This window comes from Conger conger, chromosome 3 (assembly GCF_963514075.1).
Source record: "Conger conger chromosome 3, fConCon1.1, whole genome shotgun sequence".
Taxonomy (NCBI): domain Eukaryota; kingdom Metazoa; phylum Chordata; class Actinopteri; order Anguilliformes; family Congridae; genus Conger; species Conger conger.
In genome coordinates this window covers 76,180,419-76,324,597 of record NC_083762.1, presented here as the reverse complement: position 1 = coordinate 76,324,597, position 144,179 = coordinate 76,180,419, and the positions used below count along the sequence as shown (strand labels likewise).

The following is a 144,179-nucleotide window of genomic DNA, read 5'->3' as shown; positions in this document are numbered from 1 at the left end:
GGATGTCCCTCCAAAGTTTATGATAGGGCGAGGAGAAAACATATCAGGGAGGCAGCCAAAAGGCCTACTACAACCATATAGGACCTGTAGTAACTGGTCACCCCCTGCATGTGAGAAAACAATCTCCCTTATTCTGCCATGTCTAGAGAATGGGGTTTGTGGAGAGATGGAAGCCATTTCACACTCACCCACACACACACACACACACACAAATCCAATCGCACCTAAATTTAGCAAAAAATGCATTCAGTCACTATGTGGAAAAATGTCTTACGGTTTCAATAGACCAAAGATATGTTTGGAGCAAAGACAACACAGCTCCATCACTAAAGGACCGCCGTGCCTCCTGTGGAGCACAGTGGGGGCAGCATCATGCCTTGGCGGCTGCTTTACTTCAGCTGGGACAGGGGGTCATGCCAAGATACAAATAGCTCCAAATATTGGAACAAAACCTGCCGACCTCAGAAAGCTGAGGATTTCACCTTCCGGCATGATAATGATCCAAATCACACATCCATGTCAACCACGGAATGACGTCAAAAAAGGAAAAACAAAGTCTAGGAATGGCCCACTAAGAACATAGACCTCAATCTAATCTGGGTTGTTTCGTACCTAGCTCAAAGGGCGTTGTTGGCAACGTGAGGTGCAGGGGGACCTGTGCTCTGAGCACGCTCCCTGTGAACACCACACAGGCCCAGTGTAGCTGGTCTTCAGTGAGGCTGGGCAGGGTGAGGTTGAGCATCGTTTTTGGGGCTCTCTCTGTCAGGACCTCCTGTTTTACGAGCTCCCCCCTGCCCCCCTTCATCCGGAGCCAGGCCAGGGTCACAGGGTCGTTCCCCTGTGATATCTCACAGTTCAGCACAACTGACTGATTCCTGGACAGACCACCAGGGGGCTCTGCAGAGACTGAGAGAGCACATGCATTACTTATTTATTCAGGAAAAGTGCAGATATCATCCATTATTAGTAATGGAGTTTCCGCAAAGTGCACTACCTTCATGACATTGGATCAACACTTCTGTTGCTTACTGTTTGCTGACCATGATGCATGACACAGAATATTGTAAAACAAACAAACAAACTAAAACTAAAAAAGCATGTTCAATCAAACTGCAATGTATTCAGTCCAGTAAATTGTGTAATCTGTAAACTTACCCCGAATAGTTACCAGAGTTACTGTAGCCGCCACGTGTCCATCATAATAACAGATGTAGCCTCCACTGTCGCCAAACTTCACTGGTGAGATTCTCAGAGGAAACTTATGCCCATCATAGACATCAAATGAGAATCTTTCTTTATCTGTCTTCGTGGAAACTGACACATCCTTGTGTTTATCAGCTGAGATCAGAAGGATTGAGGACTGAGGCAATGGGGTCCAATACCACTCAGCTTTATTGTGTGAGCCATGAGAATGGCAGATTAGCACCACCTCACTGCTGTTCAAACTCCCTCTGTACAGAGTGGGGTGTGTCCTGAATGTATCTGCAGAAATAAGTTGTACATGTTGGCACATGTACTCATGCTACAGGTAATGAGCAACAAATGTTAATAACTGTGCGCAAGTCAGCCAACTCACACAGAGGTGTTGGAAGATGGAAGCCTCATTAGAGAATAGCCCATGAACAATATAGCACCTCTTACAGCCATGCAAGCTATAATTACAGACAGACTAGCATCCCTTCAGTTTTATGTCAGATAATGGCATGCCAGAACTTTCTTAAATGAATATAATTCATATATGATAATATATACAACTTATTCTTTTTTCTTTTTTTTCCTTTTTTAAAAACCATAGTATACTAGAGTCAAACATAACTGTCATTTCTATCTACAGTAATGGAGTCATGCCTACAGTATGCATTTACATTTTGTTGTTTCTATTATTATTATTATTATTATTATTATTATTATTATTATTATTATTTGACAACCTTTATCTCAGATGGAAACATGCTTGTCGGACCATTGTTTGTAGAAATTTCAACATTAATATATTAGAATACTTATTACTTTTTTAAACAAATGCATAAACATAAACATGTTGTAACTTCAGTGGCGAGTTTTTTTTCTTTTTGTCCTTCAAATAAGATTGGTGCTGAATAGGGGTCTGAGAATATCCTAATCCCCCTAATTTGCAGAATCTCATGACTGTTTATAGCTGCGCAATCCCTCATACGTAGTGTCAGGAGCCTCCTTCTTTTCACACCACAGCCCACAGCCCACAGCCAAGCTCCCACAGAGCTAGAATAAATATTCTGCAAACTTGCCACATACAGTATCTGCATTTACATACACGACACTGGATTTTTAAGATGACTAGGGTAGCACATGGATTCATCTTCAGTGTTAAGACACCACATTTCTGCTAATAAAAAATAAAGGTAAAAGCTAACAATACTTTTGTAGAAGCCCCCTGAAAAATGCATGCAGAGTATCATACCCTCAGTGACTCTAAATGTATGGGGAACGCTGAAAATAAGTACTCCGTTCCGTCGGAGTGTGCAGTTATATGTTCCCGCACTGTACTGCTCAGCACTGTGGATGATGATGTGGGCAGTGTTGTTGTAGATCAGCGTTGTGTTAGCAGTAGGTTCTCTGTCCCGTTCCCAGGACAGTGTAGCTGAATCTGGAAGGTGGGATACCTCACAGCTCAAGGCCACATCAGAACCTTCATTTATTATGAAGGGCGATGGATTCACTGTAGGAGGAAAGAGATATTGATTTGATGGAAAGGTAAACCTTTTCATCAAATCATTGTGTGGGCTACATCTCAAAACTATAGTAATCAAATTTAAAGCAATATATTATACACAGTTATCCAGTTCTGTGTTGAGAATTCAAAGAAAAACATAACTGAAAATACATTTCAACCAGCATCTTGTGCTATGTACTCTTAAAAACAGGCTAATGATATCTCTATCATCTCAGATTTAATAAAGCATTGACTTAGAACATGAGGTATATGAGTGAGTACAATTTCCCGGTATACGGATTCCATTTTACATATAATTTAAATCTAACATCAAATTCAACTTTTGTACAAGCTAAAACTATGTTATGCATTATGTATTTTATGTAGGATAAAGTTGATATCTTTCTTACTGCACATTCATTACTTACATAACTACATAAAAGAGTACATTTACCTTTTACAGCAGACACTTTAATTTACATTTTACATTTTACATTAATCTGGGCCAAGTTGACTTTCTCTGGTTTAGTTTGAATAAAAGTAAAAACCCCTGCGTTCAGTAACTGTGGTTCCAGACGAATGTCATACTTGCTTTCATTTGAAATAGAAAAAGTCCTTGAATTCCACACAAAGTCACCATTGGACTGTATAGTTATTATCAGTATTTTATTGCTTCCATCATGTGAGTTGAATTCTGTCCCTTTGGGCTCAGCTGGGGCTTGTAGAGAGACGTGTTGTCTTTGCCAAGGAACAAAGTATTTGTATTGTACCAAAACTGCAGAAAGATCTGCACCATGTCTTTTTCTACACTCAGGGTGGTTGTAGAATTTGACAAAACTATTCTCTTTTAGCTGACACTTCCTGGAGTGGGAACCTGGCTAACAGAAATTTGATCTGTTTGCAGTACACTATTAACATTTCAATCTTCTGCTGATGTTGTTATATTGTGAATTTTTCCGTGCAAAAACATGCATTTTTCTGGGTAGTGAATGGAGTCATAAATATCTGCAAAATAATTTTAGAATGTGTATGAGTCAAAAACTGAAAACACGAAAAATTCACACAGATCTAATCAAACATATATATATATATATATGTTTGATTAGATCTGTGTGAGATCTATATCTGAATACGTAAGTAAATGTTTAACTAAGGCAGAAAGAGAGACTCACCCTCAGCTGAAAGTGTGTGACAGAACCATGATATCCAGAGTAGGGTCCACCACTGTACCATCCCCATAGCTTCTGCCCTGCACATCCTTCTTACTGGTCACTAACTTCTGCCCTACACAGCCCTTCTTACTAGTGCCTACCTTCTGCTCTACACAGCCTTCTTACTGGTGTCCAACTTCTGCCCGACACAGCCCTTCTTACTGCTGCCTAACTTCTGCCCAACACAGCCTTCTTTCTGGTGTCTAACTTCCGTCCTACACAGCCCTTCTTACTGGTGTCTAACTTCTGTCCTACACAGCCCTCTGGTTACTGGTGTGTAGCTTCTTTCTGCGGTATAACTTCTCAGGAAATGGCTAGAATAAGAGGAAGTACAAACCACTTTGTCTAAACTGTGTTCTGCAACAGATTTCACACGTTTGTGAAATCTATGGTTCTGCTCTTGGCTGTGCTCAGCACTGTGACATCTTTGACATCTGAAGTAATAAAGCTATCGTTAAACTCATGTTTACTTCAGTTCGTAGAATTAATGAATTTTTTCTTCACAGATATATTATTATTATGGAGAGTAAAGTGTTCATCCCCAAAGTATATGGAACACATTTTACTGGCTTCTGTTTAAAACTGTTTCACCACTAAAGCCGCAACACTTCACATGAAAGCATGACCTGTGAAGATCCTCTGTCATCTGACATCCTGCTAGACAAGCTGGGTCCAAGCAAGCACAACCACACTGAGTCTGTCCTGTCCAGAAAGCAAAATATGAATAGCCATCACCACTGCTAGGTTCTAAGAAGACAACTGGCTGAGCTGGGAGGGCACTCGAAAACCTGTTTAAACACCCCTACTCACCACCTTATTATGAAAAGATACATTAATAAGTGAATAAATAAAAGGGTTTTTGTAATGTTTTCAGGGTCAGAAATGTAAGTCTTAGAACTAGGACTCCACTGCTTTACCAGTAGTGATTGTTGCATTAGCTTAGGGATGTTCAGTAATGCACATTCTAATAAGGTGATCTGTCAGCTAAAAAATACATCTTATCAAATCTCTCCCAGATCTGCAGTTAAGGAGGGGACTGCACAGTTTCTGGAAAGAAAAAGCAGTGTGAGCAACTCTTCCATCTCAGTTTGAGCTACACAATCCAGGAACACACTGCCTCTAGCAGTACAAACTCACCAATCACATCACCTCCTTGCCAGTTCACATACTTCAGGTCAGGGACGGGCAAGGCAGGTCATATCTGTTTCTGGATTTCAGACAAATGTCCTGCATACACACCGGCCCTCAGGACTGGAGTTGCCCATCTCTGCTATAATCCTGCATACACACCGGCCCTCCAGGATTGGAGTTGGCCATCTCGGCTATAATCCTGCATACACACCGGCCCTCCAGAACTGGAGTTGCTCATCTCGGCTATAACCCTGCATACACACCGGCCCTCCAGGACTGGAGTTGCCCATCTCTGCTATAATCCTGCATACACACCGGCCCTCCAGAACTGGAGTTGCCCATCTCGGCTATAATCCTGCATACACACCGGCCCTGCAGGACTGGAGTTGCCCATCTCTGCTATAATCCTGCATACACACCGGCCCTGCAGGACTGGAGTTGCCCATCTCTGCTATAATCCTGCATACACACCGGCCCTGCAGGACTGGAGTTGCCCATCTCTGCTATAATCCTGCATACACACCGGCCCTGTAGGACTGGAGTTGCCCATCTCTGCTTGGCAAACTGGAGTGCCCGGAGGAAACCCACACAGACAGGGGCATGACTCGCAAACTGATATACGTCACTGTGTTTGTCTTTTGTCTGCTTTTTTCTGTGCCTGTCATGGTACCATTACCATGGCTGATGCCCTACCCAGCCCTTGTTCCTGCTGTCTGATTATTTTACCAGGTGCTGTAAACTTCACAGGCTAAAGAAAGAGGACGTGCAAACTGTTTCACAAACATCCTTTGGAGGAGAGATGCGGTTACAGCGCCCTCTGCAGGGGGAAACGGCAATGTCGGCCTGCAGTCGCAGCTGTGATAATAAGAATTATTATTATTATCATTATAATTATGGTGATACGTTAAAATAAAGTCACAGGTCGACAGTAAAGCTTTGAAAGCAGCGACTGCACCAGACACAGCTGATCGGGCAGTCTGTCCCACAGGCTCAGGGAGCAGGGAGCTGGATCGCCCACAGTACAGAGCCCAGCTCTGGGCACGGCCGAGAGCCCACGGCTGTACAGCCACAGTGAGAGGGGGATTACAGGGGAGACTGAAGTCCTAAGAGGCAGGATGAGATATTCTGACCTGGATGAGTCATTCTGATCTGGATGAGTTATTCTGATCTGGATGATCTATTCTGACCTGGATGAGTTATTCTGACAAGGATGAATTATTCTGACCTGGATGATCTATTCTGAACTGGATGAGTTATTCTGACCTGGGTGAATTATTCTGAACTGGATGAGTTATTTTGAACTGCATGAATTATTCTGATGTGGATGATCTATTCTGACCTGGATTAATTATTCTGAACTGGATGGGTTATTCTGATCTGGATTAGTTATTCTGACCTGGATGATTTATTCTGAACTGGATGAGTTATTCTGATCTGGATTAGTTATTCTGACCTGGATGAGTTATTCTGACCTGGATTAATTATTCTTACCTGGTAGAGTTATTCTGAACTGGATGAGTTTTTCTGATCTGGATGAGTTATTCTGACCTGAATGATCTTTTCTGAACTGGATTAATTATTAATACCTGGAAGAGTTATTCTGAACTGGATGAATTATTCTGACCTGGATGAGTTATTCAACCTGGAAGAGTTATTCTGAACTGGATGAGTTATTCTGACCTGGATGAGTTATTTTGACCTGGATGATCTATTCTGAACAGGATGAGTTATTTTGACCTGGATGAGTTATTCTGAACTGGATGAATTATTCTGACGTGGATGAGTTATTCTGACGTGGATGAGTTATTCGACCTGGAAGAGTTATTCTGAACTGGATGAGTTATTCTGACCTGGATGATCTATTCTGACCTGGATGAGTTATTCTGACCTGGATTAGTTATTTTGAACTGCATGAGTTATTCTTACCTGGATGATCTATTCTGACCTGGATGAGTTATTCTGACCTGGATTAGTTATTGTGAACTGCATGAGTTATTCTGACCTGGATGATCTATTCTGGCCTAGATGAGTTATTCTAATCTGGATCAGTTATTTTGGCGTCCCTCCTTGCATGTCCAATAGAAGTTATTAACTGCCGTGTTTTGTTGGTAAGTGTGAACTGAGTAATGCCATTGTAAAGTTTTCAGCCGAGCAGGATGGTTTGCTTTGATATGTTATCAATGTTTGAATACTGGCATTTTTACTGCATTTCACAAAGTGTCACTGGCCATTTTCCGATGCAATCTGTAGACTCATCTCTACACACTGTACCTTGACTCCTCTGCGGGAGTACCAAGTGAAGACTCATCTCTACACTCTGTACCTTGACTCCTCTAGGGGATTACCAAGTGAAGACTCATCTCTTCACACTGTACCTTGACCCCTCTGCGGGAGTGGCAAGTGAAGACTCATCTCTACACACTGTACCTTGACTCCTCTAGGGGATTACCAAGTGAAGACTCATCTCTACACACTGTACCTTGACTTCTCTGCGGGAGTACCAAGTGAAGACTCATCTCTACACACTGTACCTTGACTCCTCTGCGGGAGTACCAAGTGAAGACTCATCTCTACACACTGTACCTGGACTCCTCTGTGGGAGTACCCTGATCTATTGTTCACCTGTCAAAATTTTTAGCCCCTTGTACTTTTCAGTCTTATCTAGGTGCAGTCGTATTTGTATTTATTATATTGTATTTGTATTTGTGGTACTGTGCAGATACTTGGCCTATTTTCCATGTTCATGGCTGTACAATGGTTTTTTGGTGAATTGTAGCTTATCTGACCTGCTCTGTATGTTCTAATGACCTTGATATGCACTGTGTTGTACATCACTTTGGATAAAGGTGTCTGCTAAACAAAAATATGGGTGTGCTAATTGATTTTGTCATGCAAAGGAACAGAAAAACAAATAGAAATCATGAAAATATATTTTTATTGCAAAGTTTTTGTCGAGGGTTTGTATTTCCATCTAATAGAAAATGAACTCACCAAATTAAATGGTTGAAAACAAGCAGTTATTTTACATGAAGAAAACTTAAAACACAATCAGTGAAAGAATAGAAAAATTATGTTACATTACATTATTGGCATTTGGCAGATGCACTTATCCAGAGGAAGGTACTACAAAGTGCAAAGTGCATACCAATAAGCAGGAAGTGCACTGAAAGTACAATTTCAATTGCTAATTGTACAAAAAAGATAAGGACGAGGGCCTATTTGATTAATTTGATTAATATTTATGTAAAACTGTTTTTTTTTACAGCGCAAAGCAATAGTGTACATACTTCCATATGAACAATAAACAGCTTACATAGCTAAACAAAACTAGCTAAAATATCATCCTAGCGAACAAGTTATAACGTGTATGAATTGAAAGCAATCTAATATATAAAAAAGTTTTTTTTTTCAACCATTTTTCAAGAGCAGAGGAATAATATACAGCACTGGAGGTTCAGGTCTGGACCTCTGTAAAACTGTTGTGTGACAGTGCCATCTGGAAAACGTGCTACATGAATGTGTTTTTATGAAATAAAAGATTTATTAAATTAAAGATTTATAACAGTACAATCTGTGAATCACGTTGAGAAGGAATACACAGACGCAGGTTGTGTTTGGTGGCTCATCAATACGCTAGGTTGGCAGGACGCATCGCAACGTCAAACAGGAGAGACGACACAATTCTGCTGGTTCCTGCTGATCAGCCCGTTGGCTAAGGACGTGGGAAAGGGGAGATGGTCTGTTTGACAAACACTGATATTGGTTCTTTAAAACAACATTTTTCTATATATTCTTTGCCCTTTATGTCTTAACAAAATATATTCAAATAAGAGTATCTTTATTTTGATATTGGAGTGTGATTTCCTTTGTCGCTCATTAAGTTGTGTTGGCAGCCGAGGTACACTTCCTCTGTGGTTTGCATTGAAGGAACTTTGAGTTTAAATTTAATCTTGCGAGTATGTCCAGATCACTCTGCACAGCTTAGAGACTTATCTGTGTGCGTCAGTGAGAGCTGTACATTGGAGGGAGGCTCACCATTGCATTGGTCCTGCAGGGCTTTGCTGCTCTGGTCACTCCTCAGGCTGGGCTGACTCAGGTTCACCTGCAACAGTGGAAATTTAAAACTGTTCAGACTTTATCAGACACCGTTGATGGTGAGATCAGTTGAAATGGGAAACTGTTCAGTCTTCATCAGACACCATTGATGGTGAGATCAGTTGAAATGGGAAACTGTTCAGTCTTCATCAGACTCTGTTCTTGGTGAAATCTGGAAGTGGATACAGCAGCACTGTGGATAGCACTGTCACCCCAACGCACAGATCTATCGAGTAATTAATGATGCTCGTTACTTTTCATCTTCCAACATCTGTCGAACATTCAATTCTAGCCTTAATGCTATTGAGCTGACATGTTACATATATTACATTACATTAATGGCATTTGGCAGATGCTCTAATCCAGAGCGACATACAGTTGATTCGACTAAGCAGGAGACAATAGCCCCCTGGAGCAATGCAGGGTTACAGGCCTTGCTCCAGGGCCCAACGGCGGCTACACCGGGATTTGAACCACTAGCCTTGCGTGTCCCAGTCATGTACCTTAACCACTACACTACAGGCTGCCCCGCAATGCGTTTAGCATGTAAACTCAGTAAAAGGACTGAGTAAAGCCTATGTCCAGTGACACTGTAAGGTACTTTGAACAGTGCCCTTACTTGCATGGAGTCTCGTCCAGGACCAGTACCACCTCAGAACCAATAGCATCCCCAGGGTGGCCAGCGCTACAATCACCACCCTGACCACTGTCTCAGTGCTCCAGCCTGTGTGAGAGGGAACATGGGGTTAGTGTGTCTGATGTAGTCTGTTCTCAGATTCAGTGTGTCTGATGTAGTCTGTTCTCAGATTCAGTGTGTCTGATGTAGTCTGTTCTCAGATTCAGTGTGTCTGATGTAGTCTGTTCTCAGATTCAATGTGTCTGATGGAGTCTGTTCTCAGATTCAGTGTGTCTGATGTAGTCTGTTCTCAGATTCAGTGTGTCTGATGTAGTCTGTTCTCAGATTCAGTGTGTCTGATGGAGTCTGTTCTCAGATTCAGTGTGTCTGATGTAGTCTGTTCTCAGATTCAGTGTGTCTGATGGAGTCTGTTCTCAGATTCAGTGTGTCTGATGTAGGCTGTTCTCAGATTCAGTGTGTCTGATGTAGTCTGTTCTCAGATTCAAACTGCTGTATCTTAAGACCAGCTTTAGCATGAGACCGCCATGTTGCTCATGTTGACTCCCCGTGATACAAGCTGTGCAGTGCGTGAGGAGGGTGTGGTTGGAAGGTGTCGCTGTTTGTGAGGACAGAGGCCTAACCCATCCCTATGGTTGGAGGATTGTACCTTGCTTGATGTGCCTTGTTGGCAGCGTGAGGTGCAGGGGGACCTGTGCACTGAGCACGCTCCCTGTGAACACCACACAGGCCCAGTGTAGCTGGTCTTCAGTGAGGCTGGGCAGGGTGAGGCTGAGCATTGTTTTTGGGGCTCTCTCTGTTAGGACCTCCTGTTTTACGAGCTCCCCCCTGCCCCCCTTCATCCGGAGCCAGGCCAGGGTCACATTGTCGATCCCCTTTGATATCTCACAGTTCAGCACAACTGACTGATTCCTGGACAGACCACCAGGGGGCTCTGCAGAGACTGAGAGAGTACATGCATTATTTCTTTATTCAGGAAAAATGCAGATATCATCCATTATTAGGAATTGAGTTTCCGTAAAAAGTGCACTACCTTCATGATTTTGGATCAACACTTCTGTTGCTTACTGTTCGCTGATGATGATGCATGACACAGAATGTTGTAAAACAAACAAACAAACTAAAACTAAAAAATCTAACTTAATAAGCATCATGTTCAATCATACTGCGATGTATTCAGTCCTGTAAATTGTGTAATCTGTAAACTTACCCCGAATAGTTACCAGAGTTACTGTAGCCACCATGTTGCTATCATAATAACAGGTGTACCTTCCACTGTCGCCAAACTTCACTGGTGAGATTCTCAGAGGAAACGTATGCCCATCAAAGACATCAAATGAGAATCTTTCTTTATCTATCTCCATGGAAACTGACACATGCTTGTGTTTATCAGCTGAGATCAGAAGGATAAAGGACTGAGGCAATGGGGTCCAATACCAGTCAGCTTTTTTGTGTGAGTTGTGAGAATGGCAGATTAGCACCACCTCAATGCCGTTCAAACTCCCTCTGTACAGAGTGCGTGGTGCGCCTACTGAACCTGCAGAAATAAGTTGTGGTTAGAATCACTTTATGTCCAGTTGGCGCATGTACTAATGCTACAGGTAGTGAGCAACAAATGTGAATAACTGTGCGCAAGTCAGCCAACTCACACAGAGGTGTTGGAAGATGGAAGCCTCATTACAGAATAGCCCATGAACAATATAGCACCTCTTACAGCCATGCAAGCTATAATTACAGACAGACCAGCATGCCTACAGGTCTATGTCAGAACATGGCATGCCAGTACTTTCTTAAATGAATATATATAATTCATGTATGATAATATATATAAGTAATTAATAATTTTTTTATTTCCTTTTTTAAAAACCATAGTATATTAGAGTCAAACATAACTGTGATTTCTATCTACAGTAATGAGTCATGCCTACAGTATGCATTTACATTTTGTAGTTTCTATTATTATTACTATTATCATTATTATTATAATTATTATTTAACAACTTTTATCTCAGATGGAAACATGCTTGTTGGACCATTGTTTGTAGAAATTTCAACATTAATACGTTAGAATACTTAATACTTTTTTTAAACAAACGCACATGTTGTAACTTCAGTGGTGAGTTTTTTTTTCTTTTTGTCCTTCAAATAAAATTGGTGCTGAATAGGGGTCTGAGAATATCCTAATCCCCCTAATTTGGAGAATCTCATGACTGTTTATAGCTGCGCAATCCCTCATACGTAGTGTCAGCAGCCTCCTTCTTTTCACACCACAGCCCACAGCCCACAGCCAAGCTCCCACAGAGCTAGAATAAATATTCTGCAAACTTGCCACATGCAGTATCTGCATTTACATACACTACAGTGGATTTTTAAGATGACTAGGGTAGCACATGGATTCATCTTCAGTGTTAAGACACCACATTTCTGATCATAAAAAAGAAAGGTAAAAGCTAACAATGCTTTTGTAAAAGATCCACTGAAAAATGTATGCAGAGTATCATACCCTTGATGACTTCAAGTTCATTGGGAACGCTGAAAATAAGCACTCCGTTCCGTCGGAGTACACAGTTATATGTTCCCGCACTGTACTGCTCAGCACTGTGGATGATGATGTGGGCAGTGTTGTTGTAGAGCAGCGTTGTGTTAGCAGTGGGTTCTCTGTCCCGTTCCCAGGCCAGTGTAGCTGAATCTGGAAGGTGGGATACCTCACAGCTCAAGGCCACATCAGAACCTTCATTTATTGTGGGCCTGGGCGATTGAGTCACTGTAGGAGGAAAGAGATATTGATTTAGAGAAAGGTAAGCCTTTTCATCAAATCATTGTGTGGGCTACATCTCAAAACTATATTAATCAAATTTAAAGCAATATATTATACACAGACCTCCAGTTCTGTGTTGAGAATTCAAAGAAAAACATAACTGTAAATACATTTTAACCAGCCTCTTGTGCTATGTACTCTTAAAAACAGGCTAATGTTATCTATATCATCTCAGATTTAATAAAGCATTGACTTAGAACATGAGCTATATGAGTGAGTACAATTTTTTCCCAGTATATGGATTCCATTTGACATATATTTTAAATCTAACATCAAATTCAACTTCTGTGAAAATAAAATACAAGATATAACTATGTTATCCATCCATCCATCCATTATCTTAACCCGCTTATCCTGAACAGGGTCACAGGGGGGCTGGAGCCTATCCCAGCATACATTGGACGAAAGGCAGGAATACACCCTGGACAGGTCGCCAGTTCATCGCAGGGCACACACACCATTCATTCACACACTCATACCTATGGGCTATTTAGACTCTCCAATCAGCCTAACCTGCATGTCTTTGGACTGTGGGAGGAAACCGGAGTACCCGGAGGAAACCCATGCAGACACAGGGAGAACATGCAAACTCTGCACAGAGAGGCCCCGGCCGACGGGGATTCGAACCCAGGACCTCCTTGCTGTGAGGCGGCAGTGCTACCCACTGCACCATCCGTGCCTAACTATGTTATGTGTTATGTATTTTATGTAGTATAAAATAGATATCTTTTTTACTGCACATTCATTCCTTACAACCGACATAAAATAGTATATTTACCTCTTACAGCTGAGACTTTAATCTGGGCCAAGTTGACTTCCTCTGGTTTAGTTTGAATAAAAGTAAAAACTCCTGCATTCAGTAAACGTGGTTCCAGACGAATGCCATACATGCTTTCCTTTGAAATAGAAAATATCTGTGAATTCCACACAAAGTTTCCATTGGACTGTATAGTTAATATCCGTATTATTTTGCTTCCATCATGTGATGTCCACTCCCAGATGAATTCTGTCCCTTTGGGCTCAGCTGGGGCTTGTAGAGAGACGTGTTGTCTCTGCCCAGGAACAAAGTATTTGTACTGTACCAACACTGCAGAAAGAGAAAAATATTTGAAATAAACCAAGATCCAATTGCATTCAAGGCAAGACAATATTGCATGTCAATATGGAGGTTAATTGCATTTAATTCATTCCAGTTAAACCAGGTGATTAAATTCAAGATAAAACCCAAGGAAGTCTGGAGGCTTATACAGAACTATGGTCATTTTTTTTGCTCTCAATTAATGAATATTTGAGCTGTGTTTGACACTGAGATGAGCTTATGCCAGCTGTATTTTTAGTTTTATACCTGTACAAGATCTGCACCATGTCTATTTCTATGCTCAGGGTGGTTGTAGAATTTGACAAAACTATTCTCTTTTAGACACTTCCTGGAGTGGGGACCTGGCAAGCAGAAATTTGATCTGTTTGCAGTACGCTATTAACATTTCAATCTTCTGTTGATGTTGTGATATTGTTCCATGCAAAAACATGCATTTTTCTGGGTAGTGAATGGAGTCATTGTAAATATCTCCAAAATAATTTTAGAATATGTTTGTATAACTGCATGTATACTGATAATTAAGGCAATATGTGGAAACTTCTCCTCTTGAGTCAAAATACATTAAGACTGTATTTTAAAATATATATATCTGTTTGGTTAGATCTGTGTGAGATCTATATCTGAATACGTAAGTAAATGTATAACTAAGGCAGAAAGAGAGACTCACCCTCAGCTGAAAGTGTGTGACAGTACCATGATATCCAGAGTAGGGTCCACCACTGTACCATTCCCATGGCTTCTGCCCTACACAGCCGTTCTGGTTTCTGGTTTCTAACTTCTGCTCTACACGGCCCTTCTTATTGGTATCTAACTTCCGTCCTACATAGCCCTTCTAATTATGGGTGTGTAGCTTCTTTCCGAGGTATAACTTCTCTGGAAATGGCTAGGAAAAGAGGAAGTACAAAACACTTTGGCTTAGCTGATTTCTGCAACAGATTTCACACGTTTGTGAAATCTATGGTTCTGCTCTTGGCTGTGTTCAGCACTGTGACATCTTTGACATCTGAAGTAATAAAGCTATCGTTTAACTAATGTTGACTTCAGTTCGTAGAATGATGCTCTTTTTTTTCACAGATGTATTATTTTTATGGGGAGTAAGGTGTTCATCCCCAAAGTATATGGAACACACTTTACTGGCTTCTGTTTGAAACTGTTTCACCACTGAAGCTGCAACACTTCACATGAAAGCATGACCTGTGAAGATCAACTGTCATCAGACATCCTGCTAGACAAGCTGGGTCCAAGCAAGCACAACTACACTGAGTCTGTCCTGTCCAGAAAGCCAAATATGAATAGCCATCATCACTGCTAGGTTCTAAGAAGACAACTGGCTGAGCTGGGAGGGCACTCGAAAACCTGTTTAAACACTCCTACTCACCACCTTATTATGAAAAGATACATCAATAAATGAATAAATAAAAGGGTTTTTGTAATGGGGTCAGGGTCAGAAATCTAAGTCTTAGAACTAGGACTCCATTGCATTACCAGTCGTGATTGTTGCATTAGCTTAGGGATGTTCAGTAATGCACATTCTAATATAAGGTGATCTGTCAGCTAAAAAATACATCTTCTCACATCTCTCCCAGATCTGCAGTTAAGGAGGGGACTGCACAGTTTCTGGAAAGAAAAAGCAGTGTGAGCAACTCTTCCATCTTGAGCCACACAAGCCTGGAACACACTGCCTCTCGCTGTACAACTCGCCAATCACATCACCCCCTTGCCAGTTCATGTACTTCAGGTCAGGGACGGGCAAGGCAGGTCATATCTGTTTCTGGATTTCAGACAAACTTCCTGCATACACACCAGCGCTTCAGGACTGGAGTTGCCCATCTCTGCTGTAATCCTGCATACACACCGGCCCTCCATGACTGGAGTTGGCCATCTCTGCTATAATCCTGCATACATGCCGACCCTCCAGGACTGGAGTTGCCCATCGCTGCTATAAGCCTGCATACACACCGGCCATCCAGGACTGGAGTTGCCCATCTCTGCTTGGCAAAATGGAGTGCCCAGAGAAAACCCACACAGACAGGGGCATGACTCGCAAACTGATATACGTCACTGTGTTTGTCTTTTGTCTGCTTTTTTCTGTGCCTGTCACGGTACCATTACCATGGCTGATGCCCTACCCAGCCCTTGTTCCTGGTGTCTGCTTATTTTACCAGGTGCTGTAAACTTCACAGGCGAAAGAAAGAGGACATGCAAACTGTTTCACAAACATCCTTTGGAGGAGAGATGCGGTTACAGCTCCTTCTGCAGGGGGAAATGGCAATGTCGGCAGCTGTGATAATAAGAATTATTATTATTATCATTATAATTATAGTAATACATTAAAATAAAGTCACAGGTCGACAGTAAAGCTTTGAAAGCAGAGACTGCACCAGACACAGCTGATCGGGCAGTCTGTCCCACAGGCTCAGGGAGCAGGGAGCTGGATCGCCCACAGTACAGAGCCCAGTTCTGGTGTGGTTCAGAGATAATGTGCAGCCCTACTTGTCAGCAGAGGAGTCTGAAGTCGGAGGACTTAGATTTAGGGTACTAAGGAGCAAGGCTAAAGGTCTGACTGAGGCCATGCGTAACATGAATGTATAATAACATTCTTGGTTGAGAAGTGTGGGCTTGCTCCTACAGGGGAAGAACATAAGGCCTGGTTAAAGCAAAGAGATGAGGAAAACAATGTGGATGATTGGGAAATAAAAGAGTATGAGGAGATGGAAAAATGTAGGAAAGATGAGGAAGAAGGGAGGGATGTTAATACCGAAAGAATATTAAGAGGCTTTAAGGGCCTCCCTGATTATAGCATTGACAATTTGTCGGATAGATTTAAAGGACTGACTGTAGAGGAGTTGAGGGATGAATTACACTCAGCTATTAGTTGGATGTCCTTTGTAGATCCCTTAAGGCGCCACAAGAAAGAGCACCTGAAGAATGTATTGAGATGGTGGAAGGCACTTACTGCTGGCTTGTATGAAGTCAAAGTGTGGAGAGAGTCCAAGAGAGACTATGACAGTGAGGCAGATAACAGTGATGAATAGGCTCATTAAATAAGTTGCATAAGAGCTAGTGTTTTCCCACTCGGTATAATGGGGAAATTTCTGGATTAATTTTTTACCAGAATAAAGACACTTCTATACAAGTTTCAGGATATATAAGGAGTGAGCTTTTAGATGTTAAGAAAGCCTCCTAGGATTTTGCTTAACAAGATATCTATGGGCTGTTGAGGAGAGAGCAACGCAGGACAACTATAATCAAGCTGGAGTGGCGCGCTCCCTCTGCCTAGTGATGTGTATCTGCAATTCCCCAACAACTTCTGCGTGAACTTGACCTGGAGCCCACCGGAGAAATTGAACAGCAGTACATGTAGCGTTCAATACCACAGTACAGTAACAGCTGAGCAGGCTGGCGACCGGAGTCCCGTACGGAGCATTACGCATTACCAGGAATGTCTGGATATGGAGAACGGAGTGACGTACGCGGTGCGGACTCAGCCCAAGAGTTGTGGCAACAGGACTGATAGCGAAGAGGTGTTCATGCACATCCCTCATCGTACAGAAAAGCTGGTGAAAGAGTTTAAGTGCTTTTATGACATGCTTGGAGCCATGAACTGCACCTGGCGGCCAACAGACGGGACGCAGGGTCCCTCCACGCTACAGAACACCTTCCTGCTGGACCCACGCAAGAACCTGAAGCCTCCCCCCCTCCTAACCTCAGTGTCAGTGAGGAGAGGCACATGCTGTGGCAGCACTGCAACCCCCCCGACGTGTTTGAAGACTGCTGGAAGTACACATACCGCTACAGAAGCAGCTGGTCCTCTGACTGGCAGGAGAAGTATAGTTTACCGGACACACCAGTGCACATCCCATACAACAGGCACTCGCGGTACAAAGTGCAGGTGAAGGCTGTCTCCAAGGACATCTGCGGCATTGGAGACAGTGACTGATTAGCAAACTGAAAGATAATATTTAACCTGTGAGCTGTATAACTCTATTATTTTGATTATAATAAAGTATATCTGACTATAATCATATCTGAGAGAGGGTGAATTAATAAAGAAAGGGTCTTTTAGAGGAATACAGTGAATACAGGAGATCATATAACAGCGTTGCGTCACACCACTTCACTTCGAGACTGGGCTGGAAGTTCAGTAGAATTTACCAGTTCTCCAGGACGTTCGAAAGTACTTAAAGGAAAAGAGAGTTCGTCTCCGAGACACCTCCTCGTGGGATAACTGCTCGTGGGAACGTGAGGTCTGAGCTCGGCGCGGGGTCTCCCCTAATTTGGAGAATCTCATGACTGTTTATAGCTGCACAATCCCTCATAGGTAGTGTCAGCAGCCTCCTTCTTTTCACACCACAGCCCACAGCCCACAGCCAAGCTCCCACAGAGCTAGAATAAATATTCTGCAAACTTGCCACATACAGTATCTGCATTTACATACACGACATTGGATTTTTAAGATGACTAGGGTAGCACATGGATTCATCTTCAGTGTTAAGACACCACATTTCCGCTGATAAAAAATAAAGGCAAAAGCAAACAATGCTTTTGTAGAAGCTCCACTGAAAAATGCATGCAGAGTATCATACCCTCATTGACTCTAAATGTATTGGGAACGCTGAAAATAAGCGCTCCGTTCCGTTGGAGTGTACAGTTATATGTTCCCACACTGTACTGCTCAGCACTGTGGATGATGATGTGGGCAGTGTTGTTGTAGAGCAGCGTTGTGTTAGCAGTGGGTTCTCTGTCCCGTTCCCAGGCCAGTGTAGCTGAATCTGGAAGGTAGGATACCTCACAGCTCAAGGCCACATCAGAACCTTCATTTATTATGGACCTGGGCGATTGATTCACTGTAGGAGGAAAGAGATATTGATTTAGAGAATGGTAAACCTCTTAATCAAATCATTGTGTGGGCTCCATCTCAAAACTATAGTAATCAAATTTAAAGCAATATATTATACACAGTCATCCAGTTCTGTGTTGAGAATTCAAAGAAAAACTGAAATAACTGAAAATTCATTTTAACCAGCCTCTTGTGCTATGTACTCTTAAAAACAGGCTAATGTTATCTATATCATCTCAGATTTAATAAAGCATTGACTTAGAACATGAGCTATATGAGTGAGTACAATTTTTTCCCGGTATATGGATTCCATTTTACATATAATTTAAATCTAACATCAAATTCAACTTTTGTGAAAGTAAAATACAAGATTAAACTCAACTATGTAATGCGTTATGTATTTTATGGAGTAAAAAATAGATATCTTTTTTTCTGCACATTCATTACTTACATAACTACATAAAAGAGTACATTTACCTTTTACAGCAGACACTTTAATCTGGGCCAAGTTGACTTTCTCTGGTTTAGTTTGAATAAAAGTAAGAACCCCTGTGTTCTCTAACTGTGGTTCCAGATGAATGCCATACTTGCTTTCCTTTGAAATAGTAAAATTCCTTGAATTCCACACAAAGTCTCCATTGGACTGTATAGTTATTATCACTATTTTATTGCTTCCATCATGTGATGTCCACTCCCAGATGAATTCTGTCCCTTTGGGCTCAGCTGGGGCTTGTAGAGAGACGTGTTGTCTCTGCCCAGGAACAAAGTATTTGTATTGTACCAACATTGCAGAAAAGAGAAAAATATACCAAATAATACCAAGATCCAACTGAGAAAGGCATAACAGTATTGCATGTCAATATGGAGGTTAATTGCAGTTAGTTCATTCCAGTTAAACCAGGTGTTAAAATTCAAGATAAAGCCCAAGGAAGTCTGGAAGCTGATACAGAACAATGAATTAAGATTAAGGTAATTGTTTTGCTCTCAATTAATTAATATTTGAGCTGCATTTGACACTGAGATGAGCTTATACCAGCTGTAGTCCTGCTTTTATACCTGTGCAAGATCTGCACCATGTCTTTTTCTATGCTCAGGGTGGTTGTAGAATTTGACAAAACTATTCTTAGCTGACACTTCCTGGAGTGGGAACCTGGCAAGCAGAAATTTGATCTGTTTGCAGTACACTATCAACATCTTCTGTTGATGTTGTTATATTGTGAATTTTTTCTTGTAAAAAAAACATGCATTTGTTGCATTGTATTGTAAATGTCTGCCAAATAATTTTAGAATGAGAATTGAGTCAAAAACTGAAAACACGAAAGATTTGTCTTGGTCATTTATTATAGTACTTATCTGTCACATACTCCTCTTATAATTAAGACTGTATTTTTAAATATATATGTATCTAAATATATATTTGTATATATATGTTTGATCTATGAATACGTAAGTGTATAACTAAGGCAGAAAGAGAGACTCACCCTCAGCTGAAAGTGTGTGACAGTACCATGATATCCAGAGTAGGGTCCACCACTGTACCATCCCCATGGCTTCTGCCCTATACAGGCTTCTTACTGGTGCCTAACTTCTGCTCTACACAGCCTTCTTACTGGTGTCTAACTTCTGCTCTACACAGCCTTCTTACTGGTGTCTAACTTCTGCCCTACACAGCCTTCTTACTGGTGTCTAACTTCCGCCCCAACACAGCCCTTCTGGTTATGGGTGTGTAGCTTCTTTCCACGATATAACTTCTCAAGAAATGGCTAGAATAAGAGGAAGTACAAACCACTTTGGCTAAGCTGTGGGCAGCACGGATGGTGCAGGGGGTAGCACTGCCGCCTCACAGCAAGGAGGTCCTGGGTTCCAATCTCGGCCGGGACCTCTCTGTGTTGAGTTTGTATGTTCTTCTCATGTCTGCGTGGGTTTCCTCTGGGTACTCCGGTTTCCTCCCACAGTCCAAAGACATGCAGGTTAGGCTGATTGGAGAGTCTAAATTGCCCGTGGGTATGAGTGTGTGAGTGAATGGTGTGTGTGCCCTGTGATGGACTGGCGACCTGTCCAGGGTGTATTCCTGCCTTTCACCTAATGTATGCTGGGATAGGCTCCAGCCCCCTGCCCCCCTGTTCAGGATAAGTGGGTTAAGATAATGGGTCTTTCTTTTTTTTTAAGAAAAAAAATACTGCCGAAAGAATGTAACATGGTTATAATGATGATATTTTACAGAATACAACCGTCTACTTTACAGTCAAAGTCAAAATATTATTACTTACTGAAAGCTTCATTTAGCAAGAAAGAATGCAACAGTGGCAAATATTAAATATTAACAGATCACAGGAGAAGCTTTACATTGTCTTCTTCCATCGCTAATGGAATTGCACCGTACAGACATGAGATTTCATGTTTTATATGTAGACTTTTTGTTTTGTTCATCCATTTGATTGCTGCACATTACTTTTTGCAGATGCTCGCATAGACCACCTTATCAGGTTCTTCTTCCTGCAAATATACATATGCATATCAGAATTTTGATTTACATGAACTTTGAACATGTTTGAACTCTGAACACTTGTTTGGCCACCAAACAAGTGAAATAAAATGATCTGGATGACCAAATATTTGTGAATTAAGAATTGTGCATTTTTAACGTTACTGACTCAAAGTCTTCAACGATAAAAAGTGGACCATCTGTATACAAAATGCAGCCATTTCATATTGGACTGGTTTCATGAATATGAAATGCACAGCCCCCATTACTGTATGTAAATGATGATAAAATCCTTATTGTGTTCTCCTGCTAATCTCTGGGAACATACTTACAGAGCGATACTGGGTGTTTGACTGGCTCCTTTGCCTGTGACGGTCTGTAACACCAAACGATCAAACATCATTACATAACCAAATGATAACTTGCTTGTACTGACTTCATATTTATGAGAGTGGTAGCAGTTATGACCTTGCTACCACTCTCATAAATATAATCTACAATCCCAAATACTTATTATGGAGCTTCTCATCATACATGAGCACATTAGCCAAGCCCCGTATTACACATAACTTTTGCTGATTGGATGGGCACCACAGGCCTACGTACATGTTTCAGGATGTAATTCCAACTCCTGCTTTTAATAGTTGAATTAAGTCAATCATTTATTTGATTTGAAATCGTAGATAAAGCCAGGAGCTACAGCTGCAGGTTGAACATACCCTGTGTGCCCTGGGTGGAAACAGATTACCGTTGTCCAGTGCAGGAGTGAACCGCATTGTTGCCGACAGCAGTTCACAAAATGAGGCAGAAATAATCGGTGGGAAGGAAAGCCACCAGGCACAGCAGCCCTTGGGGGAATGGAGCTCTGCACCCCTTTCATAAGGCAGTGGGCGCCCCACGTTTACGTGTGGCACCGGTCCCATCACAATCACTGGAGAAATCCCCTGAAGTGCAATATGACTATTTCATAATAACGACAAGGCTGCAGACTTACCGAGACTGAGAGCGGTCTGGGAGAACACAGAGTACTGGAGTTCTTCACTTCCTGTCTCCTCTGTAGAGGCGCGCGGGTTTGCTGTTTGTAAGAAAACGCACACAGCCGATTAGAATGTTTTTAGCGCAAAGACACACCTTCCTTTGGCTCACATGTGAAGCAGCAAAACACAAGAAGCTAATTAACTGCCGTTTCATCTGGATATATTACTATTTTAAGATCGTTCAGAACTAACACACACACACACACACACCCATAGAACAGTGGTGCCCCTCAGGTAAGCTCTGTCCCACCCAGACTCTGCTGCGACTCCCAGGAAGTTGGGGCCACTGATGGGGCCGGCCGGGGCCTCTGACTACGGGGCCCAACCTGGGCCTGAACGGCATCACACGAAGACCACCCTAGAAAGGGCTAAACTCCACGGGCAGAGGACTCCAAGTGTCCGTGCCGTTCCCTTGAGTGGTCGACGAGGCCTGCATCTCAATACACATTTATTTTTAATTTCATTTAACTTATTCAACCAGGGTCGGCTCGTTGAACTTTCTCAAGAGCGACCTGGCCAAGGCAGGCGGCGGCAAGTCAAATGCACAATGTTACAGACAGAAACGTACAGTAAGTTACTATACATGTGTGAAAACCAGATCTTAAATCTAATACAGCGCGCCGTGTCTAATCAAAACGTCGACAAGTCAACAAGATTGCCTCTAGCTTCTTTATCTTAGATGTAAATACCAGCTCAACACGTTTCAGATCGTTCTGTAACCTTGTCCAGATACAGGGAGTAGAATACATTAAAACATGTACCCTTCTTTCCCCCACCACCTCCTCGTCTCCTATCTGGAAGGATGGGGGAGGACACGAGTCAAGGAGAGGAGGAAACAGTGGAGGAAAGGAGGAAGCAGTGGAGGAAAGGAGGATGCAGTGGAGGAAAGGAGGATGCATTTTTTCCAGGATCGGGAGTCACCAATAGTCGGATTAGCACGACACCTGTTGCTAACAGGGCGGGACTTCCATCGTTTTTAGAGTGGCCACCTATCAACAACCGTGCTTATATGGAGTGCCTTAACAGTGTGGATCTTCTTTTTGGTGCATACCGCCCTCTTGTGGACATAGTAACAAACACACCGTATTAAAATTATGTCTGAAGACCAAATATTATCACTGAGTCTTTCTCCCCACAGTTTGCCTGCTTCTCATGATGTCCTACCACGGCATTGTGGGATATGAGCCCCTGTCATGCATTTCACAGTGAGGCAGTGATGATTTTGCAGCATGCCCTTCACGTCGGACTACACACTGACTGCTAGGGCCCCTGGTGTGCAGTTGGGAGTCACTGATGCAGACCCACCCACTTAATCCAAGGGGTGTAGCTAGGCATTCTGGGAGAATCATCACCACCTTTCACCCCGCTAGTGCCGGCCCTGCTGAACCCGGGCAGGGAACGTGGAGTTGGGCCAGCCTCTGTAGCCTCATATCCGACCATATTCGGGGAATGATTTGGGCCAGACTTATAACCTGCATTTACAGGGTGCCAGTCTGTGGAGAACCATTCATCCTCCTTTAGGAGAAGGCCAACCTGTGACCCATAGGAACACACACCCATCATTTTGGCACATGGAACGTATGGGGCCGGTTTCACTGACACTGGCTAAGCTTAGTCCTGGACTAAACAGAGTTTTGTATAGAGAATGGGCAACATTGAATTTAGTCTAGGACTGGGCTGAATCTTAGTGTCTCCAACACTGGCCCATGAAGTCAGCCTTCCCATGTACGTCTGTATGGTTCATGCAGCATATCCGTAGTTGAGTTATCCACGTTACCTTGATCGTTCTGTATCTCTGCAGCATCACTGTAGATGTTGTCCGCTCCACTGGAATCGGCGTCGCCTCCCACTGCTAATGTGCATAGAAGTGTGACAGACAGAAAGCAAACATTTTAAAATGACTTCATAGAAATAACTATATAGGGAACACTGAGCCACATTACGAAAAAAGATATTTTGTCACTCTGCAGTAAATAAGTTAAGTCACGTGATCAAGCCATACATGGCCTATTATTATTTGTTATATTATTGTGTCATTTATTTTTTCAACACACCATTTCCTCTTCTTCCTTTCTGGCTGAGCTCCACAAAGAGCTGAGCGAATGGAGGGACTGAATGAACTGGACACACTCTAACTGTGCCCACTGTGGACCATAGCCAAACAGCTATCTTAGCCTCAGGCTGTAATTCCATCTAATACAGTTACAAGGTTACCACGGCGATCCATTAATCTATGCAGGGTAGGTTAACCCATTTGCAGCAACAGCCTGTCAGAGGTTGCATTAGTTCTTCAGCTGGTAATGCTATTAATGCGGCCTGTAGCGTAGTGGTTAAGGTAAATGACTGGGACATGCAAGGTTGGTGGTTCTAATCCCGGTGTAGCCACAATTAGATCCACACAGCCGTTGGGCCCTTGAGCAGGGCCCTTAACCCTGCATTGCTCCAGGGGAGGATTGTCTCCTGCTTAGTCTAATCAACTGTACGTCGCTCTGGATAAGACCGTCTGCCAAATGCCAATAATGTAATGTAATGTGCAGGAGAGAAACACAATGAAGCACTTTCTGTCAGTCATCTTTCTGGGAATGGATTCTACAGGCCATAAAATGACACAGATATTATGGTTTCAGAAAGATATTTTTAATAAGGCGATATCAGGGGAGCACAGTCAGGGGCTGATATCAATCATCAATATTTGACGGTCTGACGAGTAGGTTTGCACAGACATCAAACCAGGAAGGAAAAATGTAAGCAGTTGGGTTATTGCAAGCAAACGTTTCGACTTATTTCATTATTAAGAATGGAGTCTAGAGAGCAACTGAGTATACAGCTTTGCTTGTAAATTTGGCTGGTATCAACTAAGAATGAATAAAAATAATGGATAAGAGGTTCAGATTAGACGAGTTCTACTTTTTGAGCGCTACCTTTTTACTTAATTTACACCATCAACAGCCAATCAGATCATATTACCTACACCATCAGCAGCCAATCAGATGTGTCGACCCTCTGGTGCATCATATCAGCCAATGTAAATAAGTCTGTTCTGAGCTGATACATAAATTAATGAAATATACTTCTTGCCAATTAAATAAAACATTATATTATCCTTCCTTCAGGAGGGGCAAACTTGGTACGAGTAATTGAAGCCTACCATCAGAGAACAAACAGAAAAAAACTGTTGTAAAGGTTAAAACTTGCATTTCGTCAAGGGCAAAATATTTTTAAGTACTGTCTCTGTTACTTTAACATAGCCACATTGAAATGAAGTATGTATAAAATAACAAAATGACAAAATTAACAACCTAATATAAAAGTTTTTTTTTTTACAATATCACACTGACTGTACTTGCATGGTGGAGTTCAAAGCTATGTTTTAGAGTGAATGCTCTGTGGAAGTGTTGCTTTTCTGTCAGAGAGTGAACGGTGAACGGGGAACAGAGTGCTCTTACCTGTTGCTCTTTTCAGACGGCGAGACAACAGTCCTCCGAACAACAACAACAACAGTCCAACACACACCGCGGCAGTACAGGCCAAAATGATCACCAGCTGCCTTCCATCATCTGTATTACCACAAAAGAAGAAAACTTAACAGGTGAGCTCAGAACATGGAGAGTATTCAATTTCCTTATTTAGCTGCATGAAAGTTAGTCAAATTAAAAGTTACACTCTTTATTTTGCCTAACTACCCAAGACTATTGCATATGACATGAAACTGTGACATGACAAAATGTAATGCTTACTTTTTAAATTTAAATTTTTAGATAGAGTATACTGACAGTACCAAACCTTGAGCCCTACTGGTTCTCACGTTTTCTGAAGGGACATTTTGAAAAGTTAATAACAAAGGGGCCAGATCAATGTTACATTGGTGTTATGTATACAAAGCTGAAAGCTATCACAAAGAGCAAGGCCAATTTAGATTTATAAATATGACTTACAGTAAGTTGGCTGCCATAGGAAATACTAGGGCACAGGAGTGAGAAGCAACAGTTTCAGTTCCTATTTTAACAGCTTAATTCTGATTCCGTCTGGTCATCAGTTGTTCATTTTGAGACTTTTTAAAGTTAATTGTAAGCCGGCCGAAATCACTGCCACTCTCTTTCCATTTGTATAGTTTATGGACGACTATAGATGCTTTAAAAATCTGCATCTGGCATGCATATTGACAAAAGTTTTGAAATAGAAGGGAAAATTAATTTAGCTAATTTAGCTTACTGACCAAAATAATTCATATTTGTGATTGTAATTCATATTCATATAAGTGAAAAACAAATAGATAATTTTTAGGAAGAAAATTTGAAAATAAAAATCCAATAATGTCCTGGTTGGAATAAAATCATGATCAAAGGTAATTTGCATACACCTGTCATCAATACAAGATAAGATAAGATACACTTTTATTGAACCCCGTGGGGTAATTTGTCCTCTGCATTTGACCCATCCTAGTTTACCTAGGAGTAGTGGGCAGCCACAGTGCAGCGCCCGGGGAGCAATGTGGGGTTAAGGGCCTTGCTCAAGGGCCCAACGGCTGTGCGGATCATTTATTGTGGCTCGACCGGGATTCGAACCACTGACGTTGTGGCTCCCAGTCATGTACCTTAACCATTTCCTGCTGGATTTTCTTGACATTTTCTTGGTTGCATCCATAGGCCCTAGTTCTTATCTTTGTTGTGCAGGTAGCAGTTGAAATTGTACTTCCCTCTTGGGTCTTTCAGCGCACTTATCCCTGGTTATGGGTACGCACTTTGCACTTTGTTGTACGTCACTCTGGATAAGAGCGTCTGCCAAATGCCATTAATGTAACACTGGAATAACCATGGACTGCAAGGAGCTTACAGGACATCTAAGGGATCCCATTGTTGAAAGGTAATCCAATCAGCAAGGGGGGTATGAAATAATTTCAAAGGCATTTGATGTACCATGGAACACATTGAAGACCATCACCAATAAGGGTAAAGAGCAAAGTGGCATCACAACAACATTGCCAAGACATCGTCCCACCACGATGTCCCTCCAAAGTTTATGACAGGGCGAGGAGAAAACATATCAGGGAGGCAGCCAAGAGGCCTACTACAACCATATAGGACCTGTAGGAACTGGTCACCCCCTGCATGTGAGAAAACAATCTCCCTTATTCTGCCATGTCTAGAGAATAGGGTTTGTGGAGAGATGGAAGCCATTTCACACTCACAAACACACACACACACACACAAATCCAATCGCACCTAAATTTAGCAAAAAATGCATTCAGTCACTATGTGGAAAAATGTCTTACGGTTTGAATAGACCAAAGATATGTTTGGAGCAAAGACAACACAGCTCCATCACTGAAGGACCGTCGTGCCTCCTGTGGAGCACAGTGGGGGCAGCATCATGCCTTGGCGGCTGCTTTACTTCAGCTGGGACAGGGGGTCGTGCCAAGATACAAATAGCTCCAAATATTGGAACGAAACCTGCCGACCTCAGAAAGCTGAGGATTTCGCCTTCCGGCATGATAATGATCCAAATCACACACCCAAGTCAACCAAGGAATGACGTCAAAAAAGGAAAAGCAAAGGCTAGGAATGGCCCACTAAGAGCGTAGGCGTCAGTCTAATCCTCTGGGATGATACACTATACAGGACTGTGCACAGGATATCCCCACCTTTTTTTGCAAGGAACAGAGTGAAAACCTGCAGGAATGGTAGACTTCCAGGAACAGGGTGGGTCAGTTCATACCTAGCAGCGTGAGGTGCAGGGGGACCTCTGCTCTGAGCACGCTCCCTGTGAACACCACACAGGCCCAGTGTAGCTGGTCTTCAGTGAGGCTGGGCAGGGTGAGGCTGAGCATCGTTTTTGGGGTTCTCTCTGTCAGGACCTCCTGTTTTACGAGCTCCCCCCTGCCCCCCTTCATCCGGAGCCAGGCCAGGGTCACAGAGTCGATCACCCGCGATATCTCACACTTCAGCACAACGGACTGATTCCTGGACAGACCACCAGGGGGCTCTGCAGAGACTGAGAGAGTACATGCATTATTTATTTATTCAGGAAAAATGCAGATATCATCCATTATTAGTAATGGAGTTTCTGTAAAAAGTGCACTTCCTTCATGATTTTGGATCAACACTTCTGTTGCTTACTGTTTGCTGATGATGATGCATGACACAGAATTTTGTAAAACAAACAAACTAAAACTGAAACTAACAAAGCGAACTTAATAAGCATCATGTTCAATCAAACGGCGATGTATTCAGTCCTGTAAATTGTGTAATCTGTAAACTTACCCCGAATAGTTACCAGAGTTACTGTAGCCGCCACGTGTCCATCATAATCACAGATGTAGCCTCCACTGTCGCCAAACTTCACTGGTGAGATTCTCAGAGGAAACTTATGCCCATCATAGACATCAAATGAGAATCTTTCTTTATCTGTCTCCATGGAAATTGACACATCCTTGTGTTTATCAGCTGAGATCAGAAGGATTGAGGACTGAGACAGTGGGGTCCAATACCACTCAGCTTTATCCCATGAGACCTGAGAATGGCAGATTAGCACCAACTCACTGCCATTCAAACTCCCTCTGTACAGAGTGGGGTGTGTGTTGAATGTACCTGCAGAAATAAGTTGTGGTTAGAATCACTTTAAGTCCAGTTGGCACATGTACTAATGCTACAGGTAGTGAGCAACAAATGTACATAACTGTGCGCAAGTCAGCCAACTCAGAAGATGGAAGCCTCATTACAGAATAGCCCCTGAACAATATAGCACCTCTTACAGCCATGCAAGCTATAATTACAGACAGACCAGCATGCCTACAGGTTTGTGTGAGAACATGGCATGCCAGTACTTTTTAAATGAACTAATATGTACATATAATAATATATATAATTAACTAATAATATTTTTTCTCTTGTTTATTGTCTCCTTTTTTAAAAACCATAATATATTAGAATCAAATATAACTGTAATTTATATCTACAGTAATGAGTGAATCATGCCTACAGTATGCATTTACATTTCATTATTATTATTATTATTATTATTATCCATCCATTATCTGAACCCACTTATCCTGATCAGGGTCGCAGGGGGGCTGGAGCCTATCCCAGCATACATTGGGCGAAAGGCAGGAATACACCCTGGACAGGTCGCCAGTCTATCACAGGGCACACACACCATTCACTCACACACTCATACACTCATACCTACGGGCAATTTAGACTCTCCAATCAGCCTAACGTGCATGTCTTTGGACTGTGGGAGGAAACCGGAGTACCCGGAGGAAACCCATGCAGACACGGGGAGAACATGCAAACTCCGCACAGAGAGGCCCTGGCCGACGGGGATTCGAACCCAGGACCTCCTTGCTGTGAGGCGGCAGTGCTACCCACTGCACCATCCGTGCCGCCCTTATTATTATTATTATTATTATTATTATTATTATTATTATTATTATTATTATTATTATTATTATTATTATTATTATTATTATTATTATTATTATTTGAACAACCTTTATCTCAGATGGAAACATGCATGTCAGAACATTGTTTGGAGGAATTTCAACATTAATATGTTAGAATACTTATAACTTTGTTTAAACAAATGCACATGTTATAAATTCAGTGGCGAGTCAGTCATTTTGTCCTTCAAATAAAATTGGTGGCGGCACGGATGGTGCAGTGGGTAGCACTGCCGCCTCACAGCAAGGAGGTCCTGGGTTCGAATCCCTGTGGGCCGGGGCTTCTCTGTGCGGAGTTTGCATGTTCTCCTCGTGTCTGCGTGGGTTTCCTCTGGGTACTCTGGTTTCCTCCCACAGTCCAAAAACATGCAGGTTAGGCTGATTGTAGAGTCTAAATTGCCCATAGGTATGAGTGTGTGAGTGAATGGTGTGTGTGCCCTGAGATGGACTGGCGACCTGTCCAGGGTGTATTCCTGCCTTTCGCCCAATGTATGCTGGGATAGGCTCCAGCAACCCTGTTCAGGATAAGCGGGTTAAGATAATGGATGGAAATAAAATTGGTGCTCAATAGGGGTCTGAGAATATCCTTATCCCCCTAATTTGGAGAATCTCATGACTGTTCATAGCTGCGCAATCCCTCATACGTAGTGTCAGCAGCCTCCTTCATTTCACACCACACCCCACAGCCCACAGCCAAGCTCCCACAGAGCTAGCATAAATATTCTGCAAACTTGCCACATACAGTATCTGCATTTAGATACACGACACTGGATTTTTAAGATGACTAGGGTAGCACAAGGATTCATCTTCAGTGTTAAGACACCACATTTCTGCTTATAAAAAAGAAAGGTAAAAGCTAACAATGCTTTTGTAGAAGATCCACTGAAAAATGCATGCAGCGTATCATACCCTCATTGACTCTAAATGTATGGGGAACGCTGAAAATAAGCGCTCCGTTCCGTCGGAGTGCACAGTTATATGTTCCCACACTGTACTGCTCAGCACTGTGGATGATGATGTGGGCAGTGTTGTTGTAGAGCAGCGTTGTGTTAGCAGTGGGTTCTCTGTCCCGTTCCCAGGCCAGTGTAGCTGAATCTGGAAGGTGGGATACCTCACAGCTCAAGGCCACATCAGAACCTTCATTTATTATGGACCTGGGCGATTGAGTCACTGTAGGAGGAAAGAGATATTGATTTAGAGAAAGGTAAGCCTTTTCATCAAAACATTGTGTGGGCTACATCTCACAACTATAGTAATCGAATTGAAAGCAATATATTATACACAGTCCTCCAGTTCTGTGTTGAGAATTTAAAGAAAAACATAACTGAAAATACATTTTAACCAGCCTCTTGTGCTATATATGATATATTTACTCTATATAATATCTATATCATAGATCTAATCTCAGAATTAAAGCATGGATTTAGAACAGGAGCCATATGAGTGAGTGCAATTTTTTCCCGGTATATTGATTCCATTTTAAATATCATTTAAATTTAACATCAAATTCAACTTTTGTGAAAGTAAAATACAAGATATAACTATGTTATGCATTATGTATTTAATGTAGTATAAAATAGATATATTTTTTACTGTACATTCATGACAACCTACATAAAAGAGTACATTTACCTTTTACAGCAGACACTTTAATCTGGGCCAAGTTGACGTTCTCTGGTTTAGTTTGAATAAAAGTAAAAACCCCTGCAATGTCTGACTGTGATTCCAGACGAATGTCATACTTGCTTTCCTTTGAAATAGAAAAAAACAATGAATTCCTCACAAAGTCTCCATTGGACTGTATAGTCATTATGAGTCTTTTATTGCTTCCATCATGTGGTGTCCACTCCCAGATGAATTCTGTCCCTTTGGGCTCAGCTGGGGCTTGTAGAGAGATGTCTTTTCTCTGCCCAGGAACTAAGTATTTGTACTGCACTAACACTGCAGAAAGAGAAAAATATATGAAATATACCAAGATCCAATTGTGTTCCAGGCAAGACAATATTGCATGTCAATATGGAGGTTAATTGCAGTTAGTTAATTCCAGTTAAACCAGGTGATTAATTTCAAGATAAAACCAAAGGAAGTCTGGAAGCTGATACAGAACTATGAATTAAGATAACGGTCATTTTTTTTGCTCTTGATTAATGAATATTTGAGCTGCATTTGACACTGAGATGAGCTCATACCAGCTGTAGTCCTGCTTTTATACCTGTTCAAGATCTGCACCATCTAAAATTTCCCCTCGGGATGAATAAAGTATCTATCTATCAATCTATGTATCTATGATGTCTTTTTCTATGCTCAGGGTGGTTGTAGAATTTTACAATACTATTCTCTTTTAGCTGACACTTCCTGGAGGGGGAACCTGGCAAGCAGAAATTTGACCTGTTTGCAGTACACTATCAACATTTCAATCTTCTGTTGATGTTGTTATATTGTGATTTTTTCGATGCAAAAACATGCATTTTTCTGGGTAGTGAATGTGTATGTATAACTGCATGTATACTGATAATAATAATGATATTATTAATATTTAATTAATATTTTAATATGAAAAGATTACAATTTTTAAACAGGGTGAGGAACTACCTGGCATTTGTATACAACGCCATTTCATGGATTAAAGCAATATACTGAAACTTTTTGCCTTCTCTTGGGTAATTTATTATAGTACTTATCTGTGTCACATACTCCTCTTAAAGTTAAGACTGTATTTTTAAATATATATATATATATATATACATATGTGTTTGATTGGATCTGTGTGAGATCTATATCTGAATACGTAAGTAAATGTCAAACTAAGGCAGAAAGAGAGACTCACCCTCAGCTGAAAGTGTGTGACAGTATCTCGATATCCAGAGTAGGGTCCACCACAGTACCATCCCCATGGCTTCTGCCCAACACAGCCCTTCTTAATGGTGTCTAACTCCTGTCCTACACAGCCCAACTGGTTACTGGTGTCTAACTTCTGCCCTACACAGCCCTTCTGGTTACTGGTGTGAAGCTTCTTTCAACGGTATAACTTCTCAGGAAATGGCTAGAATAAGAGGAAGTACAAAATGCTTTGGCTAAACTGTATCCTGCAACAGATTGCACACGTTTAATGAGTCTTGTGAAATCTATGGTTCTGCTCTTGGCTGTGCTAAGCACTGTGACATCTTTGACATCTGAAGTAATAAAGCTATCATTTAACTAATGTTTACTTCAGTTCGTAGAATGATGCTCTTTTTTGTTCACAGATATATTATTATTATGGAGAGTAAAGCGCTCATCTATTGGTTTGCTTTGATATGTTGTAAATGTTTGAATATTGGCATTTTTACTGCATTTCACAAAATGTCACTGGCCATTTTCCGCCGCAATCTGTAGACTCATCTCTACACACTGTACCTTGACTCCTCTGCGGGAGTACCAAGTGAAGACTCATCTCTACACACTGTACCTTGACTCCTCTAGGGGATTACCAAGTGAAGACTCATCTCTACACACTGTACCTTGACTCCTCTAGGGGATTACCAAGTGAAGACTCATCTCTACACACTGTACCTTGACTCCTCTGCGGGAGTACCAAGTGAAGACTCATCTCTTCACACTGTACCTTGACTCCTCTGCGGGAGTGCCAAGTGAAGACTCATCTCTTCACACTGTACCTTGACTCCTCTAGGGGATTACCAAGTGAAGACTCATCTCTACACACTGTACCTTGACTCCTCTAGGGGATTACCAAGTGAAGACTCATCTCTACACACTGTACCTTGACTCCTCTGTGGGAGTACCAAGTGAAGACTCATCTCTACACACTGTACCTGGACTCCTCTGCGGGAGTACCAAGTGTAGACTCATCTCTACACACTGTACCTTGACTCCTCTGCGGGAGTCCCAAGTGAAGACTCATCTCTTCACACTGTACCTTGACTCCTCTGTGGGAGTACCAAGTGAAGACTCATCTCTACACACTGTACCTTGACTCCTCTGCGGGAGTACCAAGTGTAGACTCATCTCTACACACTGTACCTTGACTCCTCTGCGGGAGTACCAAGTGAAGACTCATCTCTACACACTGTACCTTGACTCCTCTGTGGGAGTACCCTGATCTATTGTTCACCTGTCAGAATTTTTAGCCCCTTGTACTTTTCAGTCTTATCTAGGTGCAGTTGTATTTGTATTTATTATATTGTATTTGTATTTGTGGTACTGTGCAGATACTTGGCCTATTTTCCATGTTCATGGCTGTACAATGGTTTTTTGGTGAATTGTCGCTTATCTGACCTGCTCTGTATGTTCTAATGACCTTGATATGCACTGTGTTGTAAACTATATGGGTGTGCTAATTGATTTTGTCATGCAAAGGAACAGAAAAACAAATAGAAATCATGAAAATATATTTTTATTGCAAAGTTTTTGTCGAGGGTTTGTATTTCCATCTAATAGAAAATAAACTCACCAAATTAAATGGTTGAAAACAAGCAGTTATTTTCCATGACGAAAACTTAAAACACAATCAGTGAAAGAATAGAAAAATTATATTACATTACATTATTGGCATTTGGCAGATGCACTTATCCAGAGGAAGGTACTACAAAGTGCAAAGTGCATACCAATAACCAGGAAGTGCACTGAAAGTACAATTTCAATTGCTAATTGTACAAAAAAGATAATGACGAGGGCCTATTAGATTAATTTGATTAATATTTATGTAAAACTGTTTTTTTTACAGCGCAAAGCAATAGTGTACATACTTCCATATGAACAATAAACAGCTTACATAGCTAAAAAAAACTAGCTAAAATATCATCCAAGCAAACAAGTTATAACGTGTATGAATTCAAAAGCAATCTAATATATAAAAAAGTTTTTCTTTCAACCATTTTTCAAGAGCAGCAGAATAATATACAGCACTGGAGGTTCAGGTCTGGACCTCTGTAAAACTGCTGTGTGACAGTGCCATCTGGAAAACGTGCTACATGAATGTGTTTTCATGAAATAAAGGATTTATTAAATTAAAGATTTATAACAGTACAATCTGTGAATCACGTTGAGAAGGAATACACAGAAGCAGGTTGTGTTTGGTGGCTCATCAATATGTTATGTTGGCAGGACGCATCGCAGCGTCAAACAGGAGAGACGACACAATTCTGCTGGTTCCTGCTGATCAGCCCGTTGGCTAAGGACATGGGAAAGGGGAGATGGTCTGTTTGACAAACACTGATATTTGTTCTTTAAAACAACATTTTTATATATATTTTTTGCCCTTAATGTCTTAACAAAACATATTCAAATCAGAGTATCTTTATTTTGATACTGGAGTGTGATTTCCTTTGTCGCTCATTAAGTTGTGTTGGCAGCCGAGGTACACTTCCTCTGTGGTTTGCATTGCAGGAACTTTGAGTTTAAATTTAATCTTGCGAGTATTTCCAGATCACTCTGCACAGCTTAGAGACTAATCTGTGTTTGTCAGTGAGAGCTGTACATTGGAGGGAGGCTCACCATTGCATTGGTCCTGCAGGGCTTTGCTGCTCTGGTCACTCCTCAGGCTGGGCTGACTCAGGTTCACCTGCAACAGTGGAAATTTAAAACTGTTCAGTCTTCTTCAGACACCATTGATGGTGAGATCAGTTGAAATGGGAAACTGTTCAGTCTTCATCAGACACCGTTGATGGTGAGATCAGTTGAAATGGGAAACCGTTTCGTCTTCATCAGACACCGTTGATGGTGGAATCAGTGGAAATGGGAAACTGTTCAGTCTTCATCAGAGACCATTGATGGTGAGATCAGTTGAAATGGGAAACTGTTCAGTCTTCATCAGACACCGTTGTTGGTGAGATCAGTTGAAATGGGAAACTGTTCAGTCTTCATAAGACCCTGTTCTTGGTGAAATCTGGAAGTGGATACAGCAGCACAGTGGATAGCACTGTCACCCCACCCCACAGATCTGTCGAGTAATTAATGATGCTCGTTACTTTTCATCTTCCAACATCTGTCTAACATTAAATTCTAGCCTTAATGCTGTTGAGCTGACATGCAACCGCAATGTTACATACATTACCTTACATTGATGGCATTTGGCAGACGTTCTTATCCAGAGGGACACACAATTGATTAGACTAAGCAGGAGACAATAGTCCCCTGTTACAGGCCTTGCTCCAGGGCCCAACGGCTGTGAGGACCTTATTGCAGCTACACCAGGATTAGAACCACCAACCTTGCGTGTCCCAGTGATGTACCTTAACCACTACACTACAGGCCGCCCCACAATGCGTTTAGCATGTGAATTGAGTAAAAGGGCTGAGTAAAGCCTATGTCCAGTGACACTGTAAGATACTTTGAACAGTGTCCTTACTTGCTTGGAGTCTCGTCCAGGACCAGTACCACCTCAGAACCAATAGCATCCCCAGGGTGGCCAGCGCTACAATCACCACCCTGACCACTGTCTCAGTGCTCCACCCTGTGTGAGAGGGAACATGGGGTTAGTGTGTCTGATGTAGTCTGTTCTCAGATTCAGTGTGTCTGATGTAGGCTGTTCTCAGGTTCAAACTGCTGTATCTTAAGACCAGCTTTAGCATGAGACCGCCATGTTGCTCATGTTGACTCCCCATGATACAAGCTGTGCAGTGGGTGAGGAGGGTGTGGTTGGAAGGTGTCGCTGTTTATGAGGACAGAGGCCTAACCCATCCCTATGGCTGGAGGATTGTACCTTGCTTGATGTGCGTTGTTGGCAGCGTGAGGTGCAGGGGGACCTGTGCTCTGAGCACACTCCCTGTGAACACCACACAGGCCCAGTGTAGCTGGTCTTCAGTGAGGCTGGGCAGGGTGAGGCTGAGCATCGTTTTTGGGGCTCTCTCTGTCAGGACCTCCTGTTTTACGAGCTCCCCCCTGCCCCCCTTCATCCGGAGCCAGGCCAGGGTCAGATTGTCGATCCCCTGCGATATCTCACAGTTCAGCACAACTGGCTGATTCCTTGACAGACCACCAGAGGGCTCTGCAGAGACTGAGAGAGTACATGCATTATTTATTTATTCAGGAAAAATGCAGATATCATCCATTATTAGTAATGGAGTTTCCGTAAAAAGTGCACTACCATCATGATTTTGTATCAACACTTCTGTTGCTTACTGTTTGCTGATGATGATGCATGACACAGAATATTGTAAATCAAACAAACTAAAACTAAAAAAGCTAACTTAATGTATTCAGTCCTGTAAATTGTGTAATCTGTAAACTTACCCCGAATAGTTACCAGAGTTACTGTAGCCGCCACGTTGCTACCATAATAACAGGTGTAGCCTCCACTGTCGCCAAACTTCACTGGTGAGATTCTCAGAGGAAACTTATGCCCATCATAGACATCAAATGAGAATCTTTCTTTATCTGTCGCCATTGAATCTGACACATCCTTGTGTTTATCAGCTGAGATCAGAAGGATTGAGGACTGAGACAGTGGGGTCCAATACCACTCAGCTTTATTGTATGAGCCATGAGAATGGCAGATTAGCACCACCTTACTGCTGTTCAAACTCCCTCTGTACAGAGTGGGGTGTGTCCTGAATGTACCTGCAGAAATAAGTTGTGGTTAGAATCACTTTATGTCCAGTTGGCACATGTACTCATGCTACAGGTAGTGAGCAACAAATGTAAATAGCTGTGCGCAAGTCAGCCAACTCACACAGAGGTGTTGGAAAATGGAAGCCTCATTACAGAATAGCCCATGAACAATATAGCACCTCTTACAGCCATGCAAGCTATAATTACAGACAGACCAGCATGCCTACAGGTCTATGTCAGAACATGGCATGCCAGTACTTTCTTAAATGAATCTATATAATTCATGTATGATAATATATATAACTAATTAATTTTTTTTTTTCCTTTTTTAAAAACCATAGTATATTAGAGTCAAACATAACTGTCATTTATATCTACAGTAATGAGTGAGTCATGCCTACAGTATGCAGTTACATTCTGTAGTTTCTATTATTATTGTTATTATTATTTAACAACTTTTATCTCAGATGGAAACATGCTTGTTGGACCATTGTTTGTAGAAATTTCAACAGAAATACGTTAGAATACTTCATACTTTTTTTAAACAAATGCACATGTTGTAACTTCAGTGGCAAGTTTTTTTTCTTTTTGTCCTTCAAATAAAAGAGGTGCTTAGTAGGGGTCTGAGAATATCCTAATCCCCCTAATTTGGAGAATCTCATGACTGTTTATAGCTGCACAATCCCTCATACGTAGTGTCAGCAACCTCCTTCTTTTCACAACACAGCCCACAGCCCACAGCCAAGCTCCCACAGAGCTAGAATAAATATTCTGCAAACTTGCCACATACAGTATCTGCATTTTCATACACTACACTGCATTTTTAAGATGACTAGGGTAGCACATGGATTCATCTTCAGTGTGAAGACAGCACATTTCTGCTTATAAAAAAGAAAGGTTAAAGCTAACAATGCTTTTGTACAAGCTCCACTAAAAAATGTATGCAGAGTATCATACCCTTGATGACTTTAATTTCATAGGGAACGCTGAAAATAAGCGCTCCGTTCCGTCGGAGTGTGCACTTATATGTTCCCGCACTGTACTGCTCAGCACTGTGGATGATGATGTGAGCAGTGTTGTTGTAGAGCAGCGTTGTGTTAGCAGTGGGTTCTCTGTCCCGTTCCCAGGCCAGTGTAGCTGAATCTGGAAGGTGGGATACCTCACAGCTCAAGGCCACATCAGAACCTTCATTTATTGTGAGGGGTGATTGATTCACTGTAGGAGGAAAGAGATATTGATTTTGAGTGGTAAACCAAAAGTGGTTTCATCAAATCATTGTCTCGAAACTATAGAAATGGAATGCAGTCTGCTGTCCTCCAGTTCTGTGTTGAGAAGTCAAACATAACTGAAAATACATTTTAACCAGCCTCTTGTGCTATGTACTCTTAAAAACAGGCTAATGATATCTATATCATCTCAGAATTAATAAAGCATTAACTTAGAACATCAAATTCAACGTTTGTGAAAGTAAAATACAAGATATAACTCAACAATGTTATGCGTTATGTATTTTATCTAGTATAAAATAGATATCTTTTTTACTGCATATTAATTACTTACACAAGTACATAAAATAGTACATTTACCTTTTACAGCAGACACTTTAATCTGGGCCAAGTTGACTTTCTCTGGTTTAGTTTGAATAAAAGTAAAAACCCCTGTGTTCTCTAACTGTGGTTCCAGACGAATGCCATATTTGCTTTCCTTTGAAATAGAAAAAATCCTCGAATTCCACACAAAGTCTCCATTGGACTGTATAGTTATTAGTATTTTATTGCTTCCATCATGTGATGTCCACTCCCAGATGAATTCTGTCCCTTTGGGCTCAGCTGGGGCTTGTAGAGAGACATGTTGTCTCTGCCCAGGACCAAAGTATTTGTATTGTACCAACACTGCAGAAAGAGAATAATATACCAAATAATACCAAGATCCAATTGAGAAAGGCATGACAGTATTGGATGTCAATATGGAGGTTAATTGCAGTTAGTTCATTCCAGTTAACCCTGATTTGCTTATACCTGCTTATATTCTTTTGTTGATGTTGTTATATTGTGAATTTTTCTATGCAAAAACATGCTTTTTTCTGGGTCGTGAATGGAGTCATTGTAAATATAAACGAAATATTTTTTCAATGTGTATATATAACTGCATGTATACTGATAATTAAGGCAATATGTGGAAACTTCTCCTCTTCAGTCAAAAACTGAAAACACGAAAAATGTATCTGGGTCATTTATTATAGTACTTATCTGTGTCACATACTCCTCTTATAATTAAGACTGTATTTTTAAATATATAAGGATATAAATATATATTTGTATATATATTTTTGGTTAGATCTGTGTGAGATCTATATCTGAATTCTGAAGTAAATGTCTAACTAAGGCAGAAAGAGAGACTCACACTCATCTGAAAGTGTGTGACAGTATCTCAATATCGAGAGTAGGGTCCACCACAGTACCATCCCCATGGCTTCTGCCCAACACAGCCCTTCTTTCTGGTGTCTAACTTCTGTCGTACACAGCCCTTCTGGTTACTGGTGTGAAGCTTCTTTCCGAGGTCTAACTTCTCTGGAAATGGCTAGAATAAGAGGAAGTACAAAACACTTTGGCTAAGCTGTGTTCTGCAACAGATTGCACACGTTTAACGAGTCTTGTGAAATCTATGGTTCTGCCTTTGGCTGCGCTCAGCATCTTTGACATCTGAAGGAATAAAACTATCGTTTAACTAATGTTATGGGCAGTAAAGTGTTCATCACCAAAGTATATGGAACACACTTTACTGGCTTCTGTTTGAAACTGTTTCACTACTGAAGCTGCAACACTTCACATGAAAGCATGACTTGTGAAGATCCTCTGTCATCTGACATCCTGCTAGACAAGCTGGGTCCAAGCAAACACAACCACACTGAGTCTGTCCTGTCCAGAAAGCCAAATATGAATAGCCATCACCACTGCTAGGTTCTAAGAAGACAAGTGGCTGAGCTGGGAGGGCACTCGAAAACCAGCTTAAACATCCCGACTCACCACCGCCAAGATACATCAATAAATGAATAAATAAAAGGGTTTTTGTAATGTTTTCAGGGTCAGAAATCTAAGTCTTAGAACTAGGACTCCACTGCTTTGCCAGTAGTGATTGTTGCATTAGCTTAGGGATGTTCAGTAATGTACATTCTAATTGCATATAAAGTGATCTGTCAGCTAAAAAATATATCTTCTCACATCTCTCCCAGATCTGCAGTTAAGGAGGGGACCGCACAGTTTCTGGAAAGAAAAAGCAGTGTGAGCAACTCTTCCATCTCAGCTTGAGCCACACAAGCCTGGAACACACTGCCTCTAGCTGTACAAACCCACCAATCACATCACCCCCTTGCCAGTTCACGTACTTCAGGTCAGGGACGGGCAAGGCAGGTCATATCTGTTTCTGGATTTCAGACAAACTTCCTGCATACACACCAGCCCTTCAGGACTGGAGTTGCCCATCTCTGCTATAATCCTGCATACACCGGCCCCCCAGGACTGGGGTTGCTCATCTCGGCTATAATCCTGCATACACACCGGCCCTCCAGGACTGGAGTTGCCCATCTCTGCTATAATCCTGCATACACACCAGCCCTCCAGGACTGGAGTTGCCCATCTCTGCTTGGCAAACTAGAGCTTGGCCCGGAGGAAACCCACACAGACAGGGGCATGACTCGCAATACGTCGCCGTGTTTGTGGATGATCTATTCTGAGCTGGATGAGTTATTATAATTTGGATCAGTTATTTTGGCGTCCCTCCTTGCATCTGCAATAGAAGTTATTCACTGCCTTGTTTTGTTGGTAAGTGTGAACAGAGTAATGCCCTTGTAAAGTTTTCAGCCGAGCAGGATGGTTTGCTTTGATATGTTATAAATGTTTGAATATTGGCATTTTTACTGCGTTTCACAAAGTGTCACTGGTCATTTTCCGCCGCAGTCTGTAGACTCATCTCTTCACACTGTACCTTGACTCCTCTGCGGGAGTACCAAGTGAGTGAAGACTCATCTCTACACTCTGTACCTTGACTCCTCTGTGGGAGTGCCCACTGAAGACTAATTTCTTCACACTATACCTTGACTGCTCTGCGGGAGTACCCTCTGAAGACTCATTTCTTCACACTGTACCTTGACTCCTCTGCGGGAGTACCCTCTTAAGCCTCATTTCTTCACACTGTACCTTGACTCCTCTGCGGGAGTAACCTCTGAAGACTCATTTCTTCACACTGTACCTTGACTCCTCTGCAGGAGTACCAAGTGAAGACTCATCTCTACACACATTTTACATTTACATTTTAGTCATTTGGCAGACGCTTTTAATCCAAAGCGACTTACAAGTGCATAGGTTCTACCACAAGTCAAAGCATCACATCCAGAACTAGGAGAATACACCTGGACTGCTGTTCTAAACATATAGTCGTCATCATAAGTGCAATTTTTTTTTTTTTTTTTTTTTTTTTTGGGGGGGGGTTAGACAGGGATAGGGGTATCAGAAGGGGGGGGCGGGGTAAATCAGGAGGGAGGACTAAGGTAGAGTTTGAAGAGGTGTGTTTTGAGTCTGCGTCGAAATAGGGGGAGGGATTCTGCTGTCCTGACAGTGGTAGGCAAGTCATTCCACCACTGAGGAACCAGAACGGAAAACAGGCGTGAACGTGCAGCTCGACCGCCAGGTGCCCGTAGAGAGGGAACCATAAGGCGACCAGAGCTGGCAGACCGGAGTGGTCTAGCTGGGGAGTAGGGAGTGATCAGGGATTGTATGTAATGTGGGGCAGTCCCCTTAGCAGCCTGAAATGCCAACACTAGGGCCTTGAATCGGATGCGTGCGGCAATAGGAAGCCAGTGGAGGCCAATGAGAAGCGGGGTGACATGAGCCGACCTGGGCTGACTGGTGATCAAGCGGGCTGCAGCATTCTGGACCAGCTGGAGGGGCTTGATGGCGCACGCTGGAAGACCGGCTAGGAGGGAGTTGCAGTAATCCAGGCGGGAAATGACGAGCGCCTGGACTAGGAGCTGGGTGGCTTTCTCCGTCAGGAGATGACGGATGCGGCGTATATTATACAGAAAGAACCTGCAGGTTCTGGCAGTGGAGGATACTTGTGGAGCCAGGAAGAGGCAGTTATCAAGAGTCACCCCAAGATTCTTTGCCGTACGGGAGGAGGAAACTACAAAGTCCTCCACAGTCAGTGAGAGGTCGATTGACGGAGAGGACTTAGCAGGGATGTAGAGAAGCTCAGTTTTGGCAAGGTTGAGCTTCAGGTGATGGGAAGTCATCCACGCAGAGATATCAGCCAAGCAGGCAGAGATCTGTGTGGTGATTTGGGTGTCGGGGGGGAAGGAAATGAAGAGTTGGGTGTCATCAGCGTAGGAGTGATAAGAGAAGCCGTGGGAAGAGATAACAGAACCAAGGGACATGGTGTATAGCGAGAAGAGGAGAGGCCCAAGAACCGAGCCCTGCGGGACTCCAGTTCGTAGGGGTTGAGGGTCGGAGAGTGCGCCCCTCCAAGTCACCTGGTAGGAGCGACCAGAGAGGTAGGAGGAAAACCAAGCGAGTGCAGAACCTGTGACACCCATCCCAGACAGCGATGAGAGCAGAATCTCATGGTTGACTGTATCGAAGGCGGCTGACAGGTCGAGGAAGATGAGGACAGAGGAGAGGGATTTTGCTTTAGCAGAGTGGAGTGCCTCAGTGACCGCGAGCAGGGCGGTTTCAGTGGAGTGGCCACTCTTGAAGCCAGACTGGTTGGGGTCATGGAGATTGTTGTGGAGAAGATAAGTGGACAGTTGGGAGCAGACCGCCCGTTCCAGGGTTTTAGCGAGAAAGGGAAGAAGAGAGACAGGCCGGTAGTTGTTCAGGGCAGAGGGATCAAGAGTAGGTTTTTTGAGGAGGGGAGTGACTCTGGCCCTCTTCAGGGAAGAGGGCATGGTGCCGGAAGAGAGGGAGGTGTTGATTAGAGAGGAGAGAAAAGGGAGAATGTCCTCAGATATAGATTGTAGGAGGGGAGAGGGGATGGGGTCAAGAGGACAGGTGGTCGGGCGGTGGGAAGTAAGGAGTTTCAGTGTGTCGGCATCAGAGAGGGGAGAAAAGGAGGTTAGGGAGTTGGGGAGGGTAGGAGGGTCAGCAGGGGTGGAGGGTTGAGAGAAGGAATTGCGAATAGCATCGACCTTCTTTTCAAAGAAGGAGACAAAGGCATCAGGTGTGAGTGATGAGGGGGGTGGGGGGGGAGGGGGGGCCAGAAGAGAGGAGAAAGTTGAAAACAGTTTGCGGGGATTAGAGGCGGCCACGTTAATTTTCGAGTGAAAGAAGGAAGATTTAGCTAGAGAGACAGAGGAATGGAAAGATGATAAGAGGGCATGGAAGGAAGCTATATCACTGGGGAGACAGGTCAAGAAGATTGCCTGCTTTGTGGGTGGGAGGGGAAAGAGTGAGGGTAAGGTCAAAAGAAGAGAGGAGAGAGAGAAAGGTAGACTGGGTGGACTCTGAGTTGAGGTTGAAGTCACCCAGGAGGATCAGGGGGGTGTCATTGACAGGTGAGGAGCTGAGGAGGATGTCCATCTCATCCAAAAAGTTTCCCAGAGGACCCGGGGGGCGATAAACAACAATAACAAACAGTTTGCACGGCAGAGTAACAGAAACCGCATGAAATTCAAAAGAGGAGAAGGAGAGGGATGAGGAGAAGACACTAGATCTCCATGAGGATGAGATTAGGAGACCTGTGCCACCTCCTCTGCCAGAGGATCTGGGTGTGTGGGAAAAAGAGAAGGCAGAGGAAAGGGCAGCCGGGGTGGCCGTGTTCTCAGGTGAGAGCCACGTTTCAGTTAAAGCACTGTACCTTGACTCCTCTGCAAAAGTACCCTGATCTATTGCCACTTTTTTGTTCACCTGTCTGAATTTGTACTTTGTAGTCTCATCTATGTGCAGTTGTATTTGTATTTATTATATTGTATTTGGAGGTGGCATGGATGGTGCAGTGGGTAGCACTGCCGCCTCACAGCAAGGAGGTCCTGGGTTCGAATCTCCGTCGGCCGGGGCCTCTCTATGCGGAGTTTGCATGGTCTCCCCTTGTCTGCGTGGGTTTCCTCCGGGTACTCCGGTTTCCTCCCACAGTCCAAAGACATGCAGGTTAGGCTGATTGGAGAGTCTAAATTGCCAATGGGTATGAGTGTGTGAGTGAATGGTGTGTGTGCCCTGCGATGGACTGGCAACCTGTCCAGGGTGTATTCCTGCCTTTCACCCAATGTATGCTGGGATAGGCTCCAGCCCCCTGCGACCCTGTTCAGGATAAGAGGGTTAAGATAATGGATGGATGGATATTGTAAATGCATTTGTATTTGTGGTATTGTACAAATACTTGGCCTATTTTCCTTGTGTCCTGGAAATGATGTTCATGGCGGTACAACGGTTTATTGGTGAATTGTAGCTTATCTGACCTGCTCTGTATGTTCTAATGACCGTGATATGCAATGTTTTGTACATCACTTTGGATAAATGAGTCTGCTAAATAACATACAACTGAATGTAACGCAGTGGAATGGAAAATATGTGTGTGCTATTTGATTATGTGATGCAAAGGAACAGAAAAACAAATAGAATAGAAATCATAAACATATTTTTTATTACAAAGTTTTTGTCAAGGGTTCGTATTTCCATCTAATAGAAAATAAACTGACCAAATGAAATGGTTAAATACAAGCAGTTATTTTACATAAAGAAAACTTAAAACACCATCAGTGAAAGAATAGAAAAATTATATTACATTCCATTATTGGAATTTGGCAGATGCTCTTATCCAGAGCAAGGTACTACAAAGTGCAAAGTGCATAGCAATAACCAGGAAGTGCACTGAAAGTACAATGTCAATTGCTAATTGTACAAAAAAGATAAGGACGAGGGCCTATTAGATTCATTTGATTAATATTTATGGAAAATGTATTTATACAGTACAAAGCAATAGGGTATATACTTCCATATGAACAATAAACAGCTTACATAGCTAAAAAAAGCTCTGAACCTCTGAAAAACTGCTGTCTGACAGTGTCATCTGGAAAACGTGCTACATGAATGTGTTTTTATGAAATGAAAGATTTATGAAATGAAAGATTTATAACAGTACAATCTGTGAATCACACTGAGAAGGAATACACAGACGCAGGTTGTGTTTGGTGGCTCATCAATACGTTAGGTTGGCAGGATGCATCGCAGCGTCAAACAGGAGAGACGACACAATTCTGCTGGTTCCTGCTGATCAGCCCGTTGGCTAAGGACTTGGGAAAGGGGAGACGGTCTGTTTGACAAACACTGATATTGGTTCTTTAAAACAACATTTTTCTATATATTTTTTGCCCTTTATGTCTTAACAAAACATATTCAAGTAAGAGTATCTTTATTCTGATACTGGAGTGTGAGTTCCTTTGTCGCTCATTAAGTTGTGTTGGCAGCCGAGGTACACTTCCTCTGTGGTTTGCATTGCAGGAACTTTGAGTTTAAATTTAATCTTGTGAGTGTGTCCAGATCACTCTGCACAGCTTAGAGACTTATCTGTGTTCATCAGTGAGAGCTGTACATTGGAGGGAGGCTCACCACTGCATTGGTCCTGCAGGGCTTTGCTGCTCTGGTCACTCCTCAGGCTGGGCTGACTCAGGTTCACCTGCAACAGTGGAAATTTAAAACTTCAGTCTTTATCAGACACCGTTGATGGTGAGATCAGTTGAAATGGGAAACTGTTCAGTCTTCATCAGACTCTGTTCTTGGTGAAATCTGGAAGTGGATACAGCAGCACTGTGGATAGCACTGTCACCCCAACCCACAGATCTATCGAGTAATTAATGATGCTTGTTACTTTTCATCTTCCAACATCTGTCTAACATTCAATTCTAGCCTTAATGCTATTGAGCTGACATGTTACATATATTACATTACATTAATGGCATTTGGCAGATGCTCTAATCCAGAGCGACATACAGTTGATTAGACTAAGCAGGAGACAATAGCCCCCCTGGAGCAATGCAGGGTTACAGGCCTTGCTCCAGGGCCCAACGGCTGTGCGGATCTTATTGCGGCTACACCGGGATTTGAACCACTAGCCTTGCATGTCCCAGTCATGTACCTTAACTACTACACTACAGGCTGCCCCGCAATGCGTTTAGCATGTAAACTCAGTAAAAGGACTGAGTAAAGCCTATGTCCAGTGACACTGTAAGGTACTTTGAACAGTGTCCTTACTTGCTTGGCGTCTCGTCCAGGACCAGTACCACCTCAGAACCAATAGCATCCCCAGGGTGGCCAGTGCTACAATCACCATCCTGACCACTGTCTCAGTGCTCCACCCTGTGTGAGAGGGAACATGGGGTTAGTGTGTCTGATGTAGTCTGTTCTCAGATTCAGTGTGTCTGATGTAATCTGTTCTCAGATTCAATGTGTCTGATGTAGGCTGTTCTCAGATTCAGTGTGTCTGATGTAGTCTGTTCTCAGATTCAAACTGCTGTATCTTAAGACCAGCTTAAGCATGAGACCGCCATGTTGCTCATGTTGACTCCCCGTGATACATGCTGTGCAGTGGGTGAGGGGGGTGTGGTTGGAAGGTGTCACTGTTTGTGAGGACAGAGGCCTAACCCATCCCTATGGTTGGAGGATTGTACCTTGCTTGATGTACGTTTTTGGCAGCGTGAGGTGCAGGGGGACCTGTGCTCTGAGCACGCTCCCTGTGAACACCACACAGGCCCAGTGTAGCTGGTCTTCAGTGAGGCTGGGCAGGGTGAGGCTGAGCATTGTTTTTGGGGCTCTCTCTGTCAGGACCTCCTGTTTTACGAGCTCCCCTCTGCCCCCCTTCATCCGGAGCCAGGCCAGGGTCACATTGTCGATCCCCTTCGATATCTCACAGTTCAGCACAACTGACTGATTCCTGGACAGAGCACCAGGGGGCTCTGCAGAGACTGAGAGAGTACATGCATTATTTATTTATTAAGGAAAAATGGAGATATCATCCAATATTAGTCATGGAGTTTCCGTAAAGTGCACTACCTTCATGATATTGGATCAACACTTCTGTTGCTTACTGTTTGCTGATGATGATGCATGACACAGAATTTTGTAAAACAAACAAACAAACAAACAAAAACTAAAAAAGCTTACTTAATAAGCATCATGTTCAATCAAACTGCAATGTATTCAGTCCTGTAAATTGAGTAATCTGTAAACTTACCCTGAATAGTTACCAGAGTTACTGTAGCGGCCGCGTATCCATCATGAGAACAGATGTACCTTCCACTGTCGCCAAACTTCACTGGTGAGATTCTCAGAGGAAACTTATGCCCATCATAGACATCAAATGAGAATCTTTCTTTATCTGTCTCCATGGAAACTGACACGTCCTTGTCTTTATCAGCTGAGATCAGAAGGATAAAGGACTGAGGCAATGGGGTCCAATACCAGTCAGCTTTTTTGTGTGAGTTGTGAGAATGGCAGATTAGCACCACCTCAATGCTGTTCAAACTCCCTCTGTACAGAGTGCGTTGTGTGCCGAATGAACCTGCAGAAATAAGTTGTGGTTAGAATCACTTTATGTCCAGTTGGCACATGTACTAATGCTACAGGTAGTGAGCAACAAATGTACATAACTGTGCGCAAGTCAGCCAACTCAGAAGATGGAAGCCTCATTACAGAATAGCCCCTGAACAATATAGCACCTCTTACAGCCAAGCAAGCTATAATTACAGAGACCAGCATGCCTTCAGTTCTATGTCAGAACATGGCATGCCAGTACTTTCTTAAATCCATCCATCCATCCATCATCACCCGCTTATCCGGAGTCGGGTCGCGGAGGCAGTAGGCAAAGCCGGGTATTCCAGGCATCCTTCTCCCCAGCAACGCATTCTAGCTCCTCCTAGGGGATCCCGAGGCATTCCCAGGCCAGGAGAGATATATAATCTCTCCACCGGGCTCTGGGCCTACCTGAGGGAGGCATCCTAATCAGATGCCCGAACCACCTCAATTGGCTCCTTTCGACGCGAAGGAGCAGCGGCTCTACTCCGAGCTCCCTCCGGATGTCCGAGCTCCTTGTAAGGCCGACGGACTGTGCAACCGCACCCGGGTTTCAAAACCTAGGATTCAACTCATCACTCTGTACTCTCCAGAACGCAGGACGGGTAATCAAGGCATTCCAAAGCAACCCCCTCTGTTATCTGATTGTTTATTCAGGCCTCCGGCTGTTAAAACTCATTACGACAGAGTAAACGACAGCACCTTAAAACTCATTGCGACAGAGTAAACGACATAGCAACTTTGTTTACGGCACCGAGAGGTTGGGAGGGAATCCTGCCTGCCAGGCCCGACCTTCTCCTGAACCCTTTATTACTCTCCCTCTTGACTCAGACACTGAATGGGGTGTACAGCACTGGATATTTCATGGCAAGGCCAATTATGATAAAATTCATGTTTGGTATCATTTTCCTTGGTTTGGTGTGATTGGTACAATGGTCTCATTTTCGTAGGAATGTACTAAGGATATCATAGCCATCCAGGAACCTAGGAAAAGCTATGGGAATCTGACCTAAGAAAAGTCATCTGGTTCCACCCCCCTGTCTAGATCCCCATTAGTGATAATGTACAAATGATTAATCATGGACCCACTTTTTTGGTCAAACATCAAAGGCCTGGTTTGCTACTTAAGGGGAAGATACAAGGGGTCTGGGAGATCTGTTGCCAGACTCCCGCACCTGCCGTGTGTGTAGAAACCCTTGCCAGGTATGACAATGCTTTTACTTTGTACTCTGTGGAAAAATTGTATTATATACTATGATTTGTAACTTTGTGTTTTGGTTTTAATTTGAAGACGTAACCTACCTGGCAAAATAAATTGTTAAACTTGATCTGTTTGGTTTTCCTTACTGACACTTAATGTTACACAGGGAATGCGTGGCTTACCCCCTCGAACTGGTCTAGGGAGGATGATTATTTCCACTTACTGTATCACGGCGTATAGCACCCGTAGACCTATGTTGGTAAATCCCTCGCCTCCGCATAGTAGTTCATTCATGTCGAGCACAGCCGTAGCTATGTTGGTCTGCTTGGGTCCCTAGGCTGTAAACAGATATACCCGAGAGTAGCTATTCCTGCGACCTCTGTAATGACTACAGATAGCTAGTCAGTTCGTGAGACGTGCACATAACGCGCGATGTGTCATGCGGTGGTACCAGCAGAGGATTGTTCAGCGAGTTTTTCTCAGCATAGGATTCCTGTAACAATCAAGTCCAAATTTAGATAATGATAATATTATAAATTGGGGTTAATTATATGAAACAGAGTCAAAGTGTATAGGAACTGTAAGATGCACCATTCCCGGAGTTCTGGGTCAGTCCATATCAGTTAAAAAACGGAAGGCAGAGTGATACTGCTGTCTTTGTCCCTTGGTATTTCTCTGACTGATCTAGTTTCTCTACGGAATGGGTTCAATTAGGTAATAACATCAACCTCTTCCCAAACAGCACCTGAAGGACACACGCAGATACCTTCGCCCTACACAGCTAACTTCGTCTTTGGGTTAGTGGGGGGCTTACATCCTCACCCTATCTCTAAGGCTGAGCCCGGCCACCCGAAGGAGGAGGCTCATTTCGGCCGCTTGTATACGCGATCTCGTTCTTTCGGTCACTACCCAAAGCTCGTGGCCATAGGTGAGGGTTTGGACGTAGATCGACCAGTAAATCGAGAGCTTCGCCTTCCGGCTCAGCTCCCTCTTCACCACGACGGTCTGGTGCAACACCCGCATTACTGCTGACGCTGCACCGATCCGCCTGTCGATCTCACGCTCCCTTCTACCCTCACTCGTGAACAAGACCTCGAGATTCTTGAACTCCTTCACTTGGGGCAAAGACTTGTTCCCAACCCGGAGGGAGCAATCCACCGTTTTCCGGCAGAGAACCATGGCCTCGGACTTGGAGGTCCTGACTCTCATCCCAGCCGCTTCACACTCAGCTGCAAACCGCTCCAGTGCGTGCTCAAGGTCACGGTCCAATGAAGCCAGCAGAACCACATCATCCGCAAAAAGCAGAGATGCAATTCTGAGGTCACCAAACCGGACACTCTCCTCACCTCGGCTGCGCCTTGAGATCCTGTCCATGAATACCACAAACAGGACCGATGACAAGGGGCAACCTTGGCGGAGTCCAACACCCACAGGAAACATGCTTGACTTTGTGCCGAGAATGCGGACACAGCTCTCACTTTGGTTATACAGGGACCGGATGGCTCGTAACAACGGCCTCGGTACCCCGTACTCCAGCAGTACACCCCACAGGGTTCCTCCGGGGACACGGCCGAAAGCCTTCTCCAAGTCCACAAAGCACATGTGGACTGGATGGACAAACTCCCATGACCCTGCCAGCAACCCCGCCAAGGTAAAGAGTTGGTCCACTGTTCCACGACCAGGACGGAAGCCACATTGCTCCTCCTGAATCCGAGGTTCGACCGCCGGTCGGAGCCTCCTTTCCAGCACTCTAGAGTAAGCTTTCCCAGGGAGGCTGACGAGTGTGATACCCCGATAATTTGAGCACACCCTCCGGTCCCCCTTCTTGAAAATGGGGACCACCACCCCGGTCTGCCACTCTGCAGGTACTGTCCCTGACCTCCACGCGACACTGAAGAGGCGTGTCAGCCAAGACAGCCCAAAAATGTCCAGAGCCTTCAGCATCTCAGGGCAAATCTCATCCACACCCGGCCCCTTGCCACTGAGGAGCTTTTTGACTACCTCAGCAACTTCCGCCAGGGATATAGGTGCAGATTCCCCTAAGTCTTTGGGCTGTGCCTCTTCCACAGGGGACGTGTTGATTGGGTTCCGGAGCTCCTAAAAGTGCTCTTTCCACTGCCCGACAATATCCCCAGTCCGGGTCAGCAGTTCTCCTCCCCTGCTGAAAACAGCCTGAGACAAGCCCTGCTTTCCCTTTCTGAGTCGTCGGATGGTTTGCCAGAACTTCCTCAAGGCCAACCGAAAGTCCTTCTCCATAGCCTCCCGAACTCCTCCCATACCCGGGTTTTTGCTTCAGCGACTGCCGAAGCCGCAGCCTTTCTGGCCACCGGTACCTGTCTGCTGCTTCAGGGGACAGGAAAGGCCTCCTTCTTCAGCTTGACGGCCTCCCTCACCGCTGGTGTCCACCAGCGGGTTCTTGGGTTGCCGCCCCGACAGGCACCGATGACCTTCTGGCCACAGCTCCTGCTTGCCGCCTCTGCAATGGAGGCTTTGAACATGGCCCACTCGGACTCCACGTCCCCAGCTTCCCCCGGGATGCGTGAGAAGTTCCTCCGGAGGTGGGAGTTGAAGACCTCGCGAACAGGGGCCTCCACCAGATGTTCCCAGTTCACCCTCACTGCACATTTGGGTTTACCGGGTCTGTCCGGCAGCCTCCCAGCCACTTGATCCAACTCACCACCAGGTGTTGATCAGTTGACAGCTCTGCTCCTCTCTTCACCCGAGTGTCCAAGACATACGGCCGCAGGTCTGATGATACGACCACAAAGTCGATCATTGATCTTTGGCTTAAGGTGCTCTGGTACCAAGTACACTTATGAGCTACCCTATGCTCGAACATGGTGTTTGTTATCGACAATCCATGACCAGCACAGAAGTCCAATAACAAAACATCGCTTGGGTTCTGATCAGGCAGGCCATTCCTCCCAATCACCCCCTTCCAGGTTTCTCCATCATTGCCTATGTGAGCGTTGGACTCGCCCAGCAGAACTCTGGAGTCTCCGGGTGGCACCCTTTCCAGGATGCTGCCCAGTGACTCCAAGAAGGCCGGATACTCTGAACTGCCGTTTGGTGCATAAGCACAAATGACAGTCAGAGCTTTCCCCCCAGCAACACGTAGTCGCAGAGAGGCGACCCTCTCGTTCCCCGGGTGGAACTCCAACACAGTGGCACTCAGCCGGTGGCTTGTGAGTATCCCCACACCCGCCCGGCACCTCTCACCTTGAGCAACTCCAGAAAAGAACAGAGTCCAGCCCCTCTCCAGGAGTTTGGTTCCGGAACCAGTACTGTGCGTGGAGGTGAGCCCAACTATATCTAGTTGGTGCCGCTCTGCCTCCCGCACTAGCTCCGGTTCCTTTCCCACCAGAGAGGTGACGTTCCACGTCCCCAGAACCAGTCTGCGACGCCGAGGATCTGCACGCCCGGATCCCCGCCTTTGCCTACTGCCCGTTGGGCAAAGCACCCGACTCTGATGCCGACCCCTGCAGGTGGTGAGCCCACAGGGCGGCGACCCCACATGACCAGTTTGGGCTGTGCCCGGCCGGGCCCCATGGAATAAGGCCCGGCCACCAGATGCTCGCCGACGAGCTCCCCTCCCGGGTCTGGCTCCAGCAGGGGGCCCCTTTTTTTTCGGGCGAGGTAATTGGGTCATTGTGTGGCCGTATCATGGGAGTCTTTGGATCGCTCGTAGTCTGACCCCTCCCCCGGGACCAATTTGCCTTGGGAGACCCTACTGGGGGCTAACAGTGCCCCCGACAACCTAGCTCCCAGGATCACCGGGACACACAAACCCCTCCACCACGTTAAGGTGGCGATTCCTCGGAGGGGACTTTCTTAAATGAATATATTTAATTAATATATATGATAATTTAGTGGCGGCACGGATGGCGCAGTGAGTAGCACTGCCGCCTCACAGCAAGGAGGTCCTGGGTTCGAATCCCCGTCGGCCGGGGCCTCTCTGTGCGGAGTTTGCATGTTCTCCCCGTGTCTGCGTGGGTTTCCTCCGGGTACTCCGGTTTCCTCCCACAGTCCAAAGACATGCACGTTAGGCTGATTGGAGAGTCTAAATTGCCCGTAGGTATGAGTGTGTGAGTGAATGGTGTGTGTGCCCTGCGATGGACTGGCGACCTGTCCAGGGTGTATTCCTGCCTTTCGCCCAATGTATGCTGGGATAGGCTCCAGCCCCCCTGCGACCCTGTTCAGGATAAGCGGGTTCAGATAATGGATGGATGGATGGATGATAATTTATATAACTAATAATAATATTACATTTTTTCCTTTTTTAAATACCATAGTATATTAGAGTCAAACATAACTGTCATTTCAATCTACAGTAATGAGTGAGACATGCCTACAGTATGCATTTACATTTTGTTGTTTCCATTATTATTATTATTATTATAATTATTTGACAACCTTTATCTCAGAAGGAAACATGCTTGTCGGACCATTGTTTGTAGGAATTTCAACATTAATACGTTAGAATACTTCATACTTTTTTTAAACAAATGCACATGTTGTAACTTCAGTGGCAAGTTTTTTAAATTTTTGTCCTTCAAATAAAATTGGTGCAGAATAGGGGTCTGAGAATATCCTAATCCCCCTAATTTGGAGAATCTCATGACAGTTTATAGCTGCACAATCCCTCATAGGTAGTGTCAGCAGCATCCTTCTTTTCACACCACAGCCCACAGCCCACAGCCAAGCTCCCACAGAGGTAGAATAAATATTCTGCAAACTTGCCACATACAGTATCTGCATTTTCAGAAACTTTTTAAGATGACTAGGGTAGCACATGGATTCATCTTCAGTGTTAAGACACCACATTTCTGCTTATACAAAAGAAAGGTAAAATCCAACAATGCTTTTGTAGAAGCTCCACTGAAAAATGCATGCAGAGTATCATACCCTCATTGACTTTAAATGTATTGGGAACGCTGAAAATAAGCGATCCGTTCCGTCGGAGTGTACAGTTATATGTTCCCTCACTGTACTGCTCAGCACTGTGGATGATGATGTGGGCAGTGTTGTTGTAGAGCAGCGTTGTGTTAGCAGTGGGTTCTCTGTCCCGTTCCCAGGCCAGTGTAGCTGAATCTGGAAGGTAGGATACCTCACAGCTCAAGGCCACATCAGAACCTTCATTTATTATGAAGGGTGGTTGATTCACTATAGGAGGAAAGAGATATTGATTTAGATTTCTGATTTTTGATTTCATCAAATCATTGTGTGGGCTACATCTCAAAACTATAGTAATCAAATTTAAAGCAATATATTATACACAGTTATCCAGTTCTGTGCTGAGAATTCAAAGAAAAACATAACTGAAAATACATTTCAACCAGCATCTTGTGCTATGTACTCTTAAAAACAGGCTAATGATATCTCTATCATCTCAGATTTAATAAAGCACTGACTTAGAACATGAGGTATATGAGTGAGTACAATTTTTTCCCGGTATATGGATTCCATTTTACATATAATTTAAATCTAACATCAAATTCAACTTTTGTACAAGCTAAAACTATGTTATGCGTTATGTATTTTATGTAGGATAAAGTAGATATCTTTCTTACTGCACATTCATTACTTACATAACTACATAAAAGAGTACATTTACCTTTTACAGCAGACACTTTAATCTGGGCCAAGTTGACTTTCTCTGGTTTAGTTTGAATAAAAGTAAAAACCCCTGCGTTCAGTAACTGTGGTCCCAGACGAATGCCATACTTGCTTTCCTTTGAAATAGAAATATTCCTCGAATTCCACACAAAGTCACCATTGGACTGTATAGTTATTATCACTATTTTATTGCTTCCATCATGTGATGTCCACTCCCAGATGAATTCTGTCCCTTTGGGCTCAGCTGGGGCTTGTAGAGAGACGTGTTGCCTTTGCCCAGGAACAAAGTATTTGTATTGTACCAACACTGCAGAAAGAGAAAAATATACCAAATAATACCAAGATCAAACTGAGAGAGGCATGACAGTATTGCCTGTCAGTATGGAGGTTAATGGCAGTTAGTTAATTCCAGTTAACCCACATTTGCTCATACCAGCTGTAGTCCTGCTTTTATACCTGTGCAAGATCTGCACCATGTCTTTTTCTCCGCTCAGGGTGGTTATAGAATTTGACAAAACTATTCTCTTTTAGCTGACACTTCCTGGAATGGGAACCTGCCTAGCAGAAATTTGATCTGTTTGCACTACACTATTAACATTTCAATCTTCTTCTGGGTAGTGAATGGAGTCATAAATAACTGCAAAATAATTTTAGAATGTGTATGTATAACTGCATGTATACTGATGATTAATGCAATATGTGGAAACTTCTCCTCTTGAGTCAAAAACTGAAAACACGAAAAATTCACACAGATCTAATCAAACATGACTGAATAGGTAAGTAAATGTATAACTGAGGCAAAAAGTGAGACTCACCCTCAGCTGAAATTTTGTGATAGTACCATGATATCCAGAGTAGGGTCCACCACTGTACCATCCCCATGGCTTCTGCCCTATACAGCCCTTCTGGTTATGGGTGTGTAGCTTCTTTCCGAGGTATAACTTCTCTGGAAATGGCTAGAATAAGAGGAAGTACAAACCACTTTGGCTAAGCTGATTTCTGCAACAGATTTCACACGTTTTTGTGAGATCTATGGTTCTGTTCTTGGCTTTGCTCAGCACTGTGACATCTTTGACATCTGAAGTAATAAAGCTATCGTTTAAGTAATGCTTACTTCAGTTTGTAGAATGATGCTCTTTTTTTTTCACTGATGTATTATTATTATGGGGAGTAAGGTGTTGATCCCCAAAGTATGTGGAACACACTTTATTGGCTTCTGTTTGAACCTGTTTCACCACTGAAATTGCAACACTTCACATGAAAGCATGACGTGTGAAGATCCTCTGTCATCTGACATCCTGCTAGACAAGCTGGGTCCAATCAAGCACAACCACACTGAGTCTGTCCTGTCCAGAAAGCCAAATATGAATAGCCATCACCACTGCTAGGTTCTAACAAGACAACTGGCTGAGCTGGGAGGGGACTCAAAAACCTGTTTAAACACCCCTACTCACCACCTTATTATGAAAAGATACATCAATAAGTGAATAAATAAAAGGGTTATTGCAATGTTTTCAGGGTCATAAATCTAAGTCTTAGAACTAGGACTGCACTGCTTTACCAGTAGTGATTGTTGCATTAGCTTAGGGATGTTCAGTAATGCACATTCTAATTGCATATAAGGTGATCTGTCAGCTAAAAAATACATCTTCTCACATCTCTCCCAGATCTGCAGTTAAGGAGGGGACTGCACAGTTTCTAGAAAGAAAAAGCAGTGTGAGCAACTCTTCCATCTCAGTTTGAGCCACACAAGCCAGGAACACACTGCCTCCAGCTGTACAAACCCACCAATCACATCACCCCCTTGCCAGTTCACGTACTTCAGGTCAGGGACGGGCAAGGCAAGTCATATCTGTTTCTGGATTTCAGACAAACGTCCTGCATACACACCGGCCCCCCAGGACTGGAGTTGCCCATCTCTGCTATAAACCTGTATACACACCGGCCCTCCAGGACTGGAGTTGCTCATCTCTGCTATAATCCTGAATACACACCGGCCCTCCAGGACTGGAGTTGCCCATCTCTGCTTGGCAAATCGTTAATAATAAACCTATCCTGCCCTAGCGTTAGTAAATTAGTAAATGACATGCACAAGAAACATAAGGTAAACATGTACACATGGTTAGAATGTTAGTATTACCCAATCCTGATCTGAAGTTAGTAAGAAGAAAAGGGAAATTGAAACAATTAGGGAAGTGTGAGTAACAGAAAGGGAGAGTTTGCAGAAAGACACAAAACTGCACATTCGAAAACGTGTATGCTAAACAATGAACAGAACCACATAACATGAAACAAACATAAATCGTGACATAACAAGTTAGCAAAACGTGACACGACAAGACTAACAATTAAATCCTAACAACTAAACATGAAACGTAACATGACATGAAAATGAAACGTAACAAGAAATAAAACATAAAAATGTGGCGAGACTAGACTAACATAATATGTGACATGACAATAACATAACCAAGACAATAACTAAACATGAAACATGATGTGCCAAGCATGACATGTGACAATTCTGACCTGGATGATCTATTCTGAACTGGATGATCTATTCCAAACTGAATGAATTATTCTTACCTGGAAGAGTTATTTTGAACTGCATGAGTTATTCTGACCTTGATGAGTTATTCTGACCTGGATGAGTGATTCTCCATCCATCCATCCATTATCTTAACCCGCTTATCCTGAACAGGGTCGCAGGGGGGCTGGAGCCTATCCCAGCATACATTGGGCGAAAGGCAAGAATATACCCTGGACAGGTTGCCAGTCCATCACAGGGCAGGATGAGTGATTCTGACCTGGATAAATTATTCTGACCTGGATGAGTTATTCTGACCTGGATGAGTTATTCTAATCTGGATCAGTTATTTTGGTGTCCCTCCTTGCATCTCCAATAGAAGTTATTTACTGCCGTGTTTTGTTGGTAAGTGTGAACAGAGTAAAGCCATTGTAAAGTTTTCAGCCGAGCAGGATGGTTTGCTTTGATGTGTTATTAATGTTTGAATATCGGCATTTTTACTGCGTTTCACAGTGTCACTGGCCATTTTCCACTGCAGTCTGTAGACACTGTACCTTGACTCCTCTGCAGGAGGACAAAGTGAAGACTCATCTCTTCACACTGTACCTTGTAAGACGGAAATTATTATATTATTATATATTATTATTATATCTGGCATTATCACTCAGGGCTGGTCAGCTTGCTGGCTTCCTCTGGTATTGTGGCAAAATGTGGCTGTAAAGTAATTTAACCCAGGAGCATGCACCATTAACCCCCACTATCTCCGCACCCATACGGGCAGGAGCCTGTGGGGGAAGACTCAGGCCTCCAGCCGTAAAACTTGTTACGATGGGGCAACATCCTTTACGGCACTGGAAGGTTTCAGAGGGCACGGCCTGTTAGGCCCTGACCTTCTCCTGAACCCCCCTTTATTACTCTCTCCCTCTTTACTCAGTCACTAAATGATGTGTACAGCACTGGATGTTTCATGACAAAGTCAGTTTAGATAATATTCATGTTTGGTATTATTCTGATTGTTTCAGTGTGACTGGTGCAATGGTTTTATTTCTGCAACAGCAAACCCTGGACATCATAACCAACCAGGAGAAACTGTGTGGAGCTCTGCCCCAGTGAAAGCCATGTGCCTCAACCCCCCTGCATTTCCTGGGGCGGCGTGGCTCCAAATTACAGATGGGTGACCCATTTTTAGGGTTAACATCAAAGGCCAGATTTTGGATTTAAGGACAGTAAACTAAGCAATCTGGGAGAATGCAATCAGCCTCCCGTGCACACAGTGCACGTAATTTCTACGTACAGGGTGTCTGTAGCCAGACTCCCGTATGTAGCTTTTATTGCCAGGTATGACTTTTAAGACTCCGTAATTTGGTTTCCATTGTAATGTTTTTTAATTTGGAACTAGTGTGTAATTACGTATGTTACCTGCCTGGTAAAATAAATTGTTAAAACTTGATCTGTGTGGTTTCGCTTACTGACACTCAAAGTTATACAGGGTCTAGGGAGGATGAATATTTACGCTTAATGTATCATGGCGTATAGCACCCGTAGACCTATGATGGTAAATCCCTCACCTCCGCGTGACAGTTCATTCATGTCGAGCACAGCCGTAGCTAGGTTGGTCTGCTTGGGTCCCTAGGCTGTAAACAGATATACCCAAGAGTAGCTATTCCTGCGACCTCTGTGATGACTACAGATAGCTAGTCAGTTCGTGAGACGTGCACATAACGCGCGATGTGACATGCGGCGGTACCAGCAGAGGACCGTTCGGAGAGTAAATCTCAGTACAGGATTCCTATAGCGATCAAGTCAAAATTATAAATACGACATCCACTAAATGTGGACAACTGATCTAAATTACTATTCTAAAATGGAGTCAGATAAACGAAGGTGAATCTATTGGCCCTATTGTGGAGATTCTTGGTCAGCCAGGACCAGTAAAGAGCGGAAGGCAGAGTGGTACTACTGTCTTTGTATCGTGGTTTATTTATTGGCTGATCTAGACTCCCCGCTTAGGGGCCACTCATTTTTAACCCTACTAGTATTCTTTCAGCAACACCAGAAGGACGAGCACGCTGATACCTTCAGCCCTCGCTAAATTCCGTTGTTGGGTTAGCGTGGGGTTTTACAACCTTGACTCCTCTGTGCGAGTACCAAGTGAAGACTCATCTCTGCACACTGTACCTTGACTCCTCTGCGGGAGTACAAAGTGAAGACTCATCTCCTCACACTGTACCTTGACTAGTCTGCAGGAGTACCCTGATCTATTGCCACTTTGTATTTTTAGCACAGAATTTTTAGCCCCTTGTACTTTTCAGTCTAATCTAGGTGCAGTTGTATTTGTATTTATTATATTGGATTTGGATTTGTATTTGTGCTACTGTACAAATACTTGGCCTATTTTCCATGTGTCCAGGAAATGGACACATGCTCTGCTCTGTATGTTCTAATGACCTTGATATGCACTGTGTTGTACATCACTTTGGATAAAGGTGTCTGCTAAATAAAATACAACGTAATATGATGCACTGAAATGGAAAATATGTGTGTGCTAATTGATTTTGTCTTGCAAAGGAACAGAAAAACAAATCATGAAAGTATTTTTTATTTCAAAGTTTTTGTAGAGGGTATGTATTTCCATTAGAAAATAAACTCACCAAATTAAAACGAGCAGTTATTTTACATGAAGAAAACTACAGACAAGTAGAACAGTGGCACGGATGGTGCAGTGGGTAGCACTGCCGCCTCACAGCAAGGAGGTCCTGGGTTCGAATCCCCGTCGGCCGGGGCCTCTCTGTGCAGAGTTTGCTTGTTCTCCCCGTGTTTGCGTGGGTTTCCTCCGGGTACTCAGGTTTCCTGCCACAGTCCAAAGACATGCAGGTTAGGCTGATTGGAGAGTCTAAATTGCCCGTAGGTATGAATGTGTGAGTGAATGGTGTGTGTGCCCTGCAATGGAATGGCGACCTGTCCAGGGTGTATTCCTGCCTTTCGCCCAATGTATGCTGGGATAGGATCCAGCCCCCCTGCGACCCTATTCAGGATAAGCGGGTTAAGATAATGGATGGATGGATGGATGGAAAACTGAGAACACAATCAGTGAAAGAATAGAAAAATTATATTACATTACATTATTGGCATTTGGCAGATGCTCTAATCCAGAGGAAGGTACTACAAAGTGCAAAGTGCATACCAATAACCAGGAAGTGCACTGAAAGTACAATTTCAATTGCTAATTGTACAAAAAAGATAAGGACGAGGGCCTATTTCATTCATTTGATTAATATTTATGTAAAACTGTTTTTATACAGCGCAAAGCAAAAGGGTATATACTTCCATATGAACAATAAACAGCTTACATTGCTCGACAAAACTAGCTAAAATATCATATAATTTCTCAAGAGCAGCAGAATAATATACAGCACTGGAGGTTCAGGTCTGGACCTCTGTAAAACTGCTGTGTGACAGTGCCATCTGGAAAACGTGCTACATGAATGTGTTTTTATGGAATGAAAAGATTTATGAAATGAAAGATTTATAACAGTACAATTTGTGAATCGCACTGAGAAGGAATACACAGACACAGGTTGTGTTTTGTGGCTCATCAATATGTTAGGTTGGCAGGACGCATCGCAACATCAAACAGGAGAGACGACACAATTCTGCTGGTTCCTGCTGATCAGCCCGTTGGCTAAGGACGTGGGAAAGGGGAGATGGTCTGTTTGACAAACACTGATATTGGTTCTTTAAAACAACATTTTTCTATATATTTTTTGCCCTTTATGTCTTAACAAAACATATTCAAATAAGAGTATCTTTATTTTGATACTGGAGTGTGAGTTCCTTTGTCGCTCATCAAGTTGTGTTGGTAGCCGAGGTACACTTCCTCTGTGGTTTGCATTGCAGGAACTTTGAGTTTAAGTGTAATCTTGTGAGTGTGTCCAGATCACTCTGCACAGCTTAGAGACTTATCTGTGTGCGTCAGTGAGAGCTGTACGTTGGAGGGAGGCTCACCATTGCATTGGTCCTGCAGGGCTTTGCTGCTCTGGTCACTCCTCAGGCTGGGCTGACTCAGGTTCACCTGCAACAGTGGAAATTTAAAACTGTTCAGTCTTCATCAGACACCGTTGATGGTGAGATCAGTGGAAATGGGAAACTGTTCAGTCTTTATCAGACACCGTTGATGGTGAGATCAGTTGAAATGGGAAACTGTTCAGTCTTCATCAGACTCTGTTCTTGGTGAAATCTGGAAGTGGATACAGCAGCACTGTGGATAGCACTGTCACCCCACCCCACAGATCTATCGAGTAAGTAATGATGCTCGTTACTTTTCATCTCCCAACATCTGTCTCACATTAAATTCTAGCCTTCATGCTATTGAGCTGACATGCAACCGCAATGTTACATACATTACCTTACATTAATGGCATTTGGCAGACGCTCTTATCCAGAGCGACATACAGTTGATTAGACTAAGCAGGAGACAATAGCCCCCTGGAGAAACGCAGGGTTACAGGCCTTGCTCCAGGGCCCAATGGCTGGGCGGATCTTATTGTGGCTACACCGGGATTTGAACCACCAGCCTTGCTTGTCCCAATCATGTACCTTAACCACTACACTACAGGCTGCCCCGCAATGCGTTTAGCATGTAAACTCAGTAAAAGGGCTGAGTAAAGCCTATGTCCAGTGACACTGTAAGATACTTTGAACAGTGTCCTTACTTGCTTGGAGTCTCGTCCAGGACCAGTACCACCTCAGAACCAATAGCATCCCCAGGGTGGCCAGCGCTACAATCACCACCCTGACCACTGTCTCAGTGCTCCACCCTGTGTGAGAGGGAACATGGGGTTAGTGTGTCTGATGTAGTCTGTTCTCAGATTCAGTGTGTCTGATGTAGTCTGTTCTCAGATTCAGTGTGTCTGATGTAGTCTGTTCTCAGATTCAGTGTGTCTGATGTAGTCTGTTCTCAGATTCAGTGTGTCTGATGCAGCCTGTTCTCAGATTCAGTGAGTCTGATGTAGCCTGTTCTCAGATTCAGTGTGTCTGATGTAGCCTGTTCTCAGATTCAGTGTGTCTGATGTAGCCTGTTCTCAGATTCAGTGTGTCTGATGTAGTCTGTTCTCAGATTCAGTGTGTCTGATGTAGTCTGTTCTCAGATTCAGTGTGTCTGATGTAGTCTGTTCTCAGATTCAGTGTGTCTGATGTAGTCTGTTCTCAGATTCAGTGTGCCTGATGTAGTCTGTTCTCAGATTCAGTGTGTCTGATGTAGTCTGTTCTCAGATTCAGTGTGTCTGATGTAGTCTGTTCTCAGATTCAGTGTGTCTGATGTAGTCTGTTCTCAGATTCAGTGTGCCTGATGTAGTCTGTTCTCAGATTCAGTGTCTGATGTAGTCTGTTCTCAGATTCAGTGTGTCTGATGTAGTCTGTTCTCAGATTCAGTGTGTCTGATGTAGTCTGTTTCTCAGAGTCAATGTGTCTGAGGTATTCTGTTGTCAGATTCAATATGTCGCTATTTTTTTTATTCATTTTTAATTTGATGAAAGTTTTCATGGAAATAATGTTCATGCAGACATCCATGCAATATCCCAGGAAAGCAGTTACAGGTTACACTCTGCACTTCCGTGTTATGTCGCTCTGGATAAGAGCGTCTGCTAAATGCCTTGTAATGTAATGTAATGTAATACAGGCAGCCTGGCAGGCTGGTTTCTGAACATGGCGTGCTGGTTTGTTACTTTCTTAACTGCAGGCTCATCCATGCGGTACCGAGGGGTGCCTTAACCCACTGAGCCCCGCCCCAGCCTTTCAGGAGGACATAACTCTACGAATGTCTGCCCTTGTGATTGATTACAAACGCAGCTCATCAGCAAGGGCTGTGGGATGGAACTGTTGTGTTTGTGTCTTATTTTCGGTCCCTTACTCAAGCCATATGTTGAAGCAGGAGTGAACAAGTGAAAAATCATTGTCCTCCAGATTCAAACTGCTGTTCCTAAAGACCTTAAGACCGTCTTACTATTTGTCTCAGACCGCCATGGTGTCCATTGACTCCCCGTGATGCAGGCAGTGCAATGGGTGAGGAGGGTGTGGTTGGAAGGTGTCGCTGTTTGTGAGGACAGAGGCCTAACCCATCCCTATGGTTGGAGGATTGTACCTTGCTTGATGTGCGTTTTTGGCAGCGTGAGGTGCAGGGGGACCTGTGCTCTGAGCACGCTCCCTGTGAACACCACACAGGCCCAGTGTAGCTGGTCTTCAGTGAGGCTGGGCAGGGTGAGGCTGAGCATTGTTTTTGGGGCTCTCTCTGTCAGGACCTCCTGTTTTACGAGCTCCCCCCTGCCCCCCTTCATCCGGAGCCAGGCCAGAGTCACAGGGTTGATCCCCAGCGATATCTCACAGTTCAGCACAACTGACTGATTCCTGGACAGACCACCAGGGGGCTCTGCAGAGACTGAGAGAGTACATGCATTACTAATTTATCAGGAAAAATGCAGATATCATCCATTATTAGTAATGGAGTTTCCGTAAAGCGCACTACCTTCATGATATTGGATCAACACTTCTGTTGCTTACTGTTTGCTGATGATGAAGCATGACACAGAATTTTGTAAAACAAACAAACAAACAAACTAAAACCAAAAAAGCTAACTTAATAAGCGTCATGTTCAATCAAATTGCAATGTATTCAGTCCTGTAAATTGAGTAATCTGTAAACTTACCCTGAATAGTTACCAGAGTTACTGTAGCTTCCACGTGTCCATCATAAAAACAACTGTACCTTCCACTGTCGCCAAACTTCACTGGTGAGATTCTCAGAGGAAACTTATGCCCATCATAGACATCAAATGAGAATCTTTCTTCATCTATCTCCATGGAAACTGACACATCCTTGTGTTTATCAGCTAAGATCAGAAGGATAAAGGACTGAGGCAATGGGGCCCAAAACCACTCAGTTTTATTGTATGAGTTGTGAGAATGGCAGATTAGCACCACCTCACTGCTGTTCAAACTCCCTCTGTACAGAGTGGGGTGTGTGTTCAATGTACCTGCAGAAATAAGTTGTGGTTAGAATCAATTTATGTCCAGTTGGCACATGTAATCATGCTACAGGTAGTGAGCAACAAATGTTAATAACTGTGCGCAAGTCAGCCAACTCACACAGAGGTGTTGGAAGATGGAAGCCTCATTACAGAATAGCCCATGAACAATATAGCACCTCTTACAGCCATGCAAGCTATAATTACAGACAGACCAGCATGCCTACAGGTCTATGTCAGAACATGGCATGCCAGTACTTTCTAAAATTAAAATATACCATTAATATATATGATAATATATATAACTTATGAATAATATTAATTTTTTACTTTTTTAAAAACCATAGTATATTAGAGTCAAACATAACTGTCGTTTCTATCTACAGTAATGAGTGAGTCATTACATTACATTACATTAATGGCATTTGGCAGACACTCTTATCCAGAGCAACGTACAACAAAGTGCATACCCATAACCATTTTTTGTTTGTTTGTTTGGTTTTTTTAAACAAAAAATCAAACAAACAACAAACAAAGCAAAATTATGACCAAACCCCTTAACTAGCCAAACACTGCTTACCTAGACAAACTAAAAATACTGATACACAAAAAAGTAAATCACAGAAAGACCACAATTAAGGTTCACAGGGAGGTAGGGAGGGACAGGGAGAGGTGCTGCTTGAAGAGGTGTGTCTTCAGTTTGCCCTTGAAGGTGTGAAGAGTTTCTACAGTTCTGACCTCAACAGGTAGTTCGTTCAACCATCGTGGAGCCAGAACAGACAGTAGTCGTGAGCGTGAGGTGGAAGTTCGGAGAGAGGGAGGTGCCAAGCGGCCTGTGGAGGCTGAACGAAGAGGTCTGGCAGGGGTGTAGGGTTTGATGATTTTTTTGTAGATAAGCTGGGGAGGACCCCTTAAATGCTTGGAAGGCTAGCACCAATGTTTTGAATTTGATGCGAGCCATGACAGGCAGCGAGTGGAGGGAAGTAAGCAGGGGGGAGACATGTGAGTTTTTGGGAAGGTTGAAGACCAGACGAGCTGCTGCATTCTGGATAAGTTGGAGGGGTCTGATGGCGGACGCTGGGAGGCCAGCCAAGAGGGAATTTCAGTAGTCCAGGCGGGACAGAACCATCGATTGGACCAGGAGCTGGGTCAAGTAGGGGGAGAGAAAGGGGCGGATTCTCCGTATGTTGTATAGAGTATAAAGTCATGCCTACAGTATGCATTTACATTTTGTAGTTTCCATTTTTATTATTATTATTATTATTATTATTATTAATATTATTATTTTTTTATTATCTAACAACCTTTATTTCAGATGGAAACATGCTTGTCGGACCATTGTTTGTTGGAATTTCAACATTAAAATGTTAGAATACTGATTACTTTTTTTAAACAAACGCACATGTTGTAACTTCAGTGGCGAGTCTTTTTTCTTTCTGTCCTTCAAATAAATTTGGTGCTGAATAGGGGTCTGAGAATATCCTAATCCCCCTAATTTGGAGAATCTCATGACTGTTTATAGCTGCGCAATCCCTCATACGTAGTGTCAGCAGCCTCCTTCTTTTCACACCACAGCCCACAGCCCACAGCCAAGCTCCCACAGAGGTAGAATAAATATTCTGCAAACTTGCCACATGCAGTATCTGCATTTACATACACTACACTGGATTTTTAAGATGACTAGGGTAGCACATGGATTCATCTTGAGTGTTAAGACACCACATTTCTGCTTATAAAAAAGAAAGGTAAAAGCTAACAATGCTTTCATAGAAGCTCCACTGAAAAATGTATGCAGAGTATCATACCCTCATTGACTCGAAATGTTTGGGGAACGCTGAAAATAAGCGCTCCGTTCCATCGGAGTGTGCACTTATATGTTCCCGCACTGTACTGCTCAGCACTGTGGATGATGATGTGAGCAGTGTTGTTGTAGAGCAGCGTTGTGTTAGCAGTGGGTTCTCTGTCCCGTTCCCAGGCCAGTGTAGCTGAATCTGGAAGGTGGGATACCTCACAGCTCAAGGTCACATCAGAACCTTCATTTATTATGGACCTGGGCGATTGATTCACTGGAGGAGGAAAGAGATATTGATTTAGAGAATGGTAAACCTTTTCATCAAATCATTGTGTGGGCTACATCTCAAAACTATGGTAATTGAATTTAAAGCGATATTTAATATACAGTCCTCCAGTTCTGTGTTGAGAGTTCAAAGAAAAACATAACTGAAAATACATTTTAACCAGTCACTTGTGCTATGTATTCTTAAAAACAGGCTAATGTTATCTAAATCATTTCAGAATTAATAAAGAATTGATTTAGAACATGAGATAGATGAGTACTATTTTTCCTGGTGTATTGATTCCGTTTTACATATCATTTCAATCTAACATCAAATTCAAATAAAAATTCAAATTCAATACTTTGTGAAAGTAAAATACAAGATATAACTATGTTATGCGTTATGTATTTTATGTAGTATAATAGATATCTTTTTTACTGTACATTCATGACTTACAACCTACATAAAAGAGTACATTTACCTTTTACAGCAGACACTTTAATCTGGGCCAAGTTGACTTTCTCTGGTTTAGTTTGAATAAAAGTAAAAACCCCTGCGTTCAGTAACTGTGGTTCCAGACGAATGCCATACTTGCTTTCCTTTGAAATAGAAAAAATCCTTGAATTCCACACAAAGGCTCCATTGGACTGTATAGTTATTATCACTATTGCATAGCTTCCATCATGTGATGTCCACTCCCAGATGAATTCTGTCCCTTTGGGCTCAGCTGGGGCTTGTAGAGAGATGCGTTGTCTCTGCCCAGGAACAAAGTATTTGTATTGTACCAACACTGCAGAAAGAGAAAAATATACCAAATAATACCAAGATCCAACTGAGAAAGGCATGACAGTATTGCATGTCAATGTGGAGGTTAATTGCAGTTAACCCAGATTTGCTCATACCAGCTGTAGTCCTGCTTTTATACCTGTGCAAGATCTGCACCATGTCTTTTTCTACACTCAGGGTTGTTGTAGCATTTTACAAAACTATTCTCTTTTAGCTGACACTTCCTGGAGTGGGAACCTGGCAAGGAGAAATTTGATCTGTTTGCAGGACACGATCAACATTTCAATCTTCTGTTGATGTTGTTATATTGTGAATTTTTCCAAGCAAAAACATGCATTTTTCTGGGTAGTGAACGGAGTCATTGTAAATATCTGCAAAATAATTTTAGAATGTGTCTGTATAACTGCATGTATCCTGATAATAATAATAATTATATTATTAATATTGAATTAATATTTTAATATGAAAATAATTAAAATTTTAAACAGGCTGAGTAACTACCTGGCATTTCACAGATTAAGGCAGTATGTGGGGTCAAAAACTGAAAAGACGAAAAATTGGTCTAGGTAATTTATTACAGTACTTATCTGTGTCACATACTCCTCTTATAATTAAGACTGTATTATATCTGTGTGAGATCTATCTATGAATATGTAAGTAAATGTATAACTAAGGCAGAAAGAAAGACTCACCCTCAGCTGAAAGTGTGTGACAGTACCATGATATCCAGAGTAGGGTCCACCACTGTACCATCCCCATGACTTCTGCCCTATACAGGCTTCTTACTGGTGCCTAACTTCTGCTCTACACAGCCTTCTTACTGGTGTCTAACTTCTGCTCTACACAGCCTTCTTACTGGTGTCTAACTTCTCCCCAACACAGCCTTTTTACTGGTGTCTAACTTCTCCCAAACACAGCCTTCTTACTGGTGTCTAACTTCTCCCCAACTCCTTTTTACTGGTGTCTAACTTCTCCCAAACACAACCCTTCTGGTTACTGGTATCTAACTCCCGCCCTACACAGCCCTTCTGGTTACTGGTGTGTACCTTCTTTCCATGATATAACTTCTCATGAAATGGCTAGAATAAGAGGAAGTACAAACCACTTTGTCTAAACTGTGTTCTGCAACAGATTTCACACGTTTAATGAGTCTTCTGAAATCTATGGTTCTGCTCTTGGCTGTGCTCAGCACTGTGACATCTTTGACATCTGAAGTAATAAAGCTATCGTTTAACTAATGTTTACTTCAGTTCGTAGAATGATGCTCTTTTTTGTGCACAGATATATTATTATTATTATTTATTTTATTTTTTTTATTAAAAAAATTCCACTTATGATGACGACTATGTTTAGAACAGCATTCTATGTGTATTCTCCTAGTTCTGGATGTGATGCTTTGACTTATGGTAGAACCTATGCACTTGTAAATCGCTTTGGATTAAAAGCGTCTGCCAAATGACAAAAATGTAAATGTAAAAATGAGTAAAGTGCTCATCCCCAAAGTATATGGAACACACTTTACTGGCTTCTGTTTGAAACTGTTTCACTACTGAAGCTGCAAGACTTCACATGAAAGCATGACGTGTGAACATGGCGGCCTGTCGCATAGTGGTTAAGGTAAATGACTGGGACCTGCAAGGTCGGTGGTTCTAATCCCGGTGTAGCCACAATAAGATCCGCACAGCCGTGGGGCCCTTGAGCAAGGCCCTTAACCCTACATTGCTCCAGGGGAGGATTGTCTCCGGCTTAGACAACTGTACGTCACTCTGGATAAGAGCGTCTGCCAAATGCCAATAATGTAATGTAAAAGATCCTCTGTCATCTGACATCCTGCTAGACAGGCAAGGCAGGTCATATCTGTTTCTGGATTTCAGACAAACGTCCTGCATACACACCGGCCCTCCAGGACTGGAGTTGCCCATCTCTGCTATAATCCTGCATACACACCGGCCCTCCAGGACTGGAGTTGCCCATCTCTGCTATAATCCTGCATACACACCGGCCCTCCAGGACTGGAGTTGCCCATCTCTGCTATAATCCTGCATACACACCGGCCCTCCAGGACTGGAGTTGCCCATCTCTGCTTGGCAAACTGGAGTCCCCGGAGGAAACCCACAGACAGGGGCATGACTCGCAAACTGATATACGTAACTGTGTTTGTCTTTTGTCTGCTCTTTTCTGTGCCTGTCATGGTACCATTACCATGGCTGATGCCCTACCCAGCCCTTGTTCCTGGTGTCTGCTTGTTTTACCAGGTGCTGTAAACTTCACAGGCTAAAGAAAGAGGACGTGCAAACTGTGTCACAAACATCCTTTGGAGGAGAGATGCGGTTACAGCGCCTTCTGCAGGGGGAAATGGCAATGTCGGCCTGCAGTCATAGCTGTGATAATCCATCCATCCATCCATCCATCCATCCATTATCTTAACCCGCTTATCCTGAACAGGGTTGCAAGGGGGCTGGAGCCTATCCCAGCATACATTGGGCGAAAGGCAGGAATACACCCTGGACAGGTCGCCAGTCCATCGCAGGGCACACACACCATTCACTCACACACTCATACCTACGGGCAATTTAGACTCTCCAATCAGCCTAACGTGCATGTCTTTGGACTGTGGGAGGAAACCGGAGTACCCGGAGGAAACCCACGCAGACACGGGGAGAACATGCAAACTCCGCACAGAGAGGCCCCGGCCGACGGGGATACGAACCCAGGACCTCCTTGCTGTGAGGCGGCAGTGCTACCCACTGCACCATCCGTGCCGCCACGCTGTGATAATAAGAATTATTATTATTATCATTATAATTATAGTAATACATTCAAATAAAGTCACAGGTCGACAGTAAAGCTTTGAAAGCAGAGACTGCACCAGACACAGCTGATCGGGCAGTCTGTCCCACAGGCTCAGGGAGCAGGGAGCTGGATCGCCCACAGTACAGAGCCCAGCTCTGGGCACGGCCGAGAGCCCACGGCTGTACAACCACAGTGAGAGGGGGATTACAGGGGAGACTGAAGTCCTAAGAGGCAGGATGAGATATTCTGAACTGGATCAGTTAGTCTGACCTAGAGTTATTCTTGAGATGAGTGGGTGGGGGGTTGGATGCGAAATGCACGACTCAGACAAAAGGGATGTAATAAAGTCCCGTCAGGGCTTTATTTGGGGAATGTCCAGTGAGCGTAATCAAAAACAAGCAAAGTTCATACACGTGAAATCCAGCCAAAACCAAAGTACAGTACCGAGGGAGAAGGCAGTCTCCTAATCTGTACATCATTCAAAAAGTCCAGTAATCAGGAAAGCTGTCAGCGGGGCAGAAGTACAGGCGGACGGTAGGCAGGCTCGGGGTCGATGACGGCGCAAGAGTCAAGACCGAAGTCTGCTCCGCGGGGCAAAAGCACAAAGACAGCAGTTTTCAGCCGAGCAGGATGGTTTGCTTTGATATGTTATAAATGTTTGAATATTGGCATTTTTACTGCATTTCACAAAGTGTCACTGGCCATTTTCCACAGCAGTCTGAAGACACATCTCTTCACACTGTACCTTGACTCCTCTGCGGGTGTACCAAGTGAAGACTCATCTCTTCATACTGTACCTTGACTCCTCTGTGGGAGTACCGTGATCTATTGCCACTTTGTTGTTCACTTTTGTTGTCTAATCTAGGTGCTGTTGTTTTTGTATTTACTTTTTTGTATTTGCATTTGTATTTGTGGTACTGTAGAAATACTTGGCCTATTTTCCATGTGTCCTGGAAATGCTGTCCATGGCGGTAAAATGGTTTCTTGGTTAATTGTAGCTTTTCTAACCAGCTCCGTATGTTTTAATGACCTTGATACACATTTTTTTTGTTTAAAAAAATACAATTTAATGTAGCGCAATGAAATGGACAATATGAGTGTGCTAATTGACCTTGTCATGCAATGGAACAGAAAAACAAATAGAAAATAAATTATGAGAAAAAAATTTTATTATAAAGTTTTTGGAGAGGGTATGTATTTCCATCTAATAAAAAAAAAAACTCACCCAATGAAATGGTGAAAAACAAGCAGTTATTATACATGAAGAAAACTTAAAACACAATCAGTGAAAGAATAGAAAAATTATATTACATTACATTATTGGCATTTGGCAGATTTGGTGCACTGAAAGACCCAAGAGGGCCTATTTGATTCATTTGATTAATATTTATGAAAACTGTTTTTATACAGCGCAAAGCAATAGGATATATACTTCCAAATGCAGCTTACACAGCTAAAAAAAAAAATTTATGAAATGAAAGATTTAGACACACTGAGAAGGAATACACAGACGCAGGTTGTGTTTGGTGGCTCATCAATACGTTAGGTTGGCAGGACGCATCGCAATGTCAAACCGGTGAGACGACACAATTCTGCTGGTTCCTGCAGATCATTCAGTCGGCTGAAGGCTTTAGCCCTTTGGCTAACGATGTGGCAAAGGGGAGACGGTTATGTCTGTTATACATTCCACACACACTGATAAGGGAAAATATTTTTGAACGCGTGCCCGTTATGTCCTCGTAAAACGTATTAAAATACTGCAAGTGCAGGCCTATCGTTCCCATATTTCAACCACTGAAATGATTAACAGAGGAAGAAAAAAAAGGTATGTGCTAACTGGCGATGAAATGCAAACCATGCTAAAAGCTGGACATGTCGGCTAACTGGCTTTTGAGAAGGTGAGTTTCTGATTTAGGCCTGACTAATGATTCGTGCCGCAGCCTCCGTATGGAGGGGCCTTAAGGTACTACCCGGAATTCCGTATAGTGGTTACCTTCGTAGTTACAATCGTTCCGTGCATTCCGGACAGCAACACGCGCTACAGAGTCAATAAAGTGGCTTTGTTTGACAATCCAGATCAATACCGAGCACGCTGTAAGATTAACATTTTTGGCGACGTACGGACCGCCCGCCAGCACCGGAATCTCTGGAACCACCGTACGAAGGCTGTCGCATGAAGCACGAATCAGACTTCATCCAGACATGTCTTGCAAGATAGCCACTAAGCTAATTGGAGATAATTTCACCATAGTTAGTCCTGACAGATGGTCGGCAATAGCTTTGGCATTGTCGTGGCTAGGAAACAACAGACTTCAAAGTCCAATCTCCAGTTCGTTGAAAAATAACTTCACGAGGGAAAAGATACCACGGCAGCAAGCTCTCCAGAAAAATCTGACTTTATTGGCACAAGTGCACAACAGCCGGTTCAACTCTGCAGAGTCGAACCTTGAATGTCAGTTTTATACCCATTTTATGCACTGTTCTTATCTCAACTCCTAAAACATTCCTAAAAACATCAGCTGACTTGGCTGCCCTACAATGATTAAGTACTCCTTGGTACCAACACCATGGTGGAAAATCACCCCATTTACTTCTTAAAAAATAAATGCTTTTAATACATTTGAACAGGCATACAAGACATCTTGCTTGTAAGCTGTTTTTTTTTTTTAACAAAAAGGAACCATTAAAAATAGGAATTATGCAAAACATGGTGCAATTTTGTACTTTCCAATACATGGTGCCTTTCGGTACTTTCCACAGCATATAAATAATTTTATTCAACTTCAGATTACACATGGGTCACTTATGCACTTCTAACACAAACTTATGAGCAGTGAATCATTGAAAATATACAGACATACTAAACATTTGATTAAAACTCTCCTCTAAGTGACTAAATGTTCCTCCTATACAACATACGGAGAATCCGCCCCTTTCTCACCCCCTACTCGACCCAGCTCCTGGTCCAAGCGATGGTTCTGTCCCGCCTGGACTACTGCAATTCCCTCTTGGCTGGCCTCCCAGCGTCCGCCATCAGACCCCTCCAACTCATCCAGAATGCAGCAGCTCGTCTGGTCTTCAACCTTCCCAAATACTCACACGTCACCCCCCTGCTTACTTCCCTCCACTGGCTGCCTGTCATGGCTCGCATCAAATTCAAAACATTGGTGCTAGCCTTCCAAGCAGTTAAAGGGTCTTCCCCAGCTTATCTACAAAAAATCATCAGACCCTACACCCCTGCCACAGGCCGCTTGGCACCTCCCCCTCTCCGAACCTCCACCTCACGCTCACGACTACTGTCTGTTCTGGCACGGTGGTGGAACGAACTCCATGTTGAGGTCAGAACTGTAGAATCTCTCCCCACCTTCAAGTGCAAGCTGAAGACACACCTCTTCAAGCAGCACCTCTCCCCATCCCTCCCTACCTCCCTGTGAACCTTAATTGTTGTCTCTGTGACTTGCTTTGTGTATCGGTATTTTTAGTTGGCTAGGTAAGCAGTGTTTGGATAGTTAACTGTGGTCACTTTTGCTGTGTTTGTTTGTTTCTTTGTTCTCAAAAAAAAAAAAAAAAAAAAAGACCCTGGTCCTTATCTTTGTTGTACGGGTAGCAATTGAAATTGTACTTCCATCTAGGGTCTTTCAGCGAACTTATCCCTGGTTATGGGTATGCACTTTGTTGTACGTCGCTCTGGATAAGAGCGTCTGCCAAATGCCAATAATGTAATGTAATGTAAAAAATGTAGTTCTTTAGCCTGGTGCATTCTTTGCATTCTTTGCTCTCATTTCGACAGTTGACATTGTGGTTTCTTGCGTTTTCATAAGCTCAGCTGTAATTAATGTTAATAAAAAAAGTCATTTTATTTGATAACAAGCAGCGTACATGTGATATATTGATTACAGGCCACTTACATATATTGATACACTTTCAACATTAATCATTAAGAGTTTTGGAGGAACCAGCTTGCTCATTAGGGTTGAGTCTGAGTTTGACTTGCAAAGTAATGAATCATAATAAGGAGGGAGATCTCTTGTTCTGTGAATTTTCCCTACAGCATGTTTCAATTTCATACTAATAATGATAACATAATCAGTTAACACCCTGTACATGTATTGATGCGCCCATATTTTATATTTTCATAATTTATGTGTATTCACCGAGGACTTCATTAGAATTTTTTTTTTTATTCCCATATTTCAGTATTTTTGCACGAAATTAAAAGATGTATTGCTGTACCAGTTTATATTCCGTATTTTCGTATTCGTATTCCGTGTAATTGTAACCCACACTAAGTTGGTAAGGTAGTGATGGCGTTCCTTTAAGAAGTTTTTGCCGCATTTTAGGCTATTTTCTGTGGTAGCGTCACAGTTTACGGCAATAGTAAGGAGGGCAGTATAAATGCACTGGTAGAGCATGTGCGCGCCAGAGCCTAAGTGTGTAGACTTGAGGCAGTAGCAGTACAGTCCTGTGCAGTAACCGCTGCACCCACTGGCGATAATTCTTGCTCCTACAGAGTTTGCAATTGCATGCCTCTCATATTAGGTGTCGGAGACTGAGAAGAGTTCGTCTTGGGTCATCCGTCAGGTGCCCCGTGGACACCACTAGAGGGAGCCCCGCTGCCGCTCATCAATTTTCTTCCTTTCGTCAACGGAATCAAGTAGGAATTGGAACGGAATTTTTAAGACACGGGTACCCGTTTGACTTTAACTCCTACGGTTTTTTTTTTGGGTTTTTTTTTTGGGGGGGGGGGGGGTTCTCCAAACAAACAAACATGCTCTTGGATTGATTCTAGACAGTTTAATTTTGGGAATTCCGATCAACACATTCAGAGGTTGTTAACAAGCTGCAGCAAAAAATTTTTTTTATTATGTTAGGTCTAACAAAATAAGATTTTGTTATTATCATTTTTATTTTATGCTGTATCATTGTGTAAGTTTCCTTTTCACATTTGCAAAGAAAACTGTATGCTGTGTGCAATTGTAGGTATATACATCCTCCCTGGAATAAATTTCTACTACAAGCTGGCTTCTGCATTCTTAATATTTAATATAGGGGTTACATAATCATTCCACGGTCAAAGTGACTTAGATTACATTTTTTCCCCATCCTGACGGTTGATGTGAACATTAACTGAAGCACTTGACCCGTAGCTACATGATTGTATGCATTGCACTGCTGCCACACGATTGGCTAATTAGAAAACATCATGAATAAGTAGGTGTAATAAAGTTAAAAATGTTCCTAATAAAGTGCTTTGTGAGTGTAAGTGGGAAAGGCAAATTAGGATTTTACCAGCGGTGGCAGGGCTTTTTTCTGGTAACCTTTGTTCTCCTTTAACAACTACATTGAATGTATTCAACTGTCAGATGTCACAGACAATTGCATACACATCCACAGAGTACTAGAATGATACACTTAAGGAAAGGGGAAACGTTCAGATTAAGACCAGCACCCATACCACCTTTAAGTGCTGTAAAACAGAAAGTATGTATTTCTACATGTCTGTTTGCTCTGTGTCAATAGAGCGGATGTTGCACGATCTCCATATGTTATAGGGTGATGGCTTGCCCTTTGTAAATACATAAGGTTGGCCGGTAAACAGAGCCTCCTTCCATAATTTATATAACAGTATGAACGTTCCTGTCACCTTCACCTTTCGTGGTTGGTAGCTGGTCGTATTAGTGAGAAACATTCATAATTCTGATCATACTCGTATATTATAATTGAGCACACACGCAAGCAGGATTATAAAATAAAATTAAAAAAACATTGATCCTACGTCACTATGTACGGCAATAAACAATGATGTCTAAATACACAAGGCTATTCGATGTTCTTCGACTCCCTCTAGTGGTAACAACGCTACGGGGTCACAACTTCGTCAATCAGAGAGGGACACAACACAACTCCCATCAGTAATTAGCGAAGACGCACAATTCGGGTGGTTCTGACATTTTGTTATCTTTAACTGGTTTGTGACGAAAGAAAAGTACATTGGTTGTAGTGTAGGCCCGTCGCTTGCTCAGAGAAAGCGACATTACTGTTTCACGTTGGCAGGTAAAATTCAGACGCATAACATTGCGTGTGATGAAACAGAATCACGGTATGTCTAACGTAAACGGTGGTTTACGAAGTAAATTGTCGGAAATAGATCAAATAATAATGTTAAAAAACATGACAATCATGTGTTTCTAGGACCACAATCAAAAGTAAGATTTGTAATAAATAAAAAAATTTAAAAAAACTCCTTTCAGTCTAGAAATGTTGTTCATATATTACGCCTTGGATAACAATAAGGTTTGTGTCGCTCTGATATGTATGTCCACCTCCTCACCATAACTCTTTACACGTCCTTTATCCGTGTTAGAATTTTAGTTTTGTCGGATCCATGAAACCTCCGGGGTCAGCTGCAGAATGCTCAGCCGTTAGAACTGCATACCAACTGGAACAACCATCTCAATCCGTGACATAAGGATGCACTGTTCCGGTTTTATTGCAGCTCTACATCTAGGCGTTTAAACTGCAGCTGAGCAGACTGCAACTGATCCAACATTACCTTGGAAACAAACCAAAAACCTACTTCGCTCTGATTTCGTTCAGTTCCTCTGTCGATATGCTATGTTGCATGCTCTGATTCGGAAGTAGCCTACGTTAAAACTAAGTTTAAAAAAGAACAACTTAAACTGAACAAGCTGGAACTTTGACTACCGAAATGTGCCCTGGAAAGTCGCTTACAACTCCATTTGTATGGAAAATGGCCAAAACAAACAAACTGTTTGGCTGTTCGGTCCAGAAACGCTTGAAACACACCTTAAAGGACATTGGTGGAAACAAACATTTACTTAATGACGTTTCACTGGAACACGTAGCATAAAAACTTGTGCCCAAAGTTAACTGCATGCAATTTACAAGCTGTTTAGTAATCATCGTATTGACCTATAACCGCAGCTACTTAAAATATATATTTTCTTTACATTTCCAAGAAGAATGGATTTTCATTAAGTTAAGGTAGGCTTCGTGTATGCGTCTCCCCCATCCTTTCAGTAATTAAAACTTTAAAAACTTTAAAAAAAGTCCTATTTGTACTTAATTGTGATTATTGTTCTCACAAGCCCACATAATATGCCTGTTTCACTAGTCTAATCATTAACGGTTTTATTCATTCAAAGGATTCCATTAGCAATAGCTAGAGCTCGAGGGAAGGTATTTCAATGACGTTCCGGACCGCCGTTTGCTACTCTCTTGCCTTCCTGCAATTTATTTAAAGAATAAATTCCACTTGCCCTTGAGAATAGTGTGATGTATACCTACAACACTAGCACAAAGCTTAGTGTAAAGACAAATACTGTTTTGTCACATGGAGCTGTAGCTATTTATTTTCTTTTTCCATTCCGATATAGCCGTATGTCCGTTAATGTAATAGTTCCTCACATTGGTTGCACCTGCCAACATCCGGCAGTATTTCATTGGTTTTCCTGCAAAGGTAAGAGTTCGCCGTTTTATTTAATATCCACGGTTTTCTTACTGAGCTGTAGCCTACAGATGTTATAGGTCTACGTCACTTTTTTCTATCTATATGGTTACTGTCTGTCGAGGTTACAAACATAAGTCGGATTGACGACAAAAATAAGACGTAAGAAGTAGCCTAAACGTTTGATACATATTTGTGATTGATGAATGCTTTATTTACATGGGTTGATATTGTATTCTGACTTGTTATGATAGTTGAATTTAATGGTTATTACATTACAGTCATTTGCATACGCTCTTATCCAGATCGACGGACAATAAAGTGCAAATCATAACCAGGGTGCGCTGAAACCCCTAGAGGAAAGTAAAGTTTGAAATGTTTGGGTGATCACACAAAAACGCGAACCCTTGTAGAATAATCAGATAAACTGATCAAGACGTAGCAATACCACAGTTTTGACAACGAGAACACTTAGAATAGTAAAATAATTATTCGCAAGTGCGATCATTACGGCATATAGCATGCATGGCTAATTAGAAATCACAGTAGGCCTAATTGTAAAACCGAAAACAATTTGAATTATATAGAGTAGATTAATTCAGAGGAAGACCCTGAGGCACGCAGGACGTTTGAGAAGCGTTGATTGACGCCATGCATTTCAGCAACTGCGGCAAAATCTATGGAGGCACCGTCGTACAGCTGGACGCAGTCTGGCCGAACCGAACCGGAGAACAACGTCATCCTTCTGACTTCCCTGGCCAGTGGCAGCCGCAGTGGAAGCGTTCAGGAGCTTTTCCATGAGGATGTGCAGGTCAGGTTCTTGTTCTCCTGCGGGTCTTAGAACAGTGCTGGCCACTAATGAGTCTACGGATCCGAAGCCAATAGCGATTTTGTCGACCAGTTGCGATCAGACCTTGGTTAAATACGTATTGTTCTGGATTCAAGTACTTTTCTAAGCCTTACTGAGCTTATCGGGTGTATTGTAATAGTTGATAAACCCTCAGAAAGTGCAAAGCCGAATTGCACCAGGCAACATCAATCGACCACAGAAAAGTATTTGATTCCAAAATAATTGCGTATTTGACCCAGGTCTCGTTGCTATGACACCTGGAGGCTTCATTCAATATTTATCATCTTGGGGGTGTTCTAAAAGTACATTGGGTAACCGTTAGCCTATTGGCTATGGTATATGACGGGGACTTGGAAGGTTGGTGTTTCAAGCCCCGATCAAGACCTACACAGCTGATGGGCCGTTTAGCAAGGCCCTTAACCCCACATTGTTCCGTCTTATCAACTGTAAGTCGCTTTGGATAAAAGTGTCAGCCAAATAAATGTAATAATGGATACCGGGGGCGGGACGGTAAAATGCCTGTTGTGGCTCTGCAGGGATCCCAGAGCCAGGCCTACCCCTGGTGGAAGGTGAACCTCTTTGTTTGGGAACCTGTCCTCTTTGGGACCTGGGATGGGGTCTTCACCACCTGCATGATCAACATTTTTGGCGTGGTCCTGTTTCTGCGGACTGGCTGGCTCGTGGTGGGTTTCCTGTCGATGCAAATTCACCGTTGTGTTGCCGTTTGTCACGACCCCCGCCCAATGGTCTCTCGAGAGCACAGAGGCTTGTTCCACAAAGCAGGCTTAGCGAGTTAGCCGGACGACTGCAATATAAAATAAAATAAAATAAAATAAAATAAAATATGGACGCCACGGAAATCTGTGACATGGGCTGAAGTAAACAAAGCTGTTCCGGGTTTTGCTTTGTGCAGTTATCCAGCTAACTCCATAATCCTGGTTTGTAGGACAGGCCCCAGGTATCAAACTCCAGTCCTGGAGGGCCACGATGTCTGATCATTTCTGAGGTTCCTCTCGGCACCAGTGGTTAAGTTATTTATTGGCTAAATAATCTGTACACTTTGTTCTCAAGGGCTTACAGTGATTGGCTGCTGATTGAAAGGAAACTACAAAAACCCTGAGACCCTGTGGCCTTCTGGGAATTTAGTTTGCTCGAGAGTATCTGGACATTTCCATTTGTGAGATTAGTCTCCTGCAATATGAGTTTTATTCAGCATCATGTCAAGTCATGCTTTGTCAGAAGAAGTATCTTATTTGACCATTGGTTCAATAACAAGCAGACAAGTCTGTCCCCCAAAACGCGAGCAAAAAACAGGGCTCCGATGCATGCTTGAAAACCTGGAATTTCTTTTGCTGCAGTATTCCTTGGGTGGCCTGTAGCGTAGTGGTTAAGGTACATGACTGCGACCCACAAGGTCGGTGGTTCTAATCCCGGTGTAGCCGCAATAAGATCCGCACAGCCGTTGGGCCCTTGAGCAAGGCCCTTAACCCTGCATTGCTCCAGGGGAGGATTGTCTCCTGCTTAGTCTAATCAACTGTACGTCGCTCTGGATAAGAGCGTTTGCCAAATGCCACTAATATAATGTCATGGAGCAGTCATGGAAAATGTGAAAATTGGCCTGGAAAACAATTTAAAAAATATTTTTAGTGTAATATTAGTGGCCAGAACCCTAAACCGTAAAAACAGTGCAATGTTGAATCAACTCTAACAGACTACATATGGTACCTATTTGTCTTGTACAGACTGTGCTGGAGTTGAACATTTTACTGTGCCGGTGCTTCCATGCGATCTCATCCCCCCAAAAATAAAACATCGTGGAAAATTATGCAAACGTAGGGTTGTGCCTTTCAGAAGGAACCCGGCTCTAGAGAATAATCACCCTCCGATTTGAAGGTCCCATACTGTGTTTTCCAGTGTTTTATTTTAGGTCTGATGTCCATAAGATGTTTGTGTGGTTTTAAGCACCAAAAAGAATCTCTATCCAGTTTTTACATGTCCATTCTCCAGCGTCTCTCATGAGCTTCACCAAGAACAGGCTGCTTTAGTGACTGTGTCTTTAAGGCTCATTGACGGCAACGACCCACTGTTCTGATTGGCTGGCTGGCTGGATTGTGTGGATTCATTTGGGGACTGTGTATTTCAATACTCTCACAGTGTCTTTATATCACCTTCAACTACTTTTTATAATCCACATAGCAAGGGAAATGTCATTTTCCAGAATGTGGGGCCTTTAACATAATGTACTGAGATGCAGTCCAGATTGTGCCGTCGCTGAGCACAAGGCTAAAAAGAGAATTAATTCCAAATTCCAAACTTTTGTCCAATGAAGCGCTTCGCATTTCTCTCTTGGCGTTGCCAGGGAAACACGGGCGTGCTGCTGGGAATGCTCTTGGTGTCCCTGGTGGTGCTCGTTGCCCTGGTGACGGTGATGTCGGGGATCGGGGTGTGCGAACGGTGCAGTGTTGGCGGTGGTGGCATCTACTCCATGATCTCCACGGTCCTGGGCGGCCGGGTGGGAGGCACCGTTGGTCTCCTCTACGTGTTTGGGCAGGTAAGGGGGTATCATACTGCCATCTGGTTGGCTAACAGGGTTTCATACTGCCATCTGGTTGGCTAATAGGGTTTCATACTGCCATCTGGTTGGCTAATAGGGTTTCATACTGCCATTCCGGTTGGCTAATAGGGTTTCATACTGCCATCCGGTTGGCTAATAGGGTATCATATTGCCAATCCGATTGGCTAATAGGGTATCATACTGCCATCCGATAGGCTAATAGGGTATCATACTGCCATCTGATAGACTAATAGGGTATCATACTGCTGGTATGGTTCCTCGTCGGGATATGACGGTAGAGGGCTTATGTTGATGTCCCGGGGTCAGGGAGAGGATCGGTGCGTCCCGTTGCTGGGATAATGAGGCACTTCCCCCCTCAGTGCGTTGCAGGCGCCATGTACATCACCGGCTTTGCCGAGTCGATCTCCCAGGTGCTGAGCTTCAGCGGGGCGTGGTCGGTGCGGGCCATCTCTGTGGGGGTACTGCTGGCTCTGCTGGGGATCAACCTGGCCGGGGTGAAGTGGATCATCCGCCTACAGCTGCTGCTGCTGGCTGTCCTGGCCGTGTCCACGCTCGACTTCATCGTGGGCAGCTTCTCCCACCTGGACCCAGGTACTGTCCACGACCTGCGTGGGGGGTATGGGGGGTTCCCCGGTGATTGACAACCTGGCTCTTTCCACCTGCCACTGAATCATTGCATGATTTCATTGGGAAAAAAAAATCAAATCAATAAACGATCCCTACTTCTCTCCACCTCAGCTGGTGTGTGGTGAGTGTTCTGGCGCCAACCCTGGGTGCGTCAAAGTATCCCTGAGCAAGACGCCTAACCCCTAATTGCGCCTAATGAGCTAGTCGGTGCCCTGCATGGCGGCCTGTGTGAGTGTGTGCGAATGATGTGCATTAATTGTAAAGGAGCTATAAAAGTGCTATATAAATGCAGTCCATTTACTATTTAATTTTTTGCGATCATATTGTGATCATGGAGTATGTTTTCACACGTGCTCTTATGGGTCTTGATTTGGATATACCACCACACCCTCCCCGTGAAGGAAATCTTCGGTTTCTGAAATGGTGTGCTTTACTTTCCCCCGGACCGGTTTTGATCCGTATGTTTCTGTCTACAGAGCACGGCTTTGTTGGGTATTCGGAGGAGCTACTTCAGAATAACTCGCTGCCGGATTATACACCAGGAGAGACTTTCTTCACTGTGTTTGGAGTCTTCTTTCCAGCTGCCACAGGTAACCGCACGCAGGTAAAATTTTATCTGCTGATAATCCATCCTGTATTTAAAAAAACAAAACTAAATGGTTTATTTCATTACTGCCATTGATTAGCATCTTAGCCAGAGCGACTTACATGTACGCAGCACTTTTTTTATTTGGTATTGATTTATACAGCTGGACGTATACTGGACTAATTCAGGTTAAGTACCTTTAGCTCAAGGGTACAACCGCAGTGTCCTACCTGGCAATTGCACCTGCAACCTTTAGGCTTAAAGTTCAGTTCTCACCCCATTATACTACTAGACTGTTTCGTTTTTATTCTTCACCACAAACGGTTTTAACGGTTTCTCTTGTGCTTCCTGGTTCCGCTCATGTGTACTGGCTTAAGAATCGATCGACCAGCGACTGCTTTAACCGTTTCGGTTAAGAAAACGGTAGTGTAGTGTAGTGGTTAAGGTACATGACCGGGACCCATAAGGTCGGTGGTTCGATCCCTGGTGTAGCAACAATAACATGCGCACAGCCGTGGGGCCCTTGAGCGGGGCCCTTGAGCAAGGCCCTTAACCCTGCATTGCTCCAGGGGAGGATTGTCTCCTGCTTAGTCTAATCAACTGTACGTCGCTCTGGATAAGAGCATCTGCCAAATGCCATTAATGTAATGTAATGTAATGTAATGTGATGTAATGTAATGTAATGTGATGTAATGTAATTGATGCTTCTTGTGGTTCTGCTGTGCAGGGGTGATGGCAGGCTTCAACATGAGCTCAGACCTCCAGAGACCGGAGCACAGCGTCCCCCTGGGAACTCTGGCTGCTCTCGGCATCTCGTAGGTGCCTCTCCCACACAATGCAGTCTTGTTCCATTAATGCAATGCATTATTCCTTGTGAAATTTGCTACGCAGTAGGCAGATCATATCTACTCTAGGCAAAATGAAAAGGCACGTGTGATGCAGAGATTGTGATATTTCATAGTTGCTTAAGTTCCGATTATGTACTTTGTCAAATAGCACCGGACATATTGCCGTGTATTATTTCAACTAAGAGTACAGGGGGGACCATATGTACTCTGTACGAGTTCAATATCAATGTTTATTCCTCTTAACACAACTGTTGATCTGCTAATTGGAGGAATTAGGTGTGTTCAATTCGGGTTGAAATGAGAACCTAAAAGGATGGTGGATCCTCCAGGAAAGGGTGGGGCAGCCCTGACATGCACATTACATGGTGACAAGACCACCCACTAATGATCTTATTTTTAATAATCCCTGCGATTGATGATTATTATTTATTTTATTTTTTTTACCTTTGCAGGTGGTTCCTGTATCTTATCTTTGTGTTCCTGCTGGGAGCCATCTGCACCAGGGAGGCTCTGCGATATGATTTCTTAATAGCAGAAAAGGTCATCACCGTTCATCATCTGTTCAAAAAAATAAAAATCTTTAGCGTGTCGGCTTGTGTTCCCTGAAATATTGGATCGTTCCGCTTTAAGCTGCGTTTTTCGACACTTCTCGCTAACGTAGTCGGCAAGTCCACCAGTCGACCGCCGGCTTTGACCGGCCACCGGCCGACCAGCTGGAAGTGTCGACGGAGAAGTGGTGAGCATGTCGTGAGCGGAAGTCATCGCGAGTCGTACACTTTGTTTTCCAGGTCTCCTTGGTGGGTTTCCTCTTCCTGCTGGGTCTCTACATCTCCTCTCTGGCGTCGTGCATGGGTGGCCTGTATGGGGCTCCCAGAATCCTCCAGTGCATTGCCCAGGAGCGGGTCATCCCCATCCTGGGCATTTTGGCACATGGGGTGAGTGGAAGGACAGTTGACTGGAGAAGAGCTGGCGTTGGCTTGCAGGGCCTCCAAAGTTTACTTTAACCCTTTGAATTGGTTGTATTTCTTGATTTTTGTTTTTGTTGTTGTTTTGTTTTGTTTTGTTTTGTTTTTTCTCTACCTAAAATTCTCATTGTGGAATTCCATTGCTTTCAATCGCGCTGCAATGTACAGTTACAAACATTCCAATCACATCTTAAACCTTAAAGTCATATTTCTGGCAGTCCCACCTTTCAAATGCATCCTGGGATAGACTGCCCATTGCTGTTCCAGAGGGCTTCAGTCAACTGTAACACCTACCAGATTCAGGATTGGGAAACCCTGTTGTCAGTCATGTTCAGATACGGTCTGGGCAATTGCATTTTGAGCTATAAATTATTATTCATGACCAGAAATTATTCTGGATTTTAAATATTTTCGGGGGGAAATTGGGCCTACACAGTAAAAGTAAGACATGTTCTGGAAACACATTAGACGGCTACCATAGGTGCAGAAGACCTTTGAACAAAACTTTTTTTTAAAGTAATGTCTCCATATTACTAGACCTGTGCTCACAAGAATGGTTCTATTACTACTGCTGTTTTATTCTTGTTCCGACATAAGTGTATATCATTCTTTTGCGTTGTGTTGTATAAAAACTATTTTATAGATATAATCCTTTGTCAGCTGAATCTACAAGGCCCAAGCCTTTATCATGGTATTGTTGAATTCTTAGCACTTGAAACTGTACATCCCCTTAGGGTCTTTCAGTGCACTTGTCCCTAGTTATGGGTATGCACTTTGTTGTACGTCGCTCTGGACAAGAGCGTCTGTCAAATGCCTCTAGTGTAACGTAATTAATGCTCCCTGTTGTAACTCTGTTTTGACAGAGAGGTCCCAATAAGACTCCCGTGGCGGCCATTTGTCTCACCAGCCTGATTACCATGGCCTTCGTCTTCATCGGGCAGGTCAACGTCCTGGCCCCCATCGTCACCATCAACTTCATGCTGACCTACAGCATCATCGACTACTCCTACTTCTGCGTGACCATGACCTACGACCTTCAGGCTCGGGAGCAAAGGCCTCCAACCTCGAAGGAACCCCCGACCCACGGCGCCAGTAGGCCGCTCGTCGACGTCGACCACTCCGGGTACGGAACCGGCGCGGTCGCGACGAACCAACGCAACGGGACCCTGCTGGAGTTCACCCGGGACCTGGACCGGATACTTCAGCCGCAAGGCCCCGTGACGGGGGAGACGTGGAAGGCCTCCGCTGTCGCCCAGCGGGGGGCGAGGAGGGGATCGAGGGCCCCGCCAAAGCGAACGCTGGAGGACAGCTTCGGGATTTGGTCCGATGGGCCCTCGGATGCGGAACGGGGCGAGAGTTTAGGCGCCCGGAGGACGTTGACGAGCGTTGGGGGAATCTGTAACCACGATGGAGCTCGGCCTGAAGGTGGCCTGTCGGAAGAGGCTTCGTCTAAAGCTTCTCAACGGGGCGAAAAATGTGGAAGACATGGAAGTCCAACATGTGGAAGTCCAACCTCCCCGGACCTAAACTATACACCAGAGTCCGTGCTGGAGCCTTCAGGTGAGCACAAGTGCTGTTCCTGTTGATTTTGTAAAGGCTCTAGTTCTATTCACCTGTCTTTTTCTTTAGACTTTATAATGTGTAAATTCCGGCATTTGACTGCTATTCAGGAATGACCTGTAGCATTTTGTTCTCCTGCCTAACTGTCTTTGGTTATACAAACAAAATTTTGGTTAATAGTTTTAATAGTTAATAGTTGCTATTAACTGTTCTTTAACAGTAATTTAAGCAAATGCTGTATTTGTAGTAATATATATGACAAACTTCACATACAAGTATGACATTTCTTCAACAGAATCTGCCCCCAAACCAAAACCACAGGGGTCAGAAATTCAGTTAATGCCCGAGTCAATTTACTCCATATTCTGCAACCACTGGATTGCACTTATTGGCGTAAGTTGGTTAACAGTAAAATGACAGGTATTAATACCCCTTAAGTTAAATTATCTTCTTTTTCTCAGTGAGTATTCCAACTGCCTAAAAACTTTAATTCTAATTAATTATTCTAATTATTATAAATAAATATATTACTGACATTTTTCTTCTTTTTTTTCAGGCATTCTGTTCCATAATGATAATGTTTATTATTCAGTGGGTCTATGCCTGCATCAATATTGTAATGGCCATTCTCCTCTTCCTCTATATTGGACAAGCAAGCCCTGGACTCCCAATAGGTGAATACAGACTTCTGAATTTTGCCATTTCATTTGTAAGTTATGTAAAGATGAATTTGTCAATAATTTGACCTGACTATGAAAATCCTGTACCGATTACAGCAAGGAAACTATGGATTTTCAATTCAGAGAAATGCACTCTCTACTCTGCAAGTCTGTGTATGACATGAACAATATAAACTCAGCTCTCAGGCATGGTTCCTGATGAGGGTGTGGGGCAGCCATCGTAAAAGCTGGACCTCGAATCCGAGTTCGACCCTTGTTTTCTTGTCTCTCTGGTAATGAGCTGAACAGTTAGTGCTACCGATTGGCCAGACTGTCTTCGCACCTGACTCCCAAGTACAGGGAGTGTGGAAAGCCGGCAGCTCTTGAGGGTCGTGATTTGGTGATCCCTGGTATAGGGTGACGCACAGAGCTTATCTTTGGATTACACAACACAGAAAAGCATTAAGCTCTGACCACAGGGCCATGCAGTGCAGTTATCACTGTCACTTCTGTGTTCACTCTGTGATTCATCCGGCCCAAATCCCAACCGTTTTAAAACAAGCAAGATTATTTTCTGTTTAATGTGAGACATTTATCACAGCCGTATCATGTTCAGTTTAGCCAGTTAGTAGCTTAAAAGTGCAGACATGCAACAAAAATCGCAAGAAACCGTGGCCCTCCAGGACTGGAGCTGGTCACCCCAGGGGCCTGTTCCACAAAGATGGATAACTGAGTTAGCCGGATAACTGCACAAAGTAAAACCCAGAAGTTTTTATTAAAAAATTCTTCTTTTTTTTTTTTAAACACCATGTTCCAGATTTGGACAAGGTCCAGGTTTTACTCAGTTCAGATAACAAAGTAATTCTACTCTGTTGAGCAGGCCTGGTTATATATTGCTAAGCAGGACTACTGAGTTAGAGGGATAGGTTCAGAGTAAAACCTGGAACCCTTCCAAAACTGCAGGAATCCTGTTTAGTGATATATCCCCCTGGCCTATACCAGTTTACTCAATCCTTCCAGAACATCCTTTTTGTTAGCAGGGTTGATGTCCACTAAAGAACAGATATATTAAGTTGTGGACTTTGCATAGATCTATCCTATTTAATATTAAATTCTGAACTAAATGTGCTAAGCAGTAGCAAACTTAATCCAGAGAAATCTTTATTATTACTATTATTATTATTATTATTGTTGTTGTTGTTGTTGTTGTTTGAAGGAACAAGCATGCAGAAAGTGAACACCCAGTGTGCTTGAAACATCCAACACAGCACAGCACATTTTTAAAGGGAACATCTTCACGGTTTGTGTTTGTTTTATTAATGCACTGTTTGTTTTGCTCACACACTGTTTGTTTTGTTCAAAGGGGCCGCCGCTCGGTTCAGTTTCTTCAGATGGGTACGGTCCTCCCTGAAGAAAGTGGGCAGGTGTGTTCACGGCCTGTGTGAATCAAGGCTGACAAAATGGCAAATGGACTTCTCCAGTCAATTCACAGTATCGTGCGTAGAACAAAATGGCCCCGGCTAATCGAATGATATATACATATATCAGTCCCGGCCTCCAAGTGACAATCCTCATTGGTGGTTAGATTTTCAGTTACATAATGTGTACAACATAACTGCAATGTATGTCTAATGAAAAATTATAAAAAACACAAAAATAAATCTGTAAAATGCTAAAAACGTTCAGTGCACAAGGATTTTCAAATGTGTAAACCGTAAGTCCCACCCTCAAAGTTTTTCATAGGTGGTTTGAAAACAGTGACAGATGTCTGTGTTTTGATATTCACTGTGCATTTCATAAAGTGTACAACAAAATGGTCGTCGGTACCCAGTCAAATAACAAAACAACAACTTCAACCAGTAAACTGTAAAATGCCAATGTTTTCAGTACACAACAATGGTCATACATATAAACCATAAGTCCCACCCTCAAAGTTTTTCTTTGGTGGTTTGAAAAGAGTGACAGATTTCCGTTTTTATTTTCAGGAAGGAACCGACACTCCAGGACCAGATCGTGCTCACGCCCTCATTTCTGGCTGTTGGCATGGAGACCCGACAACTGACTGAAGAGAATGCAGACTTTGCCTCGCGTGACAGATACCACCAGTCATCCTTCATTAGTGCCCATGAACTTTCCGACAGACTTCAGTAGTCGACACTTTTTAGGAATTCCACCGTGCCCGTCGCTAAACGGCACCATCGTTCTTTGTACTGTGCGTGGACGGGGAAGGCAAGATGTGAACATATTTTCGATTACTTTAATTTCTGTAACCAATTAATTCAATAGGCTACATCTTTTATTTTATTTTATAATACACTATAGCAAAATGCTATACATCCACACACGCTATAATTCTCAAATGCCTTTAATAATCAGGATAGATATTGCTAGATATTTTTCCAATCTCTGGATGAAAAGTCCTTCTCACTAAGAACCTGTCAATAGTGAATAGGAATTTTCTGTTCTTCCACGCTGCTTCATCTTTGACAGGAATTTGACGTCGAGAGTAAAGCGGATTCAAAATGAACTGATCCTGAACCACCGTATTGGGGGATTTGATGTTGTCGGAATTGTTCATTATTTACTCGAAGCAATAAAGCGGAAGTAGCGTTTATCGCGGTGAGAGATATCGTTGTTATATATTATATATTCTGGATCTCACAGCTCCATGAATCGTACATGTTTTGGCGAACTCTTCAATTATTTATTATTTCAATTATTTATTTTTGTCCCATAATGATGTTCAGTCTAAGTGTCCACCAGCCCCACAAACATTTGAAAAAACAGACAAGCTCTAAATTAATAAAACTTTATTTTCAATATAATTTGTCACAATACTGGACATATTTTGTATTTATTTTTGTATTAAAATATATCTCATGTACAACATAAAAACATACAAAAAGGACAGACAAGCAAATGTGCAAGAACATAATGAAGTGCAAAAAGCAATCAAATTACAGGCAAAACTATTTTCAATTTCAAATACAATTTGCTTCCGATCTCGTTGCAATAGCTTTCATTTCACATTTCATTTCCAATTTTTGTCAAATTCTTATCCATAGTTAACACTGTACCGACTTCATCACTGTGTACAAAATATTCTGCAATATCTACAGGCTACATGCTAACTGCTACCTCTATGACTGGTTGCGGATGGACGCAACGTTAGCTTTGCAAAGTGAAGTGACAGAAACACCTGGCGGTTGCCAGGTATGCAGCACCACATTTTGTCACTTCCAGTAGTCCAGTAACATCTGTTCTGTTAGCGGGAAGCCTGCAGTACACAGTCTACTGATATAGAGTTGAGGACATCATTATATCATTGTATTTTCACTTTTTGTATTTTAATGTGCTGCACAAATAGTTTATATTTTAATTATCAATAAACCTAAAAAATTAAATCCTAGTGTTCTTGGCACATCCAACGGAAATATAGTTGGGAATGTGTAGTCCCAATGAAAACAACGCCATCACCAATATTTACATTTACATTTTAGTCATTTGGCAGACGCTTTTAATCCAAAGCGACTTACAAGTGCATAGGTTCTTCCACAAGTTAAAGCATCACATCGAAATAGGGGGACAATATGGTTCAACGGCAACCATTCAACGGCAGCCTTTTTGAGCCAGAATGCTCACCACACATCAACTAAGGTGGAGAGGCGGTGTGTCCCATTATTTCTCACTCCACCCTCCTATGCTTCACGTCAAAGGAGTGAACAAGGGAGAGTGAAGAAAATCAGCTTTTCGGCTTCGCCGTCGTCAGCGTCAACATCCTGTGTTGGCTCTATCGTAAGCTTATTTTTTGCTGAACCCACAAATATTCCCATAGTCAATTACAGATCTCATACGTGGTCAGCCCATTTAAAGTTTCAAGTTCAAGTACAAGTAGCCTGTAAAAACACGAACCTGGCATTGCGGTTTGCCTCGAGACACTAAATAAAATGTAACAGGCAACATTGGATCAAAGTAAAAATCTAAACAAACATAACTATTTACTGTAAGTAAACGTTGAAGGAGTTTTGTTCATATCCTTCGAAAATGGGACAGTGGAGAGAGGGAGTCCACAAAGATCGGTTTCCAGGGCAAAGAGAGTTTTAAATGAACAAAATGACTATGAGATGTGCAAACTGTCACTGATTTCCGGGTATTCACTTCCATACTGGAATTACATCCCTTTTTATACGCAGTCCCTCCATTTCAGGGGCTATGCCCAAAAGTAAGTGGACAGTTGGCATCTCAGCTGTTTCCCATTAGTCCAGTGTGTTTTTTTTTTTTAAGATATTTTTTCAGCTTTATTGGACAGTATAGTATAGAGAGACAGGAAGAATGGGAGCAAGAGAGAGGGAAAGACATGCGACAAATGTCAGACGGTCGGATTCGAACCGCCGACGTCGCGGCTCGCAATGAGCATGCGGTCAGTGCTCTACAGGCTGCGCCACTGAGACATCCTAGTCCATGTGTTAAAACCACTTAAATTACTGCAGATTAATTTCCCAACAGCCGGCACAATTTTTCAATGAGTCTAATTAAAAATTGCGATCTGGCTCTTCGATACTGCGTCTTCTCTTTCTTTCGCTGTTCTCTTTGGGTCTCTCTGCTGCTCCAATTCCAGCTCCCAGTTTGATTCCCACTGCAGCCCCTAGGAAGAGTCCCCCAACCACCCCAGCTTCACCCAGCAAAGCCCCTACAATGGCTCCGAACGCTGCCCCTAGAACTGTCAATCCCGGCTTCATGTACCACTTCACATCCGTCATCTCTTCTCCGGGCCTCTCCTGTACCTTCTTCCGTAAGTCGCCCGATAATCTCCGTACTTTGTCCGCCAGTGTTTTAGGGTGACTCGCTCTTTCCGACTTCTCGCTCCGCCCCTGTTTTTCTTCCTGATCAGGTGTTGGCGAATCCAGTTGACTTCGGCGACTCGCTGCAAAAGAGAGCAAAAAAACGTTCACGGTCGGCCTCGGAGCGGCGAGGCTCGCATCACGCCCACGAACGTCACAAACACTCATTATTTGACACGTCAGTCTCGCTCTGCTGCCCCCATATTGTTCCAATTAGGGACGTGACAAATCATCGGTTTGCTGTAGCATTCAATTCCCGGTGGTGTTTGCATTTTAAACCCCCTGAAATGTAACGAATTACTCTAGCTTGTCGATTGCTAGTTTAGAATGTAATAAACCGCAATAATACGTTTAAACGCTTAACCGTTCACACCCCTACTTCCAATTGACGCTATATGTGCTGCCCACTCCACAAGTGAAACTGGCCAGGAATGACAGACTGATTAACTTACTGATAAAGCGTTTGTAGTTTTAAAAGGTTAACATGGTATAGCCACACACATTTATTATTTATTTAATGACTGACAATGCTTTACAGTAACGCTAAAAATAGATAATGTCGGTTTGATGCCGTTAACAGTTGATACTGCAGGAGAACTTTTCATGTCATGCTGTGTGCCTCCTGACCTACAGGTGTCGCTGGATCACAATACCACTTCCCTTGTAGACTCCTCCCCCTTTTTACTCCTATATCTGTCTGGGAGACTTCCTGTTCTGGGAGTATTACCATCATCTTTCTACAGATGTGGTTTGCTTCCGTATACGTAAATAAACCAACAGCATTAATTTTAAGTGTGATCTTTGTTAAATATACACAACGCAAAGAAAGGGAACTAATTAAAGTTCCACGACAATATTGCCAGTAGAAGCACTGGCTTATTCACTAGTATATATTGTCACCAGCAAGTAACGTTAATCGCTAGTCATATGAATTATATACAGTCAGGTCCATACATATTGGGACATCGACACAATTCTCAGCTTTTTGGCTTCATACACCACCACAATGGATTTGAAATGAAACGAGCAAGATGTGCTTTAACTGCAGACTTTCAGCTTTAATTTGAGGGTATTTACATCCAAATCAGGTGAACGGTGTAGGAATTACAACAGTTTGTATATGTGCCTCCCACTTTTTAAGGGACCAAAAGTAATGGGACAAACTAACAATCATAAATCAAACTTTAATACTTGGTTGCAAATCCTTTGCAGTCAATTACAGCCTGAAGTCTGGAACGCATAGACATCACCAGACGCTGGGTTTCATCCCTGGTGATGCTCTCCCAGGCCTCTACTGCAACTGTCTTCAGTTCCTGCTTGTTCTTCAGTTTTGTCTTCAGCAAGTGAAATGCATGTTCAATCGGATTCAGGTCAGGTGATTGACTAGGCCATTGCATAAAATTGCACTTCTTTGCCTTAAAAAACTATTTGGTTGCTTTCGCAGTATGCTTCAGGTCATTGTCCATCTGCACTATGAAGCGCCGTCCAATGAGTTCTGAAGCATTTGGCTGAATATGAGCAGATACTTTTGGTCCCTTGAAAAGTGGGAGGCACATATACAAACTGTTGTAATTCCTACACCGTTCACCTGATTTGGATGTAAATACCCTCAAATTAAAGCTGAAAGTCTGCAGTTAAAGCATATCTTGTTCGTTTCATTTCAAATCCAAAAAAGAGGAGAATTGTGTCGATGTCCCAATATTTATGGACCTGACTGTATGCCAGCCTTTTCATGACATAAAACTATCCCTGCTGAAAAAAAATGAAAAAAACAGCTCAAGCTACATTTTGGTAGCTGACAGACCAGTTCAGACCAGCTCCCAGCTTGCCGGTTGTGGCTGGCTGGCGTACAAGGAGTTCCGGATGTATGGTTGGCCGCACGTTACAATATTTGAAACACTGCACGTTACAAACGAGCGTAATGCACGTAAAATAGACAGACAAATGAAACATGTAAACTGGTCCATTTGCACGCCACAGTCCCACATGACTGATATGGAGCTTTTCGTATTACCCCATGCAGGCGTTTGTGTTACACGCCATCGGCAGATGTACTTATCCAGAGCGACGTACAACAAATGCATAACCATAACCAGGGGAAACATGACGTACACTGAAAATGCATGTTTATGTCACGAACAAGCTGACCAACATAATTCACATGAAAGTATAGACTAACGTTACTCATACTGTAGGCCTACGTTATTAAAACGCGTTGCCAGATGCCGAAAGCCGAAATCCAAATAATCGTAAATAATAGCCTATGTAACTAACTTAACCAGCTGTTGTAGCAATAGGGCTTATGATCAACTTTAGCAGTTGGCTATATAGGCCTATATATTTAGGCCTATAGCCTAAACTAGCGAACGCGCTTCCACGGACAGTACAGCGTTTAAAGTTAAATAACTCATTTTGTTACAGTGTATATAACATGTCAACATGTTAACTTTTTGAAATATACTATATCGACCGCTTATTCCTCTCTATCCTGAGCGAGGGCCTTGTCCCATTAATGTGTGATGCAATAGGCGTCAGGAAATATATGCACACCATGTTCTCCTCAAAATACTTTCAACTACTGACAATGAACCATTCTCCAAATTAATAATTCACCCTTCATAATTTGAATTTTTTCAGTTTTGTTTATTTTCCGCATTTTGTGATGGACGTGACACGAACTTTTAACTTTTCGACTGTAGATCATTGTAGTTATATGTAGCCTACGCACTTCTTTTACAGTGTGCAACAATTTCTGCACAGTTTCCCTTCTGCCAGTGATTTATGTAGCCCTACGTTGTTGGATTAAATCGTAACATGGGTTCAGTAAGAACTCGGCTGTTCTAAAACAGAAATAAAACCATTGCAAAAAGGAAATTAGGCTGTCATTTCTACAAACATAAACTGTAAACATGAACTACACGACATACCTATAGGTCATTAACCTGTGTGCCATCATAACTTACCTCGTGAGGATTGCCGGCATCCTTCCTCGTTTTGCATGACTATTTTACTTAGCTCTTCCAATTAACGCCAATAGTGAGATGTATTTTCTTAGGATTAAAATGATCTTTTAATAGTTAAGCGAGTTCTTGTGCACCGCAGTCTGTTCCCCATGCACTTTCACTTTCGTTTAATTTCAATACTGTCTGAATACTAGTCGGTTATTGGAAGTAACTGGAAGCCTGGGAAAGGGGGCTGTATCACCAAATTATCTCTCAGTTAACCGAGGTCCAAGATAGCTGGGTCAACAAATCCGAACCGTGACGATCGCAGGTAACGGATATCACGCCACAGGGTATACTGAACTGTGACGTCGACGCTGGTTGTAAACTCCCCCTATCACCCGAGGATTTCGCACCAAACATTTCTGCACATTCGCGAGGGGCGTTGTTAGTATGGTTCATAGAAGAACAGCAGGAGGTGAGACTGCCCAGGTAGTGAAGCACCCGTATGGCCGCTGAGTGCAAAAGAGTTTTTTCCCCCCCATTAATTGGACTTCAATGTAAAAACCCAAGCTAATTTAACAACCAAATAACGCCTAAACGGTAAATGTTTTTAAACAATAGATTGAATTATGTGTCGTAGTAGTTTATGAAAAAAATGACTGTTTTGGTCCAGAAGTGTTAAAATATTACATTTTAATACAATGGAACACCAATGGAGCCCTGTCACCAATGCATTGCTCCGCTCGCTCCTCCCTGGCGTTTAGTTTTTTTTACCCTAAGAAGTACATTATCCCGGTTTGGACACAAGGTGGCGTACAGTCACTTGGGAAAATTCGGTCCTGCGCTCCACAGCATTCCAGCACAATTTCCTTGTGAGAGCAGTGAAGTATAAATGTGTCCACTAGGTGTCGCTGTTGCTGTTCTGTGTGTGAGGAGGAGGCTAAAGTCTGTGTGGTGAAGTTTTGTTTTTTTTTGTAACCCAGGGCTGCCAAACCTTGTTCCTGGAGATCTACCGTCCTGTAGGTTTTCACTCCAACCCTAACAAAAAATCCATCCATCCATTATCTTAACCCGCTCACACAGGGGGGCGGGAGCCTATCCCAGCATACATTTGGTGAAAGGCAGGAATACACCCTGGACAGGTCGCCAGTCCATCGCAGGGCACACACACCATTCACTCACACACTCATACTCACGGGCAATTTAGACTCTCCAATCAGAATAACCTGCATGTCTGTGGACTGTGGGAGGAAACCGGAGTACCCGGAGGAAACCCACGCGAACACGGGGAGAACATGCAAACTCCACACAGAGAGGGCCCGGCCGACCGGGATTCGAACCCAGGACCTCTTTGCTGTGAGGCAGCAGTGCTACCTTCTGCACCATCCGTGCCGCCCCCCTAACAAAAAATGAATAATGTAATTAAAACCTACAGGATGACGGATCTCCAAGAACTGGACTGAGCAACCCTGCGTTACCCCCATTTTGCCACTTTTCTCCTCCATACTGCTCTCCCTGATTTGAACTGGGATAAAAAAATTCTGAAGGGCTTTGCGGAGTGATTACTTTGAATGATGAAATCACGGCAGGGAAAAATACTTTGACCGTCTCGTCTCTGCTAGGAGTCTGCGTCTCTCGTGCCAGCTGAAGCGATCCTCATCGTAGCGGCAGGCGTTGGGTGGTGCCGCTCAGTGAGTTTTGGGATTTCGGCGAGCTTCCCTCCTTCCCAGGCGCTGACAGGACGTCCTCATTCGGCCGCTTCAGCGCTCTGTCTGACGTCTACGACGTTCCTCCCGGCCATGATTATCTCCTGAGAGGGAAGTTGAGTGGGGGCAGGGTGGTTGGGCACTACAGCATCAGCTCTCCGTCCCGGGACAGGGCCTCAGATCTAGACGAATAGGCTAGACGGCACTTTTGAGCCCTTGCCGAGGCACTATTCCAGTCAGTTACTGTTCTGGGTCATAAGTTTAATAGTCCTACGATGACGGAATCTGATGCAAGCAAACCGTGCTTTGCCGAAGTCAGAACTTTGCTTTATGGGACAGTAGCTTGAGGGGAACTGAAGGGGTCTGTCGGTGTACTTCTGGAGTTTCTAATAGGTACTGCTTCTTACTCGAGCAACGTTTTTACAGGAAAAAGAGTATTATGTTCCCTTGTTTTGTGTTTGACATCTTGAAAACATCTTGAACCAGTTATTATGACTGTTTTGTTTGCTGCTGCTGAGGATAATATATGTGGTTACTAAAGCCCAGGACACAGCTGCTGCGGTCCGATGTTCATTCCCAGGTCTACGATGGGATCAGCGCTCCGATGTTCATTCCCAGGTCTCGATGGGATCAGCGCTCCGATGTTCATTCGCAGGTCTCCGATGGGATCAGCGGTCCGATGTTCGTTCCCAGGTCTACGATGGGATCAGCGCTCCCGTTTCCTGAGAAGAAGCGCTCCCGAGAAAAGTATTTCCTGGAAAAAAAAAAGAAAAAACAGCTAACAATTATTGTGCCCTCCAGGGGGGGGCAAACAGTGCCACGGCTGTTTTAACATTTCACGCGTTGAGGACAAGGAGATAGAGATGACGTCCGCAAACAGAGATGACGCTCCCAATCGGCAGCAGTTTCAGCCTCTCCAGGTCTTATTAACAGCAGGCTAAAGGGGCCGTGGTGGCGCAGCAGGCTAAGATGCTGCAGACTTGCGGTTGCAGTTCGCTGCAGTTGTACACCAGGGACCGGGGTTTGATTCCCGGTCCTGCCAAAAGTCAAGTTTGGCTGGCTCACGTGGAGCAGCATTAATTGGCTTGCTGCTCCAGAGGGAGGGCCTTGGCAGGGTTAGCCATACAATAAGCACCTTGGAACCACGGATACAATTAGAGAAATGAGACGTCTTGAAGAAGGCGTGTTGCTCTTCCTCTTAGACAGTGTATCCAACACTAACTCGAATTGAATTAGAGGAGGGTACAATTGGCTTCCAAATTGGGAGAAAAAGGGAAAAATCTTTTTTTTTTTTTTTTTAAAGCAGGTTAGCACAGCTGCCCCATGAGCACAGGCGGTTTCTACTCAGTACACTTACCTGCTCCTCATAAATCCTGGAAAAGCTCATCAATTGTGCCTTAAGGGGGGCTGATTCCATCCCTCTACACATGATCACATCAGATGAGATCACATCACATTCGATCCCCCGCCCGGGCTCTGTGTCAGAGTGTCCCTGAGGAAGACGTCTAACCCCCAGATGCTCCTGACGAGCTGCTCGGTGCCTTGCGTGGCAGCCAATCGCCGGTGGTGTGTGAGTGTGTGTATGAATGGGTGCATGAGAAGCATCAGTTGTACAACGCTTTGGATAAAGGCGCTATATAAATTCCAACCATCCATTTACCATCACTAGCCATGCATTTTGTTTAAAGGGTGGAGGTGAATGGTAAATGGTCTGCGCTGTCCCAGAATGCAGCGCACGACCTCACTGTGAGGACCTTTGCCTTGAAGTACACACAGTCCAAATCTGTGTGCTACGCCAAAGATGGCCAGGTAACATGGGAAAGGGAAAGAGGGGGGTTTGACTGGACCAGGGAGGAGGGAATAGGGCCCTGGGGGTGTTATGGATGACAGGAACAGACCTGGGTCAAATCCAAAATTATTTTGGATTCAAATGCTTTTCCACACTTTACTGAGCTTGTGTATAGGAACCTATGAAATACTCAGAGGGTATAAAAGTATAAAGTGTCCATAATAATGAATACTACGCGTTTAGTCCATTTAGAGGTGACCAGTGTGGGCCTCAGGAACCACTGGAGGAATCACCATGGCAGCGCCATAATACAGACGAAGTATGTATTATGCTCAGAAAAGCCCACAATGTAGCCTCATACATTGGCCAATTTGTGATCAGCTGTACTAGTTGACTGACAAGTGTACCAACGGAATTTCCAAACTTCCACTAGTTAACGGAGTGTCCAGTTCATTGGCATTGGAGATCAGGATAGCAGTTGGGAATCCACGGCACGTGATTGGCTGGAGACAAAGAGGATAACTGGGAGACATTCAACCATAAAACGTTTTTTCCTACGTTTTGTCAAGGTTTCTGGGTTAACAATACGTTTTCTCCCAACAGTGTGACACATACACATACACATACACATACACATACACATACACATACACATACACATACACATACACATACACATTCATTCATTCATTCATTCATTCATTCATTCATTCATTCATTCATTCATTCATTCATTCATTCATTCATTATCCAAACCCACTTATCCTGAACAGGGTAGCAGGGGAGCTGGAGCCAATCCCAGCATACGTTGGGCGAAAGGCAGGAATACACCCTGGACAGGTCGCCAGTCCATCACAGGGCACACACACCATTCACTCACACACTCACGTGCCGCCTAGACTTTAAAACCGTGCCAACCTCAGGCAGTCCGCCCACGGTTTGAAAGGATGTTGCAGGATGTTTTAGTTTAAATAAATGGTTTGCTGAACGTGACCCTGGTGGCTCCAGGATCTGCGTGAAGTGGGCAGAGATGGCCAATGGCATCGACCGGTATGCGAGCCGGACCGTCTGAGACTTTCATGATTAGTAGCAAGGTGTGCCAAGGTTTGCCTCAAATGTTCCCGAAGATCTAGAACCGTCCCAACCTCTTGCTTTGTGTCTGAAAACCCTGCTAAACCATCGGTTTTCACGTGTAGTCTAAAACGGCAACTCCTAGCCGAATGCATTAACTGAGCATTACATAATGACTAATAACTCAATGTGATAATGAGCCCATAATTTAGCATTTTCCATTTTGTGCCATCCTCCATTTTGGCTCCAACTTCAGCTCTTAACATGATCTTTGACCTGTGGTCATGACACAAACACCCATGTAAGGCAGCAGTAATTTGTGCTTTACTCCAAACCCTTCGTTATTATTAAAAGTGCTTGTGCTACAAGGTCAGAGACAGCATTCACACCCTTTACAAGAGTAAAAGCAATCAATAAAACTCAAGACCTTTTTGAGGTTCTTGTAAAACTTTATTAAAAGGAATTTCTGTCCACAGTAGTAAAGACTTTGGCACCTACAGTATAAAAATAAAAAAAAGTTTACACCTCAAAATTTGCATTCACACAAAATGCTCGGAAGAGAGGGATAAATAAAAACTAGTTTTTTTTTGGTTTGTTTTGTTTTTAAAGTGAACAACTACAACAAATCAGTCGAGATCGGCAAGTGTCACGGACAGTGCTTCCCGTACAAGAGCAGAGGTTACAGGACAGAAACAAACCAAACCAAACACACAGTTCAGGAGCGGGAAGCAAGCACCGTCTGTGGCCACGGGTTGGACAGCTTGCGTTTGCTAAAACAGTGCTTCATTTCAGATTTTAAAAAAAATAAAAAAAACAAACAAACAAGTACAATAACAGAAAAGTGAGAACACTGAACACGCTGCAACTCAACATTGTGTTTAGAGAATACTGAAAGGCACAGGAGGCCCAATGCAGGCCTCCCAAATCTGCAGCCCTGCTAAAATCTGAACTAACAATGAACGAATCAGGGACAGGGTCCAACACACACATAAAAACAAAAAAAAATCCTGTAAAAACTACAAATCCCAGGGTCTTTGAGCCTACACTTACACCATAAAGACTACAACCCCCCAGGGCCTTTTAGGGCCATGCGGGAACACTGGATACAGGTTAATGTTTTTCTTCTTCCTTTTTCTTTCTTTAAAGTGTCTCAAAGGAGTATATGTATCAAAAAAAAAATAATTACAAATTTAAAAAATTGGACAAACCAAATATTTTAAAAAATTAAAAAAATGTTTTGCGAATACGTCTGTAGAGCGGATTCTGCAGGAAGGCGTGAGGGGAAGCAGCAGCGGATGGTTGATCGGATTATCCGTAAGGAGGGGGGGGGGGCGGGTAAGGCACAGAGGGCGTTATTGGTACAGTCTGGGGTGAGAGGTGTAGGAGAATAAGGCACAGAGGGTGTTATTGGTACAGTCTGGGGTGAGAGGTGGGGGGGGGGTTTAGAGAATAAGGCACAGAGGGTGTTATTGGTACAGTCTGGGGTGAGGGTGTAGGAGAATAAGGCACAGAGGGTGTTATTGGTACTGTCTGGGGTGAGAGGTGTAGGAGAATAAGGCACAGAGGGTGTTATTGGTACAGTCTGGGGTGAGAGGGTGTAGGACAATAAGGCACAGAGGGTGTTATTGGTACAGTCTGGGGTGAGAGGGTGTAGGAGAATAAGGCACAGAGGGTGTTATTGGTACAGTCTGGGGTGAGAGGATAAGGCACAGCGGGTGTTATTGGTACAGTCTGGGGTGAGAGGTGTAGGAGAATAAGGCACAGAGGGTGTTATCGGTACAGTCTGGGGTGAGAGGATAAGGCACAGAGGGCGTTATTGGGACAGTCTGGGGTGAGGGGCGGCCTCCTCAACATCACCGGCACGGTACATAGCTGGGGAGCAGGGGTAGGATGGACCGACCGACGGATGGACGGACGGACGGGGGGGGTCTCCGTTCACTCTCTCGGGTTTTGGGCGTCTGCAAGGAGCTCCGGCCTCAGGCACTCAATGGGGCATTGAATATTCTGCCGGAAAAACACACGGCACTCAGTTCCCGTGGACCTTTCCATTTTTATATCTTACATCACATGATACTTTTCTGCATTTCAGCACCCCCGGACCCCCCCCCCCCCCCCTTTTTTTTTTGGTTTAGTCCACAATCCTTTCAGTGAGACTGCAATGGTTAAACATACTAGCCATTTCTTTACAATTCTGGTGAGATCACATTTTTATACGTCGTATGAAATAAAATATTAAATAAAAAACACTTCTAATTCACTTTTAATTCACTTTTGATTTTTATACAATGTATGTTCCAGCTTCTTTATTTCTTGATTAGATGGTGCTTGTTGATTTTAGTCCACTGACATGACCAGGGCCCCGTTTCCTGTTTTTCCACAAAGATTATCAAGTAAAATCCAGAGCTCCACCAAAATCTGGAACATGGACTGAAGTAAAAAGGACCGTTCCTGGTTTTACTCAGTACAGTTATCCAGCTAGCTCAATAATCCTGCTTTGTGGAACGGGGCTCAGGTTTCCAAGCTTAGTTGAGATGTGGCTACCATTTATAGTGGAGTTATTTAGGTGCAAAATTAGACATGAAAAATTTTGTTTCGTTTGTGTCGTTTGAATACTACCCACGGAAGCAGTTTGCAGGGCCGTTTGCAGAGTAGAGTTGAGGAACAGAAACAGTAGAGTGTGGAGAGGGGCGCTGTTCAGGGGCAGAAACGGTAACGGGGAGCGGTGCTCACCAGTTTGCGCAGGGTGTTCTCCCTGTAGCGGTCGTACAGGTCCGTGTGTACGGGCTGCACCAGGTCCACGTCCAGATCAGCGCCCGGCCGACGGCAGTTCTCACAGCGCCAACCCTGAGGGGACAACGCAGCAGTCACACACCTGTGTGACGTTCACACACCTGCGCGACGTTCACACACCTGCGCGACGTTCACACACCTGCGCGACGTTCACACACCTGCGCCACGTTCACACACCTGCAGTCACACACCTGCGTGATGTTCACACACCTGCAGTCACACACCTGTGCGACGTTCACACACCTGTGTGACATTCACACACCTGCAGTCACACACCTGCGTGACGTTCACACACCTACAGTCACACACCTGCGCGATGTTCACACTTGCTGGTGGAGTCATTAAGTTTCAAATGTTTCGCAAATGTTGAGTGGAATTTCCGAAAAGTCGTCAAAAAGTAAACGTGAATCGGTGCGTGTTTCCATCAGCTGCTGTTACGTGAATATTCAGAAGAGGACGCAACAGCATGATGTCATCAAAAGAGTGACCTTTTCTTTTTTGGGCTTTAAAAACGGCTGGATGGAAACCCCACTACACTCCCACATTCACCCGTGGAGGTGCACTGGTTTTTACCTGCTGACCGCCGTGACAAGTGCAGGTGCAAATGGCTCCCAAGTACTCCTTCTGCCACTGGTTCCCCACCTGGTACACCTTCCCGTTATCATAGCAGGTGGCCTCATCTGAACACAGGGACAACGGGGGGTTAATCAAACATCTACATCCGACAGAAGGCTACACAAAGACCCTTGGCCATAATCAACAACATCATCATCCTCATCCTCATCATCATCATCATCACTGAGAGGGGCATTATGCCTGTTGGCAATGACAACCGGGTTCTGCAAGTCAATGGTTCCCAAACTTCCCCAGCAGTAAGTTCCCAAAGACTGCCATACACTTCATGGTCAACAACATTATGCATTTCTAGTGCAAATTACAAATGAATAATAATAATAATAATAATAATAATAACTCACGTGGCTCGCACTTGAACTCGCCCTTCCCGTTGCCTAGACAGGTGCAGCTCATCATGTGACCGTTCTCCGCCTTGCGGTCCCACTTCTCATCGATGCGGTAGTTCTGCCCGTTGTCATGACACCACTCTGTTTGGGGGGGAGAAGAGAGGGTTCCTGGTTATATTCCTGGAGAGCAAATCCACCCCCACTCAGTAGTCACATGACCGTTGACCAATAAAATCACCACAAGATCTTACCAGAGAAACACAAAAGCCTTGGTAATTGCATTGTCTGCTAAACAGGTAAAGTAGTTGAAAAAAAAACATGTTGACAACAGCATGTTGTAAAGCAAGTATGCTGACAACAGTGACACGTTAAATTAAGCATGGGTAAAATTGCACTGGACGCAATACACAATCAGCATTTTGACGGGTCTTTCTTACTGCGCTTGGTTTGATTTATGAATGGGGTAAGAAGACCTTTCTAAAGGCTCTTTTCAATCACTTATTTTTCCCCACCACCTAACTCCTTGCTCTCTGCCAGACCTGGAAATCGTCTTGAGGTCCACCATCTTTAAGAAAAATTCCTATCCGTTAAATGTGCCTTCTAGGTGTGAGAAGAAGCCGCAGCTAGGAGGCCCCTTCAAATGAGCCCCCCCCCCCCAAGACCAATTGGGACAGGAAGGTGGTGAAGGTGACGCGGGGTGCATGATGGGATAGGTGTGCCACTCACTGGAGGAATCGCATCTAAAATGGCCGCTCCCGAGTCCCAGGCACTTGCACCAGAGCTTGAAGCCCGTGTCGGACATGCGCTCCCACTCGTCTCCCACGTCGTGGTAGGTCGCCGTGAAGGTGTCGTAGCACACGTCCTTGGAGGGCACGTTCCCTGGAACTGGAGAGGGGAGGCGCGAAACAGCCATTTTAAAAAATCAACTCATTAAAGTAATTAAAGTAATTAAACAAATGCACATCAACACACGTGACCAGGGGGGTGATATTGGCTCAGGCAGTAAGAGCAGTCCGGCAGTCGGAGGGTTGCCGGTTCGATCCCCCACCCTGGGTGTGTCGAACTGTCCCTGAGCAAGAAGCCTAACCCCCAAGTGCTCCTGATGAGCTGGTTGGTGCCTCGCATGGCGGCCAATTGCCACTGGTGTGTGAATGGGTGTTTGAACAGCGCTTTGGATAAAGGCGCTATATGAATGCCAACCATTTACCATTTACCATGAACAGAGGAAAATACAGTAATTATTCATTTTAAAATTAGTGTGCATCAGACCTGGGCCAAGCATGTAACCATTTTGGATTCGAATACTTTTCTGTGCTCGACTGATCCTGTCTGGTGCAACGGAGCCAACCGAGAGGACCAGAAGGCGGGTTTTGCACGTTTTGAGGAGCATTTCATAGGTACTAGGTCCACTACTCCAGACAGGCTCAGTAAGGTGTAGAAAAGTATTTGAATCTAAAACGGTTATGGTTAAGGACTGGAGTGGCAGTAATTAGTTTCAGAATCAGCCTCAGTGTAAAGCCCGTTTGGTTACCGGTGTTGCTGACGGTGATCATCTCCTCCAGGATCTTGCGTTTGAGCCCCTCTTTGATGGCCTCCACGATGACGTTGTAGGAGGCTCCGGAGGTCAGGCCCACGAGGGTGGCGCTGGTGGAGGTGCCGGGGAGGCGCATCTGGTGGGAGGAGGAAAGTTCGGAGAGGCGGGTCAGAAACACGGAGGGAATCCTGGCTGCTGATTACATCATACAGCGAAATCCTAGATCCTTTTGCACTAAGAACTTTGAAGAGTAGGTTTTTTTATTTCTGTGTGTGTGTGTGTGTGTGTGTGTGTGTGTGTGTGTGTGTGTACACTGTGTTTGATAGGGTTTGCACCTGACTGTAGTGTGTGTGTATGTACCTGGAACACCTTCTCGTAGTGGTGTGTGTGTATGCATGTATGTACATACGTACCTGGAACGCCTTCTGCCTTCTTGTTGTGGTGTGTGTGTGTGTGTGTGTGTGTGTGTGTGTACGTATGTACCTGGAAAAAGCTTCTCATTGTGGTGCGTGTGTGTGTGTGTGTGTGTGTGTGTGTGTGTATGTGTGTGCACGTACGTACCTGGAACAGCTTCTCGTTGTGGTGTGTGTGTGTGTGTGTGTGTGTGTGTGTTTACACTGTTTGATAGGGTTTGCACCTGACTGTAGTGTGTGTGTATGTACCTGGAACAGCTTCTCATTGTGGTGTGTGTGTGTGTGTGTACGTACGTACCTGGAACAGCTTCTCGTTGTGGTGTGTGTGTGTGTGTGTGTGTGTGTGTGTGTGTGTGTGCGTGTGTACGTACGTACCTGGAACAGCTTCTCGTTCTGCTGGGTGACAGGCTGGCAGGACAGCAGGTACTCGGAGCTTTGCTGGTACGGTTGCCAGGAGACGGTGGTCTGGGTCTGGGACTCCTGCGGCATTCCCGTTTCGTTCTCTGGAAAACCAAAGGGATAGGCCAGCACGGGCCCGTCACCGACCCGCACCAGGGGCACCAGCTCCCTGTCGGGGCCCAGTTCGGTGAAGGTGATTTGGGGACCGTTCCCCTGGCTCTGGTACTCTGTGTAGATGTGCTGGCCTTGCTGTCCCAGCATGTCGTGCCCGTTCGTGCCGACAAGCTGCACGCGGTTCTGGTCCAAGTCGGTTTCGGGCACGTCCAGAATGTCCGGGCCGGGCCGGTGGGGGACAGGCAGGGCGGGCAGGACGGGCAGCAGGGGCTCGGGTTCTAGCGGAGAGACGGGTTAGGAGGCAAAGCGCGCGTTAGGGACGGCCTGCGTTAGCCACAGCGCCCCCAGCAGTGGGGGGGGGGGGCGGAAGTGCGAATCCATCAGGACCGCCATCTCTGCTGGATTCAGCGGAGCCAAGCTGGCCAACATTCACTTTTGAATATTTTTTTTTATTTTTTTTTATACAGCCATTCAAAAGTAAATGCTTTGTTAAAAAGCACTTGGGGAGTAGTTACTTGGGTAAGATTAGCTGGCCTCCAAAGTGAACTTGCGGCAGCAAGAGCACTTCTGATTACCTGAAAAGCTGTACCTTTCCCCTGGTGCCGAAATGGTGCTGGCTTTAACATCTTTTTTTGCCAACCCTTACCCTTTTCAGCAAAAAAAGGATGTGTGTGTGTGTGTGTGCATGTTGGTTTGTGTGTGAGAGTGTGTGTGTGAGTGTGTGAGAGAGAGTGTGTACATGTCTGTACTTACGGGTTCTTGCCTTGCCCACCAGAGGGCTGCTTCGCTGGGCCCCCAGGAGGGTGATGATCTTGATGATGTACTCAGTGCCAGGCTTCAGCCCTGAGCACAAAGACGACAGCAGCGCATCAAACCAAACGTCGCAAAAAGACAAATTAGCATCAAATTCAATAATGCTTTACAATGGGGTTTATTTCATTTTACACTTTATTGAACAGCATTTAACCCATCTTAGGAGCAGTGGGTAGCCACAGTGCAGCGCCCCGGGGACCGACTCTAGTTCTGAGGCCAGCGACATGGTGGGGGTAATACATAATCTGAAATACAGGTCTTCCAGTGTGGGAGGACACCGGAGTACCCTTTCCGAAGGTAAACTTCACTGAACCCTCTGGGGTAATCAGTCCTCTGCATTTTACCCATCCTGAGGGTAAGGTGCTGAGGTGCTGAGGTACTGAGGAGCCATGGGCAGCCACAGTGCAGCCCCCCAGGGGCCAATATAGGGTTAGGGACCTTGCTCAAGGGCCCAACAGCTGTGTGCAACTTAACGTGGCTGCACCGGGGCTTGAACCACCAACCTTTCCGGATCTCATGCATGCACCTTAGCCTCTAGGCTACAGGCTGCCCCCAACATGTTTTCCATGTTTACAGGATGATTACAGTAGGAGTACAGTAGTTTACAGGAGCTCAGAGGTTATGAGGAACCCATTAGGAATCGGACGACAGCGCGGCATTTGTGTGAGAGACGCAGGCCGGTACCCGAGATGGTGGCGTAGTTCATTCCGGCGTGAGGTCGTGGGGTCAGCTCCCGGGGGGAGCCGCCCGACTCCTCGTAGGTGATGAAGTAGCCGGTGATTCGGGTGCGGGGGGCGTCCCAGGTAAACGAGATGGCGTTGGGGGTCAGCGAGGTGAAGCGGATGTTGGTGGGACCCTCCACCGACGGTTTGACTGCAAAAAAACGTTCAAACGTCAACCGCACTGACCGCACCGCACTGTCCTGTCAAGTAACAGCACCAACTCTAGTGTGCTGGGCCTAACCCTTTCAGTCCCACGCCCTATATGAAGGGGTTTTGGCTTTGGTTGAGAGAATTGAGAAAATGTAGAAAATTTAGTCGGTTTCAATAGGAGCTCAATATAGTTGCATAGCTGTCATCGTGATTACGTGATTATTTGAAAATGAGAAGGGTTGAGCGTCTTGTGGGATTTTACAGTCGTCATATGGCACTCTTGGGACTGAATTGGTTAAAGACAGACAAACTGAAATGTCAGTGCATCACTCATTTTCACACATCATTTTGGGACGCGTTACGTACTTGTGCTGGTGGTGAGAGTGAAGGGTGCGCTTCGGGCCTCTCCGTTCAGGGTGTAGAAGAGGATGGTGTAGATGGTGCCTGGCTGCAGACCTGGAAGAGATCAACCAGTTACAACAATGAGCCCAGTCTCTGCAATCCTACAATCAGCCCGTAGGATCTGAAGCACTACCCTATTAAAAGGCTAACAGTAGCCTATATCAGCGCTACTCAGCTCCAGGCCCTGCGGGCCGCAGTGTCTGCAGGCATTCGCTCCGACCGTGCGCTACGCCACCTGATTTCACCGAATATTCTACCTCCTTGGTTCAGTAAGCAAGGTCATTGGTGAAATCAGGTGGTGTAGCGCATGCTTGGAGCGGATACCTGCAGACACTGTGGCCCGCAGGACGTGGAGTCGAGTAGCCCTGGCCTAACCCGTAGAACAGTGGTTCTCAACCCTAGGGTGAAAACCTACGGGACGGCAGATCTACAAGAACTGGGTTGGAACCCACTACAGTAGAAGAGAGCATTCATTTGTGTAGTAAGCATGTAATTGAGTCTACACAGCAGCAGAGGGCTTGAGTGTAATAACATGGTAATTACCGGTGTGTTGGGGCCTAGTGCAATAAGCATGTAATCATGTAATAACAGGCTAATAATACAAGTGAGAGTGCAGGCGCCTAGCGTAATAAGCATGTAATAAAGTGTAATGGGGGAAATACCAGTAAGGGTGTAGGAGCGGAGGTCAGGGGAGATGGTTCGTCGGATGGGCTCGTGGCTGCTGCTGGTGGGGGTGGCGTCGATGAGGAAGCCGGAGATGGTCTCCACCTTGGAGCGCCAGGTGAGCGTGATGGAGGAGTCTTTGACGTCCGTGATCCGGACACGGCGAGGGGGGCTGATGGCTGAAACGGCAGGAAGCGGCGGCAAACGCTTGAGTGTAATAAACAGGCTAATAACACAAGTGAGTGTAGGGGCGTAGTGTAATAAGCATGTCGTAGTGCAATACCAGTGAGAGTGTAGAGGCCTAAACGCGATAGGAGACTCCAGCGTGGTAAACTTCACAGAACGGGGGCGGCATTGGCTCAGGAGGTAAGAGCGGTCGTATGGCTGTTGGGGGGGTGGGGGGGTGGGGGGTTTGCCGGTTCGATTCCCGCCCGGGCTGTGTCGAAGTGTCCCTGAGCAAGACGCCTGATCAACCCCCCCAAATGCTCCTGACAAGCTGGTCGGCGCCTTGCATAGCGGCCAATCGCCGTTGGTGTGCAAGTGTGTGTGTGTGAATGGGTGAATGAGAAGCATAAATTGTACAGCGCTTTGGATAAAGGCGCTATATTAATGCCGAACATTTCCCATTAACACTTCCTGCGCGGCTAGGTGATGATGATGATGATGCCAATAGTGCATCTCTGCGACAACCTTAATCTTAATCTCTGCAGACACTTTAATCTGGGCCAAGTTGACTTTCTCTGGTTTAGTTTGAATAAAAGTAAAAACCCCTGCGTTCAGTAACTGTGGTTCCAGACGAATGCCATACTTGCTTTCCTTTGAAATAGAGAGTGTGTACATGTCTGTACTTACGGGTTCTTGCCTTGCCCACCAGAGGGCTGCTTCGCTGGGCCCCCAGGAGGGTGATGATCTTGATGATGTACTCAGTGCCAGGCTTCAGCCCTGAGCACAAAGACGACAGCAGCGCATCAAACCAAACGTCGCAAAAAGACAAATTAGCATCAAATTCAATAATGCTTTACAATGGGGTTTCTTTTATTTTACACTTTATTGAACAGCATTTAACCCATCTTAGGAGCAGTGGGTAGCCACAGTGCAGCGCCCCGGGGACCGACTCTAGTTCTGAGGCCAGCGACATGGTGGGGGTAATACATAATCTGAAATACAGGTCTTCCAGTGTGGGAGGACACCAGAGTACCCTTTCAGAAGGTAAACTCCACTGAACCCTCTGGGGTAATCAGTCCTCTGCATTTTACCCATCCTGAGGGTGAGGCACTGAGGAGCCATGGGCAGCCACAGTGCAGCCCCCCAGGGGCCAATACAGGGTTAGGGACCTTGCTCAAGGGCCCAACAGCTGTGTGCAACTTAACGTGGCTGCACCGGGGCTTGAACCACCAACCTTTCCCGGATCTCATGCATGCACCTTAGCCACTAGGCTACAGGCTGCCCCCAACATGTTTTCCATGTTTACAGGATGATTACAGTAGGAGTACAGTAGTTTACAGGAGCTCAGAGGTTATGAGGAACCCATTAGGAATCGGACGACAGCGCGGCATTTGAGAGAGAGAGAGAGACGCAGGCCGGTACCCGAGATGGTGGCGTAGTTCATTCCGGCGTGAGGTCGTGGGGTCAGCTCCCGGGGGGAGCCGCCCGACTCCTCGTAGGTGATGAAGTAGCCGGTGATTCGGGTGCGGGGGGCGTCCCAGGTAAACGAGATGGCGTTGGGGGTCAGCGAGGTGAAGCGGATGTTGGTGGGACCCTCCACCGACGGTTTGACTGCAAAAAAACGTTCAAACCTCAACCGCACTGACCGCACCGCACTGTCCTGTCAAGTAACAGCACCAACTCTGGTGTGCTGGGCCTAACCCTTTCAGTCCCACGCCCTATATGAAGGGGTTTTGGCTTTGGTTGAGAGAATTGAGAAAATGTAGAAAATTTAGTTGGTTTCAATAGGAGCTCAATATAGCTGCATAGCTGTCATCGTGATTACGTGATTATTTGAAAATGAGAAGGGTTGAGCGTCTTGTGGGATTTTACAGTCGTCATATGGCACTCTTGGGACTGAATTGGTTGAAGACAGACAAACTGAAACGTCAGTGCGTCACTCATCATTTTCACACATCACACATCATTTTGGGACGCGTTACGTACTTGTGCTGGTGGTGAGAGTGAAGGGGGCGCTTCGGGCCTCTCCGTTCAGGGTGTAGAAGTGGATGGTGTAGATGGTGCCTGGCTGCAGACCTGGAAGAGATCAACCAGTTACAACAATGAGCCCAGTCTCTGCAATCCTACAATCAGCCCGTAGCATCTGAAGCACTACCCTATTAAAAGGCTAACAGTAGCCTACATCAGCGCTACTCAGCTCCAGGCCCTGCGGGCCGCAGTGTCTGCAGGCATTCGCTCCGACCGTGCGCTACGCCACCTGATTTCACCGAATATTCTACCTCCTTGGTTCAGTAAGCAAGGTCATTGGTGAAATCAGGTGGTGTAGCGCATGCTTGGAGCGGATACCTGCAGACACTGTGGCCCACAGGACGTGGAGTCGAGTAGCCCTGGCCTAACCCGTAGAACAGTGGCTCTCAACCCTAGGGTGAAAACCTGCGGGACGGCAGATCTACAAGAACTGCGTTGGAACCCACTACAGTAGGAGAGAGCATTTGTGTAGTAAGCATGTAATTGAGTCTACACAGCAGCAGAGGGCTTGAGTGTAATAACATGGTAATTACCGGTGTGTTGGGGCCTAGTGCAATAAGCATGTAATCATGTAATAACAGGCTGATAATACAAGTGAGAGTGCAGGCGCCTAGCGTAATAAGCATGTAATAAAGTGTAATGGGGGAAATACCAGTAAGGGTGTAGGAGCGGAGGTCAGGGGAGATGGTTCGTTGGATAGGCTCGTGGCTGTTGCTGGTGGGGGTGGCGTCGATGAGGAAGCCGGAGATGGTCTCCACCTTGGAGCGCCAGGTGAGCGTGATGGAGGAGTCTTTGACGTCCGTGATCCGGACACGGCGAGGGGGGCTGATGGCTGAAACGGCAGGAAGCGGCGGCAAACGCTTGAGTGTAATAAACAGGCTAATAACACAAGTGAGTGTAGGGGCGTAGTGTAATAAGCATGTCGTAGTGCAATGCCAGTGAGAGTGTAGAGGCCTAAACGCGATAGGAGACTCCAGCGTGGTAAACTTCACAGAACGGGGGCGGCATTGGCTCAGGAGGTAAGAGCGGTCGTATGGCTGTTGGGGGGGTGGGGGGGTGGGGGGTTTGCCGGTTCGATTCCCGCCCGGGCTGTGTCGAAGTGTCCCTGAGCAAGACGCCTGATCAACCCCCCCAAATGCTCCTGACAAGCTGGTCGGCGCCTTGCATAGCGGCCAATCGCCGTTGGTGTGCAAGTGTGTGTGTGTGAATGGGTGAATGAGAAGCATAAATTGTACAGCGCTTTGGATAAAGGCGCTATATAAATGCCGAACATTTCCCATTAACACTTCCTGCGCGGCTAGATGATGATGATGATGATGCCAATAGTGCATCTCTGCGACAACCTTAATCTTAATCTCTGCAGACACTTTAATCTGGGCCAAGTTGACTTTCTCTGGTTTAGTTTGAATAAAAGTAAAAACCCCTGCATTCAGTAACTGTGGTTCCAGACGAATGCCATACTTGCTTTCCTTTGAAATAGAAAAAATCCTTGAATTCCACACAAAGGCTCCATTGGACTGTATAGTTATTATCACTATTGTATAGCTTCCATCATGTGATGTCCACTCCCAGATGAATTCTGTCCCTTTGGGCTCAGCTGGGGCTTGTAGAGAGATGCGTTGTCTCTGCCCAGGAACAAAGTATTTGTATTGTACCAACACTGCAGAAAGAGAAAAATATACCAAATAATACCAAGATCCAACTGAGAAAGGCATGACAGTATTGCATGTCAATGTGGAGGTTAATTGCAGTTAACCCAGATTTGCTCATACCAGCTGTAGTCCTGCTTTTATACCTGTGCAAGATCTGCACCATGTCTTTTTCTACACTCAGGGTTGTTGTAGCATTTTACAAAACTATTCTCTTTTAGCTGACACTTCCTGGAGTGGGAACCTGGCAAGGAGAAATTTGATCTGTTTGCAGGACACGATCAACATTTCAATCTTCTGTTGATGTTGTTATATTGTGAATTTTTCCAAGCAAAAACATGCATTTTTCTGGGTAGTGAACGGAGTCATTGTAAATATCTGCAAAATAATTTTAGAATGTGTCTGTATAACTGCATGTATCCTGATAATAATAATTATTATATTATTAATATTGAATTAATATTTTAATATGAAAATAATTAAAATTTTAAACAGGCTGAGTAACTACCTGGCATTTCACAGATTAAGGCAGTATGTGGGGTCAAAAACTGAAAAGACGAAAAATTGGTCTAGGTAATTTATTACAGTACTTATCTGTGTCACATACTCCTCTTATAATTAAGACTGTATTATATCTGTGTGAGATCTATCTATGAATATGTAAGTAAATGTATAACTAAGGCAGAAAGAAAGACTCACCCTCAGCTGAAAGTGTGTGACAGTACCATGATATCCAGAGTAGGGTCCACCACTGTACCATCCCCATGACTTCTGCCCTATACAGGCTTCTTACTGGTGCCTAACTTCTGCTCTACACAGCCTTCTTACTGGTGTCTAACTTCTGCTCTACACAGCCTTCTTACTGGTGTCTAACTTCTCCCCAACACAGCCTTTTTACTGGTGTCTAACTTCTCCCAAACACAGCCTTCTTACTGGTGTCTAACTTCTCCCCAACTCCTTTTTACTGGTGTCTAACTTCTCCCAAACACAACCCTTCTGGTTACTGGTATCTAACTCCCACCCTACACAGCCCTTCTGGTTACTGGTGTGTACCTTCTTTCCATGATATAACTTCTCATGAAATGGCTAGAATAAGAGGAAGTACAAACCACTTTGGCTAAACTGTGTTCTGCAACAGATTTCACACGTTTAATGAGTCTTCTGAAATCTATGGTTCTGCTCTTGGCTGTGCTCAGCACTGTGACATCTTTGACATCTGAAGTAATAAAGCTATCGTTTAACTAATGTTTACTTCAGTTCGTAGAATGATGCTCTTTTTTGTGCACAGATATATATATATATATATTTTTTTTTTTTTTTTTTTTAATTAAAAAAATTCCACTTATGATGACGACTATGTTTAGAACAGCATTCTATGTGTATTCTCCTAGTTCTGGATGTGATGCTTTGACTTATGGTAGAACCTATGCACTTGTAAATCGCTTTGGATTAAAAGCCTCTGCCAAATGACAAAAATGTAAATGTAAAAATGAGTAAAGTGCTCATCCCCAAAGTATATGGAACACACTTTACTGGCTTCTGTTTGAAACTGTTTCACTACTGAAGCTGCAAGACTTCACATGAAAGCATGACGTGTGAACATGGCGGCCTGTCGCATAGTGGTTAAGGTAAATGACTGGGACCTGCAAGGTCGGTGGTTCTAATCCCGGTGTAGCCACAATAAGATTCGCACAGCCGTGGGGCCCTTGAGCAAGGCCCTTAACCCTACATTGCTCCAGGGGAGGATTGTCTCCGGCTTAGACAACTGTACGTCACTCTGGATAAGAGCGTCTGCCAAATGCCAATAATGTAATGTAAAAGATCCTCTGTCATCTGACATCCTGCTAGACAAGCTGGGTCCAAGCAAGCACAACCACACTGAGTCTGTCCTGTCCAGAAAGCCAAATATGAATAGCCATCACCACTACTAGGTCAGGGACAGGCAAGGCAGGTCATATCTGTTTCTGGATTTCAGACAAACGTCCTGCATACACACCAGCCCTCCAGGACTGGAGTTGCCCATCTCGGCTATAATCCTGCATACACACCGGCCCTCCAGGACTGGAGTTGCCCATCTCTGCTATAATCCTGCATACACACCGGCCCTCCAGGACTGGAGTTGCCCATCTCGGCTATAATCCTGCATACACACCAGCCCTGCAGGACTGGAGTTGCCCATCTCTGCTATAATAATCCTGCATACACACCGGCCCTCCAGGACTGGAGTTGCCCATCTCTGCTATAATCCTGCATACACACCGGCCCTCCAGGACTGGAGTTGCCCATCTCGGCTATAATCCTGCATACACACCAGCCCTGCAGGACTGGAGTTGCCCATCTCTGCTATAATAATCCTGCATACACACCGGCCCTCCAGGACTGGAGTTGCCCATCTCTGCTTGGCAAACGAGTCCCCGGAGGAAACCCACAGACAGGGGCATGACTCGCAAACTGATATACGTCACTGTGTTTGTCTTTTGTCTGCTCTTTTCTGTGCCTGTCATGGTACCATTACCATGGCTGATGCCCTACCCAGCCCTTGTTCCTGGTGTCTGCTTGTTTTACCAGGTGCTGTAAACTTCACAGGCTAAAGAAAGAGGACGTGCAAACTGTGTCACAAACATCCTTTGGAGGAGAGATGCGGTTACAGCGCCTTCTGCAGGGGGAAATGGCAATGTCGGCCTGCAGTCATAGCTGTGATAATCCATCCATCCATCCATCCATTATCTTAACCCGCTTATCCTGAACAGGGTTGCAAGGGGGCTGGAGCCTATCCCAGCATACATTGGGCGAAAGGCAGGAATACACCCTGGACAGGTCGCCAGTCCATCGCAGGGCACACACACCATTCACTCACACACACACTCATACCTATGGGCAATTTAGACTCTCCAATCAGCCTAACGTGCATGTCTTTGGACTGTGGGAGGAAACCGGAGTACCTGGAGGAAACCCCCGCAGACACGGGGAGAACATGCAAACTCCGCACAGAGAGGCCCCGGCCGACGGGGATACGAACCCAGGACCTCCTTGCTGTGAGGCGGCAGTGCTACCCACTGCACCATCTGTGCCGCCACGCTGTGATAATAAGAATTATTATTATTATCATTATAATTATAGTAATACATTCAAATAAAGTCACAGGTCGACAGTAAAGCTTTGAAAGCAGCGACTGCACCAGACACAGCTGATCGGGCAGTCTGTCCCACAGGCTCAGGGAGCAGGGAGCTGGATCGCCCACAGTACAGAGCCCAGCTCTGGGCACGGCCGAGAGCCCACGGCTGTACAGCCACAGTGAGAGGGGGATTACAGGGGAGACTGAAGTCCTAAGAGGCAGGATGAGTTATTCTGAACTGGATCAGTTAGTCTGACCTAGAGGAGTTATTCTTGAGATGAGTGGGTGGGGGGTTGGATGCAAAATGCACGACTCAGACAAAAGGGATGTAATAAAGTCCCGTCAGGGCTTTATTCGGGGAATGTCCAGTGAGCGTAATCAAAAACAAGCAAAGTTCATACACGTGAAATCCAGCCAAAACCAAAGTACAGTACCGAGGGAGAAGGCAGTCTCCTAATCTGTACATCATTCAAAAAGTCCAGTAATCAGGAAAGCTGTCAGCGGGGCAGAAGTACAGGCGGACGGTAGGCAGGCTCGGGGTCGATGACGGCGCAAGAGTCAAGACCGAAGTCTGCTCCGCGGGGTAAAAGCACAAAGACAGCAGTTTTCAGCCGAGCAGGATGGTTTGCTTTGATATGTTATAAATGTTTGAATATTGGCATTTTTACTGCATTTCACAAAGTGTCACTGGCCATTTTCCACAGCAGTCTGAAGACACATCTCTTCACACTGTACCTTGACTCCTCTGCGGGTGTACCAAGTGAAGACTCATCTCTTCATACTGTACCTTGACTCCTCTGTGGGAGTACCGTGATCTATTGCCACTTTGTTGTTCACTTTTGTTGTCTAATCTAGGTGCTGTTGTTTTTGTATTTACTTTTTTGTATTTGCATTTGTATTTGTGGTACTGTAGAAATACTTGGCCTATTTTCCATGTGTCCTGGAAATGATGTCCATGGCGGTAAAATGGTTTCTTGGTTAATTGTAGCTTTTCTAACCAGCTCCGTATGTTTTAATGACCTTGATACACATTTTTTTTGTTTAAAAAAATACAATTTAATGTAGCGCACTGAAATGGACAATATGAGTGTGCTAATTGACCTTGTCATGCAATGGAACAGAAAAACAAATAGAAAATAAATTATGAGAAAAAAATTTTATTATAAAGTTTTTGGAGAGGGTATGTATTTCCATCTAATAAAAAAAAAAACTCACCCAATGAAATGGTGAAAAACAAGCAGTTATTATACATGAAGAAAACTTAAAACACAATCAGTGAAAGAATAGAAAAATTATATTACATTACATTATTGGCATTTGGCAGATTTGGTGCACTGAAAGACCCAAGAGGGCCTATTTGATTCATTTGATTAATATTTATGAAAACTGTTTTTATACAGCGCAAAGCAATAGGATATATACTTCCAAATGCAGCTTACACAGCTAAAAAAAAAAAAATTTTATGAAATGAAAGATTTAGACACACTGAGAAGGAATACACAGACGCAGGTTGTGTTTGGTGGCTCATCAATACGTTAGGTTGGCAGGACGCATCGCAATGTCAAACCGGTGAGACGACACAATTCTGCTGGTTCCTGCAGATCATTCAGTCGGCTGAAGGCTTTAGCCCTTTGGCTAACGATGTGGCAAAGGGGAGACGGTTATGTCTGTTATACATTCCACACACACTGATAAGGGAAAATATTTTTGAACGCGTGCCCGTTATGTCCTCGTAAAACGTATTAAAATACTGCAAGTGCAGGCCTATCGTTCCCATATTTCAACCACTGAAATGATTAACAGAGGAAGAAAAAAAAGGTATGTGCTAACTGGCGATGAAATGCAAACCATGCTAAAAGCTGGACATGTCGGCTAACTGGCTTTTGAGAAGGTGAGTTTCTGATTTAGGCCTGACTAATGATTCGTGCCGCAGCCTCCGTATGGAGGGGCCTTACGGTACTACCCGGAATTCCGTATAGTGGTTACCTTCGTAGTTACAATCGTTCCGTGCATTCCGGACAGCAACACACGCTACAGAGTCAATAAAGTGGCTTTGTTTGACAATCCAGATCAATACCGAGCACGCTGTAAGATTAACATTTTTGGCGACGTACGGACCGCCCGCCAGCACCGGAATCTCTGGAACCACCGTACGAAGGCTGTCGCATGAAGCACGAATCAGACTTCATCCAGACATGTCTTGCAAGATAGCCACTAAGCTAATTGGAGATAATTTCACCATAGTTAGTCCTGACAGATGGTCGGCAATAGCTTTGGCATTGTCGTGGCTAGGAAACAACAGACTTCAAAGTCCAATCTCCAGTTCGTTGAAAAATAACTTCACGAGGGAAAAGATACCACGGCAGCAAGCTCTCCAGAAAAATCTCTGCAGAGTCGAACCTTGAATGTCAGTTTTATACCCATTTTATGCACTGTTCTTATCTCAACTCCTAAAACATTCCTAAAAACATCAGCTGACTTGGCTGCCCTACAATGATTAAGTACTCCTTGGTACCAACACCATGGTGGAAAATCACCCCATTTACTTCTTAAAAAATAAATGCTTTTAATACATTTGAACAGGCATACAAGACATCTTGCTTGTAAGCTGTTTTTTTTTTTTAACAAAAAGGAACCATTAAAAATAGGAATTATGCAAAACATGGTGCAATTTTGTACTTTCCAATACATGGTGCCTTTCGGTACTTTCCACAGCATATAAATAATTTTATTCAACTTCAGATTACACATGGGTCACTTATGCACTTCTAACACAAACTTATGAGCAGTGAATCATTGAAAATATACAGACATACTAAACATTTGATTAAAACTCTCCTCTAAGTGACTAAATGTTCTTCCTATACAACATACGGAGAATCCGCCCCTTTCTCACCCCCTACTCGACCCAGCTCCTGGTCCAAGCGATGGTTCTGTCCCGCCTGGACTACTGCAATTCCCTCTTGGCTGGCCTCCCAGCGTCCGCCATCAGACCCCTCCAACTCATCCAGAATGCAGCAGCTCGTCTGGTCTTCAACCTTCCCAAATACTCACACGTCACCCCCCTGCTTACTTCCCTCCACTGGCTGCCTGTCATGGCTCGCATCAAATTCAAAACATTGGTGCTAGCCTTCCAAGCAGTTAAAGGGTCTTCCCCAGCTTATCTACAAAAAATCATCAGACCCTACACCCCTGCCACAGGCCGCTTGGCACCTCCCCCTCTCCGAACCTCCACCTCACGCTCACGACTACTGTCTGTTCTGGCACGGTGGTGGAACGAACTCCATGTTGAGGTCAGAACTGTAGAATCTCTCCCCACCTTCAAGCGCAAGCTGAAGACACACCTCTTCAAGCAGCACCTCTCCCCATCCCTCCCTACCTCCCTGTGAACCTTAATTGTTGTCTCTGTGACTTGCTTTGTGTATCGGTATTTTTAGTTGGCTAGGTAAGCAGTGTTTGGATAGTTAACTGTGGTCACTTTTGCTGTGTTTGTTCGTTTCTTTGTTCTCAAAAAAAAAAAAAAAAAAAAAGACCCTGGTCCTTATCTTTGTTGTACGGGTAGCAATTGAAATTGTACTTCCATCTAGGGTCTTTCAGCGAACTTATCCCTGGTTATGGGTATGCACTTTGTTGTACGTCGCTCTGGATAAGAGCGTCTGCCAAATGCCAATAATGTAATGTAATGTAAAAAATGTAGTTCTTTAGCCTGGTGCATTCTTTGCATTCTTTGCTCTCATTTCGACAGTTGACACTGTGGTTTCTTGCGTTTTCATAAGCTCAGCTGTAATTAATGTTAATAAAAAAAGTCATTTTATTTGATAACAAGCAGCGTACATGTGATATATTGATTACAGGCCACTTACATATATTGATACACTTTCAGCATTAATCATTAAGAGTTTTGGAGGAACCAGCTTGCTCATTAGGGTTGAGTCTGAGTTTGACTTGCAAAGTAATGAATCATAATAAGGAGGGAGATCTCTTGTTCCGTGAATTTTCCCTACAGCATGTTTCAATTTCATACTAATAATGATAACATAATCAGTTAACACCCTGTACATGTATTGATGCGCCCATATTTTATATTTTCATAATTTATGTGTATTCACCGAGGACTTCATTAGAATTTTTTTTTTTATTCCCATATTTCAGTATTTTTGCACGAAATTAAAAGATGTATTGCTGTACCAGTTTATATTCCATATTTTCGTATTCGTATTCCGTGTAATTGTAACCCACACTAAGTTGGTAAGGTAGTGATGGCGTTCCTTTAAGAAGTTTTTGCCGCATTTTAGGCTATTTTCTGTGGTAGCGTCACAGTTTACGGCAATAGTAAGGAGGGCAGTATAAATGCACTGGTAGAGCATGTGCGCGCCAGAGCGTAAGTGTGCAGACTTGAGGCAGTAGCAGTACAGTCCTGTGTAGTAACCGCTGCACCCACTGGCGATAATTCAGAGTTTGCAATTGCATGCCTCTCATATTAGGTGTCGGAGACTGAGAAGAGTTCGTCTTGGGTCATCCGTCAGGTGCCCCGTGGACACCACTAGAGGGAGCCCCGCTGCCGCTCATCAATTTTCTTCCTTTCGTCAACGGAATCAAGTAGGAATTGGAACGGAATTTTTAAGACACGGGTACCCGTTTGACTTTAACTCCTACGGTTTTTTTTTGGGGTTTTTTTTTTTTTTTGGGGGGTTCTCCAAACAAACAAACATGCTCTTGGATTGATTCTAGACAGTTTAATTTTGGGAATTCCGATCAACACATTCAGAGGTTGTTAACAAGCTGCAGCAAAAAAATTTTTTTATTATGTTAGGTCTAACAAAATAAGATTTTGTTATTATCATTTTTATTTTATGCTGTATCATTGTGTAAGTTTCCTTTTCACATTTGCAAAGAAAACTGTATGCTGTGTGCAATTGTAGGTATATACATCCTCCCTGGAATAAATTTCTACTATAAGCTGGCTTCTGCATTCTTAATATTTAATATAGGGGTTACATAATCATTCCACGGTCAAAGTGACTTAGATTACATTTTTTCCCCATCCTGACGGTTGATGTGAACATTAACTGAAGCACTTGACCCGTAGCTACATGATTGTATGCATTGCACTGCTGCCACACGATTGGCTAATTAGAAAACCCCATGAATAAGTAGGTGTAATAAAGTTAAAAATGTTCCTAATAAAGTGCTTTGTGAGTGTAAGTGGGAAAGGCAAATTAGGATTTTACCAGCGGTGGCAGGGCTTTTTTCTGGTAACCTTTGTTCTCCTTTAACAACTACATTGAATGTATTCAACTGTCAGATGTCACAGACAATTGCATACACATCCACAGAGTACTAGAATGATACACTTAAGGAAAGGGGAAACGTTCAGATTAAGACCAGCACCCATACCACCTTTAAGTGCTGTAAAACAGAAAGTATGTATTTCTACATGTCTGTTTGCTCTGTATCAATAGAGCGGATGTTGCACGATCTCCATATGTTATAGGGTGATGGCTTGCCCTTTGTAAATATATAAGGTTGGCCGGTAAACAGTGCCTCCTTCCATAATTTATAAAACAGTATGAACGTTCCTGTCACCTTCACCTTTCGTGGTTGGTAGCTGGTCGTATTAGTGAGAAAGATTCATAATTCTGATCATACTCGTATATTATAATTGAGCACACACGCAAGCAGGATTATAAAATAAAATAAAATAAACATTGATCCTACGTCACTATGTACAGCAATAAACAATGATGTCTAAATACACAAGGTTATTCGATGTTCTTCGACTCCCTCTAGTGGTAACAACGCTAAGGGGTCACAACTTCGTCAATCAGAGAGGGACACAACACAACTCCCATCAGTAATTAGCGAAGACGCACAATTCGGGTGGTTCTGACATTTTGTTATCTTTAACTGGTTTGTGACGAAAGAAAAGTACATTGGTTGTAGTGTAGGCCCGTCGCTTGCTCAGAGAAAACGACATTACTATTTCACGTTGGCAGGTAAAATTCAGACGCATAACATTGCGTGTGATGAAACAGAATAACGGTATGTCTAACGTAAACGGTGGTTTATGAAGTAAATTGTCGGAAATAGATCAAATAATGTTCAAAATGTGTATGTGTATGTGTACATGTGTATCTAGGACCACAATCAAAAGTAAGATTTGTAATAAATAAAATAAATAAAAAAACTCATTTCAGTCTAGAAATGTTGTTCATATATTACGCCTTGGATAACAATAAGGTTTGTGTCGCTCTGATATGTATGTCCACCTCCTCACCACAACTCATTACACGTCCTTTATCCGTGTTAGAATTTTAGTTTTGTCGGATCCATGAAACCTCCGGGGTCAGCTGCAGAATGCTCAGCCGTTAGAACTGCATAACAACTGGAACAACCATCTCAATCCGTGACATAAGGATGCACTGTTCCGGTTTTATTGCAGCTCTACATCTAGGCGTTTAAACTGCAGCTGAGCAGACTGCAACTGATCCAACATTACCTTGGAAACAAACCAAAAAAAAACCTACTTCGCTCTGATTTCGTTCAGTTCCTCTGTCGATATGCTATGTTGCATGCTCTGATTCGGAAGTAGCCTACGTTAAAACTAAGTTTAAAAAAGAACAACTTAAACTGAACAAGCTGGAACTTTGACTCTACCGAAATGTGCCCTGGAAAGTCAGTCGAATCGCTTACAACTCCCATTTGTATGGAAAATGGCCAAAACAAACAAACTGTTTGGCTGTTCGGTCCAGAAACGCTTGAAACACACCTTAAAGGACATTGGTGGAAACAAACATTTACTTAATGACGTTTCACTGGAACACGTAGCATAAAAACTTGTGCCCAAAGTTAACTGCATGCAATTTACAAGCTGTTTAGTAATCATCGTATTGACCTATAACCGCAGCTACTTAAAATATATATTTTCTTTACATTTCCAAGAAGAATGGATTTTCATTAAGTTAAGGTAGGCTTCGTGTATGCGTCTCCCCCATCCTTTCAGTAATTAAAACTTTAAAAACTTTTTAAAAAGTCCTATTTGTATGCGAATTTGTACTTAATTGTGATTATTGTTCTCACAAGCCCACATAATATGCCTGTTTCACTAGTCTAATCATTAACGGTTTTATTCATTCAAAGGATTCCATTAGCAATAGCTAGAGCTCGAGGGAAGGTATTTCAATGACGTTCCGGACCGCCGTTTGCTACTCTCTTGCCTTCCTGCAATTTATTTAAAGAATAAATTCCACTTGCCCTTGAGAATAGTGTGATGTATACCTACAACACTAGCACAAAGCTTAGTGTAAAGGCAATTATGTAAAGACAAATACTGTTTTGTCACATGGAGCTGTAGCTATTTATTTTCTTTTTCCATTCCGATATAGCCGTATGTCCGTTAATGTAATAGTTCCTCACATTGGTTGCACCTGCCAACATCCGGCAGTATTTCATTGGTTTTCCTGCAAAGGTAAGAGTTCGCCGTTTTATTTAATATCCACGGTTTTCTTACTGAGCTGTAGCCTACAGATGTTATAGGTCTACGTCACTTTTTTCTATCTATATGGTTACTGTCTGTCGAGGTTACAAACATAAGTCGGATTGACGACAAAAATAAGACGTAAGAAGTAGCCTAAACGTTTGATACATATTTGTGATTGATGAATGCTTTATTTACATGGGTTGATATTGTATTCTGACTTGTTATGATAGTTGAATTTAATGGTTATTACATTACAGTCATATGCATACGCTCTTATCCAGATCGACGGACAATAAAGTGCAAATCATAACCAGGGTGCGCTGAAACCCCTAGAGGAAAGTAAAGTTTGAAATGTTTGGGTGATCACACAAAAACGCGAACCCTTGTAGAATAATCAGATAAACTGATCAAGACGTAGCAATACCACAGTTTTGACAACGAGAACACTTAGAATAGTAAAATAATTATTCGCAAGTGCGATCATTACGGCATATAGCATGCATGGCTAATTAGAAATCACAGTAGGCCTAATTGTAAAACCGAAAACAATTTGAATTATATAGAGTAGATTAATTCAGAGGAAGACCCTGAGGCACGCAGGACGTTTGAGAAGCGTTGATTGACGCCATCCATTTCAGCAACTGCGGCAAAATCTATGGAGGCACCGTCGTACAGCTGGACGCAGTCTGGCCGAACCGAACCGGAGAACAACGTCATCCTTCTGACTTCCCTGGCCAGTGGCAGCCGCAGTGGAAGCGTTCAGGAGCTTTTCCATGAGGATGTGCAGGTCAGGTTCTTGTTCTCCTGCGGGTCTTAGAACAGTGCTGGCCACTAATGAGTCTACGGATCCGAAGCCAATAGCGATTTTGTCGACCAGTTGCGATCAGACCTTGGTTAAATACGTATTGTTCTGGATTCAAGTACTTTTCTAAGCCTTACTGAGCTTATCGGGTGTATTGTAATAGTTGATAAACCCTCAGAAAGTGCAAAGCCGAACTGCACCAGGCAACATCAATCGACCACAGAAAAGTATTTGATTCCAAAATAATTGCGTATTTGACCCAGGTCTCGTTGCTATGACACCTGGAGGCTTCATTCAATATTTATCATCTTGGGGGTGTTCTAAAAGTACATTGGGTAACCGTTAGCCTATTGGCTATGGTATATGACGGGGACTTGGAAGGTTGGTGTTTCAAGCCCCGATCAAGACCTACACAGCTGATGGGCCGTTAAGCAAGGCCCTTAACCCCACATTGTTCCGTCTTATCAACTGTAAGTCGCTTTGGATAAAAGTGTCAGCCAAATAAATGTAATGATGGATACCGGGGGCGGGACGGTAAAATGCCTGTTGTGGCTCTGCAGGGATCCCAGAGCCAGGCCTACCCCTGGTGGAAGGTGAACCTCTTTGTTTGGGAACCTGTCCTCTTTGGGACCTGGGATGGGGTCTTCACCACCTGCATGATCAACATTTTTGGCGTGGTCCTGTTTCTGCGGACTGGCTGGCTCGTGGTGGGTTTCCTGTCGATGCAAATTCACCGTTGTGTTGCCGTTTGTCACGACCCCCGCCCAATGGTCTCTCGAGAGCACAGAGGCTTGTTCCACAAAGCAGGCTTAGCGAGTTAGCCGGACGACTGCAATATAAAATAAAATAAAATAAAATAAAATATGGACGCCACGGAAATCTGTGACATGGGCTGAAGTAAACAAAGCTGTTCCGGGTTTTGCTTTGTGCAGTTATCCAGCTAACTCCATAATCCTGGTTTGTAGGACAGGCCCCAGGTATCAAACTCCAGTCCTGGAGGGCCACGATGTCTGATCATTTCTGAGGTTCCTCTCGGCACCAGTGGTTAAGTTATTTATTGGCTAAATAATCTGTACACTTTGTTCTCAAGGGCTTACAGTGATTGGCTGCTGATTGAAAGGAAACTACAAAAACCCTGAGACCCTGTGGCCTTCTGGGAATTTAGTTTGCTCGAGAGTATCTGGACATTTCCATTTGTGAGATTAGTCTCCTGCAATATGAGTTTTATTCAGCATCATGTCAAGTCATGCTTTGTCAGAAGAAGTATCTTATTTGACCATTGGTTCAATAACAAGCAGACAAGTCTGTCCCCCAAAACGCCAGCAAAAAACAGGGCTCCGATGCATGCTTGAAAACCTGGAATTTCTTTTGCTGCAGTAGTCCTTGGGTGGCCTGTAGCGTAGTGGTTAAGGTACATGACTGCGACCCACAAGGTCGGTGGTTCTAATCCCGGTGTAGCCGCAATAAGATCCGCACAGCCGTTGGGCCCTTGAGCAAGGCCCTTAACCCTGCATTGCTCCAGGGGAGGATTGTCTCCTGCTTAGTCTAATCAACTGTACGTCGCTCTGGATAAGAGCGTTTGCCAAATGCCACTAATATAATGTCATGGAGCAGTCATGGAAAATGTGAAAATTGGCCTGGAAAACAATTAAAAAAATATTTTTAGTGTAATATTAGTGGCCAGAACCCTAAACCGTAAAAACAGTGCAATGTTGAATCAACTCTAACAGACTACATATGGTACCTATTTGTCTTGTACAGACTGTGCTGGAGTTGAACATTTTACTGTGCCGGTGCTTCCATGCGATCTCATCCCCCCAAAAATAAAACATCGTGGAAAATTATGCAACCATAGGGTTGTGCCTTTCAGAAGGAACCCGGCTCTAGAGAATAATCACCCTCCTATTTGAAGGTCCCATACTGTGTTTTCCAGTGTTTTATTTTAGGTCTGATGTCCATAAGATGTTTGTGTGGTTTTAAGCACCAAAAAGAATCTCTATCCAGTTTTTACATGTCCATTCTCCAGCGTCTCTCATGAGCTTCACCAAGAACAGGCTGCTTTAGTGACTGTGTCTTTAAGGCTCATTGACGGCAACGACCCACTGTTCTGATTGGCTGGCTGGCTGGATTGTGTGGATTCATTTGGGGACTGTGTATTTCAATACTCTCACAGTGTCTTTATATCACCTTCAACTACTTTTTATAATCCACATAGCAAGGGAAATGTCATTTTCCAGAATGTGGGGCCTTTAACATAATGTACTGAGATGCAGTCCAGATTGTGCCGTCGCTGAGCACAAGGCTAAAAAGAGAATTAATTCCAAATTCCAAACTTTTGTCCAATGAAGCGCTTCGCATTTCTCTCTTGGCGTTGCCAGGGAAACACGGGCGTGCTGCTGGGAATGCTCTTGGTGTCCCTGGTGGTGCTCGTTGCCCTGGTGACGGTGATGTCGGGGATCGGGGTGTGCGAACGGTGCAGTGTTGGCGGTGGTGGCATCTACTCCATGATCTCCACGGTCCTGGGCGGCCGGGTGGGAGGCACCGTTGGTCTCCTCTACGTGTTTGGGCAGGTAAGGGGGTATCATACTGCCATCTGGTTGGCTAACAGGGTTTCATACTGCCATCTGGTTGGCTAATAGGGTTTCATACTGCCATCTGGTTGGCTAATAGGGTTTCATACTGCCATTCCGGTTGGCTAATAGGGTATCATATTGCCATCCGATTGGCTAATAGGGTATCATACTGCCATCCGATAGGCTAATAGGGTATCATACTGCCATCTCATAGGCTAATAGGGTATCATACTGCCTTCTAATTGGCTAATAGGGTATCATACTGCCATCTGATTGGCTAATAGGGTATCATACTGCCGGTATGGTTCCTCGTCGGGGTATGACGGTAGAGGGCTTATGTTGATGTCCTGGGGTCAGGGAGAGGATCGGTGCGTCCCGTTGCCGCTGGGATAATGAGGCACTTCCCCCCTCAGTGCGTTGCAGGCGCCATGTACATCACCGGCTTTGCCGAGTCGATCTCCCAGGTGCTGAGCTTCAGCGGGGCGTGGTCGGTGCGGGCCATCTCTGTGGGGGTACTGCTGGCTCTGCTGGGGATCAACCTGGCCGGGGTGAAGTGGATCATCCGCCTACAGCTGCTGCTGCTGGCCGTCCTGGCCGTGTCCACGCTCGACTTCATCGTGGGCAGCTTCTCCCACCTGGACCCAGGTACTGTCCACGACCTGCGTGGGGGGTATGGGGGGGTTCCCCGGTGATTGACAACCTGGCTCTTTCCACCTGCCACTGAATCATTGCATGATTTCATTGGGAAAAAAAATCAAATCAATAAACGATCCCTACTTCTCTCCACCTCAGCTGGTGTGTGGTGAGTGTTCTGGCGCCAACCCTGGGTGCGTCAAAGTATCCCTGAGCAAGACGCCTAACCCCTAATTGCGCCTAATGAGCTAGTCGGTGCCCTGCATGGCAGCCTGTGTGAGTGTGTGCGAATGATGTGCATTAATTGTAAAGGAGCTATAAAAGTGCTATATAAATGCAGTCCATTTACTATTTAATTTTTTGCGATCATATTGTGATCATGGAGTATGTTTTCACACGTGCTCTTATGGGTCTTGATTTGGATATACCACCACACCCTCCCCGTGAAGGAAATCTTCGGTTTCTGAAATGGTGTGCTTTACTTTCCCCCGGACCGGTTTTGATCCGTATGTTTCTGTCTACAGAGCACGGCTTTGTTGGGTATTCGGAAGAGCTACTTCAGAATAACTCGCTGCCGGATTATACACCAGGAGAGACTTTCTTCACTGTGTTTGGAGTCTTCTTTCCAGCTGCCACAGGTAACCGCACGCAGGTAAAATTTTATCTGCTGATAATCCATCCTGTATTTAAAAAAACAAAACTAAATGGTTTATTTCATTACTGCCATTGATTAGCATCTTAGCCAGAGCGACTTACATGTACGCAGCACTTTTTTTATTTGGTATTGATTTATACAGCTGGACGTATACTGGACTAATTCAGGTTAAGTACCTTTAGCTCAAGGGTACAACCGCAGTGTCCTACCTGGCAATTGCACCTGCAACCTTTAGGCTTAAAGTTCAGTTCTCACCCCATTATACTACTAGACTGTTTCGTTTTTATTCTTCACCACAAACGGTTTTAACGGTTTCTCTTGTGCTTCCTGGTTCCGCTCATGTGTACTGGCTTAAGAATCGATCGACCAGCGACTGCTTTAACCGTTTCGGTTAAGAAAACGGTAGTGTAGTGTAGTGGTTAAGGTACATGACCGGGACCCATAAGGTCGGTGGTTCGATCCCTGGTGTAGCCACAATAACATGCGCACAGCCGTGGGGCCCTTGAGCGGGGCCCTTGAGCAAGGCCCTTAACCCTGCATTGCTCCAGGGGAGGATTGTCTCCTGCTTAGTCTAATCAACTGTACGTCACTCTGGATAAGAGCATCTGCCAAATGCCATTAATGTAATGTAATGTAATGTAATGTGATGTAATGTAATTGATGCTTCTTGTGGTTCTGCTGTGCAGGGGTGATGGCAGGCTTCAACATGAGCTCAGACCTCCAGAGACCGGAGCACAGCGTCCCCCTGGGAACTCTGGCTGCTCTCGGCATCTCGTAGGTGCCTCTCCCACACAATGCAGTCTTGTTCCATTAATGCAATGCATTATTCCTTGTGAAATTTGCTACGCAGTAGGCAGATCATATCTACTCTAGGCAAAATGAAAAGGCACGTGTGATGCAGAGATTGTGATATTTGATAGTTGCTTAAGTTCCGATTATGTACTTTGTCAAATAGCACCGGACATATTGCCGTGTATTATTTCAACTAAGAGTACAGGGGGGACCATATGTACTCTGTACGAGTTCAATATCAATGTTTATTCCTCTTAACACAACTGTTGATCTGCTAATTGGAGGAATTAGGTGTGTTCAATTCGGGTTGAAATGAGAACCTAAAAGGACGGTGGATCCTCCAGGAAAGGGTGGGGCAGCCCTGACATGCACATTACATGGTGACAAGACCACCCACTAATGATCTTATTTTTAATAATCCCTGCGATTGATGATTATTATTTATTTTATTTTTTTTACCTTTGCAGGTGGTTCCTGTATCTTATCTTTGTGTTCCTGCTGGGAGCCATCTGCACCAGGGAGGCTCTGCGATATGATTTCTTAATAGCAGAAAAGGTCATCACCGTTCATCATCTGTTCAAAAAAATAAAAATCTTTAGCGTGTCGGCTTGTGTTCCCTGAAATATTGGATCGTTCCGCTTTAAGCTGCGTTTTTCGACACTTCTCGCTAACGTAGTCGGCAAGTCCACCAGTCGACCGCCGGCTTTGACCGGCCACCGGCCGACCAGCTGGAAGTGTCGACGGAGAAGTGGTGAGCATGTCGTGAGCGGAAGTCATCGCGAGTCGTACACTTTGTTTTCCAGGTCTCCTTGGTGGGTTTCCTCTTCCTGCTGGGTCTCTACATCTCCTCTCTGGCGTCGTGCATGGGTGGCCTGTATGGGGCTCCCAGAATCCTCCAGTGCATTGCCCAGGAGCGGGTCATCCCCATCCTGGGCATTTTGGCACATGGGGTGAGTGGAAGGACAGTTGACTGGAGAAGAGCTGGCGTTGGCTTGCAGGGCCTCCAAAGTTTACTTTAACCCTTTGAATTGGTTGTATTTCTTGATTTTTGTTTTTGTTGTTGTTTTGTTTTGTTTTGTTTTGTTTTTTCTCTACCTAAAATTCTCATTGTGGAATTCCATTGCTTTCAATCGCGCTGCAATGTACAGTTACAAACATTCCAATCACATCTTAAACCTTAAAGTCATATTTCTGGCAGTCCCACCTTTCAAATGCATCCTGGGATAGACTGCCCATTGCTGTTCCAGAGGGCTTCAGTCAACTGTAACACCTACCAGATTCAGGATTGGGAAACCCTGTTGTCAGTCATGTTCAGATACGGTCTGGGCAATTGCATTTTGAGCTATAAATTATTATTCATGACCAGAAATTATTCTGGATTTTAAATATTTTCGGGGGGAAATTGGGCCTACACAGTAAAAGTAAGACATGTTCTGGAAACACATTAGACGGCTACCATAGGTGCAGAAGACCTTTGAACAAAACTTTTTTTTAAAGTAATGTCTCCATATTACTAGACCTGTGCTCACAAGAATGGTTCTATTACTACTGCTGTTTTATTCTTGTTCCGACATAAGTGTATATCATTCTTTTGCGTTGTGTTGTATAAAAACTATTTTATAGATATAATCCTTTGTCAGCTGAATCTACAAGGCCCAGGCCTTTATCATTGTATTGTTGAATTCTTAGCACTTGAAACTGTACATCCCCTTAGGGTCTTTCAGTGCACTTGTCCCTAGTTATGGGTATGCACTTTGTTGTACGTCGCTCTGGACAAGAGCGTCTGTCAAATGCCTCTAGTGTAACGTAATTAATGCTCCCTGTTGTAACTCTGTTTTGACAGAGAGGTCCCAATAAGACTCCCGTGGCGGCCATTTGTCTCACCAGCCTGATTACCATGGCCTTCGTCTTCATCGGGCAGGTCAACGTCCTGGCCCCCATCGTCACCATCAACTTCATGCTGACCTACAGCATCATCGACTACTCCTACTTCTGCGTGACCATGACCTACGACCTTCAGGCTCGGGAGCAAAGGCCTCCAACCTCGAAGGAACCCCCGACCCACGGCGCCAGTAGGCCGCTCGTCGACGTCGACCACTCCGGGTACGGAACCGGCGCGGTCGCGAAGAACCAACGCAACGGGACCCTGCTGGAGTTCACCCGGGACCTGGACCGGATACTTCAGCCGCAAGGCCCCGTGACGGGGGAGACGTGGAAGGCCTCCGCTGTCGCCCAGCGGGGGGCGAGGAGGGGATCGAGGGCCCCGCCAAAGCGAACGCTGGAGGACAGCTTCGGGATTTGGTCCGATGGGCCCTCGGATGCGGAACGGGGCGAGAGTTTAGGCGGCCGGAGGACGTTGACGAGCGTTGGGGGAATCTGTAACCACGATGGAGCTCGGCCTGAAGGTGGCCTGTCGGAAGAGGCTTCGTCTAAAGCTTCTCAACGGGGCCAAAATTGTGGAAGACATGGAAGTCCAACATGTGGAAGTCCAACCTCCCCGGACCTAAACTATACACCAGAGTCCGTGCTGGAGCCTTCAGGTGAGCACAAGTGCTGTTCCTGTTGATTTTGTAAAGGCTCTAGTTCTATTCACCTGTCTTTTTCTTTAGACTTTATAATGTGTAAATTCCGGCATTTGACTGCTATTCAGGAATGACCTGTAGCATTTTGTTCTCCTGCCTAACTGTCTTTGGTTATACAAACAAAATTTTGGTTAATAGTTTTAATAGTTAATAGTTGCTATTAACTGTTCTTTAACAGTCATTTAAGCAAATGCTGTATTTGTAGTAATATATATGACAAACTTCACATACAAGTATGACATTTCTTCAACAGAATCTGCCCCCAAACCAAAACCACAGGGGTCAGAAATTCAGTTAATGCCCGAGTCAATTTACTCCATATTCTGCAACCACTGGATTGCACTTATTGGCGTAAGTTGGTTAACAGTAAAATGACAGGTATTAATACCCCTTAAGTTAAATTATCTTTTTTTTCTCAGTGAGTATTCCAACTGCCTAAAAACTTTAATTCTAATTAATTATTCAAATTATTATAGATAAATATATTACTGACATTTTTTTTTTTTTTTTTTCAGGCATTCTGTTCCATAATGATAATGTTTATTATTCAGTGGGTCTATGCCTGCATCAATATTGTAATGGCCATTCTCCTCTTCCTCTATATTGGACAAGCAAGCCCTGGACTCCCAATAGGTGAATACAGACTTCGGAATTTTGCCATTTCATTTGTAAGTTATGTAAAGATGAATTTGTCAATAATTTGACCCGACTATGAAAATACTGTACCGATTACAGCAAGGAAACTATGGATTTTCATTTCAGAGAAATGCACTCTCTACTCTGCAAGTCTGTGTATGACATGAACAATATAAACTCAGCTCTCAGGCATGGTTCCTGATGAGGGTGTGGGGCAGCCATCGTAAAATCTGGACCTCGAATCCGAATTCGGCCCTTGTTTTCTTGTCTCTCTGGTAATGAGCTGAACAGTTAGTGCTACCGATTGGCCAGACTGTCTTCGCACCTGACTCCCAAGTACAGGGAGTGTGGAAAGCCGGCAGCTCTTGAGGGTCGTGATTTGATGATCCCTGGTATAGGGGGACGCACAGAGCTTATCTTTGGATTACACAACACTGAGAAGCATTAAGCTCTGACCACAGGGCCATGCAGTGCAGTTATCACTGTCACTTCTGTGTTCACTCTGTGATTCAACCGGCCCAAATCCCAACCGTTTTTAAAACAAGCAAGATTATTTTCTGTTTAATGTGAGACATTTATCACAGCCGTACCATGTTCAGTTTAGCCAGTTAGTAGCTAAAAAGTGCGGACATGCAACAAAAATCGCAAGAAACCGTGGCCCTCCAGGACTGGAGCTGGTCACCCCAGGGGCCTGTTCCACAAAGATGGATAACTGAGTTAGCCGGATAACTGCACAAAGTAAAACCCAGAACTTTTTATTAAACAATTCTTCTTCTTTTTTTTTTAAACACCATGTTCCAGATTTGGACAAGGTCCAGGTTTTACTCAGTTCAGATAACAAAGTAATTCTACTCTGTTGAGCAGGCCTGGTTATATATTGCTAAGCAGGACTACTGAGTTAGAGGGATAGGTTCAGAGTAAAACCTGGAACCCTTCCAAAACTGCAGGAATCCTGTTTTGTGATATATCCCCCTGGCCTATACCAGTTTACTCAATCCTTCCAGAACATCCTTTTTGTTAGCAGGGTTGATGTCCACTAAAGAACAGATATATTAAGTTGTGGACTTTGCATAGATCTATCCTATTTAATATTAAATTCTCAACTAAATGTGCTAAGCATTAGCAAACTTAATCCAGAGAAATCTTTATTATTATTATTATTATTATTATTATTATTATTGTTATTATTATTATTATTATTCTTGTTGTTGTTGTTGTTGTTTGAAGGAACAAGCATGCACAAAATGAACACCCAGTGTGCTTGAAACATCCAACACAGCACAGCACATTTTTAAAGGGAACATCTTCACGGTTTGTGTTTGTTTTATTAATGCACTGTTTGTTTTGCTCACACACTGTTTGTTTTGTTCAAAGGGGCCGCCGCTCGGTTCAGTTTCTTCAGATGGGTACGGTCCTCCCTGAAGAAAGTGGGCAGGTGTGTTCACGGCCTGTGTGAATCAAGGCTGACAAAATGGCAAATGGACTTCTCCAGTCAATTCACAGTGTCGTGCGTAGAACAAAATGGCCCCGGCTAATCGAATGATATATACATATATCAGTCATTATTACATTACATTACGTGGCATTTAGCAGACGCTCTTATCCAGAGCGACGTACAACAAAGTGCAAATCAAACACAAGAACAAGTGCAAAAGTAGACCTGAGAGGACAGTACAGTTCCGAGTCCTAGTGTAAACATACAGAAATTCAGAACCCTTGAAGAGTACAATCAACTTTCAAACTAGCATACCACTGTTGGCAGCTAGAATACAACAACAGCCAATAAAAACAACAATACCTATACAAGTAATGATATCTATACATAAGTGCCATTACGGTCTAAGGCTAATCACAGTGATTGTGAGTTGGGGAGGGAAAGGTGTAGCCTGAAGAGATGGGTCTTCAGTCTGCGCTTGAAGGAGGTCAGAGACTCTGCCGTTCTGACATTCACCGGGAGGTCATTCCACCACCGTGGGACCAGGACAGACAGCAGTCGTGAGCGTGAAGTGCAGGTGTGGCGAGGGGGAGGCGCCAGACGGCACGAAGTGGCAGAACGGAGGGGTCTTGTTGGTGTATAGGTCTTGATAAGGGATTGAATATACACAGGGGCTGATCCTTTAACTGCCTGGTATGCGAGCACCAAAGTTTTAAATTTGATGCGAGCCATAACAGGCAGCCAGTGGAGGTTGCTGAGCAGGGGGGGTGACGTGAATGTCTGGGAACAGTGAATACCAGACGGGCTGCAGCATTCTGGATGAGTTGGAGGGGTCTGATGGCAGATGCTGGAAGGCCAGCCAGCAGAGAATTGCAATAGTCCAGTCCCAGCCTCCAAGTGACAATCCTCATTGGTGGTTAGATTTTCAGTTACATAATGTGTACAACATTATGTAACTGAAATTGGCAATGTATGTCCAATAAAAAATGATAAAAAACACAAAACTAAATCTGTAAAATGCTAAGAACGTTCAGTGCACAAGGATTTTCAAATGTGCAAACCGTAAGTCCCACCCTCAAAGTTTTTCATAGGTGGTTTGAAAACAGTGACAGATGTCTGTGTTTTGATATTCACTGCCTTACCATGTTCAGTTTAGCCAGTTAGTAGCTTAAATGTGCCACTTAAGTGTGGACATGCAACAAAAATCGTGTGACAGATGTCTGTGTTTTGATATTCACTGTGCATTTCATAAAGTGTACAACAAAATGGTCGTCTGTACCCAGTCAAATAACAAAACAACAACTTCAATCAGTAAACTGTAAAATGCCAATGTTTTCAGTACACAACAATGGTCATACATATAAACCATAAGTCCCACCCTCAAAGTTTTTCTTTGGTGGTTGGAAAAGAGTGACAGATGTCCGTTTTTATTTTCAGGAAGGAACCGACACTCCAGGATCAGATCGTGCTCACGCCCTCATTTCTGGCTGTTGGCATGGAGACCCGACAACTGACTGAAGAGAATGCAGACTTTGCCTCACGTGACCGATACCACCAGTCATCCTTCATTAGTGCCCATGAACTTTCCAACAGACTTCAGTAGTCGAGACTTTTTATGAATTCCACCGTGCCCGTCGCTGTCCTAGGAAAAATGCTAAACGGCCCCATCGTTCTTTGTACTGTGCGTGGACGGGGAAGGCAAGATGTGAACATATTTTCGATTACTTTAATTTCTGTAACCAATGAATTCAATAGGCTGCATCTTTTATTTTATTTTATAACACACTACAGCAAAATGCTATAAATCCACACACGCTATAATTCTCAAATGCCTTTAATAATCAGGATAGATATTGCTAGATATTTTTTCAATCTTTTCAATATTTTTTTGGATGAAAAGTCCTTTTCACTAAGAACCTGTCAATAGTGAATAGGAATTTTCTGTTCTTCCACGCTGCTTCATCTTCGACAGGAATTTGACGTCGAGAGTAAAGTGGATTCAAAATGAACTGATCCTGAACTACCGTATTGGGGGATTCGATGTTGTCGGAATTGTTCATTATTTACTCGAAGCAATAAAGCAGAAGTAAACCGAAAGAAATAAACCGTTTATCGCGGTTTATAGCAAGACTGTATTCATGTATGTGAGATATATCGTTGTTATATATTATATATTCTGGATCTCACAGCTCCATGAATCGTACATGTTTTGGCGAACTCTTCAATTATTTATCTTTTTTTTTTGTCCCATAATGATGTTCGGTCTAAGTGATCCACCAACGCCACAAACATTTGAAAAAACAGACAAGCTCTAAATTAATAAAACTTAATTTTCAATATAATTAAATCTCATGTACATTTACATTAACATTTTTGTCATTTGGCAGATGTTTCTAATCCAAAGCAACTTACAAGTGCATAGGTTCTACCACAAGTCAAAGCAAAGCATATATAAACATGGAAATACACATGGAATGCTGTTCTAAACATATAGTCATAAGTGCAATTTTTTTTTTTTTTTTTGGGGGGGGGGGGGGGTGTTAGACAAGGATAAGGGGATCAGAAAGTGGGGGGGGGGGGGTCAGGAGGGAGGACTAAGGTAGAGTTTGAAAAGGTGTGTTTTGAGTCTGCGATGAAATAATAATAATAATAATAATAATAATAATAATAATAGATTTAATTTGTGGGCGTCTTTCAGAGCACAGAGCACTCAGGACACCTTACAAGACACAGTAAAAACATCATATAAAAACTAATCAATCAATAGCACCAACATGTTATATACAACAAGACATATTAAATTATCAACATAAAACATAAGACTCATCAATCAGGGTCAGGTTAAATATGCCAGTGTGAAAAGGTGTGTCGAGTCTAGATTTAAAAGTGAGGAGAGTGTCAATGTTGCAAATGTCTTGTGGCAGAGAGTTCCAGAGGCGGGGGGCAGAACGACTAAAGGCTCTAGATCCCATGGTGGTCAGGCGGGGGGCAGATGGTGTGGCAAGTAAGGAGGCAGAGGAGGATCTGAGAGTACGTGAGGGAATGTGGCTATGGAGGAGTTCAGAGAGATATGAAGGTGCCATGTTATGAAGGGCTTTGAATGTGAGCAGCAAGATCTTAAAATCAATACGGGATTTAACTGGGAGCCAATGAAGTTGCTGGAGAACTGGAGTGATGTGATCAATGGAATGAGTTCTGGTGATGATACGGGCAGTTGACCAGTTGAACTTTATGGAGACACTTGCGTGAAAGACCAAAGAGGATGGAGTTGCAATAATCAATACGGGATGTAACCAGGGCATGGACAAGAATGGCAGTGCTGGTAGGTGTAAGTGATGGGCGAAGACGATTAATATTGCGTAAGTGGAAGTATGCAGACCGAGTAACATTATTGATGTGTTTTTCAAAGGATAATGTGCCGTCAAGGATGACACCCAGACTCTTAACATGAGGGGAAGGGGAGACTGTGGAGTTGTCAATGGTGAGGGAGAAACTGTCAGATTTAGCCAAAATGGATTTGGTGGAGAACCTCTGTTTTTTCACTGTTGAGCTTTAGAAAGTTGATTGAGAACCAGGAGGGGGAGGGGGAGGGATTCTGCTGTCCTGACAGTGGTAGGCAAGTAATTCCTAGACATGAGTCTAATTAAAAATGTATACCTGGCTCATCGATACTGTCTCTTCTCTTTCTTCCGATGTCCTCCTTGGGTCTCTCCGCTCCTCCAATTTGAGCTCCCAGTTTGGTTCCCAATGCAGCCCCCAGAAAGACTCCCCCAACCACCCCAGCGGGACCCAGCAAAGTGCCTACAGTGGCCCCAAACGCTGCCCCTAGAACTGCCAATCCCGGCTTCATGTACCACTTCACATCCGTCATCTCTTCTCCGGGCCTCTCATGTGCCTTCTTCTGTAAATCGTCTGATAATCTCCGTACTTTGTCCGCCAGTGCTTTAGGGTGACTCGCTCTTTCCAACTTCTCACTCTGCCCCTGTTTTTCTTCCTGATCAGGTGTTGGCGAATCCAGTTGACTGTGGCGACTCGCTGCAAAAGAGAGCAAAAAACGTTCACGGTCGGCCTCGGAACTGACAATGCTTTACAGCAGGGGTCTCCAATCTTATCCAGAAAGGGCCGGTGTGTGTGCAGGTTGTTGTTTTAGCACAGGACTAAGACAGCTGATTCTACTCATCTAGGTCTTGATTAAAGACCACGATTAGTTCATTAGTATAATCAGGTGTGTTACTGCTGGGTTAAAACAAAAACCTGCACCCACGCCGGCCCTTTTAGGATAAGATTGGAGACCCCTGCTTTACAGTAACGCTAAAAATAGATAATGTCGGTTTGACACCGTTAACAGTTGATACTGTAGGAGAACTTTTCATGTCATGCTGTGTACCTCCTGTCCCACAGGTGTCGCTGGATCACAATACCACTTCCCTTGTAGACTCCTCCCCCTTTTTACTCATATCTGTCTGGGAGACTTCCGTTTCTGGGAGTATTACCATCATCTTTCTACAGATGTGGTTTGCTTCCGTATACGTAAATACAATAGAGACCAACAGCATTAATTTTAAGTGTGATCTTTGTTAAATATACAGAGAAAGGGAACTAATTAAAGTTCCACAACAATATTGCCCGTAGAAGCATTGGCTTATTCACTAGTATATATTGTCACCAGCAAGTAACGTTAATCGCTAGTCATGAATCATATGTGCCAGCCTTTTCATGACATAAAACTATCCCTGCTGAAAAAAACAAAAAACAGCTCAAGCTACATTTTGAAACAGCTGGTAGCTGACAGACCAGTTCCCAGCTTGCCGTAGTTTGACCAGCTCAAGCTGTTTTGAAACCGCTGGTAGCTAGTTGATCAGCTTAAATGGTAAATGGTTGGAATTTATATGTAGAATTGATGCTTCTCATTCACCCATTCATACACACACTCACACACTCACACACTCACACACCAACGGCGATTGGCTGCCATGCAAGGCACTGACCAGCTCGTCAGGAGCATTTGGGGGTTAGGTGTCTTGCTCAGGGACACTTCAACACAGCCCAGGCGGGGGATCGAACCAGCAACCCTCCCACTGCTAGACAACTGCTCTTACTGCCTGAGCCATGTCACCCCAGCTTCAACAAACCACCAGCACTAGCTGGTTGACCAGCTCATAGCCAGCTAGACCAGCTTTATGACCAGCTTGCCTAGCTCAATTCTCAAGCTGATTAAGCTGGCATGGATTTTACTGCAGGCATGTCTGTCAATGCAAGTCATGTTTTGACTGTTGCGAAATATCCTGCATGTGGTTTGGCCTAATACGAAAAGTTCGATCTGAATCATGAGGAGCAGTTAACAGTCTGTGCAGTACATAAATACTTGAAATAGTAAAAACATAACTTGCATATGAATGTCCAATGTAACCACAGCATAACTGCCAATAGGCTTGTTCAACTTTAGTAGTTGGCTATATTGTATAGCCTATAGCCTAAACTAGCGAACGCGCTTCCACGGACAGTGCAGTGTTTAAAGTTAAATAACTAATTTTGGTACAGTGTATATAACAACATGTAAACATGTTAACTTTTTGAAATATACTATATCGACCGCTTATTCTTCTCTATCCAGAGAAATTATCTGCCAGAAGAGCGAGGGCCTTGTCCCATTAATGTGTGATGCAATAGGCGTCAGGAAATATATGCAGACCGTGTTCCCATCAAAATACTTTCAACTACTGACAATTAACCATTCTCCAAATTAATAATTCACCCTTCATAATTTGAATTTTTTCAGTTTTTTTCCGCATTTTGTGATGAACGTGACACGAACATTTAACTTTTCGACTGTAGATAATTGTAGAGTTATATGTAGCCGACGCACTTCTTTTACAACTTTTACAGTGTGCAACAATTTCTGCACAGTTGCCCTTCTGCCAGTGAATTATGTAGGCCTACGTTGTTGGATTAAATCGTAACATGTCTTGAGTAAGAACTAGGCTGTTCTAAAACAGAAATAAAATCATTGCAAAAAGGAAATTAGGCTGTAATTTCTACAAACATGAACTGTAAACATAAACTACACGACATACCTATAGGTCATTAACCTGTGTGCCATCATAACTTACCTCGTGAGGATTGCCGGCATCCTTCCTCGTTTTGCATGACTATTACTTAGCTCTTCCAATTAACGCCAATAGTAAGATGTATTTTCTTAGGATTAAAATGAACTTTTAAAAGTTATGCAAGTTCTTTTCCACCGCAGTCTGTTCCCCATGCACTTTCACTTTCGTTTCATTTGAATACTGTCTGAATACTAGTCGGTTATTGAACTGGAAGCCTGGGAAAGGGGACTGTATCACCAAAGTATCTCTCAGTTAACCGAGGTCCAAGATAGCTGGGTCAACAAATCCGAACCGTGACGATCGCAGGTAACGGGTATCACGCCACAGGGTATACTGAACTGTGACGTCGACGCTGGTTGTAAACTCGCCCTATCACCCGAGGATTTCGCACCAAACCTTTCTGCACATTCGCGAGGGGCGTTGTTAGTATGGTTCATAGAAGAACAGCGGGAGGTGAGACGGCCCAGGTAGTGAAGCACCCGTATGGCCGCTGAGTGCAAAATAGTTTTTTTCCCCCCCATTAATTGGACTTCAATGTAAAAACCCAAGCTAATTTAACAACCAAATAACGGCTAATCGGTAAATGTTTTTAAACAATAGATTTAATTATGTGTCGTAGTAGTTTATGAAAAAAATGACTGTTTTGGTCCAGAAGTGTTAAAATATTACATTTTAATACAATGGAACACCAATGGAGCCCTGACACCAATGCATTGCTCCGCTCGCTCCTCCCTGGCGTTTAGTTTTTTTTTACCCTAAGAAGTACATTATCCCGGTTTGGACACAAGGTGGCGTACAGTCACTTGGGAAAATTCGGTCCTGCGCTCCACAGCATTCCAGCACAATTTCCTTGTGAGAGCAGTGAAGTATAAATGTGTCCACTAGGTGTCGCTGTTGCTGTTCTGTGTGTGAGGAGGAGGCTAAAGTCTGTGTGGTGAAGTTTTTTTTTTTTTTTGTAACCCAGGGCTGCCAAACCTTGTTCCTGGAGATCTACCGTCCTGTAGGTTTTCACTCCAACCCTGACAAAAAATCCATCCATCCATTATCTTAACCCGCTCACACAGGGGGGCGGGAGCCTATCCCAGCATACATTTGGTGAAAGGCAGGAATACACCCTGGACAGGTCGCCAGTCCATCGCAGGGCACACACACCATTCACTCACACACTCATACTCACGGGCAATTTAGACTCTCCAATCAGAATAACCTGCATGTCTGTGGACTGTGGGAGGAAACCGGAGTACCCGGAGGAAACCCACGCGAACACGGGGAGAACATGCAAACTCCACACAGAGAGGGCCCGGCCGACCGGGATTCGAACCCAGGACCTCTTTGCTGTGAGGCAGCAGTGCTACCTTCTGCACCATCCGTGCCGCCCCCCTAACAAAAAATGAATAATGTAATTAAAACCTACAGGATGACGGATCTCCAGGAACTGGACTGAGCAACCCTGGGTTACCCCCATTTTGCCACTTTTCTCCTCCATACTGCTCTCCCTGATTTGAACTGGGATAAAAAAATTCTGAAGGGCTTTGCGGAGTGATTACTTTGAATGATGAAATCACGGCAGGGAAAAATACTTTGACCGTCTCGTCTCTGCTAGGAGTCTGCGTCTCTCGTGCCAGCTGAAGCGATCCTCATCGTAGCGGCAGGCGTTGGGTGGTGCCGCTCAGTGAGTTTTGGGATTTCGGCGAGCTTCCCTCCTTCCCAAGCGCTGACAGGACGTCCTCATTCGGCCGCTTCAGCGCTCTGTCTGACATCTACGACGTTCCTCCCGGCCATGATTATCTCCTGAGAGGGAAGTTGAGTGGGGGCAGGGTGGTTGGGCACTACAGCATCAGCTCTCCGTCCCGGGACAGGGCCTCAGATCTAGACGAATAGGCTAGACGGCACTTTTGAGCCCTTGCCGAGGCACTATTCCAGTCAGTTACTGTTCTGGGTCATAAGTTTAATAGTCCTACGATGACGGAATCTGATGCAAGCAAACCGTGCTTTGGCGAAGTCAGAACTTTGCTTTATGGGACAGTAGCTTGAGGGGAACTGAAGGGGTCTGTCGGTGTACTTCTGGAGTTTCTAATAGGTACTGCTTCTTACTCGAGCAACGTTTTTACAGGAAAAAGAGTATTATGTTCCCTTGTTTTGTGTTTGACATCTTGAAAACATCTTGAACCAGTTATTATGACTGTTTTGTTTGCTGCTGCTGAGGATAATATATGTGGTTACTAAAGCCCAGGACACAGCTGCTGCGGTCCGATGTTCATTCCCAGGTCTACGATGGGATCAGCGCTCCGATGTTCATTCCCAGGTCTCGATGGGATCAGCGCTCAGATGTTCATTCCCAGGTCTATGATGGGATCAGCGCTCCGATGTTCGTTCCCAGGTCTACGATGGGATCAGCGCTCCCGTTTCCTGAGAAGAAGCGCTCTCGAGAAAAGTATTTCCTGAAAAAAAAAAAGAAAAAACAGCTAACAATTATTGTGCCCTCCAGGAGAGGCGAACAGTGCCACGGCTGTTTTAACATTTCACGCGTTGAGGACAAGAAGATAGAGATGACGTCCGCAAACAGAGATGACGCTCCCAATCGGCAGCAGTTTCAGCCTCTCCAGGTCTTATTAACAGCAGGCTAAAGGGGCCGCGGTGGCGCAGCAGGCTAAGATGCTGCAGACTTGCGGTTGCAGTTTGCTGCGGTTGTACACCAGGGACCGGGGTTTGATTCCCGGTCCTGCCAAAAGTCAAGTTTGGCTGGCTCACGTGGAGCAGCATTAATTGGCTTGCTGCTCCAGAGTGAGGGCCTTGGCAGGGTTAGCCATACAATAAGCACCTTGGAACCACGGATACAATTAGAGAAATGAGACGTCTTGAAGAAGGCGTGTTGCTCTTCCTCTTAGACAGTGTATCCAACACTAACTCGAATTGAATTAGAGGAGGGTACAATTGGCTTCCAAATTGGGAGAAAAAGGGAAAAATCTTTTTTTTTTTTTTTTAAAGCAGGTTAGCACAGCTGCCCCATGAGCGCAGGTGGCTTCCACTCAGTACACTTACCTGCTCCTCATAAATCCTGGAAAAGCTCATCAATTGTGCCTTAGGGGGGCTGATTCCATCCCTCTACACATGATCACATCAGATGAGATCACATCACATTCGATCCCCCGCCCGGGCTCTGTGTCAGAGTGTCCCTGAGGAAGACGTCTAACCCCCAGATACTCCTGACGAGCTGGTCGGTGCCTTGCGTGGCAGCCAATCGCCGGTGGTGTGTGAGTGTGTGTATGAATGGGTGCATGAGAAGCATCAGTTTTACAACGCTTTGGATAAAGGCGCTATATAAATTCCAACCATCCATTTACCATCACTAGCCATGCATTTTGTTTAAAGGGTGGAGGTGAATGGTAAATGGTCTGCTCGTACAATTAGGACACTTCATCACTTCTGCACCGGCAAACACTCCAACTGCCAGACGGCTGCTCTTATTGAACTTTCACCTTGCACTTTGTTCATCAAAGACGGTTAATCGGCCTTCCAAACTCAAACAGATTAAAATGCAAACCAAGTCCCCCACAGTCCAGTGGTTAATCGAGCGCAAGTTAACAACTCCTTTTATTTTTTATTTTCCAGGCGGACATGTTTTGGCTCATGCTGTGTCGTTGATTGATTCTTCAAAACGCACTTACGCGGTGTCGTCAGATGACCTTTGACCCCGTCTTGTTTTCTAGCTGTCCCAGAATGCAGCGCACGACCTCACTGTGAGGACCTTTGCCTTGAAGTACACACAGTCCAACTCTGTGTGCTACGCCAAAGATGGCCAGGTAACATGGGAAAGGGAAAGAGGGGGGTTTGACTGGACCAGGGAGGAGGGAATAGGGCCCTGGGGGCGTTATGGATGACAGGAACAGACCTGGGTCAAATACAAAATTATTTTGGATTCAAATGCTTTTCCACACTTTACTGAGCTTGTGCATAGGAACCTATGAAATACTCAGAAAGAGCAAATTCCACCTGCCTTGGCTTTGTTGCACCAGGCAAGATCAATCGAGCACAGAAAAGTATGTGAATCCAAATTACTTGAACCCATATTTGAAACTAAAGACAAAAAAAATTGTATGTTCTGAAAAAGACCTCAGAGGTCATTGTTTTTGGTGTTGAAAGAAACCTTTTGTCTCATATTTCAGCAGCAGAGATTAGTAAAATAAAAGGAGTAAGGATAATAAATGGGGGGAACACAATAGATAGAAATACTAAAACAGTATGTTAAGAACAGTTATGTGCGTCAACATATGAGGGTATAAAAGTATAAAAGAGCAAGTGTCCATAATAATGAATACTATGCGTTTAGTCCATTTAGAGGTGACCAGTGTGGGCCTCAGGAACCACTGGAGGAATCACCATGGCAGCGCCATAATACAGACGAAGTATGTATTATGCTCAGAAAAGCCCACAATGTAGCCTCATACATTGGCCAATTTGTGATCAGCTGAACTAATTGACTGACAAGTGTACCAACGGAATTTCCAAACTTCCACTAGTTAACGGAGTGTCCAGTTCATTGGCATTGGAGATCAGGATAGCAGTTGGGAATCCGCGGCACGTGATTGGCTGGAGACAAAGAGGATAACTGGGAGACATTCAACCAGAAAAAGTTTTTTCCTACGGTTTCTGGGTTAACAATACGTTTTCTCCCAACAGTGTGTCATACTCATACTCATACTCATACTCATACTCATACTCATACTCATACTCATACTCATACTCATACTCATACTCATACTCATACTCATACTCATACTCATACTCATACTCATACTCATACTCATACTCATACTCTCATTCATTCATTCTCCAAACCCATTTATCCTGAACAGGGTAGCAGGGGAGCTGGAGCCTATCCCAGCATACGTTGGGCGAAAGGCAGGAATACACTCTGAACAGGTCGCCTGTCCATCACAGGGCACACACACCATTCACTCACACACTCACGTGCCGCCTAGACTTTAAAACCGTACCAACCTCAGGCAGTCCGCCCACGGTTTGAAAGGATGTTTTAGTTTAAATAAATGGTTTGCTGAACGTGACCCTGGTGGCTCCAGGATCTGCGTGAAGCGGGCAGAGATGGCCAATGGCATCGACCGGTATGCGAGCCGGACCGTCTGAGACTTTCATGATTAGTAGCAAGGTGTGCCAAGGTTTGCCTCAAATGTTCCCGAAGATCTAGAACCGTCCCAACCTCTTGCTTTGTGTCTGAAAACCCTGCTAAACCATCGGTTTTCACGTGTAGTCTAAAACGGCAACTCCTAGCCGAATGCATTAACTGAGCATTACATAATGACTAATAACTCAATGTGATAATGAGCCCATAATTTTGCATTTTCCATTTTGTGCCATCCTTCATTTTGGCTCCAACTTCAGCTCTTAACATGATCTTTGACCTGTGGTCATGACACAAACACCCATGTAAGGCAGCAGTAATTTGTGCTTTACTCCAAACCCTTCGCTATTATTAAAAGTGCTTGTGCTACAAGGTCAGAGACAGCATTCACACCCTTTACAAGAGTAAAAGCAATCAATAAAACTCAAGACCTTTTTGAGGTTCTTGTAAAACTTTATTAAAAGGAATTTCTGTCCACAGTAGTAAAGACTTTGGCACCTACAGTATAAAAATAAAAAAAAGTTTACACCTCAAAATTTGCATTCACACAAAATGCTCGGAAGAGAGGGATAAATAAAAACTAGTTTTTTTTTGGTTTGTTTTGTTTTTAAAGTGAACAACTACAACAAATCAGTCGAGATCGGCAAGTGTCACGGACAGTGCTTCCCGTACAAGAGCAGAGGTTACAGGACAGAAACAAACCAAACCAAACACACAGTTCAGGAGCGGGAAGCAAGCACCGTCTGTGGCCACGGGTTGGACAGCTTGCGTTTGCTAAAACAGTGCTTCATTTCAGATTAAAAAAAAAAAAAAAAAAAACAAACAAGTACAATAACAGAAAAGTGAGAACACTGAACACGCTGCAACTCAACATTGTGTTTAGAGAATACTGAAAGGCACAGGAGGCCCAATGCAGGCCTCCAAAATCTGCAGCCCTGCTAAAATCTGAACTAACAATGAACGAATCAGGGACAGGGTCCAACACACACACAAAAACAAAAAAAAAATCCTGTAAAAACTACAAATCCAGGGTCTTTGAGCCTACACTTACACCATAAAGACTACAACCCCCCAGGGCCTTTTAGGGCCAGGTGGGAACACTGGATACAGGTTAATGTTTTTCTTCTTCCTTTTTCTTTCTTTAAAGTGTCTCAAAGGAGTATATGTATCAAAAAAAAAAAATTACAAATTAAAAAAATTGGACAAACCAAATATTTTAAAATTTTTTAAAAATGTTTTGCGAATACGTCTGTAGAGCGGATTCTGCAGGAAGGCGTGAGGAGAAGCAGCAGCGGATGGTTGATCGGATTATCCGTAAGGAGGGGGGGGGGGGGGGGGTAAGGCACAGAGGGCGT

At 43.9% G+C, this 144,179-nt stretch overlaps 4 protein-coding genes and 1 long non-coding RNA gene across 13 annotated transcripts; 2 read left to right on the top strand and 3 right to left on the bottom strand.

Moving 5' to 3' along the window:
- Positions 1-44,634: 44,634 nt before the first annotated feature.
- On the bottom strand, positions 44,635-61,002 carry LOC133125121 (uncharacterized). The gene is made up of 2 exons (XR_009708384.1): positions 60,931-61,002; positions 44,635-45,306 (listed from the first exon to the last, which is right to left on the bottom strand). It is a non-coding gene; the product is annotated as an uncharacterized LOC133125121 (long non-coding RNA).
- On the bottom strand, positions 45,658-55,459 carry LOC133125169 (uncharacterized). Its single transcript, XM_061236918.1, has 6 exons — positions 55,214-55,459; positions 54,397-54,705; positions 53,688-53,945; positions 47,244-47,570; positions 46,681-46,965; positions 45,658-45,689 (listed from the first exon to the last, which is right to left on the bottom strand). Exons 1-6 carry the CDS (start codon positions 55,278-55,280, stop codon positions 45,658-45,660), a joined length of 1,278 nt encoding a protein of 425 aa, XP_061092902.1. The 5' UTR covers positions 55,281-55,459.
- Positions 61,003-76,152: 15,150 nt separating the features above from the next.
- On the top strand, positions 76,153-87,899 carry LOC133124728 (solute carrier family 12 member 8-like). Of its 5 annotated transcripts, none has more exons than XM_061236165.1 (14): positions 76,153-76,585; positions 77,711-77,859; positions 78,435-78,581; positions 80,258-80,449; positions 80,833-81,064; positions 81,577-81,690; positions 82,414-82,501; positions 82,987-83,074; positions 83,323-83,469; positions 84,363-85,059; positions 85,355-85,452; positions 85,616-85,733; positions 87,082-87,142; positions 87,704-87,899. In XM_061236165.1, the coding sequence occupies exons 2-14, from the start codon at positions 77,728-77,730 to the stop codon at positions 87,867-87,869; spliced, it is 2,280 nt and encodes a 759-aa protein (XP_061092149.1). In that variant the 5' UTR covers positions 76,153-76,585; positions 77,711-77,727; the 3' UTR covers positions 87,870-87,899. The 5 variants fall into 5 exon arrangements, with proteins under 5 accessions (XP_061092149.1, XP_061092148.1, XP_061092151.1 ...); XM_061236164.1 differs by lacking the exon at positions 76,153-76,585 and adding an exon at positions 76,891-77,060; XM_061236166.1 differs by lacking the exon at positions 76,153-76,585 and adding an exon at positions 77,084-77,210.
- Positions 87,900-98,498: 10,599 nt separating this feature from the next.
- LOC133123646 (fibronectin-like) lies at positions 98,499-111,040 on the bottom strand. The gene is made up of 16 exons (XM_061234123.1): positions 110,998-111,040; positions 109,878-110,057; positions 109,184-109,273; positions 108,620-108,808; positions 107,885-107,974; positions 107,032-107,211; positions 106,334-106,423; positions 105,780-105,968; positions 105,036-105,125; positions 104,145-104,560; positions 103,354-103,492; positions 102,549-102,707; positions 101,838-101,963; positions 101,434-101,540; positions 100,801-100,914; positions 98,499-100,074 (listed from the first exon to the last, which is right to left on the bottom strand). The coding sequence occupies exons 1-16, from the start codon at positions 111,038-111,040 to the stop codon at positions 100,006-100,008; spliced, it is 2,271 nt and encodes a 756-aa protein (XP_061090107.1). The 3' UTR covers positions 98,499-100,005.
- Positions 111,041-120,858: 9,818 nt separating this feature from the next.
- On the top strand, positions 120,859-133,291 carry LOC133124603 (solute carrier family 12 member 8-like). 5 transcript variants are annotated; one of them, XM_061235940.1, is made up of 14 exons: positions 120,859-120,956; positions 122,108-122,256; positions 122,832-122,978; positions 124,650-124,841; positions 125,258-125,489; positions 126,002-126,115; positions 126,819-126,906; positions 127,392-127,479; positions 127,728-127,874; positions 128,768-129,464; positions 129,760-129,857; positions 130,022-130,139; positions 131,517-131,577; positions 133,015-133,291. In XM_061235940.1, the coding sequence occupies exons 2-14, from the start codon at positions 122,125-122,127 to the stop codon at positions 133,178-133,180; spliced, it is 2,280 nt and encodes a 759-aa protein (XP_061091924.1). In that variant the 5' UTR covers positions 120,859-120,956; positions 122,108-122,124; the 3' UTR covers positions 133,181-133,291. The 5 variants fall into 5 exon arrangements, with proteins under 5 accessions (XP_061091924.1, XP_061091922.1, XP_061091926.1 ...); XM_061235938.1 differs by lacking the exon at positions 120,859-120,956 and adding an exon at positions 121,379-121,457; XM_061235941.1 differs by lacking the exon at positions 120,859-120,956 and adding an exon at positions 121,481-121,607.
- The last annotated feature ends 10,888 nt before the right edge of the window (positions 133,292-144,179 follow it).

Excerpts from the sequence above, each read along its gene's own strand:
- LOC133124603 (XM_061235938.1), top strand. The coding sequence starts at position 121,379 with ATGTCCGTTAATGTAATAGTTCCTCACATTGGTTGCACCTGCCAACAT. Across the intron at positions 129,465-129,759 it reads GTCCGTGCTGGAGCCTTCAG|AATCTGCCCCCAAACCAAAA; the intron begins GTGAGCACAAGT and ends TTTCTTCAACAG. Across the intron at positions 129,858-130,021 it reads ACTGGATTGCACTTATTGGC|GCATTCTGTTCCATAATGAT; the intron begins GTAAGTTGGTTA and ends TTTTTTTTTCAG.
- LOC133123646 (XM_061234123.1), bottom strand. The coding sequence starts at position 111,040 with ATGGTGCAGATCTTGCACAGGTATAAAAGCAGGACTACAGCTG. Across the intron at positions 110,058-110,997 it reads TAAAAGCAGGACTACAGCTG|CCATCAGCCCCCCTCGCCGT; the intron begins GTATGAGCAAAT and ends CTGCCGTTTCAG. Across the intron at positions 108,809-109,183 it reads CACTCTCACCACCAGCACAA|TCAAACCGTCGGTGGAGGGT; the intron begins GTACGTAACGCG and ends GTTTTTTTGCAG.
- LOC133124728 (XM_061236164.1), top strand. The coding sequence starts at position 76,982 with ATGTCCGTTAATGTAATAGTTCCTCACATTGGTTGCACCTGCCAACAT. Across the intron at positions 85,060-85,354 it reads GTCCGTGCTGGAGCCTTCAG|AATCTGCCCCCAAACCAAAA; the intron begins GTGAGCACAAGT and ends TTTCTTCAACAG. Across the intron at positions 85,734-87,081 it reads AAGCCCTGGACTCCCAATAG|GGGCCGCCGCTCGGTTCAGT; the intron begins GTGAATACAGAC and ends TTTTGTTCAAAG.
- LOC133125169 (XM_061236918.1), bottom strand. The coding sequence starts at position 55,280 with ATGGGGATGGTACAGTGGTGGACCCTACTCTGGATATCATGGTACTAT. Across the intron at positions 53,946-54,396 it reads TAAAGTGTCTGCTGTAAAAG|TGAATCAACCACCCTTCATA; the intron begins GTAAATGTACTC and ends TTCCTCCTATAG. Across the intron at positions 45,690-46,680 it reads AAAAACGTACATCAAGCAAG|GTGAACCTGAGTCAGCCCAG; the intron begins GTACAATCCTCC and ends CCACTGTTGCAG.